Source organism: Eublepharis macularius, chromosome 1, assembly GCF_028583425.1.
Source record: "Eublepharis macularius isolate TG4126 chromosome 1, MPM_Emac_v1.0, whole genome shotgun sequence".
In the NCBI taxonomy this organism is placed as follows: domain Eukaryota; kingdom Metazoa; phylum Chordata; class Lepidosauria; order Squamata; family Eublepharidae; genus Eublepharis; species Eublepharis macularius.
In genome coordinates this window covers 236,603,654-236,747,299 of record NC_072790.1, presented here as the reverse complement: position 1 = coordinate 236,747,299, position 143,646 = coordinate 236,603,654, and the positions used below count along the sequence as shown (strand labels likewise).

Here is a 143,646-nt window from a genome sequence, read left to right as displayed (position 1 = left end):
TGCAATTCAATATAGGTAAGTGCACAGTATTACATCTGGGCCACAAAAATGTGAAGCACAAATACTGGATGGGGGATACACGTCTGGGTAGTAGTGTATGTGAAAGAGATCTTGGGGTAAGAGTGGACTGTAAACTAAATATGAGCAGTCAGTGTGATGCAGTGGCAAAAAAGGCCAATTCAGTCTTGGGTTGTATCAAAAGGGCCATTACATCAAAATCGCAGGAGGTCATAGCCCCTCTCTATACTGCCTTGGTCAGGCCACACCTGGAGTATTGTGTGCAGTTCTGGAGGCCTCACTTCAAAAAGGATGCGGAGAAAATTGAGAGGGTGCAGAGGAGAGCGACGAGGATGATCAGGGGTCTGGAGACTGAGCCCTACGAGGGAAGGCTGAGGGCCTTGGGAATGTTTAGTTTGGAGAAGAGGAGATTGAGAGGGGACATGATTGCTCTCTTTAAATATTTGAAAGGCTGTCATTTGGAGGAGGCCAAGGGGCGGTTCCAGTTGGCAGCAGAGGGTAGGACCCAAAACAATGGGCTTAAATTACATGCAGAAAGGTACTGGCTGAATATTAGGAAAATCTTTTTCACGATCAGAGTAGTTCAAAGGTGGAACCAGCTGCCTAGGGAGGTGGTGAGCTCCCCTTCACTGGCAGTTTTCAAGAAGAGGCTGGGTGAATATTTGTCAGGGATGCTTTAGGCTCATCCTGCATTGGGCAGGGGGGTTGGACGAGAAGGTCTATATGGCCCCTTCCAATTCTGTGATTCTGTGATTCTATGAATGCCTGCCTGCCCACCCTCCCCTTTCTAGAGCCTGTTGCATTTCCCCCCATAATGTTGCTAGTTATAGATAACCAAATACTGTGTCAAGTTTGCCAGAACTAGAGCAGAGAGATCAGCATCTAAATTTGTATGTTTGTTTGTATATGAGACTCACCGAGACTCAAGGTGATTGCATAATGTAAGTCACTACAGTCAATAGGATGTGGAGGCTTCCAAAACACAACGTGACAGAGCTAGGACTACAGAAATCTGAAACAAGGTATAAGAATTCAACATGACATATGCTAAACAGCACAAGAAATGCTCTGCCCTCTTCAAGTTTTCAGCAGCAGTTTCCACCCTATTGAAAAGGCATTGAAAATACTGCACACACATTATCTTGTAGTGTTTACAACACCCCTGCCAGGTAGACCAGTACTGCTATGCTCCTATTAGGAATGCAAAATGGCAGCTGAGGGAGTGGCTTGCCTAAGATGAGGTGTTACAAATCCCTTTCTTTCTCTTGGGTAGATTTTGCCTTTAATCTTTCTCTTACACCCTCTGGGTAGATTGCTGCCACCAGGAATATTATATTCTAAGATACTTTATTTAAATTTCCCCTTTGGTAACGTGCCCAAGTGTCAGGCTCCTTCGTGGTTCTATGTGGCCCTGAGGATAGGAATGGGATATAGCAATGACAGATACTCTGGGATATAAAAAATCCCCAAACTTTTATTTTTATAAGAAGCATATTGGTTTCATATTATTTCTAAAACTTGATGGTTTCAAAAGAGTCATTCTCAATTCTTCAAGTTACTTTACTTAAACCCAGTCACATAGATCTTCTCTCAGGCTTAACACACAGTTTGCCTGCTTTTGATATTAATTTCTCTCTCAATTACAAGTAAGACCTTTTCTTAGGCGCACACAGTTTGCCTGCTTTCTCCTGACTGAATGTTCTCTCACAAACACACAGTTCAGGCTTCTGCACAGGTTATATTTCTCTCAGAACTGCTTAAAAATACTCAAGCTGCACACAGCTGGCCTGCTAAAACCGGACTCAATATTTTTCTCAGAACTGCTTAAACATGCTCAGGCTGCACACAGCTTGCCTGCTAAAACCGGACTCAATATTTTTCTCAGAACTGCTTAAACATGCTCAGGCTGCACACAGCTTGCCTCTCTTGCCCTGATTGACTCTTTTTTTCTCCACTCTCAGTCTAAAACTGCATTCACTCTGCCCACCCTCTGAGACCCAAGCTACAAGTGACAAATGACACTTGAACGGCAAGTGTATTTCTCCCTGTTCGCTTGCGCTCCATTCAATCCACTTGCCGTTCAAGTGTCATTCATCACTTGTAGCTTGGCCCTCAGTCATCAGCCAATCATCTCACTCACTCATCCCTCTCTTTCACCTCCACTCTTCATCTGTACCCCACCAAGCATTTAAAGAAAAATACATGCATTTATTTAAAATCATTACACGAGGTAGTGAGTTCGTGGTGGAGGCAAGTTTCGGACCAGAGACTCCCAAATCACACCTCATTCTCTTAGCTGCTATGTCACACTGACACTTGTTGGTTCACAGAAATCAAACAAGCATTGCAGACTGCAGGAAGGAAGCAGCGCCTTTGCAAACTACCGTTCTGCACGGCCATCGATTCATTTATAAATACATTCCTTCATAGATCAATTCATTAATTTTAGAATCGTGTTTTGTGTCATTCCATACATTTATCGCCATCATTCTGTAAAATGTGAAAAACAGAATTGTTCTGGAGAGCATTCTTAACAACAACAGTGTGATCAGGGCTTTTTTTCAGCGGGAACGCGGGGGAACGGAGTTCCGGCACCTCTTAAAAATGGTCACACGGCCGGTGGCCCCGCCCCCTGATCTCCAGACAGAGGGGAGTTTAGATTGCCCTCCACGCTGCTGTGTCAGTAATGACTCGGTGCTTGCACAGCCTTTACAGCTGGGGAACTGAGGCTGAAAGAAGCGGCTTACCCATGGCCACCAGCAGAGCTCATGGCACTAGCGGGAATCAAACTAGCAGAGTGCTGATTTGTAGTCCAGCCACTTAACCACTATGCTACAGCAGCTTCTTATACAGAGAAAAGGGCTGTCATTTTCAAGCCTATGAAAAACTTTATTGTTTTTCAATGTTGTCATGCCGTTGTTTATTGTATACCGTTTATAGCGTTTGGATTGCCTTGTTCTCTAATTTTGTGATGTAGTTTTATTGCTTTATTTATCTTATGTATCACACCTCGTTTATAGCCTTTTTGTTTTCTTGTTTTGCAATGCACCTTGAGTCTTGGTGAGACAGACAAGCTATAAATGAAGCAAAGAAATACATAAATTAGAATGGCGCAGGCGCATTGAAAAACAGCTGTTTTTCACATATGGACACCAGCAGTCAAACGCACGTGAACATTGGGCCATAGGGAAGGATTTCTGAAGGTGATCTGCTATCTTCTATATTGGTTCTGTGTCAGAGAAGACAGTATTTGACGTTCCAGCTGGAGACTTTTTAGGACTTCTAAACCCCTACACACACATACACAAAGACCACTGGCTGCTGAGAATTCCTTTGCTTCCACATTAGTCACGTTGCGGTAACCTCAGCCGAGAATTTGCTTAAGTAGCAGTTCTCCAGCTGCAGGTGGGGACTCAAAAGCAGGTCACAGCTGGGTTGTGAGGTCAGGTGGGAGGAGGTGGCAAAGGGAGGGCAGCTTTGGGATGCTTGATGGCAAATCAGGGTCTCCCTTTGCACAAGACGCGGGAAATGCTTATTGCACGCAGCCTGTTAAGCAATAACGAAATGCTAGATTTGTGCATTTCTTTTGCTGCCAATTATAGTAAGTACTAAAACAGGGAGCTTTGTAATTGTCATAATTAATATCAACACAAAACAAATTATCTATCTATCTATCTATGCTCATACGGCTATTTATTTATTTATAGTCCACCTTTCTCACTGAGACACAAGGTGGATTACACAGTATGAGATTAGTACAATCAGTATCAAGGACATTTATTGCCTTAAGCAGAGATTAAAATGGGAAGGACCTTACCTAATGTCATTTCTCTGGTGTTTAATTATTGCCCCTATATATTTTGCCACAGAAAGAGTAACAGAATCATTGGTATCCCATAATCACCAAGTCACCTGTGCTCTCATATTAGGCAGTTCCATTCGTTTAAGTTGACAGATGATTAAGCTAGCCCTCATCTCATTAAATACGGGACACTCTATAATCGTATGTTCAATGGTTTCAATTTTATCATATGGACGTCTGCATGTTCTCTAAGTATATGGTAATTTCTTGTCTCTACCCTCCAAAACAATCTATTATCTATTTTATTTCTTTAAAACATTTACATGCCTCCTTTCCACCCAAATAGGGTTCCGAAGGCACAGTTTTGCACATCAAGGTGTGCAAAACTTTAAAAACATTTAAACAGCATTCAACATGTATATATAAATATTTAACAATACAGGAAAAAACATATAGACATTCAAACACACATAGGTAGGGAGTGTTGTGGTCTGGGCTAGCCCAAGCAGAGAAGTCAAAGTTCGGTCCAAAGCCAGGGCATGAGTCCAAAGCCAGGGGTGAGCCCAAAAGCCAAGTCAGGAGGTCCGTAGGTCAGTTACCGGTAAGGTCCGGCCTAGATGCAGGCAGAGACAGGGCATGGTCCGCAAGCTACAGGAGCAAGGCAAGGTTCAAAGGGGTGGGCGCAGTAGCAGGAATCCAACACATTGCTTCCATGCCTCCTGGTCTTCTATGGCTGGGTTTTATAGTGAGGCTGGGCTTACAGCCAGCTGCTTGGGAGCTATCCTGTGGCTACTCCTCATCACTATTCACCAGCAGCTGGCCTCGACCCAGGAGGCATGCGCTTCGCCGTCTCTCCTGCAGCCCCATACGTTGCGTTTGTCTGTGGCGCTCTCTGGGTGAAGCTGGAGGTTTGGAAGTCCTTGGCTGTGCTTCACCTGTGGTGTTGGAGGTAGGAGGGTGTCAGTGCCTCTGCCTCAGCTGCTGGCTGTGGATGCTGATCAGCTGGTAGCTGTTCTTCCTGATTACTAGCCTCTGCTGAATCAGGACTGGCTCCCCTAGGCTCCTCTCCTCCAGAGGAGGTAGGGCTGGCTACACGAGGCTCCTCTGCTCCTGAGTAGTCAGGTCTGGCTACACGAGGCTCCTCTGCCCCTGAGGAGTTAGGTTTGGCTTCACGAGGCTCCTCTCCACCAGAGGAGTTAGGTCTGGCTACATGAGGCTGCTCTGCTCCTGAGGAGTTAGGTTTGGCTTCACGACACTCCTCTCCTCCAGAGGAGTTAGGGCTGGCTACACGAGGCTCCTCTCTTCCAGAGGAGTTAGGGCTGGCTACATGAGGCTCCTCTCTTCCAGAGGAGTTAGGGCTGGCTACATGAGGCTCCTCTGCTCCTGAGGAGTCAGGTCTGGCTACACAAGGCTCCTCTCCTCCAGAGGAGTTAGGGCTGGCTACATGAGGCTCCTCTCCTCCAGAGGAGTTAGGGCTGGCTACATGAGGCTCCTCTGCTCCTGAGGAGTCAGGTCTGGCTACACGAGGCTCCTCTCCTCCAGAGGAGTTAGGGCTGGCTACACGAGGCTCCTCTCCTCCAGAGGAGTTAGGGATGGCTACACGAGGCTCCTTTCCTCCAGAGGAGTTAGGGCTGGCGACATGAGGCTCTTCTGTTCATGAGGAGTCAGATCTGGCTACACGGGGCTCCTCTCCTCCAGAGGAGTTAGGGCTGGCTACACGAGGCTCCTCTCCTCCAGAGGAGTTAGGGATGGCTACACGAGGCTCCTCTCCTCCAGAGGAGTTAGGGCTGGCTACATGAGGCTCCTCTGCTCCTGAGGAGTCAGGTCTGGCTACACGAGGCTCCTTTCCTCCAGAGGAGGTAGGGCTGGCTACACGAGGCTCCTCTCCTCCAGAGGAGGTAGGGCTGGCTACATGAGGCTCCTCTGCTCCTGAGTAGTTAGGGCTGGCTACACGAGGCTCCTCTCTTCCAGAGGAGGTAGGGCTGGCTACACGAGGCTCCTCTCTTCCAGAGGAGTTAGGGCTGGCTACATGAGGCTCCTCTGCTCCTGAGGAGTCAGGTCTGGCTACACGAGGCTCCTTTCCTCCAGAGGAGGTAGGGCTGGCTACACGAGGCTCCTCTCTTCCAGAAGAGTTAGGGCTGGCTACATGAGGCTCCTCTGCTCCTGAGGAGTCAGGTCTGGCTACACAAGGCTCCTCTCCTCCAGAGGAGTTAGGGCTGGCTACATGAGGCTCCTCTCCTCCAGAGGAGGTAGGGCGGGCTACATGAGGCTCCTCTCTTCCAGAGGAGTTAGAACTGGCTACATGAGGCTCCTCTGCTCCTGAGGAGTCAGGTCTGGCTACACGAGGCTCCTCTCCTCCAGAGGAGTTAGGGCTGGCTACACGAGGCTCCTCTCCTCCAGAGGAGTTAGGGATGGCTACACGAGGCTCCTTTCCTCCAGAGGAGTTAGGGATGGCAACATGAGGCTCTTCTGTTCATGAGGAGTCAGGTCTGGCTACACGAGGCTCCTTTCCTCCAGAGGAGGTAGGGCTGGCTACACGAGGCTCCTCTCTTCCAGAGGAGTTAGGGCTGGCTACATGAGGCTTCTCTGCTCCTGAGGAGTTAGGGCTGGCTACACGAGGCTCCTCTCCTCCAGAGGAGGTAGGGCTGGCTACACGAGGCTCCTCTCTTCCAGAGGAGTTAGGGCTGGCTACATGAGGCTCCTCTGCTCCTGAGGAGTCAGGTCTGGCTACACGAGGCTCTTTTCCTCCAGAGGAGGTAGTGCTGGCTACACGAGGCTCCTCTCCTCCAGAGGAGTTAGGGCTGGCTACATGAGGCTCCTCTGCTCCTGAGGAGTCAGGTCTGGCTACACGAGGCTCCTTTCCTCCAGAGGAGTTAGTGCTGGTGACACGAGGCTCCTCTGCTCCTGAGGACTGGCTACATGAGGCTCGTCTGCTCCTGTGCTCACGATCACTAAGCCCCATGGCAGGGAGGAGGGCCAATAAGATTCAACTGGGGGTACTCCAAAAGAAACAGAAAGGTCTTCTTCATCCACTGGAGGAAGACAATGACAGAATCTCCCTAGGAAGAGAGTTCCAAAGTTTCAAGACCACGACCAGTGTCCCTTTTTTGGGTTGTCACCTGTGAAGCCTCAGATGGTGTGGGCATCCGAAGTAGGCCCTCTGAAGATGACTGGAGTGGAGGAGGAGGTTCATGTGGAAGAAGCTGGTCCTTAAGGTATGCTGGCCCCAAGACATATAAGGACTTAAAGGTCAACACCAGCACCTTGAATGGGGCCTGGAAGCAAATTGGGAGCCAGTGTAGATGGAACAATATGAAATGGTCCCTGCGAACCACTCTGGTCAATATTCTGGTCACAGCATTCTGTACCAATCATAACATCTGAACAGTCTTCAAGGGCAGTCCCCCACCCCAGGTACAGCCCATTAGAGTAATCTAATGTAGTTGTTACTTGGGTATGTAGATGTTACTTGGGTGGTAAGATCTTCCCTACCCAGGAAGGGCTGTTGCTGGCCCACCAACCAGAACTGGTGAACGGCACCACTTCTGCCACCTGCTTATCCAAACAGCACTTCTAAACTACGGACCTGCTCCTTTGGGGAAGTGCAACCTCATCCAAATGGGGGATATTCCCATTCTTGAATCAAACCTTCCTCTGACCAGTAGCACCTCCATTTTGTTGGGGTTAACAGATAATGACAAAGCTAGGGTTGCCAGGGGCTAGGGTTCCTAGTTGCCAACCACCCGCAGGCAATGCAGCAAAGTGAGCACCGGGTATGCTCCTGGAGGTGTGCAACAATGTCACTTGGGGACGGGATTGGCCCCGAGCAATGGGTATGCTCCCAAGCAAAGTGCGAGAGCATGCCTGTTGCCAGCATGATGATGTCACTTCCTGGAAATGATGTCACTGTGGAAGTGCTGGGAGTACGGGCATGCAAAGAAGTCTCTTCCAGTAAGCGCCAGGTCCTTCCCTCCTGCTGGGAGGGTACAGGGACCTGCCAACCCTACTAGGGGTGCCAGTGACCAAGCAAATGTGTAGAAGGATGAGGGGGGGCAACAGGGTACTTACCTCTCTTGCACATGTGAAGCATGCATGTGCTCCCACACTGCGCCATCGCACCAGAAAACGATGTAATATTGCAGCATGATGGAGGAGCCTCTGGGTGTGCTGAAGCTGAGCTCCGTGGAGATCACCCGTTTGGAGACAATCTTTACTGAGCTCAGCTTCAGTGCATCCTGTGGCTCCTCTGTTGCCGGCATGAGAGGGGAACACAGGAGTGAGTGCATGCCCTTCTCCCCTCCGTGCTTCCCCCACCCCTGCTGGTCAGGTGAGGGGGCCAGGGGGGTGGCAAGCCTAGAAAAAACATGGTTTTTCTTCCTTTATTGTGGTTTCTTTCATTATTGCAGTCTCTGGCTCTTTTATAAGGCAGCCAAAGGGTTGCAACGTCCCCTTGCCCTCCTGGTGGGGTGGGGGAGAAGACCTGGCACATACCTTTGCACATGCATGCTCCTGGCGGGGCAGGTGGTGGCAGGAGGGGGTGCAGAGGCTGGGAGGAGGGAATCCTCAAGAGGAGGCAGGGGCTTTATTCCACTAGTCTGAATCTGGCAGGGTAGGTGTCCTCAGGGAATACTATAATCCCCCCGTTTTGTCCAGCTTGGATGGAAAACCACAAAGTACAGACCCAAGAAACATGGTGAGTGTGCTGTCCATAGAAACCAATGGGAAACAATAACAAAATAGAATTATTAAAATTAAACAACAATAACAACATAAACAATAACGAAACAAAAGCGCAAGAAACAACCCAATAACAAAGCAATCCCTTTTGGAATGATTAACAAAGACAAAAGAAACAAAGCAAACGGCTGTGCGAAGTCTACGAAACAAAGAAATTTTTTTTAAAAAATCAATTTGATGAGAGATTCTTGGTTTTGATGTTGGAGAAGTGGGACAATAGCTTGATGTTCCTTTGGAAGTGGGTCTCAACAAGAAAAAAATTAGAAGAGGGGCCCAGTTTGAAAAGTTTGTGAATAGTTTGTTTAAACCATAAACTGCAGAGTCAGCACTGGCCAGCGGGGGGCGCTGCCTTACCCTTCCAAAAATCCCAGCGCTGCATTCTGTGGTTTGCCTGTCTGGCACCCCATTGTCTGACCCTTCCAATTCCAGCTGCTGCCAAACCCTCCCTTAGGAAAAAAGAAAGAAAATGGGGGTGGGGGAAGGGGGTGGGGAGGGAGACACACCAGCCAGCTATTCCCTGAGTCAGCGAAAAGATTTTTTTGGTCTCTTTTTCCATTATCAGCAGCTCCGGAGTCTGGCTTACACAATTATGGTCCCGGTGGGACTTGCAAATGCTAGGGGTATACATTTATGTTGCATCCTTGGAAATGCGGTAGGGGGTAGTGATAAGTCGTTGGGAAGCCCCCCCCCCATCCCCCATGGCTCTGTGGTTCGTCTCCCCAAGCCATAGCAAATTGCACCGATCCTGGACCTCTTTTCTGTCCTTACTCCCAGGTAGCGCCCTGGAGCCTTCTAGGGGCTTTCCAAAGATAATTGCTAAAGGGAGAGAAGAAGGCCCTGTTGGGGAACCAGAACCAGAGTCCGTCTCGAATCCCACATTCTGGTTCCAACCAGATGCCTTGGGGAGGCCTGTAAGTGGGTTGGGAAGGTGACAGCTGTTTGCTTCCCCACAAAGTGGTATTTAAAGGTATGCTGCCTCTGAGCATGGAGGTTTCATTTTGCTGCCGGGCTTTGAAGTGGGTGGGGACAGTTTGTTTTCAGTGTGACCTACCCAGTAGTTGACGTGGAATTGTGGGACTTTTAAAATCCGTTACTCTCTTGGGACTGACCTTTGTTGATTTTTTAAAAAAAAAATATTGAATTTTTGAAGGATGCTTTATGATCATGGGAACCACCTTGGGCTGCTAAGAAAAGGTGGGCTATGGATGTTTTAAAGAGCAAAGAAATAACCACAGCTAATAGCCATGGGGTTGAGAAGGCAATATGGGATAACATGAGATGCAGCATTGCCTAGTGGTTAGAGCATTGGATTAGAATCCGGGAAGCCCAGTCCTTGCTTTTACCATGGAAGCTTCCTGTGCGACCTTGGGCCAGTTTCAGCCTAACTTACCTTACAGAGTGGTTTTAAGGATAAAATAGAAGAGGAAGTGAGCTGTTTTGAGTATGTATGTAAATGTATGGAGGAGGAAGAGAGTTCCCTCAAGTCATAGCTGACTTAGGACAACCCCTGCTGGAGTTTTCATGGCATGTTACTAACAGAGGTGGTTTGCCATTGCCTGCCTCTGCAACCCTGGTCTTCCTTGGAGGTCTCCCATCCAATTACTAACCAAGGCTGACCCTGCTTAGCTTCTGAGATCTGACGAGATCAGGCTCACCTGGGCTATCCAGGTCAGAGCAAATGTATGTACAGTAAATAAATAAATAATCTCATCAGATCTCAGAAATCAAGGTGGGCTGGAATTTGGATGGGAGATCACCAAGGAAGACAGGAGTGGGTCTGCAAGGAAGGCAACGCCAGACCATCTCTGCTTTGCCTTGAAAACTCCTTGAATTGTTTGCCAGAAGTCGGTTGTGACCTGATGGCACACATGTGCATACAATAGCCATTGACAGACCTCTCCTCCACCTTGAGTTTATCTAGTCCCCTTCTAATGTCATCTAATCCCTCAACAAATCACTGCAGCAGGGAATTCCACAGGGGAAAAAGTACTTTATCTTTTCTTTCTTGAAAGAAAGAAAATAACTACAGTCTATTTACTATTTGCATCCAATGACCTTGAGTTCTAGTATTAGCAGAGAGGAGGAAAAGTACTCCCTGTCTTGTTTTAACCACACCAGGCATAACTTGATCATGTTAATGAACAAAACTGCATTTTCAGGCAAACTAGTAGCGTGGCCTTAGTGTTTCTCACTGTCTTCCACCCTAAACTACTTCAACTGCATTGTTGTAAGGATAAAAGAGAGATGTGAATGGCGTCGTAAGCTGCTTTGAGTCCCTGTGGGGTGAAAAGCCAGGTTTAAATATCTAAACTAAATAAAGCCAGCTGATCTTCTGGTCAAAGAGGTATCTGATCTTCTGGTCAAAGAGGTATTTTAGGGTTTTATTGTTTAAAAAACCTGCCCACCATGTTTGACCAGGAGAATCTAAAAGAGTAGTAGGTATACTATGAGAAACCTCTCTCAAGGCACTTTTAGCCAAAGAAACCTATTATTTGCCAGCTTGGTGTAGTGGTTAAGAGCGGTAGGACTCTAATCTTGAGAAGAGGGTTTGATTCCTCACTCCTCCACTTGAAGCCAGCTGGGTGACCTTGGGTCAGTTACAGCTTCTCAAAGCTCTTTCAGCCCCAGCCACCTCACAGGGTGATTGTTATGGGGATAATAATAACAAACTTTGTAAACTGCTCGGAGTGTGACACTAGTCTGTCCTGAAGAGTGATATATAAGCACAAGGTTATTATAAAAATCTTTTGCAATTGACCCAAGTCTTGGACCTATCTGGGCTACCAGATTCCACCGTGGAGTGAGGTCAGTAGCGACAGAGCTTTGTCCGGATGGCACTGTTCCTACTCTGAACAAAGTTTTAGTGGTCCGGCCAGTAAAACAATGACCACATAGTCCCAATTTGAAAGTTGGTGTCCCTCAAAATTCCACACGTGACACAATGAAATGCCTTCTTGGTTCTCTCCCAAGAAATATACATTATCGCCCGCTCAGTCAAGGCCAGCTAAGTGGCACCCTCTCTTTCACTTTGACCTCTAAAGAGGAGGAATGCCAAGCTGGGAGGAAGTTCTCTGTCCTCCCTCTGGGACTTTTAAAAAAATTAACGGCTTCTGCACGCGTGAACCCTAGCCAACGATCTGAGTCACATTTGCTTTGTTGGCGGACCAGGATCTTGTCCCTCGGACCAGAAGAAAAGGGCTTTCTTTGCTTCCTTTGCAAACAGAACCCCGCAAAGAGCCCATCTCTCTGTTGAGGTCTCCCACACAATCCCCCCTTCTTCCCAAGAAGCACAAAAGAAGCCAAGACGAATTTCCTGTGTCAGTAAAAGCGACTCGGGTAAGCTCTGAGTCACTCGGGACTTGGAGAGTGAGTTGTTCTCCAGCTGGACTCTTGTGTCTAGGGGGTCAGTGGGCCACGGATTGTGTCTTCTGGGAAGCTGAGTTTCCTGTCTATAGACCCTACAGTGATTCAGAGGAATCGCAGATGCTGACTGACCCACTTGGGAATCATGAACTTTGTTAGATACTACGGTCCTTTTCATGCTCGGATCATTTTACTTGTTTTTCCTTTTCCTCAGCGGTTTTTCCAGTTCTACGTAGAAGCCCACAAATCTGCCTTGTAGTGAGTCAGACCGTTGGTTTATCTAGATCAGGAGCGTCTACTCTGACTGGTCTCAGCAAGAGGTCTTTCGCATCACCCACAACCCGATCCTTTTAAACTAGATCAAGATGGGTAGCCATGTTTGTCTGTCTGTAGCCGTAGAAAAGAGCAAGAGTCCAGTAGCACCTATAAGACTAACACAATTTGGAGTAGGGTATGAGCTTTCGTGAGCCACAGTTCTTCAGATACAGCTAGAAAGATACTACAGCTAGCTGTATCTGAAGAAGTGAGCTGTGGCTCACGGAAACTCATACCCTACCACAAATGTTGTTAGTCTTATAGGTGCTACTCGACTCTTACTCTTTTCTGCTTTTAAACTAGAGGTGCCAAGATGCCAAGATTTGAACCTGGGACTTCCTGTCCGCACAGCTTACGTACCATGGCCCCTCACCAAAAACGAGAGTGTTTTTCATAGAAAACCAAGATTCAAGATTGTTATAAGCAGACACTATATACCTTCTACTGCGAAGCTGTCTTGAGCACATAAACACATGAAATTGGGTGGCACTGAATCAGACTCTTGGGGCCAAACCATTAGTGACGAATGACACAGGTTGGACATTTGTCAGCTTCCCTCAAGTTTTGATGGGAAATGTAGGCAGCTTGGCGGAATGTTGGACAAGTGACAGTTGAAAAATCCATTGGACAGCAGTCGGAGAGCCAAGCTGCAAGACCAGGACGCCTACATTTCCCATCAAAACTTGAGGGAAGCTGACAAGTGTCCAACCTCTGTCATTCGTCACTTGTAGCTTGGCCCTTAGTCTATCAAGGTTCAGTATTGTCTACTCAGAATAGCAGGTGCTCTCCAGGGTCTCAGGTTGAGGTCTTTCTCATTATCTACTCCCTGGTCTTTTTAACTGGAGATGCCAGGAATTGAACCTGGAACCTTCTGCATGCCAAGCAGATGCTCTACCGCTGAGCCATGGCCTCTCCTCAGTTTTCTGCTGAGTCAAACCGTTTATCTAGCAAGGTCAATACTGTCCACTTTGACTGGCAAGCGGCTCTCCAGGATCAGAGGTCGAGGAGTGAAGCTGCTGTGGAGGAACGTAGGGAGGGAGGTGGTCCCATAGGTATGCTGGACCAAGGCCGTGAAGAGCTTTGTATGTGATAGCTAATACCTTGAATTGAGCATGGTAACGGATAGGTAGTTACTGCAGGATAAGAGTGATGTTTATGCTCCTGCTCGAGCTGCAGCGTTTTGCACCAATTAGAGTCCGTTTTATTTTTTTAATTCTTATTTGCGAATCACCTTCACTGGTTTATAACTAGAAAAGGGGTAGACATTTCCTAAACATTAATAACAATATTCCAATCTCACTATTGCACACAAACAATCTCACATCGATCGGGCTGGATCCATGGATTTATTCTGCAAATGATGGGCGCTTTCCCCTGGCACAGCCATTAGCAGAACTGATCTGTGCGATTCCACCCGATCAGTCTTGTCTGCAAATTTGTTGCCCGTTCATCCAATTTGGAGAAACCCCTTCGGAGCCTATGATTAGCTGGGAGGGCAGCAAGGTTTCTGCACCTCCCGACGTCTAAACACAGAAAACCTCAGCGCGTGAGCGTAGGCGTAGGTTAGGGACGTATGCCAGCCCAGTTCCAAATGAACCACTTCAAAGAGAGCCTAAATTATCCAGCTAAACATACGGACAAAAACAGAGCTTCGGGGTATTTTCCAAGCGGCATCAGCCCAGCTGGAATGCTTGTGGTTTTCTAGCTGACCTTGGAAAAGGAAAGATTTGGTTGTCAGAGTGCCTGGGCAATGTCTCTCCAATTGGGACTAAACATTGGGGGTCACCCTACTCCATTTTTTGGAAAGGGCTGGCTTTAGAGTTGCTAGCTCCAGGTTGGGAAATTCCTGGAGATATTGGGGGTGGAGCCTGGAAAGGGTGGGATTTGGGGAAGGGAGGGACCTCAGTGGGGTATAATGCCATAGAGTGCATCCTCCAAAGCAGCCATTTTCTCCAGGGGAACTGATCTCTGTTGCCTAGAGATCTAGGAGATCTCCAGCGACCACCTGGCGGCTGGCAACCCATTCAGAAACAGAGGACACCATCACAGGCGGATGCTTTGTTTGCAACTTCCCAACTTTTTGGCGGCCATTTTGTGGTTGTCCATACTGGCAGCCATTTTGTACTGGTACCAACGACCAGTTCTAGAATTGACAGGTGTTGTCTTCGCTCCAGCAAGTGTAAAATGCGGAATGACAATGTTCAACACAATTTTCAGCTGTACCTAGAAAGGACATCACAGTGCTCTAGGAATACTTTGATCTTTACGGCAACGATCACAGTGATTTGAGGAATTCTTAGGGTGTCATGATGATATCACTTCTTGGTACAACCGGAAGTGACACCACAATGTTGTGCACTGTCAAAGAAGCTTGGGAGCAGAGACATGGGAAGAAAAATGGAAGAGACGTAAAACCAGAGTTTCCAGCAATTCCTAGAGCAGCATAACATTACTTCTTGTGTTTCCCTGGAAGTGACATCACACCACAGGGGACTCTGGTTTTTAGAAGTTTTTTTTCTCCCATCACCACTCAGAACAGCAGTGGGCAACAAGGGTTACCAGCAGGTCTCCTGGCACAGTGGGAAACCTGGAAACCCCACAGCAGAGCCTGGAGCCCAGGGATGGGAGTTTGCTTGACACCCCCAGGCAAATTGCATCCCTAAACTTTTTTTAGAACTCCAGTGGTGTCCACAGGCTCAACAGAGTTGGAGTCTTCTTAGGGTTGCCAGGTCCCCCAACACCCTGGGTGGGAGGTCAGAGGTACCCTAGTGTTTCTCCCAGCTTACAGGAAGTGATGTCATCGCATGGGCCCCATGTCGCCCTGGGAGCTCCCTCTCGCTCCCCAGGGGGCCAAATCGGGCCCAAATAGGCCCAAATCTGGGCACTGTGAAGCATGGGAGTGCTCTAGCGCTCCACAGCAGCCCAATTCAGCCCAATTCAGGCCCAAATCCAGCCGAATTGAGCCTGATTTGAGGTGAATCGGGCCTGATTCTAGCCAAATTCGGCCTGAATTGTGCCACCATGCTGCCCAGGAGCGCACCGCACACCCCCAGAGCACACCCCCAGGAGGTGCATTCCACCCCTGCCAGCAAGGGAAGCAGGGGCAGGGGGTGGAGGGTGGGAGTGGGGGATCCACAGCCCCCGGTGGGGGACTGGCATCCCTAGGTCCTCTGCTGTAGGGTAATGCCATGGTCTGAAAGTAAGGGTAACAATTCTCACCACCTTACTTCCTCCTAGGTACAGTGTGAAACAGTGTCAAAAGTGGCACCATCAGGCAGTTATCAAAGCCCAACAGCCTTGAGAAAGTGTCGGCCTCCCTATGGTGGCCAAATCACCCAAGTAATTGACCACTGATGGCTGGCTTTCTCCCAGCCCTGAGGAAGCTAGTAAAACTTTAAGAGACATCAGTAACAGACACAAAGTTGATTTTATTACTAGGGGCTAAGCCCCCTGCACTCATGATACTTAATGGCAGTTTAATCACTGAATGAGCAGTTCTGCCTCCAGCCGAAAGAGCTGAGCAATACTGGATGGATCACCATTTTTTGCAGACTGTTATAAAAATTTTATTTATAACAAATGCTGCATACGACATTTCTCCCCAATAGGCACCCAAGGTGCTCAATTACGTTGTTCTTTTGTCCTCCATTTCATCCTCACAACAACCCTGTGAGGTGGGTTTGGCTGAGAGGATGTGACTGGCCCAAGGTCACCCAGCAAGTTTCCATGGCAGAGCTCAAATTTGAACCTGGGTCTTCCAGATCCTAGGCTGACATTCTAACCGCTACACCACACAGCCTCTGGTAGGTCAGGAAAGCTGTTTAACTCGTGCGGTTTTTGTCAGAGAGAGGATATTTTCCACCATCCCTGTCTGTGCTGCAGGCACTTTCCTAGTTTCTCTTGAGTAAACCTTTAACAACAACAACAACAACAACAACAACAACAACAACAACAACAACAACAACAACATTGTTTCTCTTGAGTAAAGCTTTAATAACAACAACATGGCCATCACTACATCACTACAGGTGACGGGCCTAAGGTCACCCAGCAGAGGAGTGGGGAATCAAACCTGGTTTTCCAGACAACAACAACAACAACAACAACAACAACAACAACAACAACAACAACAACAACAACAACAACAACAAAACATGGGAGGAAACATTAAAAAATGTTTAGGGAACATTTTTCCCCCTCTCCCATAATTCTAGAACTGAAGGTCATCCGATCAAACTGAAAGGCAGTAAATTCGGCATAGTTTTTTTTTAGAAAATTACTTTTAGTGTCGTTAATTTTTGGAATTCAGTTCTGCACAAGGTGATAATAGTCACTAGCTCAGATTCCTTGCCAAGAGGACTAGAAAAACTCACGGAGGACGATCCATCAATATCTGTGAGCTGCTATAGCCGAATGGAACCTCCTTATTCACGGGTGATGTACCTCTGAATTATCTCATTCATGGGCGCAAATAGCAGGGGAGGTTGTTGCTTTCATGCTCTGTTTGTGTGGCATCCAGTGGGCCAGTGTGGAAACCAGATGTTGGGACTTGGTGGTTTTTTGGTCTGTTCCAGCAAGCTCTTCCGAGCTCTTTTCCAGTGTAATTCTTTATGACTCAATATTTGTATGAAGATCCTTCGGCATGTCACAGAATCTGCAGGGAGTTTCTTATGAAGACTTTTACAATTATCACTCAGCAGGGATGTCAACACCGATTAGGGACATGAACGATATACGAAAAGTTGACTGTTTTATTTCCACATCAGGTTGTTGTGAGGCAAAAATCGATGGGCCAAGTGAAGGAGGAGGGGGCTGTGATTTAAGTCACAAGTGTGACACGGTGTTTATGAATTGCCTGTTTGTGGTTGCTTCTGCAGTGGGACATTTGTGCATTGCTCATCCATTCCATTTGCCGAAAGCTGCAGACAGAATTGAAACTGGGATTTGGCGCTGCGCTTAATCTTCCATTATATTCCCCCCCCACAAATCCAGCAGTGCTGCTTGTTCTCATAGGCAAGATCCTACTGTACGTTTATTTGGAAGAAATTCCCCTTCACTGAAGATACTACTGCTTTCTGCAGTTGTCCCTTTATTTTTGATTCCCTCTTCACAGTTGTTTAACGACAACTAACAGTACCGTCATTAACGGTACCTGGCTTGCAAGCATTCCCAAATCTATCCTGAATCAATTCTTGATGGAGAAGGGGGAAGCCAAGAATGTCAATCACTGCTTTTCTTGTTGCAGCCGGAATGATAGCTCATTCATTTTCTTTTACAGATTTGCAATTGTCATGGTGTGATTGAAAGGTTAGGATCATGAAAAAGAAAAGAAACCGAATGAGCAATTCTTTGAGGCAGCAAAGACAGGGACAGGCATTAAAGGTTAACTCCCCCTGCCCTCCTCATTAATAAAAATTGCTTAAGGATTGATTCAGAAATGTGAGTGAACAGGAAGTAATTAATTAAGCTGAGAAGCAGCAGTGGCTAAGGAAGAAGTAACACTGTGCTATCTATCTATCATCTATCTATCTATCTATCTATCTATCTATCTATCTATCTATCTATCTATCTATCTATCTATCTATCTATCTATCTATCTATCTATCTATCTATCTATCTATCTATCTATCTATCTATCGTCTGTCTGCCTGCCTGCCTGCCTGCCTGCCTGCCTGCCTGCCTGCTTATGCATCTTACAACATTGTTCTCTGCTCCTCCATGTTATCCACACAACTACCCTGTGAAGCAGGCTAGTTTGAGAGACAGCAACGGAGCAGATCATGAGGGGGAGGGCAGAATAGGTTACATCAGTGCTTAGTTCTTGTGGCCCTTCTTACATGTCCAGGGTAATGCTGATCGCCACCTTGGGGTCAGGTAGCAATTTTCCACAGGCCATTTCGGCTAGGAATCTTGGAGGTGTTTTGCCATCTTCTGGGCATGGAGCAGGGGTCACTGGGGGTGTGGGGAGGGGAGGTAGGTGTGAATTTCCTGCATTGTGCAGGGAGTTGGACTAGATGACCCTAGAGGTCCTTTCCAACCCTATGATTCTATGACCCCCATGAGTTTCCATGGCAGGGGCTGGTGGGATTTGAATCCAGGCCTCCCAGATTCTATACCTACATGGGAAGGAACGGACTCACAAGCCCCACTCCCTCAAGTTCTAGGAGGTCAGAAAACACCACGGCGATCGGTCTCTGCCTGCCACCGCTGCCCCTTTCCCTCTCTCCCAAGGAGGAGCAAAATCAAACTGGGCAGTAACCAATGACACCAGAAAATCTGAGAGTATCCCCTGCCAGACAGGTTTGCCCACCAACATTCTATATCTGCATTGCCATTGAGAGGCTCTGCCTACTTGCTGCACCTCCTGCGTTGCTTGCACCAACTAGCACGAGGGCAATCTATCACACCTTTGCAATTTCAAGCCAGCACACTCCAGGGACGGAGAGCTCACCTGCCGCTCCTCCCTTTGGAAAGAGGAATCAAATAGGCGTGGGGTGTGTTAAAGAGACCAAGCTCCAAACGTTCAAAATATAACGAAGTTTAATAAACATTTTTTTAAATTTTAAGTTTTAAAGTCAGGGCGCTCTGACCCTCAAAAGCTCATACCCTGGAAATCTAGCGGGTCTTCAAGGTGCTACTGGAGCCTAATCCTGGAACGTTTCTGCATGTCCTTACAGGGATGGTCCACTCATGGAACCTGGTAACCCTGGCCTGGAGGAAAATTTCTCCCTGACCCCAAAGTGGCAACCAGCATTACTCTGGGCAGGGCTTTTTTTCTGGGAAAAGAGGTGGTGGAACTCAGTGGGTTGCCCTCGGAGAAAATGGTCACATGGCAGGGGGGCCCGCCCCCTGATCTCCAGACAGAGGGGAGTTTAGATTGCCCTCCGCACCACTCCAGTGGCGTGGAGGGCAATCTAAACTCCCCTCTGTCTAGAGATCAGGGGGCGGGGCCACCAGCCATGTGACCAGTTTCAAGAGGTTCCGGAACTCCGTTCCCCCGCGTTCCAGCTGAAAAAAAGCCCTGACTCTGGGCATGTAAGAAAGAACTACAAAAGCCTAGAGCCAGCTCATCTCTTCATGCCTTCCCTCTCCTGATCTGCGTACATTCGTCTTGTCCTGAGAATTTTTGATTTCTCCCCTAAGAGTCCATCCCCTTCTGGGGTCCTTTTCATCCTTCCGGATTAAGGAAGAAGTCTCCAGCCATTTGGCTTTCACAGTCTCTGTCCCCAGATGGAGCAATCTAGCAAGGTGTGAGATGGCAGTTGGGCAAAATCAACAGCTGCCCTCACATGTGTTTTCTCTGTGGTAGCCCCCCCCCACCTTATGGCATGGCCTGGCTTACCACAAACTATGCAAAACTGAATTATTCAGGAGGGCTTCCTACTCACATTACAGGACTGTGCCATTAGAAATAGCTCAGAGAGTTGCCTTGGAAGGGATGGGTACTGTGGAGAAACGCCATTCTCTTTGTGGAGTTAACTTTCTATGGGCTGCAGAGGGGAGGGGCGAGTTCTGGAGTGGAATGTGATTGGAGGGAGAGCAAGTCAGTCCATGGAGGGGAGTTGGAAGTGGACCGTTGGTGGCTGGGGAGTGGAGGGAGAGACGGCTCTGAGGGGAGAGGTAGATCTAGTGTAACCCCAGGTATCAAAGGATCGGGCCTGCCCTACACAACATCTAATTAGGGCACGAGGGAGATAGAGTAGGGGTTTGTTTCTGTTTTATTATTCCTTCCGTTCACCGTATATTGGCCGGTGTATAGTTAGAAGTTAAATAAATGATGTTTGGAATTTATGAAGGAAGAACACGCGTCTGTTCCACATAGTCCCCCCACCGATTGGGCCCACTAGCAGAGGAGGGGGGTTAGGAGGCTGTTCCACCTAACCAGGACCCCATACAGGGACAGTGATGGCAGCAACTACCCGGAGACAGGAAAGGGAGACAGCCCCTTCAGGTGCCTGGCCAGAGATGAAAAGGGAGGGGTAGGCAGAGCGGGGTCTACCAGTGGGAGGACAGGCCCTGTTTCGCTACAGGTACTAAACACTACACTACTGGGGTAGCGTTTGCTGATTCAGACATGTGCCTACTAGGGAGTTTCCAGGCTGCTAAACATGCCGTGGAAATTAGTTATGCTTTGTTTCAGATAGATTTCATCTCTGTGCTCAGCTTTGTGCTTGTATTTCTGCTTTATGCTTACCATACCCTATTGTATCTCTTCCCCTGACTGTCTTATCTCTTGTTTATGATTGTACTTTGCTCAGTGAATATCCTAGCTGTTGATTATATTGTATTTTCACTTGCACTGTGTAATCCGCCTTGGATCTCAGTGAGAAAGGCAGTCTGTTAACAACAACAACAACAACAACAACAACAACAACAACAACAACAACAACAACAACAACAACAACAACAACAACAACAACAACACTTTTTCTTTAGGCCACAGTCATTTGCATCTGTAGGCTGTATCAGTACCGTGTAAAAATTATTGAAATATGTGATCTCTAGGGTGGAGGGCATTTCTCTGTACCCTACATCACACTGCCTCTCAAGAGGCAGAAGCCATAGAAAACCTCTGTAGGCTTGTGCTGCAGGGATTCTTTAAGGTTTTTTTTAAGAGCAGCAAATCAAGTCTGAAAGAGACTATAAAACACCGGAATGTGGTGTTGTCTAGGTTCTCCATGAAGTGAAGAAACGACGCCTAGTGGACTGATAGGTAGTGTGGAAGGGAGGCTAACTCATTATCTTCACTCAACAGGGAGACAGCAGAAATGGGACCTGCTGCTCAGGTCCTAGGCACAATTCTACATCTGAATGCTCGCGTTCTAACTGTCCTCCCACCTTTTCCCAAAACAGGCAAAGAGGAACAAAGCATATTATATTGCAATGTCTTCCCGAAAGAAGACAGAGATACTGGAATGGAAATCGGTATTCCCTCGCAAGGCACGGTAATCTGTGTCAAAGCTGGCATACCACACACACACACACACACACACACACACACACACACACACACACACACACACACGAGAAACAGGTTAATAAATCAGCCTCCCACTGAGCTTTTGACATGACATACAGTGTAAGGTGTGTGATGCGTTGTCAAATTTGACTTCATTTTATGTATCTTGGCTGTTGCATCTGTTTCGTACTAGTCTCAGCTCTTCCTCGAAGCGTTCCAAGAGCCAGTGGGGTGTTAGACTAGGTCCAGGGAGGCCTACATTCCCCTCTTCTCCACTCAGCCACAAAGCTTCCTGGATGGCCTCGCTCCCTCCACTTGATCTACAGCACAGGGTTGTTGTGAAAGGGGTACGCTGCCCTGTGCTTCTAGGCGGAGGGATGGGTTTTAAAATGTATACACTGAATAAATATCGCTGTTTCTAGGATGGTTATTTTTGGTCCTGGGCTTTGAAAACAGCTTAGTTTGCAAAATCTGGGCAACACTGAGAAATGTGTAGGACTTTCTCCTGACAGTAGCAGCTCCTTCTACAACTTTCTTTAGTGACCAATATACCCAGTTTTCTTTGTGGCTTCCAGATGACAGGACTCTCCACATTCTCCCTGCCCCAAACCCCCAGCAGCGCCCCCCTCTCCTGAGTTGCCTAGAAACTAGTGGGAGACCAGGCAGGGTGAGGACATAGGGGTGTGGCCATCAATCATGGAGTGATGTCACTTCCGGGTTTCATCAGTTCTCTCCAGGAACCGCTGAAAACTTTATGGTTTTACAAGAGAATTTCCAGCAATTCCTAGAGCTACCTCGGAAGCGATATCATCACACTGGTGATGATGTCCCCAACCCTCCCTTTGGCTTATCTCCATCCCAAATCTCCCACCCACTTGGCCTGGCAATCCTAGAGAAAAATCATAGAAAAACTGGTGGAACCACCAGAGTGGGTGCAAAGTGCAGAAAAAAATTCCCACACCACAGATGCTAATTTTCTGTACTTCACATTCTTGCTCTTTTCAAGCCTATTACAACATGTATTATAGCTAGCTTCCTGACACTCTAAATGGCAATACCCCTCCCACTCTCTGCCTGCATTATAAAGACTCCTACTTTTTCCTACTCCTTGTATCTGACAAAGGGGCTTTGAGTCTCGAAAGCTTATACCCTGGAAATCTAGTTGGTCCTTCAGGTGCTGCTGGACCCAAATCTTGCTTTTCAGTAAGAAAGAACAGTGCACTATAAATAATGTAAATAAATAAATACATAAATAAATAAAAAAGGAATACCTAGCAATGAGCTAGTGCTTTTATTTTTCTTTCTTTATGAAATATTTATATCCTGCCTTTCTCCAAAGTCTCAAGGTGGCTTACATGGGCAACGCTAGGTTTCAGAGAAGAAATAACATGGTCACACCACATACATAATAAGCAACCAACCATTTTCTGTAGCTACCTTCCATTAAAAAAAATCCAAGCTGTGAACATGCAAGTTACAGCAGCCAGACTTAAAAGGTTTGTTTGTTTGTTTATGTTATTTCCGCCTTTCTCACTGAGACTCAAGACAGATTACATAGTGTGAGATGAGTACAATTAGTGGCAAGGACAAGGGCAGGCATTTCCATACAGTGTCAAGAACATTTCCATAAACAATGTCATGGGGTAAAAGAATATAAGTTTACAAAGATATAGTATTAGCAAGGATCCAGTACGTGGTTGAGGAGTTGCTGAACAGAACATAATCAATTCTAGGACTTGCATTAAACAACATAAAGCACAGGTAGGATGTAGGAGTACATATTTAAAGCAACAGTTAATATGTAAGGCAACATAATGGTGAAATCTATGGTTCCTAACTCATTAGCAAAACATCTGGGATCCCTTTCCTACAATACCGCCCTCCTAGCTGAGAAAAAGGTCTTTTTGAATAATTCAGGTTGGTAACACAGTAGGCAGAAACGAGCTTTCAACAGCCTGACATAGTGTGGCAGGAGGTTGCCAAACTCCAGGTAGCTCCTGGAGATCCCCCAGATTACAACTGCTCTCCAGTCTAAAGAGGTCTGTTCCCCTGGAGTAAAGGGTTACTTTGGGGGTTGGACTCTATGGCATTACACCCCATTGAGGTCCTAGCCCTCCCCAAATACTGTCCTTCCCAAACTCCACTCTCAAATCTCCAGGAGCTTCCCAAATTGTAGTTGGCAACTCTATATGGAAGGTGCATTTGTGGCATGCACGTGAGCCACCACAGCTGCTTTCACACAAATCGGATAATACAATTTTGATGTACTTTAGCAACTGAATTTTCCTGTGCATGTGAATAACAACAACAACAACATTCGATTTATATGCCGCCCTTTAGGTCAACTTAATGCCCACTCAGAGCAGTTTACAAAGTATGTCATTACTATCCCTACAACCAGGGGTCATTTCGTAGAAAAAGAGCTGGAGGAACTCATTAGCATAACCCATTAGCATATGCCATACCCCTTGACATCAACAGAAGTGTGTCATTAGCATAAGTGATTTGCATATGTCACACCCCCTGACATCACCTATCCTGACTGTTTTGGACCCAATCCTGGCCATTCAGTGCTGAAATTGGGCCCAAAATGGCAAAAAGGGGCGGAAAATGGCTGAAAAGGGGCCGAAAACGGTCAGGATCCCACGCTGCTGAGTGGGAGAGTGATCAACCACCTGTCAGAGGCCTGATCCGGGCTGTTTTGGCCCCAATCCAGGCCGAAACAGGCCCAAAATGGCCGAGAGTCAGGTGGGCGGGGCCACCTGACATGTGACCTCTTTGGGGAACTGCCGGAACTGCGTTCCTGTGCGTTCCCCCTTGAAATGAGCCCTGCCCACAACAATCACCCTGTGAGGTGGGTGGGGCTGAGAGAGATCTGAAAGAACTGTGACTGACCCAAGGTCACCCAACTGGCTTCAAGCGGAGGAGTGGGGAATCAAACCCGGCTCTCCAGATTAGAGTCCCACGCTCTTAACCACTACAGCAAACTGGCTCTCACACCAAACTGAAACAGGAAAATCCAGTGGCAAACAATTGCTAAAGTGTAATGAAAGTGCATTAGGTGTGAAACCAGTGTGATCCTCGTGGGAGTAGAAGAAGCAAGCCTGTTAAAAATACAGCACAGTACGCTTATTTTCCTCTGTGAAAAGCTGTTATACCAGTGCGGTGGTTTGGAGTTTGTGACACAAAAGATCCTTGGCCCATCTCTCCAAAGAATTGCAACTTGTCACATTTCAGCAGAATGAGCGAGTTTATGAGCTGGGCGGAAGCAGGGGAGAGGGGAGCAGGATTTCAGTCAGAATTATCTTGAATTGTTTCTGGCAGCGAGAAGACTGACACTAGCAAGGACTGCTGGCAGAAGCGTTGCGGCTCAAGGCACAGGGTGAGGTGAGAGGGAAGGGAAAATCTCCAGGCTTGCACAGTTCCCAGCGCTGCGCCCTACTGGTGAAAGGATCAAAGGAATATGTTCTCCCCATTTTCCCCAGGGCTAGGAGGATCCAGAAGAGATTCCCTTCTTTGCAATTCTCCTTCCGAGAATCCCCCCTGTATTGTTCTTGGCTGGACCTCAGGGGACGTCACCGCCGTTCTAGGCCACGCAGGCCCCGACTGGCGCAGGCCCAGGAATCTATCGTTTAAGCGGGTCTTGCCAGAGGCTGTGCGGAGAGAAGAAATAGCTATAAATCAAGTCAATACAGAAGACATTTCTTATCTGCAGCCAGCACAAGCGCCAACTGCCGGCAGATAACAATTCTGTGGGCAGAGACCTCAAAAGAGAGGGGCACGAGTGTAGAGGGTGGGGGATGCTTCAGTGCTGGTGCTTGGGACATTGTCGAATGGAGAGCTCTGTGGTTGTTTAGGTGGGTGTGTTGTCCGTAGGGCTGCCAGCCTCCAGATCGGGCCTGGAGATCTCCTAGAATTAAAACTGATCTCCAGACTACAGGGATAAGTTCCCCAGGAGAAAACGACTGCATTGGAGAATGGACTCCATAGCATCAGGGCTTTTTTTCAGCAGGAACGCAGGGGAACAGAGTTCCGGAACCACTTGAAAATGGTCACATGGCTGGTGGTCCCGCCCCGAGCTCCAGACAGAGGGGAGTTGAGATTGAGGGCAATCTCAACTCCCCTCTGTCTGGAGATCAGGGGGCGGGGCCATGTGACCATTTTCTTCGAGGGAAACCCACTGAGTTCCACCACCTCTTTTCCCAGAAAAAAAGCCCTGCATAGCATTATAACCCACTGAGGTCCCTCCCCTCAGAAGAATTATATAAGCCACCTTGGGTCTCTGCTGAGGAGAGAGGTGGGATAGAATTAAACAAACAAACAAACACTATGCCCTCCCAAGGATCCATCCCCAAACTTCCAGGAATTTCCTAACCCAGCGCTGGGCCGTTTCCACACAACTTACTGGCAGGGCCGGCGCACCCATTGATGCCAGGTAGGCGGTTGCCTCAGAGCGCGGGGCACCAGAGGGGGCGCTGGAGGAGGCGCTGGGGGCAGGAGCTTGCGCCATGGAGCTGCAGCCTCCCAGCCCTCCCGCCCCGTGCTGCCGCCACTGCCAGCACACGCCCCCAGCCAGGCACAGTAGCCACAAGCAGGCATCTGGGGCAGCACAGACAACCGAGCGGGAGAGCTGGGAGGCCACCCATACGCTGTCCCAGTTGCCCGCCGCAGCAATTGGGCTAGCTCGTGCGCACGCCTGTGATGATGTCACATGTGACATCATCGCACAGGCTAGTGTGTGCGCGCGCGCGCACATGCGCGCAGCTGGCCAGCCACGGGCACTGGAAGCTCTAGCACCACTCCTGCTTACCAGCCTCTGAAACGTTGCGCAAAACACGCGGAAGATAGTGTCTTCTTGCACGAAATCGTACCAGGAAGACGCGATGTTGCGCAAAGCTCCCAGGTGATAGCGTCTTCCTGGCGCAATTTCACATGAGAAGACACTATCTTCTGTGTGTTTTGTGCAACGTTCCAGAGGCCGGTAAGTCGCGTGGAAACGGCCCCTAGTTGTAGATATACCACAAGCTCAATATTCTGCATTTTGAGAATCTCAGATTTTAAAGTTTCAATGACAATGCTGTTTCCACACATTAATTGCCCCGGGGTACAATGGTGATGGGAATTTTTTCCCCTTCTTCTCCACAGCATCATGGTTCATTCATCCACCTCCCAGGGTTTCTCTGGCTTTTCCTTGATCTTTCCCAAACTTGCTTTGCTATGAAGTTGCCCTGGATAGCTGCCAAATGGGCGGGAAAATCCAGATTTTCCCAGCCAGCCATTTCCCTGACAGAAGCCATTTACTCTCTTCTCCTCAGGGGGCTTTTTTGTTTTTTTAAATATGCAACTGAATATCATTCTACATAATGTTATAACAGTATGTGTCCCAGATTCTCTGAATCCCCAAATTTCAGCTGTTTAAAAGTACGTCTCTGGCTCCTTTCATTGAGGAGATATAAGAGGAAAGGCATATCTCTGCTATAAAAGGCATTACAGACTCCTTTAAACAATGAAATCTGGGAATTCAGTGAATCTGTTACACACATAATTCTATCGATATAATGTTTTTCAATTGCTGATTTTTAAAAAACAGGAGAAGTCCTAGTGGGTAATCAAGGCAGGGAAACCTGCCATTTGGAAACCCCATTGAAACTGTGCTGTATTGGCAACCACAGCTACAATGGGACAACTACACATTTCTGCCCCCATATAGAAAACACCTAAGTATTTGTCTGATTCCTGCCTGCCACAGCCACATTCATAAACATGTCTGTCTGAAACAGAATGTTTCTTTCAGAGTGTGTTATTGAGCTCATCAGGACACATAATTGATAAATAAATCGTTATGTAAGCCCCAGAAACCTAATTAAAGGATTCCATGTTTGGGCCATTAGCAGAGTCTATCGTGTGGCACAGGAAGTGTGATTAAGGGTGGTTGTGTGAGCTAGTTCTGCTGGCTGGTGTGTGTGCAGGAGAGAAAATAATAAATCATACACTTGCTTTATATTTAGAAAAGAAATGAGAGTTCTTTATTGCAGGAACTCCATACTCTGATAGGAAAGGAGGACAGACAGATCCTAAGCACCTATCTAGTCTAAGGATGGACATGGATGGCAGACATCCATGCTGCCAAGATGGAGGGAGGAGAAGGAGAAAGGTGTGGCCTGGAACAATGCCAGGAAGAGAAGAAGTGAGAGGGAGGAAGTCAGGAGGAGGAAATCCTGAGAACAGCAATCTGCATATTGAAGGACAGTCAGAGCAGTAAGCAGTAAAGAGAGTGCCCTGACCTCTCTATCTTTCTAACTCTTTGATTTGCCCCCCTCTGAAACCTAAGGAAAGGGACAGCGTTGGATCCTCCTCTTCCAACAATAATAACGTAAGCAAGTGTTTAAAATGGCCAGTGGGCCATAAAGATTACAAAGGCAACATGGGACAGGAAGTGCAGCTATCTTGCAGTCGGTGAAACTAGACTGTTTCCTAATTGTTTATTCCGAAGATGCAATTGTGTTGAGAAACCTGCCTGGGATGCCATTCAACCCGTTCCACTGCCAAGGCCAAAAAGCAATAAACAGATCCGCTGGCCTGTGAAGTTTAAGCTTTGAGCTCTACAGTCACCGGCTGCTGAGGCTGCCACGTTTCAGAACCTGAGGCCCAGAGGGCAGAGTTTGGGAGTTAAATGCAGTTGATGCCTGGTAACTCTGGAGGTGGTGCCTGGTGGCGCACGGGCAGGACTCAGCGGTGGCACACAATGCCATGTGTTGAGTCAGGCTACAGATGAGCCACGGCAAGGAACGCAGCGGTTTTCAAGCTGAGCAAAAAAAAAATCCAGTGCCCCTTTCTTGATTGGTGCTCCAAATCCCTGGGAATTTGTCCTTCCTCCGGAGACCCTGAGAAGGAATCAAAAGCCTTGAAACTTGGGGTGAAAAAACCCTGAGATCTGGCAAACGAAACGCACTGCTCTACACCGCCTATAAAGACATCACCCCAGAATATCTGTCCAGGTACTCCAATTCCAAGCAGCTTTTCCAGGACAAAAAGCCAGAAAGGAATTAAAACCACCGCGAGGGATTTGAGTTTGCAATGGCTTGCTGTCGATCCAGCTGGTTTATCATTCAGAGCCAAAGCTCTACAAGGAAGAAGATTTTAAAGAATCTGAAATACCATTGGAAAGATAAGCTACTGGGAATTGGAAGTTGGCATGCTGTGCTGGGATTAGAACTCAGCCAACTTGGGAGGGGACACAAAAGGAAAACAAATGGCACGGCTAGGTTTTTGAGAAAGAGTCAAAAGTACTTGGACCCTCCCATTTGTACTTGTACAAAACAGATGCATTATTTTAAAGGCATGTCCATCCCGAACGGCAGACTGCCTTCCCCTCTGGCCGCTTCGTCTTTTCTTGGTTTCATTTCCCACCCAATTTTTGGAGTAGCATCAGACCTCTTGTAAATTACTAACAACAACAACAAAAGCCAAAAGGGGAAAGCTTTCTTTTGGGGCAATTGTGTTTTCCACATGGGGAAAACGCATGTGTAGTTTCTAGGTGGAAGTATAGGCCTCTCGTTCCAGGAGCTGTCTGGATCAGTCCCCCTGGCCTAGGTGACACTGCTGTATGACTGCGGGGTCTGGATCCACAGCACCTCCCAGAGGTGAGAACAGTTATTGCAGAATTGGGAGTTAGATAACTTATCAAAACAGCTGCTGCCTCTTTAGAGTTGTGTGTGTGTGTGTTTTGTGCTGTCAAGTCACCTCCAACCTATGGCAACCCTATGATTGAAAGACATCCAAAATGTCCAATCATTGCTCAGATCCTGCAAACTGGAGGACGTGGCTTCTTCGACTGAGTCCAGCCATCTTGTTTTAGGTATTTCTCTTTTCCTACTGCCTTCCACTTTTCCTAGCACTATTGACTTTTCCAGAGAATCTTGTCTTCTCGTGATGTGACCAAAGTACGACAGCCTCAACTTTGTCATTTTAGCTTCTAGGGAGAATTCAGGCTTGATTTGATCTAGGACCCACTTATTTGTCTTTTTGGCTGTCCATGTTATCTGCAAAAATCTTCTCCAGCACGACGTTTCAAATGAATCAATTTTCTTCCTGTCTGCTTTCTTCACTGTCCAACTTCCACATCCATACATCATACTGGGGAATCCCATAGTTTAGATTATCTCGATCTTGGTTCCCAGAGAGACATCTTTATCTTTAAGGATCTTCTCTAGCTCCCTCACAGCTGCTCTTCCAAGTCTCAGTCTTCTTCTGATTTCTTCATTGCACTCTCCCTTTCGGTTGATGATTGAATGTGGTCACACTAATAAACTTGGTACGACCAGCTGAGACAGAAAGCCCTACAGCTGCTTCAGTGGAGCAGCTGCCACCATGCCTTGTGGGAAAATGACACTTCCTACGGAGAAAAAAACGTAATTTCCTAAGAATATCTCCAAGTAGGGCTGTTTCCACACGGCTTACCTTATTCTGCAAAATAGCAAAATCTCGCGCGAAATTTCGCGAGAAGACACTGTTATCGCGTCTTCTCGCACGACAACAGCGTCTTCTCGTGCGATAACAGCGTCATTTCGCTATTTTGCAGAATAAGGTAAGCCGTGTGGAAACGGCCTAGGATTTCCAAGACAAAAGAAAAAGGGGAGGCAGCAAACTTAAGACTGCAGAATAAAAGCAAAATAGAAGAGTCCAGTAGCATCTTTAAGGCTAACCAACTTTACTGTAGCATAAGCTTTTGAGAACCACAGTTCTCTTCGTCAGAGGTATGGAGGGTATGAAGAAACTGGTCAGATATTTATAGGTGTTGAGGGGAGGCGGGGAGTAGATGCAATCAGTAGCTTCTGATAATGGGATCAGTTACTTCTGATCGTGAGATAACCATTCATAGTCTCTATTCAATCCAAGTCTGACTGAGAGCGGAACTACAAGTGACAAAAGGCACAGATTGGACACTTCTCAGCTTCCCTCAAGTTTTGATGGGAAATGTAGGCATCCTAGTCTTGAAGCTTGGCTCTCCGACTGCTGTCCAATGGACTTTTCAACTGTCACTTGTCCAACATTCCGCCAAGCTGCCTACATTTCCCGCCAAAACTTGAGGGAAGCTGACAAGTGTCCAACCTGTGCCTTTTGTCACTTGTAGTTCCGCTCTGAGTCAAATTTACATATGAATTCCAATTCAGCAGCTTCCCACTGGATTTTGTTTTTGAAAGGTTCCTGTTGAACTATGGTGACCTTTAAGTCCTTGATGGAATGTCCTGGTAGATTGACATGTTCACCCACTGGTTTCTGGATGTTGCCATTTTTAATGTCAGATTTGTGTCCAATAAAATAAAAGCAAGAAGGTAACTTTGTGGGGAGCAATTCAGCCTCAGGCTGTTCTCTCCATTCATTTGAGAGAGAAGTCCTATGCCTAGTAAAACCCACCTGCTTTCTCTACCATGCTGGGCTTTGGAAAGAGGAGGAATGCTTGTTGTCTGACGCCCTTTAAACAAAGGCATTCCACAGCTCTGCTTCTGTTCGGCTAGTACAGAGTGCATCTATGGTAGCAAGAAAGGCTGGGGGGGGGTAGGATTTGAGCTGGAGACCCTCTGGAGTCTAGACCTCTTCCTGTTTTGCGTGTTTAAAAGCCATTTCTCCAGCTGCAAGGGGGGAAAGAATTCACAAGGATTAGAATTCTGTTCCTTGAAGTCGGGCAGGCAGCGGAGAACCCCAAGTGTAGCTCCTGGCTGTAAACTGCAGCCTTTTATTCGTTGTCATAACTGGAAAAAGAAAGAGAAAATATGACTTCATCAATAAGGGATCTGGAATTTGTGTGTTCAGAATCTCCTTTTTCTTCTGTCAAAGAAATTCCAGAGTTGGCAGGCCCAGGTTTCGCAAAGCTGCAGCGCCTAAGGATTGGAGGTAGGGTTGCCAACCTCCAGGTGGTGGCTGGAGATCTCCCGCAGTTACAACAGATCTCCAGGTGACAGAGATCAGTTCCCATGGGGAACGTGGCTTCCTTGCAAATGGGACTTTATGGCATTGTACCCAGTTGATGTCCCTCCGCTCCCCAAACTCTGCCCTCCCCAGGCTCCACTCCCGAAATCTCCAGGCATTTCCCAACCTGGAGCTGGCAACACTATTTGGAGCGCTTGAGCCCCAAGAGAAGGAATCTCATGGGTGCCAATCTTTCTCACCTCCCACTTCCTTCAGTAGCCTCCAGAGACCTCAGAGAAGCTGATACTTACAGACAGGGGCGTCCTGCAGAAAAAAATACCGCGGGATGGGGAAGTTTCACTGAAGGGGGGCCTGGGAGACACCACCCTCACTTTTCTCAAGGCTCTGCAAAGAAGGGGAGAGCATCGAACCCTGCAACGTCAGCTCCAGAATTCAGAAATGGCATCCCTACTTTTTATTAGTTTTTAAAAAACACATCTTTTCCCCTTTAAAATGCTACTGGCAGACTGGAGGAGTCGGCTTTGACCAGTGAAGCAGAGCAGAGGTTGAAGGATTAACCCACCCTTCTTAGCATGGCTCCAAGGCGAAGCAAGGCTGAAGGACCCTGCAGTTTGCATTGTATTATCTGCTACTCTTCTGTCTGAATTAGGGTTGCCAGGTCCCATTGGGATCAAACTGGCAGACGGGGTGTGTGTGCACAATGGGAGTAGCAGTAGCAGTAGTAGTAATGATATAATTATAATAATAAAAACAGTGTGCTTATATACCACCCTTCTGGACAGATTAGTATCCCACTCAGAGCGGTGAACAAAAGTCAGGGTGTATTGTCGAAGGCTTTCACGGCCGGAGAACGATGGTTGTTGGGGGTTTTCCGGGCTGTATTGCCGTGGTCTTGACATTGTAGTTCCTGACGTTTCGCCAGCAGCTGTGGCTGGCATCTTCAGAGGTGTAGCACCAAAAGACAGAGATCTCTCAGTGTCACAGTGTGGAAAAGATGTAGGTCATTTGTATCTACTCAGGAGGGGTGGGGTTGAGCTGAGTCATTCTGTAAGAGTTTCCCAGGGTGTGGAATGCTAATGGCGGGAGGCTTCACTGTATCCTGGGGAGGTTCTTTTGCATATGGATTGGTGCTTGATGTGCTAATCTTCTCTGTAGGGCTATTGTCGGGTGTGGAGTGTTTTGTTGGCCTGGTGTTTTTCAGAACTGGAGCCCATGCTCTGTTCATTCTTAAGGTTTCTTCTTTCCTGTTGAAGTTTTGCTTATGCTTGTGAATTTCAATGGCTTCCCTGTGTAGTCTGACAAAGTAGTTGGAAGTGTTGTCCAGTATTTTGGTGTCCTGGAATAAGATACTGTGCCCTGTTTGAGTTAGGCTATGTTCAGCCACTGCTGATTTTTCAGGCTGTCCAAGTCTGCAGTGTCTTTCATGTTCTTTTATTCTTGTCTGGATGCTACGCTTTGTGGTCCCGATGTAAACTTGTCCACAGCTGCAGGGTATACGGTATACTCCTGCAGAGGTGAGGGGGTCTCTGCTGTCTTTTGCTGATCGTAGCATCTGTTGTATTTTTCGGGTGGGTCTGAATACTGCTTGAAGGTTATGCTTTTCCATAAGCTTTCCCATCTGATCAGTAATTCCTTTGATATATGGCAAAAACACTTTTCCTGTAGGTGACTGTTTTTCCTTGGTTGTTTGATTCATCCTGGGTTTGATTGCTCTTCGGATTTCATTTCTGGAGTAGCCATTTGCCTGAAGTGCGTGGTTTAGATGATTAATTTCCTCATTGAGAAAGCGTGGCTCACATATCCGTCTTGCACGATCCACTAATGTTTTCATTATGCCTCTTTTCTGTCGGGGGTGGTGATTGGAGTTTTTGTGTAAGTACCGATCAGTGTGAGTTGGTTTCCTGTAGACCTTGTGACCTAACTGAAAGTTTGCTTTGCGGATGACCAAGGTATCCAGGAATGAGAGTTTTCCCTCACTTTCTTTCTCCATTGTGAATTGTATGTTCAGGTGGATGTTGTTGAGATGATTCAAAAACTCCCTCAATTCTTCCTCCCCATGGCTCCAAATGATGAATGTATCATCCACAAACCGGAACCATACACTGGGTTTGTGGGGTGCTGATTCTAGAGCTGTTTTTTCAAAATGTTCCATGTAGAAGTTTGCTATAACTGGGCTGAGTGGGCTCCCCATGGCCACCCCATCCATCTGTTCATAGAATTCGTTGTCCCATTGGAAGTAACTGGTTGTCAGACAATGATGGAATAAGGCTGTTACATCCTCTGGGAAAATCTGATTAATCAGTGCAATAGTGTCTTTTACTGGAACCTTGGTAAACAGGGATACAACATCAAAACTGACAAGTATGTCTTGTGGATTGAGTTTCAGAGAACTGATTTTGTTGATGAAATCTGCTGAATCTTTGATGTAAGACGAGGTTTTCCCGATGTGGTCCTGCAGGAGATCTGCCAGATGTCTCCTGCCGGCAAGTGCAATTGAGTCTGATCAACTCCCAGCCTATTAGGCTGAGGCTTGGAAAGGCTGCATTGCTGGGTCAACAGGTCCACTAGGTGCAAGATCTGTGCTCTAAGGGCCAACGCCCCAGTCTATCTTCCCAAGTCCCGGCACCCAAGCCTGAAGCCTTACTCCAGAAGCGCCTAGACCCAGCCTGCCTGTAGAGTGCAGGACAGACACTCCACTTTTTCTCTTTTTGATAAAGGGTAGCAGTAAAAAAGAACAAGAGTCCAGTAGCACCTATAAGACTAACACAATTTGTGGCAGGGTGTGAGCTTTCCGAAGTCACAGCTCACTTCTGCAGATACAGCTAGAATGTGAATCCATCTGTTATATCTTGGACAGTGCAGTGATTTCAGGTGCCAAAAGATAATATCCGGTGAATTATAATAGCAGGCGTTATTGGATAGGGTGGGATAGGCAGAGGGGTGATGGGTGTGGAGAAATCAGCATTGGTAAGGAGACAGGAAGCCTAGTCTCAATTCAGTCCAGGGGGATGCATTGTCTTGAGCTTCGTTATCAGTTGCAATTCAGCAGTCTCTCTTTCTAATCTCCCTTTCAGCAGTCTCTCTGTCTAATCTCCCTGATAAAGGGTAGGGTTGCCAGTGCCAAACTGTAAAATTCCTGGAGATTTGGGGGGGTGGAGCCTGGGGGAGGGTGGGGTTTGGGGAGGGGAGGGACCTCAGCGGGGTGTAACACCACAGAATCCACGCTCCAAAGGAGCCATTTTCTCCAGGGGAACTGAGCTCTGTGACCTGTGGATCAGTTGTAATTCCAGGAGATTTCCAGCCACCATCTGGAGGTTGGCAACCTAGTAAGGGTATTAATCAAAATGTACACCCTATATTTGCACAATGCATGCAAGGCACAGAATACAGCTGTTTCTGGCGCAGCAAACAGGTGACCAGGGGCCAGAATGTCAAATTTATGTATTTTTTTCATTGCCCCCCAGCTTAGCTCATCCCCGGCATCGACGGCTCCTTCCAGCTCTCTGCTCCCACCAAACCGGCTTGGTGGTTCCAGATGTTTCTCACAAGGAAACCATGTCGGGACTCATGTCAGGAATCTTGTCGTTAACCAACACCAGATGAGCCTTTCCAAATTAAGCCTCAAATCACTGTCATTAAACTGCCTGGGTCTGGCGGGATGGAGGGGGTCTTCCCAGACTTGTGCAGCTGCCAGACAGGTCTGGCTTGATCTTACCAATGACTTATCCAGGGAGGAAAGATGTTATAAGCCAAAGGCCTGGGAAGTTTTAATCGGAGCGAGTGGCTTAGCCCCAGAACTTCTTTACTTTGCCTTGCAAAATGGAAAGAAAGGGGTCTCAGGTGTACGGAGGACAGTGCCAGGGTCAGAAATCGCAATTAGGAGCGGGACCACAAGTGACGCCTGACACAGGTTGGACACTTGTCAGCTTCCCTCAAGTTTTGATGGGAAATGTAGGCATCCTGGTCTTGCAGCTTGACTCTCTGACTGCTGTCCAGTGGACTTTTCAACTGTCACTTGTCCAACATTCCGCCAAGCTGCCTACATTTCCCGCCAAAACTTGAGGGAAGCTGGAAAGTGTCCAACCTGTGTCAGGCATCACTTGTGGTCCCGCTCTAGGCCTCCTGTGTGTGCGGTTCTGGACGGACAGTGTGGCAGGGCCAGCTGTGGGGTTTTATGATTCCTTGAGCCCCAAAGGATATCCGTGGATGAGTGCAACTCATCTGAACACATGGAGCGGCCTTCTTGTGAGCCAGGTCAGGATTGTGCCCATAGGGTTGCCATCTCCAGGTTGTGAAATTCCTGGAGGGTTGGTGGGGTGGAGCCTGGAGAGGGCAGGGTTTGGGGAGGGACCTTAGCAGGGTATAATGCCGTAGAGTTCGCTCCCCAAAGCAGCCATTTTTTCCACGGGGAACTGATCTCTGTTGCCTGGAGATCAGTTGAAATTCCAGGAGATCTCCAGCCACCACCCGGGGGTTGGCAACCTGGTAACTGGCAGTAACTCTCCAGGGTCTCAGGTGGAGGATTTTTCATCACCTGCTACCAAATCCCGTTAAATGGAGATGCTGGGGATTGAACCTGGGGCCTTCTGCATGCCAAGCAGGTGTTCTAGCCCTGAGCCACAGCCTGCCAGCTACCTCGAGCCACTCCCATGACCCCATCCATTGTAGTGCTCTTCCCTCCCTCTCCGACCAAAGCTGTATCCTTCCCCCTTCCCCCCCCTGCACTTGACTTCCTCCCAGCCATGGAACTGCACCGATGAAGAGGTGGTGGTTGATTTTGCTAGGGTTGCCAACATCCAGGCAGGGCCTGGACATTTCCTGGAATTACAAATGAGCTCCAGGTTATTGAGATCAGTTCCCCTAGAGGAAATAGAAAAGAGTCCAGTAGCACCTTTAAGACTAACCAACTTTACTGTAGCATAAGCTTTCGAGAACCACAGTTCTCTTCATCAGATCTGACGAAGAGAGCTGTGATTCTTGAAAGCTTATGCTACAGTAAAGTTGGTTAGTCTTAAAGGTGCTACTGGACTCTTTTCTATTTTGCTACTGCAGACCAACACGGCAAACTCCTCTGGACCTAGAGGAAATAGCAGCTTTGAAAGGCAGCCTGTATGGCATAATTTCTCTGCTTCTCAAACTTGGTCCTCTCCCAGGCACCACCCCCAAATCTTCAGGAATTTGCCCAGCTGCAGCTGGCAACCCTAATTTTTGCTGATTCCTTCCTTCCATAACAGACCTCTGACGCCTCCTTCATGCTGCTCTTGGGGGCTCTCTGTCCTCCACGAGGAGGATTTGGGGGGCATTTTAGGCTGCAGCAGGAAGGAGGGAGGAGGGAGGAGAGAGGAGAGAGCCACATTTTGTGGATGGAAATCTCGTTCCTTTGCAGAAATTAACAGAGAATCCGAGCCACACATCCTTCCTACTTTCTGCAGCTGAGGCCTGATTAAAAGGTGACTCAGGCTGCAAGCAAAAGCACAGCCATTTTTCTGCTAGCACGCCATTTGAAAAAGCTTGCTTTGCAACTGACCTTACTATTTTTGCAACAAGGTGAAGCATGAGAATTTCTCTGAGCGACTTTGCATGACCTCAGTGCCGCGTTTAAACGATGCTGGAAGAACCCCTGCCAAGCAGCTACACGTGCGTAGTGAGGAGGCCAGCACATTATTCTCAAGGGCTCAGGATCTCTGGCGCACAAACTAAGCAGTTTCATGTTTAAATCGAGCCTTTCTGTGGCTGGGAGCGGAGTGTGACTTTCTTGAGCTGAAAGGGATGTCAGGAGGTGGTGGCCCAAGCAGGATTCTTTTGTGGTCTGCGCCCTCCATTGCCTCCGGGCACTCTTCCCATCGTAGGGTCGCCAGCCTTCAGGTAGTGGCTGGAGATCTCCCAGAATTACAACTGGTCTCCAGGCCACAGAGATCAGTTCACTTGGAGAAAATGGCTACTATGGGGCGGGGGGTGGACTCTATGGAATTATGCCATGCCAAGATCTTTTCCCTCCCCAAACCCCACTTTCTCCAGGTTTCACCCCCCAGATCTCCAGGAATTTTCCAATTTGGAGCTGGCAACCCTATCCCATTGGCAAATGGGAGATTGGCTCACCTCCAGTCAGTGGCGAGACCTCGGCCAGATTGTTTTAGGTGGGTAGCTGTGTTGGTCTGTAGTAGAACAGCAGGACTGGAGTCCAGTGGCACCTTAGAGACCACCAAGATTTTCAGGGTATGAGCTTTCGAGAGGTACAACTAGACTCAAATTCGGCTGCTCAAACAAGTTGCGGGCCTTGCCTGTTGCCCAGCTGTGCTAAGTAATGTTTCTTGTTTTCTGGGTTTAGATGGATCCTGCAGTTTCTCTAATTGTGTAGACTGTGCTTCTCGTGCAAAGTTTGCGTATTTTGACAATGTATTCTGCCCCCCCCCAATTTTGCATAATTAATTCTGCTAGAATGTAGCTTCTCTGCTTCCTGACAGTTGGAATTCTTCTTATTCAGCAACTCCTCTGATTTCACCGAGCGCTGCCCCCATACGTGGCTGCCCCACATCTTAGGGAAAATCCCAAACAAATGAACGGGAAAATCTATCATTTTTCTCCTACCTACCTGACTTCATGATTCTTTTCATTTCACCAAGCCCCAGTGAGTATTTTAATTTCTGCTAACCAGGGCTTTTTCTCTGGGAAAAGAGGTGGTGGAACTCAGAGGGTTGCCCTCAGCGAAAATGGTCACATGGCTGGTGGCCCCGCCTCCTGATCTCCAGACAGAGGGGAGTTTAGATTGCCCTCCACGCCGCTCCAGAGGTGTAGAGGTAAATCTAAGCTCCCCTCTGTCTGGAGATCAGGGGGCGGGGCCACCAGCCATGTGACCATTTTCAAGAGGTTCCGGAACTCCGTTCCACCGCGTTCCTGCTGAAAAAAAGCCCTGCTGCTAACTGTTAAAACCAGACTCCTAAACCGTACGCATAAAGACTATTTGTCTTTGACTTAGATTCTTAGGAAACTGAACTTTGCAGCCAATCCGTCATTCTGTATCTCCACATCTCCACCAGAGTCACAATATATGCAACACACTTTGCATTTTCCAGAATTAACCTCCCCAAACAGCTTTCTTTTACCAACACAGAGGGAGAAATGGTTAAGTATCAGATCCGGCAGCGAAACTGTGCATTTCTTCACAGGCTGGGCAATTGCCAAGCTGGAAATGTTTTATCCGAGCTCTTGGAACTCCTACCAAGGCTGTAGAAGCAGGCCAAACGCCTTTTAGATCTCTGGTTACTGCCTTCCACTCTCACAATGTTCCACATGCCAGCTTTCGATTCCAACAATTCTTCTGGCATCTTGGGCTGCTCGCCCCTCCCTCCCTGAGCATGTGCAAAGACAAAGAGATTTTTGAGAAAACTTAAAAACACAACACTGAGCATAGAGGCACTGTTTGAGTGGGGAAGAAACGCATTTGCTCCTGTATAAACATTTTAACTTCCAGCGTTTGAAATACTCAGGCACAAAACCTAAGTATGAACTTCAGGGATGGTGCCTAGAGTTTATAACACGCCACACAGGTGAAAAACACACGAGTAGAAAATAATGCACAATTACCAGAAATTTACAAAAACAGTATAATGGAGTCAAAGACTCTCAAGGTGAATCATCCAATCAGGAACATCATAATAAAGGAGCACTGAGGAATTAACCCAGTGCCTTTACATTGGACACTTTACAAGTAGGACACTGTGACTTCCAAACAAGGAATCATTCAGCAGGTACATATCAAGGTCCAGATAATAATACCACAGATAAGTATCAAAGTCAATAATTATTTCTATATGAAATCTTCTTCTTTTTCAAGTGAAAGGTTGACGGTGGCTCATAGGTGGAAGAATCCACGCTGCCCGACGTGCAGCGCCGGCTGAGTACCACAGTTTCATATTCAAAACCTCCTCAGGGGCAAAGTAAATCCACCACAACACTAATCAATCTCATGTGTATAATTTCCAGTCAAGTAGACAATATCAGAATAGTCGTAATAAGTCTCCAATGAAGTTCTCACGTTTATAACAAGCAAGAGTAACTATGGGAGAGAAAACATTGCGCAGTAAGATCTAGAGGTTGCTACATCCCCAATATGTTTATTCTAGAAAGCATCCCTTTCTAGGCCCTGGAGCTATGATTCTCTGGACTGGGTTCTGTTGAATAATTCACAGTGGTTGCTTCTACTGGATATTTCCTCAAGCTTTGCTTTGCTACTGGTGGGAAGCAAGGTTTCCCCCCATAGCATTGTTGTGCTGTGTGGATGGAAAAGTCTGGATCTTTCCCAGTCCCTCCCACATCAGCACCATTGATCCAGTCCCAGGCCCTCATGCTGCTGTAGCACAGGGGTTAAGTGGCTTGGTTATGAATCAGCACTCTGCTAGTTTGAATCTCACTACGGCCACTCAGTAGGTGGCCTTGGGTAAACCACTTCTCTCCATTCTGACTCCCCAGCTGTATTGTGGAGATAATAATAACAGTAACTTGTTCACCGCTCTGAGTGGGGCACTAATCTGTCTAGAAGAGCGGTATAGAAGCACAATAATATTTTTATGGCAACCATTTTCTTGCCCCTGCCCCTTTGGAGGGCCTTTTCTGTTTTTTTTTTTAAACTGGTAATGGACAAATTGCTATAGGGTTATAACAGCTTATCTGCTATGTCCTCTGAGTTGCATTGTTTATAAAACAGAAGTCTCTAGCCCTTTTCATTGTGGAGATATGCCTTTCCCCTTATATCTCTGCAACAAAAGCGGCCAGAGACCTTTTTTTTTAAAAAAAGGAAGCTGCGGATTCAGAGCACCTGATTGGCAGATTGTTATAGGATTATAATGCTATAGTGATATCCATTGCCAGCGAGAGAGAGAAAGGAGGAGGAGGAGAAAACAGAAGCGCCAGCACCAGCAGTAGTAGCCCCTGTATGTTGAGGGGAAATGGCTACTTGCAGAGGAAAATGTGGGGAAACCTGACATGTAAAAGCTTTCTTACCACTATGCTAAATAGGCAGCTGCAGCAGCAATGAGAAAACCAAAGAATATTGTTGCCATATGGAGGTGACCAGTACCTCAGCTTCTTTTCAGGACTTTCCCATGACCGAAGACCGACCACACACACGAGATTCATAAACCAATCTGTCTTATTAAGTCTTGTAGCACACTGTGAAAGCATATTACCTCACCCGTGGGAATCAAGGGCAGCGACTAAAGCTACAGCATGGCCAGATGGCCGCTCCAGAAGTAGAGAGCCCAGTGGCCTTCTTGGGGACAGCAAGGAGGAAGCTGGCAGCCACCATCATGCCAAGCTTTGCTCCTGCAGCATCAGCTGGAGCTGCACACTTTCTTGAGAAGGTCTCTTTCTTTATTGGACGTCTCCAGGGCTCATTTTGAGGGGGAACGCGCAGGAAAGCAGTTCCGGCAGTTCCCCAAAGAGGTCACATGTCAGGTGGCCCCGCCCACCTGACTCTCAGCCATTTTGGGCCCGTTTCAGCCTGGATTGGGCCCAAAACAGCCCAGATTGGGCCTCTGACAGGTGGCGGATCACTCTCCCACTCAGCAGTGGCCCGATCCTGACCATTTTGGGCCCCTTTTCAGCCATTTTCAGCCCCTTTTTGCCATTTTGGGCCCACTTTTGGCCCTGAATGGCCAGGATTGGGTCGAAAACAGCCAGGATAGGTGGTCAGGGGGTGTGGCATATGCAAATCAGTTATGCTAGTGACACACTTCTGGTGATGGCAAGGGGCGTGGCATATGCTGATTAGTTATGCTAATGAGTTATGCTAATGAGTTCCTCCAGCTCTTTTTCTACAAAATGACCCCTGGACTTCTCCATCCCGGGATCGCTTGGAACTTCCATAGGTTAGAAGTTCTATTTTTAAAGAAAAGAAACATTCCTTGCTTTCGATGCTCAGGTTAAACGTTCAGGTCCAACATCATCTATCAAGTGTCTTTTCCACTCATGTTCTGATCACATCAGGTCCAAGACAAGTTTACTTCCATGTATACATGTGAAATATCCTGACCTGGATAGCCCAGGTGAGCCTGATCTCGTCATATCTCAGAAGCTAAACAGGGTCGGCCTCGGTTATTAATTGGAGGGGAGACCTCCAACAAAGATCAGGGTTGCAGAGACAGGCTAACCACCTCTGTTAGTCTCTTGCCATAAAAACCCCAGTAGGGGGTTACCATAAGTGAGCTATGACTTAACGGCACTCTCCACTGCTATACATGTGACGGATCTCTTCAAACAGCACTTTCTATTCTAATTACAGTAAACTCTCACCATTTGTCAAGGATTTGTTCCCAGCATCAGCATGAATGGCGAAATCCATGAATTGGGAAGAAAGTTTGGCTGCTTCCCAATAGTTAAAAAAAATCCCCAGCAAACTGTACCGATTATGATGATGGTATGATGGGAGTAAAAATCGGCTGGAGAGACCATGTTCCGTGATTAAATCATGGACTGTGAATAAGTGAAAGTCATACGGGAAAGTCATAGAGAGCAACGGGGATGATCAGGGGTCTGGAGACTGAGCCCTGCAAGGAAAGGCTGAGGGCCTTGAGAATGTTTAGTTTGGAGAAGAGGAGGTTGAGGGGGGACATGATTGCTCTCTTTAAATATTTGAAAGGCTGTCATTTGGAGGAGGGCAAGGAGCTGTTCCAGTTGGCAGCAGAGGATAGGACTCGAAGCAACGGGCTTAAATTACATGCAAAAAGGTACCGGCTGGATATTAGGAAAAACTTTTCCATAGTCAGAGCAGTTCAAAAGTGGAATCAGCTGCCTAGGGAGGTGGTGAGCTCCCCCTCACTGGCAGTTTTCAAGAAGGGGCTGGATGAATATTTGTCAGGGATGCTTTCGGCTCATCCTGCATTGGGCAGGGAGTTGGACTAGAAGGACTGTATGGCCCCTTCCAACTCTGTGATTCTGTGATCTGCAAATAGATCAAATAGCCATAGATCTGCATATAGAGAGGATCTATTCCATTGCGTTGCTGAAGCTATCCCCTAATTGCCCAGACATTCATGCAGAAGGATCTATAAGAAGGAACGTCAGACTTCTGGTCAGTTTAACCACGTTGCTTAACCTATTTCTTGCGGACAGATATTTACGAGAAGGTCTTCCACTTACTGGACACACAAAGCTGCCTTAGCTGAATTCAGACCCTTGGTTCATCAGGGTCAGCGCTGTCTACTGAGAATAGCAGTAACTCTCTAAGGTATCGGGTAGAGGTCTTTTGCAATACCTACACCGGATCCTTTTAGCTGAAAATTCCAGGGACTGATCAGTGTTGGAGTTGGTGATACTTAATTTATTCATAAGACATCTGGAATGGGGCGGGGGGAGGTGAGCAGCGTAGCGGCCTAGTTTGCCAAGGCTGACTGTGAAGAGCTTCAGGTGGATCTCTGCAAATTGGATGAGTGGGCAGTCATGTGGCAAATGAAATAGAGATGTTTAAGGTGATGCATGTTGGAATAAAAAACATCCCAACTTTAAGTATATGCTAATAGGGTCTGTACTTGCGAAGACTGAGAGGGAAAGAGATCTTGGGGTCATGGTGGGATAACTCAACAGAAGTGTCAACCCAGCGTGTTGCACCACAGGAAAATGCAAACACTATACTGGAGATTGTTAGAAAATAAAATAGCCATTATTATAATGCCCCTGTATAGATCTATGGTGCCGCCTCGTTTGGAATCCTGTGTGCAGTTCTGGGTATCAGAACAAGAAAAAGATGATTAAGTGGGTCTGAGCACCTTTCTTATGAAGAAAGCCTGAAGAATCTGGGACGTTTCCATTTAGAAAAGAGATGACACGGTAAAGTTTTATAAAATTATGTACAAGGTAGAGAGAGTGGACAGAGAGAACTTTCTCTCCCGTTCCTCAAAATACTAGAACTTTAGGGCGCCCAATGAAGCGGCTGGGCAGTAGATTCAGGAATGTCATTCCTTTATTCATTGAGTAATTAAGATATCGAATTTGCTCCCAGAGGATGTAATGATGGCCTCAGCCATATACGGCTTTAAAAGGGGCTTAGACTGATTTTTGGAGGATAGGTTTATAAAAACAACAACAACAACATTTAATTTATATACTGCCCTTCAGGATGACTTAACACCCACTCAGAGCGGTTTCCAAAGTGTGTTATTATTTTCCTCACGACAATCACCCTGTGAGGCGGGTGGGGCTGAGAGAGCTCTGAGAGAGCTGTGACGGACTCAAGGTCACCTAGCTGGCTTCAAGCGGAGGAGTGGGGAATCAAACATGGTTCTCCAGATTAGAGTCCAGCCGCTCTTAACCACCTCACCAAACCATCTCTTAACTGCCACTCTTAACCACTACACCAAAGCGGCTCTTAACTGCTGCTCTTAACCACTACACCAAACTGGCTATCAGTGGCTCCTAGCCATGGCCAGGAGGCAACTCTCTGCCCTGTTGTTGGCCCTCCAGAATAACTGGCTGGCCACTATGTGAGGCAGGATGCTGAACTAGACTTCTGCAAGCCAAGCAGAGGTTCATTCCACCACTGAGCCATGATGCTTCCGCATGGGCTCTGTCCCGTTTAACCACCAGCAAAATCAACATCTCAGGCCTCTTCTGACAGGAAAAAAAAAACCCATCTGAGTTTTTAATTCCTTCACCAAGTTTTTATTTGGTTCTGAGGTGCAGGTTCTTGGACCCTACATCCAGGGATTTCCATGTCACAGCCACATGCATTGGCTAGGGTCAATTCCCCTCAGCTCCGTTTGGAATTAACTCCGTATTTTTGAACTTTCTCAGTGAGCGTTAGGAAAAAACACTTACCTGATTCGGTTTCGTTTTCTCAGCCATGCCGGACGCTCCTCTCGGCTGGTCTGGGAGGAAACGACCGGGCACCCTGACCGGGCGGCTGACCCGCAAGGATTAGCCCCCAGGACTCCCAGGGAGGGAGCCAGGGTCCGGGACGCGGCGGGAAGAACTCCCCGAAATCAATGCGGGGGGGGAATTGCCCGTTTGTCCCTATGGAGGCCGGCAGATGTGCGCGGCGCCTCGAGTGCCGCCGGGCAACGAGAAACGGCAAGTAAAAGAAACAGGCGGAAGCCTGTAAACAAGCGAATCCCTTCTGTTCTACAAGCGTTTGTGAAGGAGAGGTTGATCTGAAGAAGACTCGCTCTTCCCCTTCGTTGAGTTCCAGAATTTTGTTGGCGCCCCCCCCCCAAATGGCAGCAAAGAGGCAAAGTCCCGCTCTCGGTAAGTCAATCTCGGCTACCTTGCAGAAGGGGGAGTCGCTCGAAGAGTTGGTGCGCAGGGCGGTGGTGGAAGCTATAAAACCCTTTGTTGACAAGCTGAACGAAACTGATCAAAGGGTGGGCTTAATTGAAAGCGAGGTGAAAACCATTAAGGCAGCAGCGGGGGGGGGGCAGAAAAGTCTGCTCTGGAAAGTGCGTCACTTGTGAAGGCTACAAAAAAGGACCTGAAGTTGGTGGAGAACCAGCTGATCGGGCTACAGGTGGAACGAACGCAGACAATTTTGCGTCTCCAAAACGTGAAAGAGGAGGAAAATGAGGATCTGTGGGATTTGGTCTCGGAATTACTGGCGACACCCGCGAGGACGACTAAAGAAGAGGTTAAAAGCGCCATTTTGGAGGTCCGCCGGGCTTCTTCAAAATATGCAACAAAGCGACAGTTGCCTCGTGAGATCATTATTGACTTTTCATCTAAAAAGATTCGGGACACCATCCTATATAACTCATACAATGCGGATTTGGACTTTATGGGTTTGAAAGTCAAGATTTTGAAGGACGTTCCATTTCTAGTCCGGAAACGGCGTTTTAAATATAAAAAGTTTGTAGCACTTCTGAGGGACCATGGAATAAAGTACAAATGGTTATTCCCGGAAGGAATATGGTTCAGATATAAAGATCAGGCCTATAAGATATTATCAGAAGATCAACTAAAGGATTTTGAGAATAAAAACCCAGAACTCTGCTGCACCAAGAACGAAGAAAAGGAGGAGCCGGAGGGGGGGGGAGGAGGAGAGCATCGCAACAGCAGTTGCACAGAGAGAATTGCGTCCGGGACCTAGAAGGGGGAGGAAAGTTTAACCAGAATTTGAAATGTTTATTCTCTGTATGATTAACCACTCCATCATTATTTTATGGAGCTATTTTTGTATTGACAGTATGAAGGGAAACATTGAAGTGTAGTGTTTAGTGTTTGTAGTTTATTCCCCCCCTTTTCTTTTTCCACCCCCCCTTTGTCCCTTCCCTCTCCCCTTTCCTTGTGATAGTTTTGTGTAGTGTTTTGTAGCTATGAAAAATAAAAAATTTATTAAAAAAAAAAAAAAAGGAAAAAACACTTACCTGTTTTCTAGACATCTCATAATGTTGGCAGATGCGCAGTGATGGTGCCATACCCACAGGAGTTACTACTTTTCCTTCTGCGAATTGTAGTTCGGTTATCACCTTCGCCAAATATAGCCCACAGCAGGAAATCACCCCAAAATCCAATTCCCTCTCCTCCCACACGGGAATAAGAAAGGTTAGATACCAACATCAAATATTCGCAAGAAACTATCTTGAGAACTGACCCCTCAATGAGAAATATTCCCCAGCCTCATCTACCTTTCCTCCAAGGAGCTCACATCGGCATATATGCTTCTTCCTTCCTAGTTTTTCCTCATAAGAACCCTGTGAGGTAGGTTAGGCTGAGATGACTGGCTCAAGGTCACCCCTGGCAAGAGTGGGGATTTGAACCTGGGTCTCCTAGATCGTGGTGCACACCGTAGGCTCTGATCACATAGTTCTTAGCGCTCAACAAGAGTGTCATCAGAAATAAGGTAGCTCTGAGCGCCTGGTCTGTGAACATTGACAATGCGTACATGGAATCCCACTTAACATTCAAAGTGAAAGAAGAACTTCTCGGGTCAATAGCTTAATTTGTAAGACAGCTGAGTGCTGCAAGCCCACCATTTTCTGTATGTACTCAATTAATTGTGATATCACTAATTATAATACCACTGTTTTCAGGAGTGAAGGGGGCATGGTATAGCTTGATCTCATCAGATCTTGGAAGCTAAGCAAGATGGGAGACCAAGACTCTGCGGAGGAAAAGAGCAAGAGTCCCGTAGCACGTATAAGCAGGGCTTTTTTTCAAGGGGAATGCGGGGGAATGGAGTTCCAGCACCTCTTGAAAATACTCGGCAATAGTGCTTGAAAATAATATGATTTCAAAGAATCCTGTGTGTTTCTTCCTCATTTCCCTCTTGAGAGTTCCACCACCTCTTTTCCCAGAAAAAAAAACCCTGTGTATGGTAGGGTATGAGCTTTCATGAATCACAGCTTCAAAACAGACGAACCCAGCCACTCATCTCGATCTATCTGCAGAGGAAGGCACGGCCAACCACTTCTGCTTCTCACTTGCCTTGAAAGCTCCTTGCTGGGGTTGCTATAAGCCGGTTGTATCTTGATAGCACATACCCATGTAGGTAATATTGTTTGCAGAATTCACCATTGCCTTATGAATCTTGTTTTAAAACAAAAGAAGAAGCACAAATGCCTATCCCTTATGACTGCAGAGAGAAATACACTTGGGGGTGTGTGGGGGGAGTGCTTGGAGAAATGTTCTCATAGGCAGCAGCCAGTTTCTAAGGATGACTTAATGCAGGAATTGTTTCCCCCTAGGGTATACACATAAAAAATTCTGTTTCCAATTTTTGGCCAATCTGCTTTTTGCAACACTGACGGAGACACAGAATTGGGCCGTTTCCACACGGCTTACCTGATTCTGCAAAATAGCGAAATCTCGCGAGAAGACGCTGTTATCGCGCGAGAAGAAGCGATAACAGTGTCTTCTCGTGAGATTTCGCGCGAGATTTCGCTATTCGCAGAATAAGGTAAGCCGTGTGGAAATGGCCTAGGTCTGAAGACAGCTAAAACGGATTTCAGAGAGGCTTCTCTTCCCTTGGTTTCCTCGTCTCAAGTCAAACAGATTCTGCTGGCTTTTGAAAGTAATAGTGTCAGTCCTTGGCAGGTAGATCCCCGAGTCCCTCAGAGCAAGCACTCAGGTGCATTGGTTGAAGTAACTTTTATTAGAGATCTATACAGTCCAAGTGAGCTATACGAATGCATTGGCAGAAGTGACTACTTAAAACAGGATAGTGTTAATTGTACGCTAACTTCTCCGTTAACATTCTGGCACGAAAACCCCAAAGAGTTTCATGGGAACTGATGAGTTTAGGCTAGACGTAGCACAGAATGAAATCATCTCAGCCTCTGAGAAAAGATACGTTGCTCGCTGCCCACAACTTGCATCCAAGGACACTTACTGCAGAAGTGAAAGTAAATACCTTCAACAGATAACAGACGACCCCCTCTGGCTCAGTACATTTCATGTTAGCAGTTTACACACTCTCAGATGATCAACGCAGTGTACAGAATACAACCTCAGCAAACATTTATGATCAGCACAAAATGCCAATCCTCATACATTAATGGCAGTTATGCAGGCAGGCATACATGACCAATAGAAAAGCCTGCAAAGCCTATTTAACTCAAAGCAAAAGATGAGCACATCTGTCACGGGCAGCAATCCCTCTTTCCAACAGTTTCAGCATATGTGTGCATTCGGGGAAATCCTATCCTTAACGCCTCCAGTCTTAATAATTTTCAGTAATTCAAGTGTTGCAAACTGGGAATATTTTTCCACCTTGGAAATGGAAAGAAACAGTGGGTTTTGAGTGTGTGCGTGCGTGTCTTTGGTAAGAGTGGAAATATAAAGTAGGCTCGCTTCCAAAGATGGAAGGGTCCCTGCACAGCTCCGCCTGCCCCAACACTGCGGAGTCATCATTTCTCAGACCTCCCGCTTGCTAATGGATTCAGGCCGTCATGGGGCAAAAGGTGGATTTTGGCCATGTCTGCATGTCTGCGCCTGTAATGAGACTGGGAATTGGGCTGCTGAGATCCTAGCTCCTGCCAAGGCTTTCCCCCAGGAATCTGGTATGCATTTCCTGAGAGCCAGTTTGGTGTAGTGGTTAAGAGCAGCAGGACTCTAATCCGGAGAGCCAGGTTTGATTCCCCACTCCTCTGCTTGAAGCCAGCTGGGTGACCTTGGGTCAGTCAGCTCTCTCAGAGCTCTCTCAGCCCCACCCACCTCACAGGGTGACTGTCGTGAGGATAATAATTACAAACAGTACAGGAGGCGTTTGGACTTTTCAGGACTGAGGAACTTTGTGTTTGATTCTGGCATTGCCCTTTAAGAAATTTTTTGACGGACTGCTTGTTCCTTTCAGTCCATGTTTGCGCTTAAACGACATACAGCGCTTGGGTCCTGCATATTGCATTTGAAATTTTTGGTTGTTGATTGAGTATACTGGGCGTATATATACTTATTTATTGAGCTTTCATTTATTATATAAAACTGTTATCAATTTGCCTTCATTTGTGGTTTTCCACTTTTGTTGTTTGTTTTCATGAGGATAATAATAACATACTTTGTAAACCCACTCTGAGAGGGTGTTAAGTTGCCCTGAAGGGTGGTATATAAATCGTATGTTGTTGTTGTTGTTATTCAATGCTCATAGGGAATAGAGGTGGCTCTCAGAGTGATTCCCCTATGGGCTTCCTGTGGGGCAGAAGTGGCACGAGAGAGTGGAAAGGCATTCTTGCCTGTCTCCTCCTCAAAATACCATATTTCCGTGAAAGGAAGACAATCCTGAATGTAGGACAACTCCCTTAAAAATGTGATCCACGCACACATAAAATTATTATGGGACATAACTGTAACCTGTATGTGAATGTAGGCGTGATTGAACAGGGCGGGGTGCGCAAAGGGGTAGTGGGGGTGGGAAAATTAGCATTGGTAGTGAGACAGGAAGCCAATGTCTCGATTCAGTCCAGGTTGAGCTTCGTTATCAGTTGCAATTCAGCAATGTATTGCACCCTATTCAATCACACCTGCCTTTGTCACTCATTGGTTATTGTCATTTGGCATCTGAAATCACTCTCCAAGATATAAAGACAGAGGGACTCGCATTCTACCTGTATCTGAAGAAGTGATCTGTGACTCACGAAAGCTCATACCCTACCGCAAATTTTGTTAGGCTTACAGGTGCTACTGGACTCTTGCTCTTTTCTTCACTAGAAGTGAGCTATGACTCTCGAAAGCTCATATCCTACCACAAATTTTGTTAGGCTTACAGGTGCTACTGGACTCTTGGTCTTTTCTACTGCTACAGACAGACTAACGCGGCTACCCATCTTGATCTGTATGTGAATGTAAGACAACACCCTCTCTTTTTTGACAGCATACCTGGGGGAAAGCCTAGGCTTGCATTTGAATAAATACTGTAGCTACTGTTCTCTTGCAGATTCTTGGGGTTTTGAAAATTTTATTTTCTTCATTCCCCAGCCTGGCTTTCCAGTGACCCAAGAGACCCGTCCACCCTCTTGTCCCAGCAGGAAAGCTGGTAGGAACCAACACAGTGCTTTTAAGCATGTCCAGAGTGCTAGTCCTCATTGTCATGTAACTCTCTCTTTCCTCCAATAGCAAGAAGTTCCAGGGGCAGCGCAAGATGCCTTAGTTCCCCTTTAATGAGAAAGAAAGCACTGGAGAGTTATGGTATTTTAAAAATATTTACTTGGCTTAGAGAGCAGGGGTGGAGGCCAAGAAAAACTCCAACAGGTCAACAGGTCCTGAGAGAGAGACAGAGAGAGAGAAAATCCGGCATCCCGAAGACGCCTCTTCTTCAACTAATTCTTACCTGGCTTTTCCACATATGTACATGCCCCTCCCTTTGACCGTTAGGTTACCAGATCTGGGTTTAGAAATTCCTGGAGACTTTTTGGGTGGAGCCTGGAGAGAATGAGGTTTTGAGAGGGGAGGGACCTCAGTCTAGTGTAGGGCTGCCAGGTCCCTATACCCTCCCGGTGGGGGGGGGGGCGACCCGGCACTTTCCTCGTGCCAGCAGTGAGGTCTTCTTCATGCGAAGTCTTCTTCTTCTTGGGCCATTGGGTGTCCAAATCAGCATCAAATGAAGAGCAGGAATGCTCCTACAGCCAGCATGACTACGTCACTTCCAGAAGTGACGTCGCCACGCCTGTTGGGAGCGAGCACACAATGCGCGTTCCTCAGGTACCTGCCAGTGGCAGGCAACCTCCGGGAGCTTGCCACCTCCTGCCGACCACTGGCAGGTCGGCATGCAAGGTGGCAAACCCCCAAGAGTTTTCCTGCCACTGGTGGGCACTTGGGAACCCTAGTCAGGTATAATGCTATACAAAGCAGCCATTTTCTCCAAAAGAAAAGATACCTTTTCTAGAGTTCAACTGCAATTCCGGGAGATCGCCAGGCCTCACCTGGAGGTTGGCAACCCTGCCCAGCTGGGAGGAGGGGCATCACCTCCAACCAGCTCTCCAAGCTCCTAGCACCTCTTGAGGAAATGGCCCTGCTCTTTTGTCTTTGTCCAGCCCTCTGGGTCTCTTTTAGTCCAAACCATGGGCTGTAATCAGACTAAAGACAGAAAGGAGCCTTGTGGCACCTTAAAGACTAACGGATCGAGTGTAACCTACACTTTTGTGGGTTCAGGGAGGCAACCCCTTTGGGATTAGTCATTGGACAACAAACCCACAAGATAAATGCAGATTAGTCTGGAAAATCTACAAGGATCCCCTCTGACTAGGCCAGTGACTCTGAGGACTCATCAAAAGAGTTGAGGAGCCAGGGCTGGAGAACCAGGAGGACCAGTGGGGGCATGGAGGGCCTGACGTTGCAGAGGCACCTGCTGACCATACTCCCGTCAAAGCCTACACGTGAGCCCCTGCTGCTGGCCCCTGGCCATAGGGTTGCCAGCCTCCAGGTGGTAACTGGAAATCTCCCAGAATGACAACTGATCTCCAGGCAACAGAGATTAGTTCCCCAGGAGAAAATGGCTGCTAAGAAGGGTGAATTCTATGGTGGCATTATACCCCATTGAGGCCACCCTCTCCAGGCTCTACCCCCCAAATCTCCAGGAATTTCCCTACCTGGATCTGGCAACCCTACAAGTAGGGTTGCCAGCCTCCAGGTAGTGGCTGGATCTCCCAGAATTACAACTGGTCTCCAGACCAGAGAGATGAGTTCCCCTGGAGAAAATGGCTACTTTGGGGGGTGGACTCTATGGAATTATGCCATGCCAAGGTCCTTTCTCTCCCCAAACCCCACTTTCTCCAGGTTTCACCCTCCAGATCTCCAGGAATTTCCCAACTTGGAGCTGGCAACCCTATCTACGAGATAGACAGTAGGCCTCTGCCAGGCAGGACACAAACCTGGGCCCACTCTGCAGGTAGCACAGAGAAGGTAAAGTGCTAGGCTAGCTGCCTAATTGGCCTGGCATGCAGCCCGGGAGCACTCCTGGGAATGATGTCATGCCACACTGGGAGCATATCCTGGGAGGCCCATTCCCAGACCTTTCCCCCCACCGGCCAGGTGAGTGGTGGCGGGGGGGAAGGCTGAGAGCAGGGGATCCCCCTGCCCTCACCAGGAGAATGCAACCCTACTGAAGAGCCTCAACAGCTACCAGCTGAGGAGGCTGAGCCAGGTCACCGCTGAGGCTTGAGAAGGATGCTTTGCGGGATCAATGGGTCCGCTAGGCACAAGCCCTGCACTCCAGCTCACACCGTAAGTCTGCCGCTTTGCATTCCTCAGTTTAGCCGGCCAAGCTGCTAGCCCCACTCCTGAGGAGTCCAAGCCAGCCTGCAGAGCTCAGCAAAAAAAACAGAGGGGTGCCGCGGAGTATACCGTACAGAGCAAATACAAGACCCGCCACAGTTAAACACTTAAACCCATACTTAAAGTACACCGTGCAAGCTCTTTGGACTCCCAGTCCTTTGCCAGTTTTATGGAAGTGGTAATTGTATATTGATCATGGAATATCACTGACTATAGGATGTGAACTGTAATAATTAATCATTGTCATTTGTTATTTATTGTGAGCACTTTGCCCTGTTGGAAGTTAAAAAACTAAACAATATATAAATTTGTATATAATTATAGAGCTTGCACGGTGTACTTTAAGTATTGCTTTAAGGGTTTAACCGTGGTAGGTCAGGGCAGCAGTTTATCAGGGTGTTTAAGATCCATGGAAACCATAGAGTTTTGGGCACATTCTAGAGCATCACCACCAGTTCAACATAGGCGAGTCTTCATTCAAAGATGATGATGATACCTTTAAATGCATCAAAGAATGACCAGGACAGGCAATATGAGGCTCAAGGTAAAAAAATCACTGCAGACCCCAGAACCCAACAAGCAGCTTTACCTATCACTGTGTCCGTCCGTCTACTCCTTGCTGTTGGGCAAACTTAAGAGGCCCAATAACCATACCAAAACTGCATTTTCAAATGCATCTTTGGCCAGTCTATACCGTCTACCCCTTCCACAAGTTTTCCAGAAAATCCTTCTTGCATTGCCCAACTGTCCTTACTGTTAGGATGTTCTGTTTCACCCCTTTTCTACCAAAATTCTGTGGTCATATTGAGTGAAACGAGTTTCCTCTTGGCTTACACAAGAAGCACATAGTCATGGCATCTTGGCCATTGGCCCAAGTCAAAAGAACTACTTCTCAGCTGCTCCAACTGAGCCGGAAGTTGGAGCTAGTGATGCAAGATGTTACCAGTGTGAAATCTCTATGCGTTGCATTACCAATTTCCTGAAATTTAGGGACGGAAGCCACCGTATTAAGGACATCTGGAACACCTTCTGTTTTTAAGCAGAAACAGTTCATGCAAGGCATCCTTGACAGATATTTATCTCACCTACTTTTGTTCATGAATGGGAGAGCCCGTAATGACCTCTTTGGCCTAATTGGTTCCATCTTCCAGCTATGGGCATGGTTAAAACATTTGTTTCAAAACCTTTCCTTGTTTTAAACCCATTCAGTCACGTGTCATCAGTACACACAAGAATCAAATCTTGGCACGAATGGTTGAGTAGTTTATTTGCGGGGTGAAGGTTCATAATTTGAAACAGGGGCCATTTCCACACCTCTTACCTGCCTGCGGAACATCGTGTGAAAGACCCGGAAGACAGCGTCTTCTTGCGTGAAATCGCACCAGGAAGATGCTGTTATCCGGGAGTTTTGCACGAAATTGCAAAAATTTGCGCAAGAAGATGCTGTTTTCCGGGTCTTTCGTACAATGTTCTGCAGGCAGGTAAGACGTGTGGAAACAGCCCCGGTTTGCCAATAACGGGCCATTTCCACATCACTTACCTGCCTGCGGAACATCGTGCGAAAGACCCGGAAGACAGCGTCTTCTTGCGCGAAATCGCACCAGGAAGATGCTGTTATCCGAGAGTTTTGCACGAAATTGCAAAAATTCGTGCGAGAAGACGTTGTCTTCTGGGTCTTTCCCGCAATGTTCCGCAGGCAGGTAAGACGTGTGGAAACGGCCCCGGTTTGCCAATAATGGGCCATTTCCACATCACTTACCTGCCTGCGGAACATCGTGTGAAAGACCCGGAAGACAGCGTCTTCTTGCGCGAAATTGCACCAGGAAGATGCTGTTATCCGGGAGTTTTGCACGAACTTGCAAAAATTCGCGCGAGAAGACGTTGTCTTCTGGTCTTTCACGCAATGTTCCATAGGCAGGTAAGACGTGTGGAAACGGCCCCGGTTTGCCAATAAATGCATCCAAAAGTTCAACCCGGTGTTTAAGTTTCACTGGGACTAGAAAGTCAATAGTGCCTCCCCTCCATCCCAAAGCAGTTTGCTCACCCTGTTTAAAATGATTAACTCCGCTGGATCTTGTAGCACAAACCAGCCCCAACCTTGATTTTCCATAGATGGTTTGCTCCAAATGGCTACCCTACCAACCAGTCAGGGAACGGCTTGCCAAGCCGTCCAATCTTATTCCTGTGCCACATCAGGTGGGAGTGAGGCTAAAATACACAGCTGGGCATCTTACGGTCGGGTCTACCAGCTTGGCATCTCTGTTCTTGCCAACATCATACTGAGATCCTTTGTCTGCCAGCATCTTTCGCTTGCTCTGCTCGGTAGCTGGCTCCTAGCAGCACTGAAGTCTTTTTGTTGTGGGATCTCGTCACCTCCTTTGTATTCCTCTTGAGATGCCCAGGGCTTGTTTTTCATGTCCTCAGCCCTGTGGATTTTAGCGATGTCCCCTCTTGATACATCTGTCTTTGCTCATCTTCACCTCAAGATGCAGTCAAGTGGTGTGACAAAGGATGGCAGGAAGAAGTGCCTGATGGGAAGTGGGGTAATGCCAGGGGTAAGCGTTTCAGTCCGAAGCATTTACAGGCCTGCTATTCCTTCACAGAGGCAGCATACTCCAGCAATTTCACTGATGAAAATAGGTACATGCTTGTGTAACACATCAATGCTCATATCAAAGACCACAGACCTATCCTCCCCTCCTTTCTTCCACCGGACATTACTGAAAGATGTATTTCAGGGCATGCTCTTTTCATCTATGTGGCCTGCAACACATCGACCTCCTCTGATTGAAAAAAGCCAAGAGCATGTTTTGTTAAAGACGTACCTGAGAAAACATAATCATGCTATGTTATGAACAGTTCAAAGTGTACCTCAGCAGGAAAATGAACATGCCTTAGTGCTCATGTGCAGGCACACATGCACACAACAGATAAGAGGCATCAAATCCGCACTTGGAAATTCTCCTTCCAGAGAACCATGGGAGGGAGTTAAATGACAAGTGTTGTGGCTCAAATCTTCCTGGTAATTTGCCCTGAAACTCCTGGCCCATATCACAAGTGTTTTGTTACCAGGACAGAGTGAGGGACATGCTCTCTGAACATGGCTCAGTGCCCTTTTTTATAACCACAAAACCCTGAATGAGCTACAAGGTAGCACAGCCAGTCCACAAAATCCAGGGTTAAGAGAATGGATTGCTAGGTATTGTTTCTGGGCCTGATTCCTCATACTCAAAATTATAGGGATTGAACATATAGATTGATATTTCCTTGAAGAAGTCCTCATTCAGATCTTGTATAGTATAGTATAGTATAGTATAGTATAGTATAGTATAGTATAGTATAGTATAGTATAGTATAGTATAGTATAGTATAGTATAGTATAGTATAGTATAGTATAGTATAGTATAGTATAAATTCCAGCTATATCAGAATAAGGATCCATCTAGTCCAGCATTCCGTTTCCCAAAGTAGCCAGTCAGATATGCCAGAAGACCCAGGGGCACAGTAGAGGCCACAGCCTGCCTCTGTTGTTTTTCCCAAATAACTAGCATCCACTGATTGCCTCTGAACATGGAGGTTCTGCTTAGCTATACTAGATGCCATCAACTGATGCACCCTCTATGAATTTGCCTAATCCCTGTTTAAAACGATTCAAGTTAGCGGTCATCAATACATCCCGTGGCACATGCCCGTCGATTTCTAATATGATGGGAGGGAGAGGAAAAGTTCTCTCTCTGTTCACTTTATCCACTCCATACATAATTTTATAAACCTCCATCACAGACTCCTCCTTAGAGTTACTCTACACGTTACTTCTTTTGCCAACCTGCGCTCTGCGCAGACACACGTCAGCTCTGAGGATTGGCTTTTATTAAAAAAGAGAGTGCAAATGGGTTTGGAAAGCTGCCACCGGGGAAGGGAGAGCTTCTACCTTTCTCCAAAGCTTTCCTCCTCATGCAAAAAACAGTGTGTTTGGGATGGGTGTGGGGAGAATTTCCCCCTTTCTGCTGCCACATGAGCACACACTATCTCTACATGGAGCAGGAGACATCTTTTTTCCTCCTGAACTGAAAAACCTGAAACACTTTAGCCTCTAGGGAAGGTACTCAAATCCCTTGATAATTTTAGTTGCCCTCTTCTGCACCGTATTATACACTTTTTTTGAGATGTGGCAACCAGAACATTACAGTAGTCATAGAGAGCCACTACTGCACCTGGCATTTTCCATAGTAGCTATAAAAGACAATTCCCTGCCTGGAGGAGCTTCCAATCTAAAATTCAGGGTGGCTATAGAGAGATAGGGGCCGTTTCCACACGGCTTACCTTCCCTCGGAACGACCCGGAACATTGCGCAAAAAAAGCGGAAGATCATGTTTTCTCACGCGAGATTTGTGTGACGTCGCGCAAATCTCGTGCGAGAAAACACGATCTTCCGCGTTTTTTGTGCGATGTTCCGGGTCGTTCCGAGGGAAGGTAAGCTGTGTGGAAACGGCCAGGGTTGCCCCATCTCTGGGTTGGAGAAATTCCTGGATATGTGGGGATAGAGCCTGGGGAGGGTGGAGTTTGAGGAGGGGAGGACCTCCGCTGGATATAATGCAAAGACTCCATGCTCCAAACAAGCCATTTTTTTCCAGGGGAACTGATCTCTATAGTCTAAAGATACATTGGGCTTCCGAGAGATTTCCACGACCCACGCAGAGGTCAGCAAGCTGGGGGATAGTGGCCGTTATGCCAAAGTCTTCACGGAAAAGTTGAGTTTTGTGGATGGATTTTAAGGAACGGAGAGAGGTGGCATTATGTAGATATTCCGGGTGGGGATTCCAGTCATTGCAGAGAGTAAAATAATTGGTATGTCCTAACAATGTGACCCCACCTCTCTTTGTGTCTGGCCAGGTGATGGAAGTGTGATTCTTGACCAGGAGGAAATGGAGTCCCTTAGAGAAGGAAATTGTTTGCCTCCTGTCCTGATTTGATCCTTTTCTACAAATTTCATTTCTCAGGCCCGTACATTGGTTATCAGGGGCTGGGCACGGAAACTTGAAGCCAAGTCATATTACTGTATCCCAGGCAGAGCCAGGAAAACTGGGAAATCACCATTTCCTCCAGGGAATGAGGGTGGAGATGACTCTGCATGGGACAGATTCTGGCGGCATGACGGAAGAACGGTTGGGCGGGAATGGGGGTCAAGTCCGGGAGATAGTCTGTAGGTCACTCCGGGAATAACTCAGAGCGTGCTGTACAGTTTGGACTCTGGTGCGAATTTCCTTCCAGAAACTCATGTGTCAATTTATTCGGAAAATGGCATTGTGCCCTTCCTAGCAAATTGTCCTCTGCAGCTTTCAGCTACTAATTGAAAGCAACCTAACACTTTAAGACATAAGCCTTCTCTATGAAATGGCTTCCCCCAAAATAGAAACAGCAGAATGAAAGACATATTGGTTGTGAATAATAATAATAAAAAAAACCCTCTTCAAAACAAAATGTGCCAACAAAAGTTAAGGCTGAAGAATTAGTTTTATTACGTCTTAATCCCATTTCCCAAGCATTCTTCCGGTATTTAATCCCACCTTCCTAGAAGTCCAGGGCTGCTCCTGTAGTTCTCCCGTCTGTTTTATCCTCACAACAACCCTTGAAGCGGGGGGGGGGGGGGTTGAGATGGCAATTTCCTCCGATTCCCTCTTGTTTGCTGCTGTAGTCCCCCGCAAATGTCATTCCTCGGGGTTCCCTATCTCCCAAGAGCAGTGGAGATCAGCGGGCTGTGGTGGGAGGGGGAGGCAGGAAAAGCCCATGCTGCCATTTGAAAATTTAGGCTAGATCTAACCAAGGGTGATTGGCCAGGGTCACGCAGAAAGCTGCATGGTAGAATGGAGATCTGAAACCCGTTCTCCACAGTCTGTCCAGCACTATCCACTACACCACACTGCCTTTCAGTCTTTCAACCACATACAGCACACAGGGAAAGGGTGCTTTGTCCTCCACCCCCGCATGACATTTCCCTGACCTGAAATGACCCCGAGGAGCCCCTATTTGCCCCCCTGTGGGAACTTAATGGCTCTGCCTGGGATACAGTAATATGACTTGGCTTTGAGTTTCCGTGCCTAGCAACCGATAACCAGTTTTGCCACTGGGGCAAATAGCAACTTCTCGGAGATGTTTCGGGTCAGGAAAATGTCCTGGGAGAGACAAGGTTTAAGTTGTGCGCAATGCTTCCAGTCCAAATTGCCTCCCTCAGGGTTGCCAACCTCAAGCTTGGGCCCGAAGATCTCCCCAAATTACAACTGAACTTCAGCTGACAACAATCAACACACCCCTAGAGAAAATGGCTGCTTTGGAGACTGGACTCTATGGCATTATGCCCTGCTGACGTCTCTTCCCTCTCCAGGGTCCATCCCCAAATATCCAGGAATTTTTCAACCCAAAGTTGGCAAACCTATCCCCAGTCTACGAGCCACCTTGATTGAAATGGTGCTGAATCTCCATTTTCTTTCTTCCTCTTCTTTATAAATGGCAGGTTTCTAGTGGTTGTGACTGTGGAGAAAAACTAGAATTCAAGCCCAAGGCCATTCTGGGTCTCGAAATGCCTTGGGCATGTTTCTGTCTCAGTGACCCTGTGGAAGGTTTTCCAACCCCCTGCTTTCAATTATTCTCATTTATACAACTCCTTCCTTTGGCTTCTTAATTGTTGTCCACTCACACACATTTCTCAGACCATACAAAAACCACTCTATTTTGGATACCCCAGCATCTTAGCTTCCATACTTCCTTGTCCTGTTTCCTTCTTGCACTCTAACACCTAACTACGCCTTCAAGGCACCCTCCACTGGTCATTCCCCATCCATACTGCCCTTTCACTTCTCTCACAGAAGAAATTGTTTGTCAACATTCTATTGCTGACACATTCCCTCAAAAGTATATTTATGAAAATTCCACGACATCAAAGCAGCTCAGCCAATGGCTAGGAAGGAACTTGAGCCAAGCAAGCTGCATGTGAATAATAACTTACAGTAATTTACAGTGCCATCTTAAGTAGAGTTACAACAACCTTCTAAGCCCAAAAGATTTAGAAGGGTGTAACTCTGTTTAGGATTGCACTGTCAGTATTCTAGCTTTAGTGTAGACTGGATTCAGCACACACTTTAGAAAAGAACTCATGCAAACTAGCCAACATTAGCTGCTAGAGTGCTATATGTACAAATGAAGAATTGTGCCGAGGAAGCTCAAATGTCTGTATAAGTCCATTGAATGCTGTCCCAGAGACACAACTTTTCAGGTCATATCCAGAGACAACTCATAAATCATAGTAGGATGTATTCTTAAAAAGAGACCCAACTATGTGACTACTTTTCTCAGAACAAGAAAGAGGGGGGGGGGAATACAAAACACTGCAGCAGAAATTCTTTCTCCCTCTGTTTCCATCACACAGACAGGAAACAATTACATGGGGCAGACAGATAAGTACAGATCATTAACCTGGCCTGGAAAAAGATTTTGGAGTTCAGAGAACTGGCAATAATTATTCTTTAAGGGGAGCCCTTCTGCAGCTAGGGCTGTCAACTGGTTTGGGATTAGGGTTGCCAGGTCCAGGTTGGGAAATTCCTGGAGATTTTGGGGGTGGAGCCTGGAAAGAGTGGAGTTTGGGGAGGGGAGGGGCCTCAATGGGGTATAATGCCATAGAGTCTATCCTCCAAAGCAGCCATTTTCTCCAGGGGAATTGAACTCTGTGGCCTGGAGATCAGTTGTAATTCCGGGAGATCTCTAGCCACCACCTGGAGGCTGGCAACTAGAGATGGGCACGATCCGCATTACGATCAGAAAAAACCCACGATAATGGCGATCGCACGATCATGACCCGGCGGTTCGTGATCGTCCATGGCCAACGATTCAGCGATCGGGAGAGGCCTGGATCATTGCGTTCGGGTTCGGATCGGGGATCCAGACACTCAGGTGCCTGGCAACGGAGCCAGGGGAAAGCCTGAGCTCTGTTTGCCCTCCTTCTGTCGCCCTGGAAACCCGAATAGAAGCTTAGCTTTCCTTGATCAGCAGGGCTTCCTTCCAACCACGGAGCAGCAAAGCAGTCACAAGTTGGGAGAAGACACCCAGGGGAGGGAGGGGGGAGGGGGTGTTCTGTAGCCTTGGGCACTCCAATCTCATCCCTGCAAACCCTGATAGGCAGCTCTGACAGCCAAACATAGACCTGTGTTGCTGAATGGGGCCTGAGGGGAGGCGGCTCATCGCCGCCTCCCTGTGCCCACCAGGCCCGGCAGCCGCCGCCACCACCCACCTTCCCACATAGCTAGGAATAGCAGCGCGGCCTGCTTTGGCCTCCACGATCCACGATACCCGATCCACGATCCACGGCTCGGGAACAGGAGATGATCGGTGTGGATCGTTAATTTGGGATCGTTGCCAGCGCTGATCCACGATCAGCTGGATTGTTAATTTTTTTTGGGATCATGCCCATCTCTACTGGCAACCCTATTTGGGATATTCCTGGAGATTTGGCGGAAGTGCCTGGGAAGGGCAGCATTTGAGGAGGGAAGGGAGCTCAGCTGGGATGTGAGGCCTAGAAGTAGGCCTCTGTAGCTGCCGTTTCCTCCTGGTCAACGGAACTTGGTAGCGTAATTCCAGACTCCAGTCTCCACCTGGAGGCTGGAAAGCCTGCCTGCTGTGCTAAAAGATTATTTCAAATTCCTTAGTGACAGCAAAATAGTAAAGAGTCCAGAAACACCTTTAAGACTAACCAACTTTATTATAGCTATGCTTTCAAGAGCCACAGCTCTCTTTGTCAGATATAGATCTTAGTGACAACAGCACTTAATTTTTACACAATCATAAAATTTTTGTTACGATATGGTAAATCAGGGCACAGCACTATCCAATGATGATGTGACAGAACTCTTTATCATGAGAGGTCTGCCTAGGCCCAGTCCTGCTCAAATTATTAAGAAATGTGTGTTTGGATTTATTTGTGTCCTGTCTCTATGGGGAACCATAGGAGTAGCTTACAACATTGTCCTCCCTTCGTCCATTCTATCCCTCACAACTAGGGTTGCCAGGACCCTCAAGTCTCCCAGCGGTAGACTGGGACACTAGCTCCCACCCTGTCGCTGCTGCTGAAGTTGTGAAGTTGCCATTTTAGAGGTGAACTTGGGCCATTTAAAAATGTCATGAGGGCTCAATCATGCAGCTCAGCTGGGCCAGGAGATCTTGTGACCCCTGCACGACTGTTTCAGCACTCGAAAAGGTGCACACGGGGTGAGAGGGATAAGATTGTGGCCGTCGTCACACGGGCGTTTATTCCGTCAAATTTCCATTATGTGGCGCTATTGTTCCTATCGGCGCCATGATGCAATCTTTTGTCAAATACCGTCTCCTCCCGCTTCGAGTTGTTCACACCGTAGCGCTCTGTGCCGTCATTTTGAACGGGCACAGAAAAAACTCCTCCCCCCTTTAAAAATTTTTTTTTCCGCTTTATTGCGTTATAACGACATTACATCGTTATAACAAAACGTTAGCCCAACCCCAAAAGAGCAGGATAGGTTGGCCAAGTTTTCCCGCCCTGGAAGCAGCTTGAACATTGGCTAAGATTGTTTTTCTTCCTAATTTGAACATCCATAAATATACTCTTGTTCTGAGAAAAGCCCCTGTCTGACGTGATCCCCATCGCGGAAGACTCAACCATGGCTCCACCGAGTGAACTTGTAGTTCTGGTGGCCCAACTGGTTGTTTTGATGGTTCAGAGCACGTTCACTCTGTGCCATGCACACCTGCGATCCCTCCGTCGGAGGCGAAGGGCAGCGGAAAGACTTTTTCGGTCTATGCTGCTCGAGCAGCATAGAAAGAACACTCTTTCATTGCTTTGTATTTTTATAATATTACGACGTTATAGCGATATAAGGACGTTTTTTTAAAAAAAAAAAAGGAGCTCGCTGCAGGAGAGCGCGAAAGGGCGTCTGGGATAACGGGTCAAGATAAGAAAGGGAAAATTCCGTCATTATGGGATAGAAATCGATGCCGGATGGTCACACGGAAGCAGATTATAGCGCGAAAATTGAGACCAGAGGAGAAATCTCAGACTCGCAACAGTGCCAGAATAAGGTGGGAATTTTGCGGTAGATTGCGCAATTTTCGCGCTAATTTTAAGCCCGTGTGACGACGGCCTGTGTTGTCTTATTGCACTGAGAGTCCAACCAGGATTGGGCCACCATGGCCTTTTTGAATGGCCCAAATTCACCATCAAAATGATGGTGGTGTCCACAGGTCAATTGTATGGATGGGGTAACATTTAATTTGGCCCTCAGATAAAGTGATTTACCCAAGGTCACCCAGAAAGCATCCAGGGCAGAGTGTGGATTAAAACATGGGTCTAACCACTATGCAATGCTGTTTTTCAGAACTGATACAAAGCTCCCCCCCCCCATTCAGACCCATCTACCTTTCCCTGAACTTGAAGTCTATATTCCTTTCTTTAACAGTTTTTTCCACGATCTGTGGGTTTCCTAGTGGTGTAGTGGTCCTTTTTGGTACCATATTGTTCACATTTTAACTTCTGCATTTTTAAAGCCACTTAGAGAATAGAGAGAGGCAGAAGATCCATTTTTAAAAGTAAAATCAAATCCATCAAAGCTGGATTGTTCCGGCATGGCAGGCCTTGCTCACCATCCGCACAGCTTAATTTTGGAACAGATGCAAAGAAAGGAAACAGACCTGGAAGATCCATTTCCTCCTCCTTTCCCATGGAGGATTGACTCCGGAGGGAAAGGATGAGGAGGGGAGGCTGATTACTCAGGCAGCTGCGAGCGGAAAAGTTCTCCACCCTTGCGGAACAAGACATCACTTCCGTAACACCCCCCCCTCCCCAACTGTGGCTGTTACCTTTTTAATTCCTTAGATAGGCATTGAGGAAATTGCCCTTAGTCAAATCCTGGGCTTGACAGAAGTGGGGAAGTTGCTCATAACCAGAGCTACAATGAAAATCTACATTATGAATTACTTCAGCACCAATCTCTAAACTGGCCCCTAGCCCGTGGCAAATTCAATCAAAGTTAGTTATTGTTGGGGGTATTAAAATCCTATCCTGCTTTACCGCCAGGCACTCAAAGCAGTTTAGGAAACCCAAAATGTCATAAGAATCCGTTCCAAGACTACAATCAAAATTAGGATATATGTGATTTAGGCAAAGAGCCCCGTTAGCTTTAATAACAGAGGGATGGTGACTGAAACTTTAACACTGAAGTCTTATAAAACAGAAATTTAAAAAATATTTTAACAGGTTTATGTACAGCCTTCCTCAGTCAGGGCATTTTACAGAGAGCATAAAACAACAGAAGAAAACAAAGACAGATCCTTGCCCCAAAGAACTTACAATCCATATTCCAACAATGCAAAGAATAGGGAGTCAGAATCACAAGGGAGTATGTGATGAAATATAATTATATATTTAGGCTGGGATCATTTTGTAGAAAAAGAGCTGGAGGAACTCATTAACATAGCTCATTAGCATACCTCATTAGCATATACCACGCCCCTTGACATCACTGGAAATGTGCTATTAGCATAACTGATTTGCATATGCCACACCTCCTGACATCACCTATCCTGGCCATTCAGGACCGAAATTGGGCCCAAAATGGTCAGGATCGGGCCGCTGCTGAACAGGAGAGTGATCCACCACCCATCAGAGGCCCGATCTGGGCTGTTTCGGCCCCAATCCAGGACGAAACAGGCCCCAAATGGCCGAGAGCCAGGTGGGTGGGGCCATCTGGCATGTGACCTCTTTGGGGAACTGCTGGAACTGCGTTCCTGCGCGTTCCCCCTCAAAATGAGCCCTGTATTTAGAAAAGAGGACTGGTGGTTTTCAGGCTCAGGGGCAATCTGAAGTTTCAGGGTTTTGTCTTCAAGTCTCTAGGGAAGGAGTAAAATTGCAGGATGCAGGGGCATATTTTCTACTTTGCTAGAAAATTCTGCCCACCCAGAATCCATTAGACTCAACCTCTAGAGCCACCAACCACTGTTAGGCTCTTGTACAATCTGCCATTTGCAGATAGGTCGAGTCTACAGTAGGTATGTACGAGGCTCCGCCCCATTCCACCAGGCTCCTCCCTGATCCACCAAAGTACCGCCCTTTAGCTCCCAAGCTCCACCCCTAACTCTCAGAGTCCAAGCATCAGGCACCCTAAGCAAGACCACAGGTTTAGGTCAAAAGGGTTCACAGAAATCTGTTTCCCTTTAGAAAATAAGCACCTGGATTTTAGTCCAATGGCACCTTAGAGACCAACAAGATTTTTTCAAAGTGTAAGCTTTTGAGAGTCCGAGCTCTGAAGAAGGGAGCTCTGACTCTTGAAAGTTTGCACTCTAAAAAAATCTTGCCGGTTTCTAAGGCACCACTGGACTCAAATCCTGCTGTTCTACTGCAGACCAACAAGGCTACCCATCTAAAAAGAAGCACCTGTATCTGCCGGAAAACCTAAACCCTGGAACAGGATATTGTATGCAAAGGTAAGCTGGTGTGTGTAAGGTATGTAATGTTCCTAATTCATTCTCAAATACATTTGGCGCAGATAGGGGGTTGGCTGGAGAACAGGAACGGGCCATCTCTCTATGATGCATGAAAAACCACTTTCTTTTGCTAACTTTTAATATATCTTTTGAAAGCTGAAATAATGGCGATATGAAAATACCTGACCTAGTTTCCCTGCCTTGACATGTGTCCCTGGGGGAAGGGATGGGCAGGGTATGGCAGCAGATGGAACTTTTGGGCCAGAAAGAGGTGGGCTGTGGAACCGTTTGCCACTGGTTTCCTAGAAACCAGCGTGGGCGGCAGTTGTGTTAAAACTGGCACAACGTTTACCGGGGGAGTCCCGTTCTCTTCAAGCTCTGATCTACAAGCGGTTACATCCTGTCTCCAGTTTTACTTTGGAACAGTGTCTTTTTCATCTCCTAAGGGCTGAGCACAGAGGAAAAGAAAGATGAGGATCTCTTGGCTGGCCTCAAAGAGCGTTGGCCCGGGAGGAGAAAAACAGATGTGAAAAGGGGGCAAGGAAAGCCAGGACAACGCACCCTGACAAGAAACTCAGAGAAAGAGCAGGAAAGAAGTAAAACACCCAAGGAAGTGTGAAGGCCACCTCATCACAGCCCAGGAAGGATGCTGAAGCCGCTATGCATCTGCTTGGGCTGAGCAGAGGTTTCTAGAAGGGGTTTCTGCAGCAGGCGGCTGAGCCAAAGGGGTCTTCCTTTGTTACTTGGCGGCTCTGGTGGGGAAACAATCCAGTGGTGTCTGAATTGGAGCCGAGAGAGAGGGAGAGGCTGGGGAGAGAGAGAGATGGGGTTAGAGGAGGACAAAGAAAAACAAAGGAGAGAGGAGGGTTAGGAGAAAAAGAAAGAAAGAAAGAAAGAAAGAAAGAAAGAAAGAAAGAAAGAAAGAAAGAAAGAAAGAAAGAAAGAAAGAAAGAAAGAAAGAAAGAAAGAAAGACAACACTTAGAAGTAAAGGGAGAGAGAGGAAAAAGGGAATAATTTCGAGGGAGGAAAGAAATCCAGAAGGGAAAATTAAGGAGGAGGGAAGGAAGGCACATAGAGTAGGTTTGCCAGCTCCAAGTTGGGAAATTCCTGGAGATCTGGGGGGGTGAAACCTGGAGAAACCTGGAGAAAGTGGGGTTGGGGTGTGAAAGGACCTTGGCATGGCATAATTCCATAAGCCCACCCACCAAAGTAGCCATTTTCTCCAGGTGAACTGATCTCTGAGGCCTGGAGACCAGTTGTAATTCCGGGAGATCTCCAGCAACTACCTGGGGGCTGGCAACTCTAACATAGAGGGAAGCAAAAGTGTAGAGAAATAGGAAAACAAATTATTTGGAGATGATTTGGAGGAAAGAAAGAAAGAAAGAAAGAAAGAAAGAAAGAAAGAAAGAAAGAAAGAAAGAAAGAAAGAAAGAAAGAAAGAAAGAAAGAAAAAGCTCTGCCATAGGTAGAGGAAATTATGATTGTAAGGTCCAGCTGCCAAGCCTAGAGCATGAAATATTTCTCTCTGGATTTAGGCCAAATCTTCCTTCTTGTTCAAAAGCAGTATTTTTTCCAAGGCCTTAACCCCTGTTATAACTTGCCTTGCCGCACTCCAGTCAACTTGGCCTCCCTCCCAGCTCTTCCAAAGATGGACCCAAAGGACTGTGGGAAAGAGGGACAGCCTGTTCCCAGAAGAGGCCTGTTGGCCTGGGAAAGGTAGGGAGGCCGCCGGCGCAATACGGCAGCCCTTACTCACGCCTCAGAGAGAACTTTCTTGTTCAGAAAAGCGTCATCCAAGAGGGAAAGAAGCGGGACATTTCGCATGATGGACGCAGACATTTCCAAGGGCTCCACAGTCATCGCAGGGGCTTGGCATGTTACCGTAAGAACTCCCCCCCCCTCTGTTCCCTAAAGTTGCCATTTCCTGAGGGAAACCAACCTCTCTGAAGATCAGCCGCAATACTAGAACTCCAGACCCCACCTGGAGGTTGGCAACCCTATATCTGTACTCGCTGTACTGTAGAAAATATGATAGTTAAACCAGTTTAAGTTTGTACTGTAAATTGGTTTAACTATCTTATTTTCTTCACCCCTCCTCCCCCACCAAACATTTGGAAATAAAAGTTCTACTTGGGAACCAAGAATGATTTATCATCCCTGACACAATACTTGCCAGAGTACTTTGGTGAGGGAAGAAGCCATAATAGCTGGTGGTAGAAAGTGCCATCAAGTCAAACCTGACTGGGGTTTTCAAGGCAAGAGGCTAACAGAAGTGGTTTGCCATTGCGTGCCTCTGCAATCCTGGTCTTCCTTGGAGGTCTCCCATCCAATTACTAACCAGGGCCGACCCTGCTTAGCTTCTGAGATGTGATAAGATCAGGTTTAAAAGCAGTTTATGCTGGTGGCATGGATTGGGCGATGCAAGGAAAATGGAAGCTGTTGAAGGGATGTCTAAACTCCCCTCTGTCTGGAGATCTAGAGGCGGGGCCACCGGCCATGTGACCATTTTCGCCAAGGGCGATTTAAAATTTAAAAAACTCCCCCCTTGTTCCAGCTGACCCAAAGTGATGTTGGGCAAATCCACACGCCCTTGGTGCATCCTGGCGTTGCACTAAATGTTCGCTAAACACCCGGACGTATAGCGTCTTTCTAGCACAATTCAGTAATGGCGCTTGAAAGACGCTATACTTCCGGGTGTTTAGCAAACATTTAGCGCAACGCCGGGACGCGCCAAGGGCATGTGGATTCAGCCGTCATTGTGCGGTCCTGAGTTCCACCACTGAGTTCCACCACCTCTTTCCCCAGAAAAAAAGCCCTGGCAGCAGCAATGAATACCGAACAGGATACTTTCACTGTACGGATGCAGCCGAATGCATTTTTTATTTCTACATATGTTCTTGTGGACTGGAGCTCACTTCTTCAGGTGGAATGAACGGAGGTAGATTGAGGAAGTATAAAAAAAATAGAACAAGGAAGTCAAGGACCCAGAAAATACAGGAAGTATGGGGCAAAACACAATCATGTAAATTCAGGCCTAATCAAGAAAAACATAAAGACCAGTCAGTGGTTGTGCTAATCTAGTTAACACCTGTAACGGGGAGGGGGGAGCCAAGGGGCCATAACAGGCAGGGAACCTGCAAGTGTGAGTTTTTTGTTCTAACTGTGCTGTCACTTATTTGGAATCTGAGATTAGGGTATATTGAATGCGTAACATGCAATTGATGGTCCTGTCTGATGAAACCCCAAGGAAGTGGGTTGCTTCCTACTGAGGAAGTTTACATAACAATAATTCTGTTGTTGATGCTGTAACAATCCCTGTGGGCTAGTGGGTATGATTCATATGGGACAACTCTCCCTACTCTCAGGGTCAGTCCCTACTTTCTGGCACTTTTTTTGCCTTTCGGAGAACCCAGTTAAAATGTTGGTGACTGTGGGGCGTTGCGCAAGGCGCCATACTTTTGCACACACCTCAACCCCCAGGTGTTCCTCATGTTCTGAGAAGGTGGGCAGCCGTTTGTCTCTAGTGTACATGCATGCAGAGCACATGCACAATTGCACCTATAGGTGCAATTGCACCTATAGGTGCAATTGCACCTATAGGTGCAATTGCACCTATAGGTGCAATTTGCATGCTGATGAGGCTTGTTTTTGTAGATTAGAGAGAGCCAGTTTGGTGAAGTGGTTAAGAGCAGCAGGACTCTAATCTGGAGAGCCAGGTTTGATTCCCCACTCCGCCTCTTGAAGCCAGCTGGGTGACCTTGGGGTAGTCACATAAGAGCGGCAGGACTCTAATCTGGAGAGCCAGGTTTGATTCCCCACTCCTCTGCTTGAAGCCAGCTGGGTGACCTTGGGCAAGTCACAGTTCTCTGGAGCTCTCTCAGCCTCACCCACCTCACAGGGTGATTGTTGTGGGGTAATAATAACATACTTTGTAAACCACTCTGAGTGGGCATTAAGTTGTCCTGAACGGCGGTATATAAATGGAATGTTGTTGTTGTTGTTGTCGCTGTTATAAGACAAAGGTGTTTTTCTGGCCATCTCATGAACGTAAAGAACAAGCACTTTCTTGGCTTTTGAATGATGCGAGGTAGGCTGTTGTGGGAAAAATTAGCCAGAGGCTAGAGCCTCCATGTGTAGGCACTGAGGCACAGGCAGTAATCCTTGGCAAGAGGATAGTTCCACACGTCCTCATTTTAATCTGTGAAATGCTCAAGGTTATGCCCTTCCTACAAACTACAGATGTTGTTTGTGGGCGATTGGCACTCTTAATGCTGCAGAGGCAGCGTGGTAGAGTGTTAGACTAGGATCTGAGATGCCCCGGTTCCAATGCCCACTGTGATCAGTTTCCCTGAGATCAGTTTCCTTGGAGATCAGAGATCAGTTCCCCTGGAGGAAATGGCTGCTTTAGAGGTAGACTCTATGGCATTATATGCCACAGAAGTCCTGCCCCAAATAAGATATTCCCCAGTCTCCACTTCAAAATTTCCAGGAATTCTCCAACCTAGAGCAGGCGACCCTGGCTGGGTGTCCTTGGGCCTGTTGCTGTCTCTATCAGCCTGTCATGGCCCAGTCTGAGAGTGAGGTCTCCTCTGGAGGAGAGGAGCCTCGTGTAGCCAGCCAGGACTCCTCAGGAGAAGAGGAGCCCTGTGTAGCCAGCCGTAGCCCTGATTCAGCAGAAGCCAGCAATCAGGAGCAACAGCTGCTGGCTGATCAGAGCTTGCAGCCAGCAGCTGAGACACCAGCACCCTCTAGGTCCTACACCACAGGGGAAACTCAGCCAGGGACTTCTACAGGTGCAGCGCAGCCAAGAGCCTCCACCCCCCCAGGTTCACCCATGCCCAAGGAACGCTGCAGGCAGCGCCAGAGACTGGAACTGCAGGAGAGACGGCGCAGTGCTCGCCTCTTGAGCCAACGCCAGCTGCTGGAGAGTGATGATGAGTAGTGTCAGGATGGAGCCCCAGCAGCTGGCTGAAAACCACGCCAGGCTATAAGAGCCAGTCTGGAGGAACTGCTGGGCGTGGAAGCAATGTGTCGATTGCCTGCAACCACGCCATGTTCTGTGAACCGTGCCCGTGCCCGTGCCCGTGCCCGTGCCCGTGCCCGTGCCCGTGCCCGTGCCCGTGCCCGTGCCCGTGCCCGTGCCCGTGCCCGTGCCCGTGCCCGTGCCCGTGCCCGTGCCCGTGCCCGTGCCCGTGCCCGTGCCCGTGCCCGCTTTTGGACCTGACACTACCAGTAAATGACCTTGGATTGTACCTGACCTTGCTCTTGGACTCTGGACTCACTCCTGGCATTATCTCGTGCTCTGACCACCGGTTTGACCTGGCTTTTGCTCTTGGAACTCCCCTCAGACTCTGCCATTAAGGTTTGGACTTGAACCACCCTGCCTGGGCTGGCCCAGCCTGTGACACAGCCTAACCTACCTACCTCACAGGGTTGCTGTGAGGATAACATTGGAGGAAGGGGAAATAATTGAGGCAGGGAGAAAGTTGCTTCCCTTTATGGAGAAAAGTAAGTATAAATAAATAAGTACAAATAAAAATAAAACTAGTATGCCCGATACCTATTGCAACAATATAACATGGTGTTGTTGGTGGTGGGGTGATCTAGAAGCAAAGAAATGTGAGACAGCATAGAGAATTTACAAAACAGACGGTCCAAGCGTTGTGTTTAAAAAAAGAAGAAAAAAGCTGTGTCAGAAATTGGCCTTGCCGACTCAACTGCAGGCTTTTGAACTCAGGCCAAAAAGTGAAGCACGCTTCCCACTCCAGCCCCCCTCCCCTTTTGTTCTTATTTAGAAGAGAAAGAGAAAACCCCAAATTTATGATGCCATCAAACAACTGCTTGCGTCGTAGATGTGCATCAGCCCGCAAAGGGAAATAAAAGGGGCTGTGAAAAAAAAAATTGTTCTGCTCAGCCAATCAGCAAGAGGCAAAAACAGCTGTTATAAGGAGCCAGGCGCTTGGACAAGCTACTATAAAGCCATTCAATAAAAGGAGGAGGAGAGATTAATATATACATACACACACACATTTTCTCTCTCGAGCTCTTAAAAGTGTCCCAAGGATTATTAGAAGAGGAGAGAAAAGGAAAGGGGAAAACTCTTGATTGGAATTGCATTGATTTTTTTTTCCTTATAGCATCTTTGCATCCAAACCCTGTTATTAAAAAGGGAGAAAAGGCATCTTTTTTGGAAGGTTTTTTCTTTTTCTTTTTCGGTTTGGAGTGGAACAAGAGCTGAGCTCCATTCTGCTGCTGAGACTTTCAGAAGGCTGTGGCTGTAGGGTGTGGGAAAGAAGGCATATACCGCTGGAAAGGACTTGGTATCCGGAGAGCCTGGAAAGAGAATTTTGATTCTTCACTTTCACAAACAAAAATAGCAACGAGCAGCTTTGCACTCCGTTGTGCGAGGTGACCGGAGACTCTGTCTCCCCCCCCCCCCAAGGCTGTCCAGCTTTAAATGAAGGGGAGGCTCTCAGATTAATTAGGAAGACAGGAAGCTAAGAGGAGAAACATTTATTTGATTAATAATTGGCATTCCCTGCGAGCATTGCCTGATCGGTTCTTGCTAATCACAGGGGCTAGTCTTTTTTCTCGAGGGAAATTTTCAATTTTTTAAAAAAAACAATTTATTTTTTAAAATTGCTTTTTAGAATAGATTTTTTTAAAAAAAATTTGTTCCCAATGCATCTTCTGTTGCTTGCCACCTGTTGGTCCCTGGTCTTGGCAGTGCACAACTGGGGTCGTTTCAGTGGATATCAGGAAGAAATTGTATTTCCTGAGAGACTGAATGTCAGCACCCATTCTGCGGGTCAGGATACTTCTGAGAACAGCCTGGGGGGTGGCAAAAGGAAACTAGAAGCGCTGCTTTTGTACCGTCTCCATGTATTCGGGGAAGAATTAGTCCTTAGTTTAGAAAAAGACCCCAGTTTCTACTCAGAGGGCTTGACTGTACAGTACTTAGGCAGGTCCGGGCAAGCGGTGGACGGGCCAACGGATCAAGGAACTTACTTCACTGGCACCGTGAACTCTGATCCAGAATCGATTGCAGCGGTCAACTTTGACGGGCTGTCTTTGCTGGGGGTGCTGCAGTACCGTGGCGTAGAGTACCACGTGCAGCCTCTGGAAGGGGGTGTACCAAACACGGCAGGAGGAGTCGGTGCCCACGTGGTGAGGAAGAAGGTGTCCGAGAAAGTGGATGGCCCCATGTGTGGCGTCGGATCCCAGATTCCGGACAGCGTGCCAGCTCCAGGAGATAAACCATTGGCTAAGACGGATGGATCCCCCAGGAGAGCAAAGGTAGGCGAGTCCACATGCTGGTTTTAGGAGGAGGAGGAGGAGGTGTCCCTGGCAAAAGTTCTTGCCGATAATGCTTTTCATATGTCGCTCAGTTCTGTGTTGGTCTTGGCAGCAGAACTCGTCCTCCCAGGGAAAGCAAAGTGTCCTTATTTTAGCATCTCTAAGGTTCTTCAAGAGACTGTCCTTAACTAAACTGTGTCAGATGGTGGGCACTGGTCCAGATTGGACCAGGCTTTGCCACTTTTTCTCCTGAGAGCCAGAAATCTGGGCATGACATCTGGCCTTAACTGGCAAGACTTGGAGAAACCACTCATAGCTAATAACACTCATGGTGTACCCAGCAGAAGTTATAGATTCCTGGCAGGAACACAAAGACGGGCAACAGTACTTCGATATCAGTAACTGTTATGACTACTTAAAGGTTGCTATAGGCAAAGATGGCTTCGTTTAAAATCCTCTGACCGAGTAACCCAGATTCTTTGCAAAACAGCAGGAGACGGTACTCTGGAGACATGAAGCAAGTTTTATTTTGCATCATTCCTGATTTGCAAGCCTTAGACAAAGAAGTGTGTATGGCACTCATGATAGCCTACTAGAATTGTTCTCCCTGCTAGATTTGAGTCCAGTGGCACCTTAGAGACCAACAAGATTTTCAGAGGGTAAGCTTTCGAGAGTCAGACTTACACTCTGAAAATCATGTTGGTCTCTAAGGTGCCACTGGACTCAAATCCTGCTGTTCTACTGCAGGCCAACAGGGCTACTCATCTTTAAAAAATCTCTCTGTTAGTTTTCCTTGTGCAGGGAGTTTTTGGCAGGGGGAAACCTACTGCCTTTGTATTTCCAAAGCTCAACAAGAGTGTTGGCAACAGCCCTACGAGGCAGGCCACTTACGTGATCTCCACATAGCACCTAAGAGAAGGCTAGTTTGCTGAAGACCATTTAATGAATTCATTGTGAAGGAGATGCTGAAAATGTGTTTTTTTCCCCCGTTCATAGACTTGGACAGTGAGCTGATTCAGTTTTATGTGTATTTGGAATCCACTTTTTAACCAATTCTTCTCTGCACAGCATACGTCACGGTGCCCACCGCTGCCCACCAAGTGTTTTTAGAAAGTGGGTGGGGCTGGGGGTGGGGAGTCTTTTGCCCAGCAAGGCTTCTGATTGGCCACTAGAGATTTGATTGGCTGTGCAGAGTTTTTTTTAAAAAAACATCGCTTCGGCAGCAGCTGCCACCACAGCACAAAGATCTTCACTGTGCGGCTGAAGTTAACCTGTGGCAGCCACTGCGTGCCTGGCTCTGCCTTTTGCAACAGCTGTTCTGTGACAGCCATTTGGGGGCTGTATCCACCGGCTGTTTCAGAATTCCTAAGATGCCTGTAGGCTCAAAAAGGGTGGGGACCTCTGGCGTACATAGGGCCCTCCCCATTTTATCTTCACAATACTCCTGCAAGGGTAGGTTAAGCTGACAGCAAGAGTGAGTGGCCCAAGAACACTCAGCTGCATGGCTGAGTGGAGATTTGAACCTGGGTCTCTAACCATACACCACCACTGTTTCTGATGTACGGGCTTGCCCTTTGCCTCAGCACCTGCTCTTCCAAAGCCACCTGTCTATCTGCTAACCCATCCTTTCTCCTGGCTTATCAGCCTTTGATCTCCCCATTCCTTCTATCCTTGTCTTTTCCATCAGTTGTGCACTTTAAGTGTTGGGGGCAGGAGACAATCAGTGACTTGTTCGTACATCACAAAATTAGCCTTACCTAATGCAAAGCAGAGATAGGCATCGGCCACCTTCTTTTATATTTTGCATTCATTTCGATCACAATTTGTGTGCGCGCATCACAAGAGTTAGGAGGTTTGCGTGGTCATACATAAATCTCCCTCCCGTGGCTTACTTGTGCTCAGACCTGGGTGTGCTCTGCGTGTTCCTTGAGGCACGTCTGAGATAAAAGAATGGCACAGACTGACGCAAGGGAATGCTGTCCCCAGAGCACTGATTTCATGCCCATGATTAGATCTCAAAGGAGATAGAGCTAATGCCAGAAGCAATGGATCTGGCAGACCTATTCCAGCAAGGGCGGCTGTTTTCTTTGGTGCACGGAGTCTTGTCCTGACACAAGAAACTTGGGGAGCGAGAAGGGGGCTCTATGGGCCAAGCCAAACCCAAACCGAAGCTGGGAAGGTGTGTTCTGCAATCTAGAAGTGCTGGAAATGGAGCGGAGGGTGCTCGAGCTGGAACTGAGAACGTTGGGCAAGTTGAGGCTGGGCCTGCCTAATCCCGAGGCTTTGCACTGGCTGGCCAATCACAGGGACCGATGTTGCGCGCTCCGATTCCCTTCAGGGCCTGAAGCGGAGAGGTGGCTTAAGCCTTCCCTCCCGTCATTTTCCTGACCTGAAACAACCCCAGGGACAGGGAGCCATTGTTTGCCCTGCTAGTGAAACTTACATGTAGCCCCCCCCCTTGGTACACGTGTCATCAGTACGCACAAGTTTCCCCAGTGAGTAGGGTTGCCAACTCCAGGTTGGGAAATTCTTGGAGATTTGGGGATGGAACTTGGGGAAGGTGGGGTTTGGGGAGGGAAAGAATCTCAGTAGGGTATGATGCCATAAAGTCCAACATCTACTTCAGGGGAACTGATCTCTGCCGTGTGGAGATAAGTTGCAATTTCGGGAGGTCTCCAGCCCTCACCTGGAAGTTGGGAACCCTCCATGGACAAATAGTGGCTCGCTGGGGCTGGAAGCCCCAACTCTAGTTTTCAGTAATCAGCGGATGAAGATTTTACGGCTGTCATCCCTTCCCCAGCATAGCGGAGGGTCTAAACGAGCATATCTCTCAGCTGCGGCCTTTCACCTCTGGCTCTGACGCACTCGCAACATAGACGAGGCAGGCTTTGACTTCGTGATGTGGCAGGGATGTCTCGGCTCTGAGCAGGGCCAAGGAGAAGGCGCTGCCTCCCTTGCACAAGCTTGGCGCTGGTGCCAGGCCTCTTGTGGCTTCAAAGGCAACGCTGGGTTCAGCCAGAAGCCGCTGCCCCCCAAAGCCTCCCTGTCTTCCTTTGGCATTCTGGCTGGCAGGCCACCAAAAGATATAAAACATTCATTAAGCTAGTTAACCCTCACACTGCCTAAAGGCATCTTCAGGCATTCAAGGGCATTCTTCTTTATCTTGCAGCCCCTCTTGATTCAAATCGACCCTGACAAAGTAACCAACTACTTTCCTTTTTTTTAAATTAAAAGTTTTATATTTTTTTCTTTTCTTTTTTTTCAAATACCTTTATTGGCATACAATAAAAGGGAAAGAAGAAAATAGGTAGATAATAAATAAAAACAATAAGAGAGTAAGAAATTCCCAGTGGTCAGAACCCACATAAGATCAAGTTTTATATAATTAAAAACAAACCTTAAAAAACTACAATTACATATATACGAATAAAACAAACAACAACAAAAACAAACTAAAAGGTCTCCAATTTTCTCCAAAACAAATATTCATATCATGTCAAATCTACAGAGTAACCAATTACTTTCTTACTTGACTGATCCACCAGTTAGTAGGTGCCACCATGGATACTGCAGGTCCTTTTCCGTTTGTGGCAGCTCCTTCCTCCAGAGCAAACATCTTTTTCCCGGTAACAAGTTTGCTTCCTAGGCTGATTCCGCACACATTGGATAATGCACTTTCAATGCACTTTACCAATCGTTTGAGGTGGATTTTTTGTTCCACACATGAAAAAATCCATTCCGAATGATCTATAAAGAGGATTGGAAGTGCATTATCCACCGTGTGCGGAATCACTCCTAGCAGCCAAACTCACCATCTCCCTTCCCTTCTCTTCTCTGCAGAGGTTTGTTTCCGTCACTCGCTACGTGGAGACGCTGGTGGTGGCTGACGAGGAGATGGCGCGTTTCCATGGGGCGGGCCTCAAGCGCTACCTGCTCACCATCATGGCGGCGGCCGCCAAGTTCTTCCGCCACCCCAGCCTGAAGAATCCCGTCAATCTGGTTGTGACCAGGGTGGTGGTGATTGGGCAAGCCAGGGACGGGCTGGAGGTGTCCTCTAACGCCGCTGAGACCCTGCGGAACTTCTGCAAGTGGCAGAAAGGACTCAACAAGCTTGACGATGAGGATCCGGAGCACTTTGACACGGCTATCCTCTTCACCAGAGAGGTGAGCATTTAGCACGTGAAGACTGCAAAGTGTGTTTATCCTTAATTCATCTCTATTGTACCTTTCTCCCCAAGGGGAACCCCAAAGCAACTTACACCATTCCACTATTTTATCCTCACAACGACCCTGTGAGGTACGTTAGACTGATAGGAGGTGACTGGCCCAAGGCCCCCCAGCAACCTTCCATGGCAAAGTGGGGATCTGAACTTGCATTTCCCGGATCCTAATCTGACAGTCTTACCACTAGACCACACTGTCATCCGTGTATAAACGATGCAGGCTAGCTAGCGACCTGCAGCAGCTGGTGATATTTGCGGACTGGATCCAATGATGTCATCCTTTCCCACTTAAGCATGTCCATTTAGCTCCACCCCCTCCCATCTCTGGCCACGCCCCCTCATTAAAGAAACCACATTTCACCCAACTATGATGCACCAGAATAACGCAGCAGAATGTCACACGAGGGCCAGGAACATCTGGGTTCGAATCCCTGCCGGCCACGAAACTCACCAGGTGACCTCACTCCTCTCTTTTTCTCAGCTTGACCTACCTCACAGGGTTGTTGTGAGACTACAGAGAAGGAGGGAAGAACCACATATGCTGCCTTGGGCACATCGGGACGAGGCAATGCTGAAAGTGTCGATAGAATTCCAGATCAGAGAAAAAATACTGCCCTAAAGAAGTGGAAGGTGCTCAAACCTTTAGGGACTTCACAGAGCAGGACTTTCCCATTTCTCCCTCCTTCTGTAGCCCACTGCGCCCCTTGAAATTTTCTGTTGAGAGTCAGTTTGGCGTAGTGGTTAAGAGCGGCAGGAGTCAAATCTGGAAAGCCGGGTTTGATTCCCCACTCCTCCACTTGAAGCCAGCTGGGTGACCTTGGGTCAGTCACAGCTCTCTCAGAGCTCTCTCAGCCCCACCCACCTCACAGGGTGATTGTTGTGGGCAACCCCGGCGCCAGGGTTACTGGCGCCTGAGGCCATCCTCATGCGTGCGCGGAGCATGCGTGCGCCCCCGGAGTGCGTGATGACATTAACACGTGATGACATCATCACGCAGTAACGCCGGGCCATTGGCCAGCAGGTGGCTGGGGCGGCGCAAGGAGGCTGCCCGTGCTCCGCACGCCACCCCGGCTGCCTGCCGTCTCTGGCCCGTGGCTGCTGTGCCCACCCGGGGGCGTGTGGCGGCGGCGGTGTGCAGCTGGCCAGTGGCCACCTCCGCCCCGGCACCCCCTCCACTGCCCCCTCCGGCCCCGCTGCACCTGCAGCCCCCACCTCACCTCCAGCACCGGCCCTGGTTGTGGGAATAATAATAACACACTTTGTAAACCACTCTGAGTGGGTGATAAGTTGTCTTGAAGGGCGGTATATAAATCGAATGTTGTTGTTGTTATTCTGGGGTCAGGAAAAGAATAGGGAACAAAATAACTATCTCCAGAGGAAAGGGGGAAATTGTTGAAAACTGCCATGCCCTTTCAAAGATCATAAGCCGACTGATAGTGACTCCTCCAGGGGTTTTCAAGGCAGGAGATGAACAAAAGTAGTTTACCTGCGTCTGTGTAGCAACCTGGACTTCCTTGGTGGTTTCCCATCCAAGGGTCGTGACCTGGCTAGCCCAGGTGAGCCTGATCTCATCAGATTGCAGAAGCTAAGCAGGGTCAGCCTTGGTTAGTAATTGGATGGGAGACCTCCAACAAAGACCAGGGTTGCAGAGGCAGGCAATGGCAAACCACCATTGTTGGCTCTTGCCATGAAAACCCCACTAGGGTTCGCCAAAAATCAGCTATGACTTGACGGCAGTCTCTACTACTATTTCCCATCCAATACTATCTAGGGCTGACTCTATTTAGGCACAAGATCTCGCTATCCCTGGTTATCCAGGTCAGGTCCGAGGTGGCCCACTGGAAGACATCAAAGCTGAAAATCTCAACGCACGGAGTGCTGTGTCCATCACCAATTTATGCTGGCCTGGGGTAGTAGTGGATAGTTCCGTATGCACCTGTTTGTCCTTAACGGATCTTTGGGCGAGTTCTTTCTGCCAGCAATTGCTTCTGCAGACTAGTGGATTCCACCTCGAAGAGCCTGAATGCTAGGGGGGAAAGGTGATTTACCTACAGTTTGTCCTGACTGGCTTTTTCTTAGTACGTGTTTGCGTTTCGTCGGCAGGATCTCTGTGGGCGCGATAGCTGTGGCACTCTGGGTATGGCAGACGTTGGCACTGTGTGTGACCCGGCGCGCAGCTGTTCCATCGTTGAGGACGACGGGCTCCAGTCTGCCTTCACCGCAGCACATGAACTCGGTACGCAATGGGTGGATTGGTGTCGTTTATGCAAACGCTGGGGTGGCAACCAGATGCAACCACACGAATGATGCGATGGTTCTACCTGGGCCCAGCATAAGGCTCAGCAGGAACGGGAACCCATCAAAGCCCATGGTTCAGAGAAGCTTGGACCACCTATTCCCAGTGAGAGTGGGAGACTGCCCCGAGGTCCCTGTGATGTCACTTTCAGGACTCGCACCAAACTACAACTCCCAAGATTCATTGCAAGAAGGCAGGAGCCATGGCAGGCAGACATTATATACAGCGGACGAACAAGATTCAAGTCCAGTATACCTTAAAGACCAACAGATTTCCAAAATATGAGCTTTGGAGGAAATACTCGTATCTAATGAAGGGAGCTTTGACTCTTGAAAACTCATCCCCTGGAAATCTTGTGGGTCTTTAAGGCTCTACGGCACTTAAATCTTGGTCTTCTATTATAGACCAACACAGCTACCCACCTGAAACAACATATAAACACTATAGAAATATCCTGTGGTAGCAATTCAAATATGTAAAAAAATGTTTTGTGCTTTAGGGAAATTTGAACTTTGCTGGGAGAATCGAGTAGATTTGTGTAGAGTTACAAAAAACGTATATGGCTCAAGGAGGATGGGTAACCATGAGGACTAGAAACCTGGCCTTTTTAAAAAAGCAAGCTAAGGCAAACTATGATACAATTTGCCCCACCCCGTAAGTGCTGTTTTGAGTTGGGAAAATAGCATGGGGAGGGCGCTGAAGCCCCTTCTGCCCTGAGCTCCTGAGCGCTTAGAGATGTGGTGGGTTCCCCTTGACTGACAGTCTTCAAGGAGCGACTGGACGAATACTCGTCAGGGATGCTTTAAGCTGTTCCTGCATTGGGCAGGGGGTTGGACTAATGGTCTGTAAGACCCCTTCCAGCTCTATGATTCTATGAATCGGGGACCCATGCACTTGAGGAACACAATCCTCTGCACCCATTTTGGGACTGTCTCGGTCAATGTCATGTCAGGGGAATCCAGCCGCTATATGTCCTATATCCCTCAGATACTGGAAGCCTAAGCGCCTTTTTAGAGAGCAGATTCCACCTTGGAACAGTAAACTCATAAGTAGGGGATATTTGTAGCATATGGGGAACAGGAGCTGATCTATTCTCCCCCCCCCCCCCGCAATGTTTAGGTCACGTCTTCAATATGCTCCATGATAACGACAAGCACTGCAGAGACCTAAACCAGGCAACCAGCTCAAACCACATGATGGCCTCCGTCATGACCCCCGTGGACCCCGAGGAGATGTGGTCACCATGCAGTGCCCGGTTCATCACTGATTTCCTGGACAATGGACATGGTACAGCCTCCCCTTTCCCAATTGCGTACCTTTTATCCATCCAGTCGGATCTTCTTGGCCTCTGTGGGCAAGCTTAAGGCTTCATAGGGCATGCACCTTTAAATATTTTGTACGTTGACAGCAAGATTGTCACTGTGTGAATAAGGACAGGGCCTTGTGGAATGCTGTGTGAATAGGAGCCAGCCACTAAAGGAGATGCCTAGTACCCTTTCTACTTCATCTTTCTGGTCTGCTATTCCAGTCTGACCAGCACCATCTGCTATTCATGCCACTTTGAGTCTCTCTACACGAGACATCTTACATGGGGATGCTCAAGTGTAGGGAGACACCATGTTAGCTGGGAAGCGTAGTTTAAAAAGACAGAGCCAAAAGCTCTGTCAATTTCACCACTCAACACTAGGGTAGTTTAAAAAGATAGAGCCAGCAGAAATCGCTCCTTAGAGGGTTTGTTAATTTCATCTTTTGTCTCCCAGTAAGTTCTGCCAATTTCGACTCTACTTCAGGAGGTCAATTTCACCTCCCTTTATCTTCCTTTCCTCTTTATAGTCATTTCCCCCAGCTCATTAATCAGTGCCTCTCTTAAAACGGCTGAGAAAAACTCAGATGTTTCTCGCATGCTTTAGTGTCCTTTAGTTAATACTCAAGGGCTTTGAATGAAAAACTCAGAGGCCCGGTGCGTTAATAGCTCACAAGCAGGCATAAATGACCGCTTGCAATATGTGTCGACCATCTGTTGAAGAGCAGAACGAAGACAGGTCAAAATGGGTGGAAGCAATTTTCCTATAAGAAAAGGCTAAATAGTCTGTAACTTTATAGTTCAGAAAAAAGTCTGCTAAAGGGGATGCAGGGAGGACAAAATAGAGATTTATACAATTTGCATGAAACAAAGAATGTGGAAATTCTATAATTTGGGGTCATCCCATGAAATTGATGGGTAATAGATTCAGGATAGACAAAAGGAAATACTTCTTCACTCAACAAGCGGTAGAAAAGAGCAAGAGCCCAGTAGCACCTATAAGACTAACAAAATTTGTGGTAAGATATGAGCTTTCGTGAGTCACTTCTTCAGATGCTGTGACTCGTGATAGCTCGTACCCTACCACAAATTTTGTTAGTCTTATGGGTGCTACTGGACTCTTGCTCTTTTCTGCTGCTACAGACAGACTAACACAGCTACCCTTTTTGATCTTCTTCACTCAACAAGTAATTAAACTGTGGAATTCACTGCCAGACAAGGTAGTGATAACCATAAACATGAACAGTTTTAAGAGGGAATTAGGCAGATTCGTGCAGGAGAGGCCCATCAGTGGCTAGTATCCTTGGTTAGTAAAAAGAATCTTCATATTTATTGGCATGTTCCAGGAGGCAACATCAGGGGAAGTTCTCAGCCTCTATGTTGTCTTGTTGGCCCTCCAGAATAACGGCTTGGCCACTGTGTCCTGGCCTAGATGGACCACCGGCCTGATCCAGCAGGCCTCTTCTGATCTTATGCATTCCTTTAGCAAGAGAGAGAGATTCTGCAAACAGTAGCTTCAGGGCTCAGCAAGGCCTGGTTCCACCTAACCCCCTTCCTTCTCTGCCCTTGCAGGCGAATGCCTCCGAGACAAGCCGCACAAACCCCTGCGCCTACCGGCTGCCTTCCCCGGCGGTGATTACAATGCAGACCAGCAATGCCAGCTGAGCTTTGGAGCTGACTCGCGTCACTGCCCCAACCTCCAACCGCCATGTGGCGCGCTCTGGTGCACGGGTCGGATCAACGGGCAATTCATGTGCCAGACGAAATACTTCCCCTGGGCCGACGGGACGCCTTGTGGCGAAGGGAAGAGCTGCATGAAAGGACAGTGCATCAGCGAAAGGGAGCTGAAAGCCTATAATGTGAGTAGCCCTGGTGGGCAGCCACCAAGAAAAGCCAGAGGGTCCTTCTATTTCATGCTTTAAGGGTTTGGGGTGGGGGAATGGAAGAGGGGAAAGGAAGGCTAGAATTATCAAAATTTTGAACAGAGTTCACATGGTGGGGAGCTGCAAATTCCGCTCCTGTGCAGGCAGCTGTGTCTGGTTGGTGCATGCCCAGCTCAGATGTGCTTAGAAGAAACCAACAACGTCGAAGTTATAGAAAACAGTGGCAAGATACAAAGGGATGAAGATACAAGATACCACATGTATACGCACATCCCTTTTTCTCTCACCAAACTGCTATGAAACCTTTTCCCCTCTGCATAGCTCCTAACGAATACCCCAGAAGACAGAGTTTGTGGCAGATCACAGCCCATGTTGCTGGATATCAGAACAGGAAAACAAGAAAAACCCAGCGCTGAATTAAGCCCTCAAAGGCATTGCTGGTACCCACATATGAGCTAGATCTCTACATGCAGGTGAACGAGGAGTTAAAGCCCTGAGGTGGTTTGAATGAATGATACCACTTCAGACCATAGGAGATTGGATGTAATTTTGCAAGCTCTCGTTTTTTTTTAAAACCCTCCCAGCAAGCCAAAAGAAAAGCATAAGAGGAATTGGGTTAGAGCTTTTATTGCTGATGTGTTAGTTTTCTACTTGCAAAGAGGTTTTATTTTTACATGGGGGAAACCTGTGTTCTGAAGTGCCATCTAAGGACCCTTTCATCTGCTTTGTGGCTAATATGCCCTGGGAAGTCTGTCTTCTTTATTCTTTCATGTACATAATGTTTTTTATTCTCTCTCTCCTGCCTGTCTGCAGATTCCCACCCACGGTGGCTGGGGGCCCTGGGGTCCGTGGGGAGAGTGCTCGCGCACCTGCGGAGGAGGAGTGCAGTATTCCTCTCGGGCATGCAACAAGCCAGTCCCACGCAATGGCGGGAAGTACTGCGAGGGAAAGCGCACCCAGTACCGCTCCTGCAATGTCCAGGACTGCTCTAATGGCAATGGTAAGATACATTTCTCTTATTTTCAACTTCTTTTCTATCTCGCCTCTATGTTTCATAGGCAACCAAGGTAGTTTTGCAAAACCTAAATATTATATAAATACCTTAAAAGTAATTGTTACAATAGGAGTGAGGGGGAAAACAAGATGCCTTTCTTTGCTGAGGAATGCCCTTAGACAAAGGGTTCCCTAGAAAGACCCCTGGTAACCAGCTGTCTCCACTCAGAGCCAAACTACAAGTGACGCCTGACACTGGTTGGACACTTGTCAGCTTCCCTCAATTTTTGTCGGGAAATGTAGGCAGCTTGGCAGAATGTTGGACAAGGGACAGTTGAAAAGTCCATTGGACAGCAGTCAGAGAGCCAAGCTGCAAGACCATCAAAACCTGAAGGAAGCTGACAAGTGTCCAACCTGTGTCAGGCGTCACTTGTAGCTTGGCTCTCAGGTGCCTCCTGAGACTAACCCATTGAGAAGGGTCCCTTTCAGCTCAGTACTAGGACAATACTGAAGTAACAGAGTGGAACCTGGGCAAATACCTCATAGCAACTGTGTAATTTCCATGTTATTTGGCATGTAGGGAAGACATGCAGAGAAATAGCCCAAAGAAATATATTATACTAAGTAAAGCCAAATGGGAAAAGTTTGTCTTTATAAAAAGATGATTTATTGTAGAAAAAAAGGGGGGAATGGTGGTTGAATTAAAAACCTAGTAAGAAGACCTTAAAAGTAAAAACAGTTTTATACATATGAATGCCGAGTTCTGGAAAGGCAGCCCATATATTTTAGAAATAAACCACAAACACAAGAAAAACTCCATAGAAGTAGCCGTATTAATATCCGGCAATAAAACCGCTACACAGTCCTGTGGCACCTTAAAAACCTCACAGATTTAACACAGCATGAGTGTTTGTGGGATAGAAGTCACGATGCTCCATGTGAAGAATTGGACCCATTTTGGGGGGGAAAAAGGTATGCCACACTTTAAAGTACCACAAAGCTTCTTATTGTCTAAGTGCAGACTGAGAAGTACAACAATTGGATGGCAATGATTAAAGTTTCCCTTTTCTGCAATGGTACCTGACCTGCTGCCCTTACTGAGAGCCAAGCTACAAGTGACGCCTGACACAGGTTGGACACTTGTCAGCTTCCCTCAAGTTTTGATGGGAAATGGAGGCGTCCTGGTCTTGCAGCTTGGCTCTCCGACTGCTGTCCAATGGACTTTTCAACTGTCACTTCTCCAACATTCCGCCAAGCTGCCTACATTTCCCGCCAAAACTTGAGGGAAGCTGACAAGTGTCCAATTTGTGTCAGGCATCACTTGTAGTTTGGCTCTGAGCCTCTGAGCAAGCAGCAATCCCGCTTGTCATCCCATTTTTACAGAATGTACAATCATTTGAACAACTATCTACCTATTTCACGAATCTCAACAACCATTTTACGATCTCTGTACAAATTGTCCCTGAAGTATGTTACTTAGTAAACTTGACTCCTCTGGGAATTTCCTTCCAGCCATGACCTTCCGAGAACAACAGTGCGCTGCTTACAACCACCGAGAGGACATGTTCAAGGGCTACCCTTCGCCCATGGACTGGGTACCCCGCTACAGTGGCGTGGCTGAACGTGATCAGTGCAAACTGACCTGCCAGTCCTATGCCTTGGGCTACTACTATGTCCTGGAACCAAGGGTGAGTGTTAACGTGGGGACCAGGCCTTTTGTCCCTTAGGAGACTTTTAAAAAATAGAACAAATTAGAAAGGTCCACCACACAAGACTTGCTTACGATTTTAAGTAATGTTGGGGTGTCTTGATGCTATACACTTATTTCCAGGGCTTTTTTTCAGGGGGAACGCGGGGGAGTGGAGTTCCGGCACCTCTTGAAAATGGTCACATGGCTGGTGTCCCCGCCCCCTGATCTCCAGACAGAGGGGAGTTTAGACTGCCCTCCGCACCGCTGTGGCACGGAGGGCAGTCTAAACTCCCCTCTGTCTGGAGATCAGGGGGCAGGGCCACCAGCCATGTGACCATTTTCTCCGAGGGCAACCCACTGAGTTCCACCACCTCTTTTCCCAGAAAAAAAGCCCTGCTTATTTCGATTTTTTTTATCTCTTCAGTCAGTGGCTCAGTTCTTGACTACCTGTTTTGTACACAGGACAGTTAAAAAGAACCAGGCAGTAAGTGATGTCAAAGACTTGTTTACCTGCCACCTTGAAGAATGGCTGCCGGTCAGAGTAGGCAAGACGAACCTTGATAAATAGATTGCCTATGTTCAATATGAACGCCATTCCTTCCCCTGAGGGATTCTGGGAATTGTGGCACGGCAAGGATGTTGTTTGAAATCATCTTGCAGGACTACATTTCCCAGGGAAGAGGAAGTGGCTACTACTCTGGAGCTGAAGGCAGTGAATCTGTCAAAAAATAAGCAGACTGCCGTGGAAGGGACAGGGTTAGGTCAGTCATGAAGTGTTGACAATTGGCTCCATGAGAGAAATGTGGTAATTCCTTTCCCTCCAGGTGTTCTGTCAGAGGTTAGATCAAGATGGGTGGCCATGTTAGTCTGTCTCTAGCGGTAGAAAAGAGCAAGAGTCCACTTCTGAAGTGAGCTGTGGCTCACGAAAGCTCAGACCCTGCCACAAATTTTGTTAGTCTTATAGGTGCTACTGGACTCTTGCTCTTTTCTATTGTCAGGGGTTAGAATTGGAGGGGAGCACGGAGAAGGAGCTAGGAGGCTCAGGAATAATAAGCTAGAAGGTAAAGAATAGGGCCGCCATCCGGGGAGGAGTAGGGGGACAAGAGCAAGACCTGAAGCAGGGCCTTTCTGAAAACCTGGGATCTTCTGCATATAAAACACAAGCTCTCTAAATAAACAACCCCTGTAGAAATCCATGAAAATGTCCTGAGTGCTGCTGTTAATGGGTAAATGGCAGTGCCGTGCAGTGGTTAGAGTGCCATCCTAGGAGCAGGGAGGCCAAGGCCTAAGTTCCAATCCCCAAGGAGCTCACTGGGTGACGCTGGGCCAGGTTCTCTGCCTTGGCCTAACCAACCTCCCGGGCGGTTGTGAGGTACATGGAAGAACCGTGTATGTTGCTCTGAGCTCCTTGGGGGGAAAAGGTGGGATAAAATGTGATCAATAAATACTGGCTGGGCGTTTGGTGTGAGGGATAATTTTTTCCCCTGTGCTGTTTTCCTGATCTCAAACGGCTTCCTGGAGCGGCTGTTTGCTCTGCTGGGAGAAACACAGGGAGCCATTAGAGATTGGGAAAACGGCCCATGTGAGGGAGAAGGCATGCCACATCTCCAGTCAAAATTGGGCCCTGCAGCTACTGTTTGCTAGTAAGAAAAGCTCAGGCGATCTGCTCATCTATCTCCTAGCTTGTCATTGGCTTTGATCTTATATGGGTGGCCGGAGAGGCTGGAAATAAGTGTGAGAGCTGGAAGAGGAAACAGGCTTCCATACAAGCCTCAGGCAAACCCAATCTTGCTCTGTTCTAGGTGGCCGACGGAACACCCTGCTCCCCCGAATCGACCTCGGTCTGTGTTCAGGGACGCTGCATCCACGCTGGCTGCGATCGAGTCATTGGCTCGAAGGTGAAGTTTGACAGATGCATGGTGTGCGGAGGAGACAACTCCAGCTGCACCAAGACCTATGGCTCCTTCACCAAGCCCAGGTAGGTGATGCTTTTTCAGATGTCGCTGGGAAGGAGAGGACGCAGTTAGGTTCTGATGGGGTCGGCGTCACTCTTAGCCAGATATAGGCCAACGTCATTCATCGGACACCTCAGCAAGGGTCCCTGTCAAAAGGAAATCAACATTCTGGTCCCAGATCAAGATGGGTAGCCAGGTCAGTATTTCTGTAGCAGTAGAAAAGAGCAAGCGTCAAGAAGCGCCTATAAGACTAACAAAATTTTTGGTAGGGTGTGAGCTTTCGTGAGTCACAGCTCACTTTTTCAGATTCAACTAGAATGTGAGTCCATCTGTCCTTATAACTTGGACGTGGAGTGATTTCAGGTGCTAAAAGATAATATCCGGTGAATGATAATAGTAGGTGTTATTGGATAGGGTGGGGTATGCAGAGCGGTAGTGGGTGTGGAAAAATCAGCATTGGTAAGGAGACAGGAAGCCTAGGTCTCGATTCAGTCCAGGGGGATGCATTGTCTTGAGTTTCCGGTCCCAGATTAAAATGATGTGCAGCACATTTAGAAGTGCTTTCATTTACTCAAAATGTACTATGATTCCAAAATCACAACACACTTAAGACAAATACATTGTGTACATGTCCAGTTTATGTTTTATGTAGATAAATGTAAAAGTAGATGATAGTAGATGTATGATTTAGGTGATTATATGATTATACGTTTGAGTTTATAAACTGAAATCAAACTTATTATAAAAATAAAAATTAAAACAACAGATTTAAAAGTTCCAGCAAACCACCACCATCCTTTCTTCCTCTTCATGACACGCAAAGGTAGCCCTGACAAAATATTTTGCAGGGAAAAAAATCCCTAAAATCACTCCAAGTATACAGAGTGACAAGTGTGCATAATTTAAGAACGTAGCAACGTTTAAAATTAAAGGATTACAGACTGCCAGTCTTTAGAGTAGGAAAAGAACGCCGTACTTGAAATTTTCTTTTAGGTTAGTGGGAGACAGAATTTTTGCTGCTAATTTAGCCCAGCGTGTCTTGTTTTGAATTGCAGGTGGTGGTAGCTTATGTGACTGAATGCCCCTCCATACCTAAAAAAACCCCCCAATCCTTGGACACAAAAGTAGCACAACAGAGTTCTTCGAGGCAGCTTTTTGCTTGATATGCTCATTTCCTGTGTGCAAGGGATGTGAGCCCCATCTGTTGCCTAAAACGATACCAACTAGATATAGCAGACCGTGGCTGAATCCACACGTCCCAGCATAGTGCTAAACTGTCAGAACGATAGCGTCTTCCTGGCGCAATTTCTGACATCATTGCGCCATGTAGCGCGATGATGTCAGAAATTGTGCCAGGAAGACGCTATCGTTCCGGCAGTTTAGTGCTACGCCGGGACGTGTGGATCCAGCCTACTTCACTGAGAACAAGGAATATATTTCAGTCTTTTCTAAACATTGGATTGGATCCTGTCAACTGCTTCCGCTCAGGGCAGCATTATCCCATGGTACAAAGAGTCTTCTCCTAGGCAAGTGACAGGGGAAGGTTCCTTACACTGGGGAAAACACCACTATTAGCAGAACAGATCTGCAGGTTCACATGTTCCAAACTCTGTACTGCTGCCCTTCTCAAGGCAGTGATGACTGTGAAAGCACAACAGATTAACCACAAGGTTAATTGCTTTTAGGAAATTGTCAGGGTCACTTTGGAGTCAGTGCAGAGGAAACCAGTCCAGCGTTGAGGAGGCAGGGAAAAGTCTTCAGCCACACATGACGGGTGTGGGAGGGGGGCAGGCAGTGTTCATGGGTGCGAGAACAGTTATCACAGCTGTGCAACGGTTTCTGGGATGGATCTGAAAATATGACAGGGGATCAAGTGCTAACTCGGGTGGCTCTGGCCGTCTCTGCTAATCTTAGGATGGTTCCATGAAGCAACAATTCTCCATAGTACAATCATTGCCGCTGCAGGTGTCTCCACAATGGACCATCCACACAGGATTTTCCATTGCACTTTCTTTGGTCTTCCTTTTGCAGCCACTTTCTTTGGTCTTCCTTTTGCAGCCACTGTTCCTACCCCACCCTCCATGCCGCTAGAAGGCTTTAAAAAAATCCTGAGGGTGGTTAAAGCAAATATTGATCATTTTCCTGGTTGGCGACCTTATAACTGTCCTTTTGTGAAGAAAGATTCCTCTCGGTTTCTGACGCGTTGTCCCTTCTGCCCAGCAGGTACGGTTACAACAACGTGGTCACCATTCCGGCAGGAGCCACCCACATCATGATCCGCCAGAGCAGCGGCTCGAACTCTTCCAACGACGGCATCTACTTAGCTCTGCGCCGGCAAGACGGCTCGTACGCCCTCAACGGCAATTACGTCCTCGTGCCTTCGGAGCAAGACGTCCATCTTCAGAAGGGGGTCACCTTGCGCTACAGCGGGGCCACCAAAACCATGGAGACTATCACGGGACGTGGACCGCTGAAGGAGTCTCTCACTTTGCAAGCCTTGGTGGTGACCGACCATAAGGCTCCACGCCTCAAGTACACCTTCTTCGTCCCCAAACGCACTAAGACACCATCAAACCAGTGGCTGAAGCAGAGGGCCCACATCTTAGAGGTCTTAAGGAGCCGTCGAGGCCGCAAATAGATCCGTGAGGTGATTCTGGGCGGTTCCTGGCTCTTCTAAACCACAAAGTGGTTTTTTTTGGAAAGGAAGGGACTCAGAGGTAGAATGTACATTACTGCTCTTTCAAAGGTGACAAACCACCAACCATTTCAAGGGAACCTGACTAGTATCATGGTTGGACTTTTTTTTTACATGGGTAACTAACAGGTACCATGGTTGGTTCCTGCTCGACAGCTGCCAGCGTATCCCTGAGCCCTTCCAGAACTTTCCACAGTTTCAGACTTTTCTTTATCGGGGTCTTACTCGGCTATGCCTGGACACTTGGCAACGCAGGACGCAAACCAAGAGACTGCCAGGAAAGCCACTCAGAGGCCACAAAGAGGGTGTTGCTCAGGTGGCCGGTGTTGGTTCGGCAGGCCTGCCCATGACAGAAATGTGGGGTGACCAAACCAGACTTTGGAAAAGAATTGACGGAGTGGGGAAGCGTCTCTCTTGTTCCTGATTTGACAAGAAAGGGTGGTTGGTGGACATGGGAAAGGAGAGACTGAGGCCAGCGGGCATCGCTGCTGGAAAAATTCCATTTGGCTTAGCCGAAGCTTCCATGAGGCCTAGTTTTACGATCCATTGCGGCTGCACCATTGGCTGGAACTGATTCCTGACCACACCTCTACTGTATTTATTATCAGATTTATTTATTGGCCACTCTGGAGATGCAGAGCACTAATTGTGGGGAGGTTTTCTTTTCTTTTTTCTCAAAGAACACAGGCAGCAATGTTCCTTCGCCCTCACCGCAACTTGGCAAATTCACACCACACGTTTTCTGGGACAGCCAGGAAATGTGCTTGAGAGAGAGAGAGAGAGAGAGAGAGAGAGCCTACTTCGGCCCCTGAGCACTGCCTCCTTCCCCTCCCACAGCCCCTTCACAAGTAACTCTTTCCTCGGCCCCTTTCAGGCCTGCGGCTTCCACAACAGCCAAGCCTCTCTGGTGTTTTGGCACGTGTGCGTTTTTCTTGTGGCGATGCCGAGGCACCAGAGAAATTACACCCCTTGGCTTGAGGGCGGCCCGTTCCCAGGCCTCACCCTGCACACACTGGCCTCCTTTGCCTCCTTTCCTACTGCCAAGAGGGAGGGAGGGAACGGACTAGGAACGGACACTGCCAAGGCCTTTGCGAGCCAGCAGTTGCAACGTGCGTGCTGAGGAATTTCTCCTTTTCCGCCCAGAGAATTTTGTTCTTGGGTTGGTGTCAAATATCAGGCAGGCTGCAATTGAAGGCAGGAACCCTAACGTGAGGTAGCGGGAGAATAAACCTGGAACTTGGAAGGAGAGGGCAGTTAAACGAACCCCTTTTCATCTGGAAAAAGATGAAGCCAGGCTCTTAAAGGGAGCGGGGAGGAAGAGGGGAGAGGGACACGGGAGAACTACGTCCAGCTTGGAGCTGGAAAAGGGGAGCAAAGTTTAGTTCAAGCTGTGGGAACCGCGACAGGATGGCTGCTGCCGCTGCCTCCAAGCAGGGGGAAGCATTTTATGGTGGTGGGGCAGGGTTGCCAGCTCCAGTTGGAAAATTCCTGGAGATTGGGGGGGGGTGAAACCTGGAGAAACCCGGAGGAAGTGGGGTTTGGTGAGGGAAAGGAACTTGGCATGGCATAATTCCATAGAGTCCACCCCCCCAAAGCAGCCATTTTCTCCAGGTGAACCGATCTCTGTGGCCTGGAGACCAGTTGTAATTCCGGGAGATCTCCAGCCACTACCTGGAGGCTGGCAACACTATGGTGGGGGCAAGTATTTTTGTGCCCAGTGTTGGGTGCTACCACCCTCCAATCCTTGTTTTATCTATTATGTTCTTGACCCCCTGCTATCCCTCCGAGGACAAGGGTTGCCAGCCTCCAGGTGGTAGCTGGAGATCTCCTAGAATTACAAGTGATCTCCATGTGACAGCAATCAGTTTCTCTGGAGAAAATGGCTGCCTTGGAAGGTGAACTCTATGGCATTACAGCCAGCTGAGCTCCCTTCCCTCACTAAGCCCTGCCCTCCCCAGGCTCCACCTCCTCAAATCTCCAGGAATTTCCATTCCTGGAGCTGGCAACCCTCGCAAGAGGCGGAGTTTCAGCAATGCTCTGGAAGGGTTTCTTGCTCCCTTTTTTACCAGGCTTTCACAGCCTGGGAGGAGCATGGGAGTGGGAGGTTGGAGTGCCTGGCATAACAGAAACAGGGCGGGGGGGGGACAAAAATGGGAAGGCAGCAAACAATACTGACTGGAGAGGGAAGGACCTTTGGGACAGCAGCGAGTACGTTAGGTGAGCAGTTCTAGCCTCTTATTAGGGCTCTCTGAAACACCTGGGGTTCGTCAGCCAAGATGCGGGCATGGTGACCTTAGGTTTAGTTGCCCTCCCCCCGCCTAACCTACCTCGCAGGGTTGTTGTGAGGAAAAAGTGGTTGAGGAGCAAAACCGTCCGCCAGCACTTAGCAAGCTCTACCTTCCCCAGCAATCCAGACTACGGAGTAGTCAGAGAAAAATCCTGCCCGAGGGACTGGAAAGGAGGCAGAACTCCTCGGTTCTTTCCCCCACTTCTAGGAGAAGCGGGGAATGTTGAACAAAGCAACTTTCCAGAGCTCTTTCTGCCCAAACATCTTAGCATCCGTAAACAGTTCCCGCTGGGGCCGATATGCCTGCTGTTCTCTCCTTGGAGGGAGTTTATTTAATCTCTCTGTAGAGCCAGAGGGACCCTCCGGTTATGCTCTGGTATCGACTCCCCCCGCCCTCCGCCCGCACAATACTTGCACCAAACCAAGAGGGGAGGGGGAGCAACGTTTGATGGTTAATAATTTAATTAAGTTATAATTTAAAGGATAGCAGCAAAGACCTCCGCCCAGAGGCAAGTCCCCTAGGGTCAGAGGGAAGGTTTTTGCGTCCTTTCTTTTTTTTTGTATAAGCAGCTTGTTAATATTTAGTAACGATTGCTGGCATTCTGATTTTGTGTTTTTGTTTTTTTTAAATAATAAAACTCTTCCAGGTTTATTTAATGCTATTTATAAACCAGCTTCTTGGTGCCACATGTTTCTTTTGGCGCATGCGGTCTATCATGTTCGCGGCTCAGCCATGTAGCAGTTTTGCAGAGGGTCTGAAGGAAAGGCGAACTTGCAGAGAATGAGGCAAGCAAATACCAGCAGTGTTGGGCCTACAATCGGTGCCCGAGAGCTGAGGCTCAGCCGAACAGCACCAACCCAGCCTGCAAGAGGTCACCCTGTTTGGTCCCCCTATGTTTCCCATCCAAAACTGGAGAAGAAACCCTTCTCTGCCTGGAACCGAGCAGAACTGCTGCCAGACAAAAGAACTGAGCTAGCTGGACCAATAGCTCAACTAGGAAGCCTCGTAGGCTTGGTTCAAAATATAGGGCCAGCCCGATTCCTTGTCCCCTCTCCAGAAAGCCAGGATCCCACCTCAGCACAGTTTGGCATAGTGGTTAAGAGCTTGAAACCAGCTCGGTGACCTTGGGTCAGCCACAGCTTCTCGGAGCTCTCTCAACCTCACCCACCTCACAGGGCGATTGTCATGAGGATAACAACACACTTTGTAAACCACTCTGAGTGGGTGTTGTCCCGAAAGGCTGTCTATAAATTGAATGTTATTATTATTATTATATGTGAAGATAGTGCCAAATGACCCAAGATTAAGGGCGCTCCAGGGTGGGGGGCATGGAGATAGTTCAGGTTGATCTTGGCAACTAAAAACCTTCGACCGGCCTCATAGCCAGGGAGCATCACAATCACAACCCTCTCATCTATCTTTTGGGGGCAGTTGAGTTATCCCCATTTTACCCATGAAAGAGAACGCGGCACAGAAACCGTCGAACTCTCTTGTGTATTTTCATCCCGCCCTTCCTGCACACAGCGGTGTACGTGGTTCTTCTTTTTTATCCATGCAAAAACACTTGTGAGGTACCGTGGGCCCAGTCCGTCACACAGGCAGCTTCGTGGCAGAGGGGGCTCTGAAGCCAGGTCTTCCGTAACCCAGTCAATGCGCCGTTCATAAGACTGCATAAACTCTCTGGCGAATCCATGACCTGACAAAGCAGGGATTTGAACCCACGTCTAGCTGTGCAACAATCCCACTTCCCTACACCACCACTTAGGATTGAAGTGGAGGCCTGCCATTGACCTTTGTGACTGCCAGTCAAATGCATTGCTGAAGCAATATTATCAGCCCCCCAGAGACCCTAAAGAATTTTGTTCAAGATGTGAAAACTTGGGACACTTACTAGAAGGAACAAACGTGTGTGTGTATATGTGGGGAACACACGAGAAACCAAGGAAGAGGTAGCACACGCTTCAGCATTGTGTCTCTCTTTGGGTTTTGGATGCTAAATTGCAGAGATGTCTGCAAGGCACGTGCTCCTCTGCCCTTGTCTAAGCCTTACAGTGATACAACCCTAATTTTACAGAAATCTGGGGGAAAGTATGCATTGCCCTCCAAACAGGCCTCACATAGGTTTGGAGGGCGATGCACGGCAGCCCCCTTCATGACAGAAGTTGGTCATTCCTGCCCTGGAGGAAAGCACACCCTGCACCCCAACACACACCGTCTGCCTCACAGATGTATCTGGCAAGGGAGCTCTGGCTCTCGATCAGAGGAGTTAGCCATGTTAGTCTGCAGTAGCAAAACAGCAAAGAGTCCAGTCGCACCTTTAAGACTAACCAACTTGATTGTAGCATAAGCTTTCGAGAGCTGTGGCTCTCGAAAGCTTATGCTACAATCAAGTTGGTTAGTCTTAAAGGTGCGACTGGACTCTTTGCTATTGGGCTCTCGAAAGCTCACTCCCTGGAAATCTAGTCCGGGTCTTTAAGGTGCAAAGGGACCTGATTCTTGCTTTTCTGCTACAGACTAGCACAGCTGCCCACCTGAAACTACCACGGACGGTTCTGTCTCCTTAGCTAGCTTAACCTGTTCACAGAGAGAAAAAGCATCTCTGGTCGTCTCTGGACTGTGGAACTCTTGATGCTTCTCTTCCTCCCCATGTTCCCCTTGGATTGTCTTTCCAGACATTCACCTCCCTCCATCGCTTTCTCTGACTCATCCCAGAGCTGAAAGGCTGCTGGGCCCGGCTCCAACCCCCTAAGCCTCCCGGAGCCCTGGAGCTGCGGATCGAATTCCGGAGCCCGCAGCCTAGGCTACAATTTCCAATCATGCTGGTGGAAGGGGAGGCGGAAATGGGGCAAAGGGATGCTGGAACTCTACGCACCTCCTCCACTGTGATTTTTTAAAATCAAGACGGGGGGGGGGGGGGCTAGAGGTGGAGTTATTGGTATGGAGGCTGAGCCACGAACAGAAAAGGTAGCACCATCAGACAGAGTTCAATGATTTTTTTTAATATAAAATCTCTTACAAATAGCAAACACACAGATTAAGTTGTCAACATTAACACTGGTGGCCACAACTGGGGGAGGGGGCCCTCAGCAGCACACCCAGAGGACACCCCCCCCCGAATACTTTTTGCAGGCAGTGAGAAGGGTAGTTCTTAAAGGCATTCATTTTCCTCACTGTTGTCATCAGCGGATTTGTTCACACATGCAAGTTTTTATCCCTTGATGCTAGGCACACTCCGCAGGTGACGCAACGCGAGGGAAACGGAGGCGGGGAGAAGTACGTTTCATACACTGCGAAAGATCTGGCTTGTAGGGTTTGTGAAGGTCATGGAATTCAGCTTCTCTGTGCATAAAATATGGGTTTACCTCACTTCTCATCCCACCCCCCCCCACACCAAACCACACAGCAGACACAGTGCAAAATTCCAGACTCTCTTACTCAGGGGCTGACGGGCTGATAACAGAACCAATAAAATAACTCTGCAAATCACGCAACAGGAATGATTGAGGTAAACATGTACCATGGTTCACCGTTCTCAAGCTGGCACCATGAGCATCTTTGGGTGGGGGGGTGCCACTGCTGAATTTTGATTGGGGCGGAGGGGAGACAGGCGAGGAAAAACAGACCCAAAAGTACATCTGGTGGCTGGGAGAGCAGGGGGAGGAGACGTGGTCTTAAAACTTGGACTCTAAAAGTCACATTCTTATGCTAAGTTGCTTTGAGTAAACATGCATAGGACTGGGTTTATCACTGAGCCAAGTAACAAGCAAACTCGCCTTTAGTGTCAGACCTGCACTATGATGGATGCGGTCTGTTCTGTACTTTTTTGGAAAAAGATCAGAATACTGATACATTATTTTCTGCAGCAAGAAGGATCCAATCCTTGCTTTTTTATATATTAAAACACACACACACACACACACACACACACACACACACAGAGCATTAAAGCTGAAATTTTGTTCAAGCTGCTGTATTACGTGTACCATGGGACCTTCTTGGCTCTGTAGGCGACCAGAACCAATGGCCCAAAAGTCTGTTGTCTGCTACCTTGTATGTTTTTTATTCCACCTGTGCTCCAAGGAGCTCATGACGGCATACATGGTTCTTCCACTGTATCCTAACAACAACCCTGCGAGATAGGTTAGGCCAAGAATGCGACTGGCTCAAGGTTGCGTAGAAAGCTTCGTGGCAGCATGGGCTCTGGAACCCCAGTCTCCCAGACTATCCACTACACCGACTATAAACGCATACTAGGCAACGAAAACTGACTTTTGAGGTGTAGGAACACTTCTTAACACAAGGCTCACGTGGCATCTGCCACAGAACAAAACTGTCGTGCATGCAACTGTAGCCTCCAAAACACTCAACAACTTAGGGGAGAGCCTTTGAATTTATTCCAAAAGCAGTATTTACTTGGTAATGTGAGCTCTGTCTGGAGACCACTGAAGCATTCACTCCCCTCCCCCAAGCAGTACTGCTGGACTTGCAGTTTGGGGGTCTGCCCAGAACTTAGGGCAGGAGTTTATCACCATTAAATTCCATAAAAATCGTTCCCTGCTTTTCATTTTGCAGTACACAGTTTAAAACAGCCAGTGGCTTCATTTATTCTATGGATGGGGGGGGGGCAGCAGCTTTATTAAAACACTCGTGGAAGATGAGGGGAGTTAACACATCAAGGAGCCCCCTCGCCAATAATGTCAAATGGGAGTAAGAACTAGGAATCTGCGAGAATTGGAACATACAGGGTTGCAACCCCCAGATCCATTCTGCCAACAGTAGTGCTTTGCCCCCGGCTTTCCCACTTGTGCTGGGGAAGTGCCGCCCCTTAACAGAACAGATCCACAGGATCCAACCCAGTGGGTAACACGGGATTCAGTGCAAAGGCTTATTCACAGGATGGGGAGAACAGAAACCACACGAATAGTGCAATCCTACGCAGAGTTACTCCAGTCCAAGCCCAATGACTTCAATGGACTTAGACAGGAGTAACTCTGCCTAGGATTGCACTGTAAAGGGAGCAGGATTGCACACGAGATAAAAGCTCTCACAGAAGGAAGAATTTCAGAAAGTGCAGCTTCTTCCGTAACCAAAGCAAGAGAGAAAACGAGCCCGAGAAAAATTCTTCCTCTTTTGCAACTGCTGAAGGCTCAGGCGCCCCAGTTCAGCCTCAAGCTGGAAACCCGATGTGCAATGAACCAGATAACCTTGAGGGCCATTCTAGGGGTGAGAAGTTAGCCAGGGATCCCCTGAGGGGAAGCGATACAAAAGACATGGAGCTGTCTCTTCTACTGGGCCAAAACCGCAGCAGAAGCCTCCCCGGTAGACAAACACAGCTGACGGGTCCAGTGACTTCTTCGGTTCTGAAAAAGTCAAATGATCTATTTTTTTTAAAAAAACATTTGGAATTAAATGTTTATTTTTTAAAAAGCGATCATTTTACTTTTTAAATTTTGTTTTGTTGTATCTGCTGATGAAGCTACTCGCGAAATGCACTGGGATCTATGATTATCAATAAATGTTCTTCCATTGCACCTTGCTTCTTTGTCTCCTCCCTTTCTGGACTGTCAAGAAGAAACCGAGAAAACGCGGTTGAAGGCTCACAGCAAACTGGCAGCAGCTATACTGGATGAAGAGGACATGTGGAAGGGTCTCTTTCCTGCTCTACGTACAGGCCCCAGGTCAGCTTCGGGACAAGAGAAATAAAGCTGCCTCCGTATCCCACATCGACAGCCAACCAAACCCCCAAGAGGAGTCCGAGGGCTGGTTTGTGCAATCTATTAACTCGGTGCACACACTTTCTCACCATCACCCTCCAACTGGCTGACATGAAGTGGTGAATCAGGAGGCTGAAGCGAGTGGAAAGGGCCAAGGAGGCCTTGCGGTGAAATTCAGAGCTCTTGCTTCGCCTCTTGTCTGGGGGCAAGCGACCGCGAGCAGGGATGTGGCCGCTGGCAGTGGCCACAGTTCCCTAAAGATACCCTGTGACCTGCACACGACCCATGAGGAGTCAGCAAGAAGCTAAGCATCCTACAGTCCCTTGTTCTTGTCCATGGAGCTGGATCCGATTCAGTCGAGATGCAAAGGCGAACATGCTCTTTAGAGGCAGGAGCAGCAAGAGGCAGGAAGGGGGCAGCTTTCCCTACTCCCGATTGCAGACCCTGTATTTGTTTGAGAAGCTTCGGGTGCTCATTCCCACGTGGGGCTTTCCTGGGAGCCGCAGCCTAGTTCTGAGAGCTCCTCAGGCAACCCAAGAGTTCAAATACGGGCCCCTTCCAGTGACCTATCAAGCTTCCCATCAGTGAAGCGGGATCCGGACGCTCGTAGGACACTGTCCCCCTTCCAGGATGAAAGGCTGCTGCTGCCTCTGCTGTCACTTCCTCCTCCGCAGGCTGTAGCAAGGAACTAAAAGAGGTCAGAGCCTTTGCCCTTCGCAGGAGAGAAAGACGGCAGAATAACGAGGGAGATGCTCCCCTGGAGCAGCGCAGTGCAGTCACACGTCATAGTTGGGCAGGTAGCTGTAGGATGGCCCGCTGGCGGAAGGAGAGCTGCAGTTGCAGGGGAAGAACCAGCAGATCATGAAGCCTAAGTGGATGTGAGAGAAGAGAGGAGAGATTGCTGCGTGCAGCCCTGCCGCAGCCTCAGGCTATCGACGATTCTCAGGAAGTTCGGGTCCCTGACCCCCATCCCCACCTCCCCCGTGCACACAGTATCGTACCACGGCCAAAGACTTCTCTCAGGAGGGCGATCTTGGGCTTCCGCGTGTGCGGCACCTCTCGATGCGGCTCCTTCCGGAGTCGGTTGCGCAGCTGCTCGATCGGGGTCTCGTCTGTGATGATGGAAACCAGCTGGGGGAGAAGCGATGGGCAGGTTGGTAAGGGGTAACGTGGAAAGAAGGAGAGATGGGAACACTCGCTCATCTTTTACACCCACCCTCGATTAGTGATTCCGCACACATTGGATAATGCACTTCCAATCCTCTTTATAGATCATTTAGAACGGATGATTTCGTGTGCGGAACAAAAAATCCACCTCAAACGATTGATAAAGTGCATTGAAAGTGCATTATCCAACGTGTGCGGAATCACTCGATATTATAAATCTGGTTTTCCCCAAGAGGGGGCCTCTTAAAGCCAAAACATCCCCTCAATTCTAAGGGTTGATCTCTGGATTCTTCCATTTAAAGAACCTGCTGAGACCTTGGGAGAGCTGCTTCCAAACTGAGTAAACAGCACTGAGCTGGATGAACCAAATGGCTGACAGTACAAGGCAGCTTCATGTGCTGCTCGTATTGGACAGCGCCCATGCCATCACACACGACTTCCATTCCGGCTATGGGATTTTGCGACAGTTTACGTTTGACTTTGTTGGAGGAGCAGGGGGTTGGTGGTTTAAGAGGACTGACATCCGGTTAAAGAACATTTTTTTAGTTGGCTGACAAAGACTGAAGCCTCTTAAAACTAACCTGGTCGTAGAATATGACTGTGACGAAGAGGCCAAACAGGACGGATTCAACCAACAAGATGATGCGGTGGGCACTAGAGGAAGGCAAGGAGAAAGCACAGTCAGTTCATCAGCTAGGAACTCCATGAGCCCATCTCAGGTTCCCAGGGGGCAGCAGGAAGCGCGGGGCTTGCTTTGCAGGGCCAGTCCGCACATCCTAGGAACCCAATTGTGGGGAGAGAGAGAGAAGGCCAGCACAGTTTCCTCTCTGGCATGTAACAAAGTGATGAGCCAAAGTTACAGGGCTACGCTGGGCAGCTCAAGAAGAGTGTGGCCAGGAATTTGGGGGTTGATAGCAAAGCTTGACGGTACTGAGCGGGGTCACCCAATTACATTGGCCAGCAAGCAGATTTAACATGGACAAAAGAAAATCAATTCTTTATACAATTAACGTATGGAATTTGCTGCCCTAGAGATATGATGCTGTATACTGGCTTTAAGAGAATCAGGTGAGTTTACAGAGAAAGAAAAGCTACTGGACTCTTGCTCTTTTCTACTGCTACAGAAAGTAAGTCTAAGGGGCAGAGTGACCTAAACAGGAGACCAGGAGGTGCCGGGGTGGAGATGGAAACGAATGCCCAAATCTGTGCTCCAGCTCTTTTACCAGAGTAGGTCAGCTGCTGTGGAAAGGCCAGCCCAGAGCATCCTGCCCGGGCCTGGGGCCAACACTTTGAAGTTCCAGTTGCTCTTGGCAGGATCTCTGTGACATGGCAGTTTCTTTAAAACACACACATAACACTCAGCAAAAGGCAAGGTGAAGAAATCAACAGGCTCCGGCAACTCCCCCACCTTTTATATTGTCCGCAACTCCCCCAGCTTTTGTTTTTTAAAAAACCCCTAGTTTAGCGGTGGGAGGGGGAAAGAGGTACTCACGTTTGGAGGGGGTGGCCAGAATCGCTTCCCTCGGCTGAGTCCCCCGGCCAAAGCCACGTGGTCAGGACCAGCCCCATGGCGTAAAGGCTAGCCAAGCCTGTGGCCGGGAGATTCGAGTGAACAAAAGTCAGGAAGTGGAATAAAAATAAAATAAAAAGCTCTCCAACCCAAATGTGTGAGTGCACCAGCCCTTAGGCCAGCTGATCATAATTCCCTCTTATCATCACCACAAACTGCATTCAGAACCCACCTTTTTTGCTGAGACACAAGCAGTGCAAAATTAAGGAAGAGTTACTCCAGTCTATGCTCGTTGAAATCAGTGGGCTTAGACTAGAGTAACTCTCCTTAGGGTTGCACTAAAGGTGTGTTACAAAATATGATTTACAATCCAGCCAGACAGCAAAGACCTCCAATAAACCATGTACTAGGATTAGGATTACAGAACTGGAAAAGATTGCAATTAAAAAAACCTGTCTGTGATATCACACGCCCTAATAAAGAAAGTGGGGTTACAAAGGTAGAGGGTGCTGTGGGTGGGTCAGTACTGCCGATTCACATTCATAAAGCTGACTCCCAGATTCCTGAAAACTCCAGCCTCCAGCCCTCATGGTTGCACAGACTGGCTCAAGAGGAACTAGATGACGTAGAGCCGGATTCCCCAACGTGGTGCCCGTGGCACCCACCATTACTTTCCCTAGTGCCTGCTGAGCTTTTCAGAAAGTAGGTGGAGCCATTGTAAGTCAGAGCTTGTTAGTGGCTCCCCTTGTTAAAATCAAAGGTTTTTCTACGATCACTGGAGGATCAGGAGAACTGATAAGCACCCAGGCTTTCCTTAGTCAGCGCATGGATCCATTCCCCTTTTAGGCTTTCATTCTTTATTATTTCACCACTTCCTTCTCCTTTCCTCTCCTCTTTTCCCTTTCTGCGACTCTTTTGCAAAACAAGGTGGGAGGTATCACGTTGGGCTCCGCCTCCCGTGGCAGCCATTTTGGGGTGGCACTCGTCACCTCCTCTCAAAATTTCAAAGGTGCCAGCAGGCTCAAAAAGGTTGGGGGCTCCTGACATAGGGATAAGGATCTAAAAGGTTACGGGAAGAGCCCCCAAACGGCTACTCATTTGCAATCCCTGCTACTGGCAGAGAGGACGCTAATGGGCTCAGCAGAGGGAGAGGGGACAAGGACTGGTCAGCCTTACTGCGACCACTTGGTGGCATCAAGGGCCAGGCAGCTGGACGATGTGCCAGCCCTCAGGCTTCTCTTCTCTATCGATGCAATTCTTATTTTTATTGTTAGCCACCTTGAGCCTATTCATGGGGAAGCAGGGCATGAATTTAATTAAAAGAGACCAGCAAATAAAGTCAAAGCCTTTACGGAAAAGGAATGAGGAGCAACTGGGACTTGGTGGTAGGGAACATTCCTTGCAGGCAGAAGACAGCACTTGCCTTTCTCTGCCTGGTCCACAGAAAGCCGTGGCTGCCAGAGCAGTGAACACTGAGCTACATGGACTAAAAGTCTGCTTTGGCACACCGTAGCTGCATACGGAAGGATGTAACAGGAGGAAGAGGACGTGATGGTGCTATGTTAGTGGAAGGGGGGTTGCAGGCCTCATCCAGGCAAGCTCCAGAAGGTAGTTTGCATTTCCCAGTGCTCTGAGACTGACAGAGGACAGCCGAACAGATCTACTGATGCAGTACCATGTTTCTGCCCTATACCTGCACTCTATGCTATGCTTATTGAAGGTTTCTGTAACCCTAGTCCTAGCACATTGCTTATTAGATGTCTCGTCACACTGAGTATCGACTTAAAACTATGTAACCCACTTTAGTGAGAATGGCAGACTATAAATGTAGCAAGCAAACGAAACAAACAGCCTATCCAGGTTAAGGACTGCCCACGGTGCCGCAAAATCCTAAAACCATAAGGGGCAATAAGGCAGAACGAGCAGAATTGCATTAAGGGAGCAGTAGAGGGATGGTCGAGTGGGAGGTATGAAGTTCCTAAGATTAAGTAGAAAATAGTGCAAGCTTGCAACACGTCCCCGCAAGGCATCTCTCCATGTGAACAAGGACTCCAGGGCACAGAAGAGACAAAGAAACTCAACCCCAGGATTTGTTTAAAAATTGTATCTGGATCAACAGCAGCCCCTAGTGGGACAAAACTGCAGCGGCCGCGTTGTTTTCATGGCAGGAAATATATTAGGTATTTGAGCGGCTTGTTTTTATATTGTGATGTTTTTAATTGTACGCTTCCTCGAGCAGGACTCCGAAGGGGAAGCAGAGAAACATCCAAAATAAATAAATAAATAAAAATACCGGATCATTTTATAAATCACGCCTGATGGGAATAACAAGAGCTTTTTTCCTGGGAAAAGAGGTGGTGGAACAGAGTGGGTTGCCAGCACAGGGGGCAACTCTTGGCGGGAGGTAAATACCCCTGGTACCACATGCATGTGCACAAAATGCGCGCATGCTCCCAAGGCCGCGCAAGGACATCACTTCCGGTCAGCTGGAACAAGGGGGAAGTTTTTTAAAGTTTAAATTGCCCTCGGCGAAAATGGTCACGTGGCTGGTGGCCCCGCCCCCTGCTCTCCAGACAGAGGGGAGTTGAGATTCTAAATGTAAACTCCCCTCTGTCCGGGGAGCAGGGGGCGGGGCCACCAGCCACGTGACCATTTTCAAGAGGTGCCGGAACTCCGTTCCGCCCCGTTCCTGCTGAAAAAAAGCCCTGGGAATAACACAACCAGACCTTAGAGTCAAGCTGTGTGAGCCGCAGGGAGATTTGTGAACGAATCTCCAGGGTGCTGGAGGAAGGGAATGAGCTAGTAGAAAGCAGCTTTAGGAGCACATTACAGGTTAGAAAAAAAGAAGAAGGGCTATTTAAAAAGTCCTTCCTCGTAATATGGACACAAACTGTATTGGAATGGAGGGGGGGGGGAGCGCCATGACTTCCGTTTACTAACAAAAACCACTAGCATCTGACGAAGAGAGCTGTGGTTCTCGAAAGCTTATGCTACAGTAAAGTTGGTTAGTCTTAAAGGTGCTACTGGACTCTTTACTTAAGAAAAACACGATGTGATCCATTCACGGATCTCTCAGTGCCTTCCAATGAAACAATGGCAGAACAATGTTTGTGGTTTTAAGGTCCGATTTGGGTTATCACCCCCTCATATTCTTTGTTTTCATGTCGCAGGCATGTGTGTTGTCCGTTTCTATATGCCGTGATATTCAGTTTTTTTTAAAACTGTACTGTTTGTAGTTAGTTTTAGGTGGTTAGACACATCGGTCTGCAGCAGAAGAGCAAGATTCGGTTCCAGCAGCACTTAAGATTTAATTCACGTAGGCAACAAGATTTCTAGGGTATAAGCTTGGAGAGTTGAAGTCACCTGACGAAAGGAGCATTGACTCTCAAAAGCTTATACCCTGGAGAACTTGTTCATAGTTAAGATGCTTCTGGATTTGAATCTTGCTTATGTATTTTTTTTTTGTAACAAAGCAGTATTTTTAAAAAGTTATGCCAAACCTAACTCTGTCAGCACAGAAGCATGCAAGCTTTCAAATTTCACAGCATTCTGCACAGTTCAGTAAGCACCAATCATTGTGCATTTTGGAAATCAATGTTGCAGAGACCAATGGTCTGTTAGATAAGGAAATGAACAGCTATTGCCACTCACAGTGCGTTCATCCCCCCCCCCAAATCCTCTGCCCCCCAACTCATCTGTAAACTCTCTCAACGTACCTGTATAGAAGAGGAACTGGATGAAGTATTTCTGGTTCAGTTCCCCCACACAGTTGTTTATCCTTGAAACAAGAGAGATCAGTTGCATGAGTGAAACACACAGCACACACACACACCAGCAAATAATTTCTAAAAGAGGAGGGGCTAAAGTAGTCTAATCTAGGCCCTCCTTTTGTTGAATTTTTATTTAAAGCACATTTACCCCGCCCTTCTTTACAAGCAGACTCAAAGCATCTTATGCTAATTTTAAACCATAAATGCCGTGGTCTTGGCATTGTAGTTCCTGACGTTTCGCCAGCAGCTGTGGCTGGCATCTTCAGAGGTGTAGCACCAAAAGACAGAGATCTCTCAGTGTCACAGTGTGGAAAAGATGTAGGTCATTTGTATCTACTCAGGAGGGGTGGGGTTGAGCTGAGTCATCCTGTAAGAGTTTCCCAGGGTGTGGAATGCTAATGGAGGGAGGCTTCACTGTATCCTGAGGAGGTTCTTTTGCATATGGATTGGTGCTTGGTGACCTGCCAACATCTTTTCCACACTGTGACACTGAGATCTCTCTGTCTTTTGGTGCTACACCTCTGAAGATGCCAGCCACAGCTGCTGGCGAAACGTCAGGAACTACAATGCCAAGACCACGGCAATACAGCCCGGAAAACCCACAACAACCATCGTTCTCCGGCCGTGAAAGCCTTCGACAATACATTAAACCATAAAGTTATCAAGGTCTAAGTCCTCAAACTGCAGTCACAAAAGCCTTGCACAATGATTCAACCATCGAGTAACCCTCAATTTGCTAAAATTTAGCAGGGAGAGCACCTTCCCTGAGAAAGTTAGGAAGGCCATCCCGCAATATGGCAGGTACTACAGAAAACAGGTGGGACCGGGAAGAAGCTGTTCACACCTGACTCCAAGAAGGTACAATAAGCAAGCCTCAGTCAGAAAATTTGACATGAGAGCATACTGGGAAAGCCTAAGCCATGAAGGGCTTTAAAAGTAAGAACCAGCACCTTGAAATAAACCCAGAAACAGGTTCCTAAGACAGAAGTAATATGGGCAATAGTCCAGATAACAAGCACTCAACCAGAAAGTGGAAAACCACCCCGGGAATAGTAAATAATTAAGAAACTTCCTTTATCTATTCAAAGTGACACTGCTGAACCTGTGCTCACAGTTATTACACTCATTACACCCATAAATACTTATCAATAAACATACACAATTCAAAGACAAAAGAATAGTCCAAGAGGGACAAAACGCTCCCCTTCCGTGTTTACAAAGGGAGCAGGATAACAACCCTGAGTTCAAAATGCAAGGCAAGTGTCAGTATTTTTATGTCCTTTTTAGATGTTGTAATTTTCGGTCTTTTTTCCTTTTGCAGATATCTTCAGCTTATTTCCAGAACTGGGGATCCACAGAGATGAATGCCCGAACTGAGGCCGGCTAGAACGTCAGGTTTCGTCTCACGGACTTCCTCAGGGGCGACCACAGATCACCATACAAGTCTTCAATTCTTTCCTTGAACCCAGAGTGTCACGCTGGCACAAGAATCTAGCGTCTTTCCCACTTTCTGGTTGAGCAATTGTGCCGGGAATTGCCTTGTTATCTGAACGTTGTCTTCAAGGATAGTCCACGTGTTTTCAAGAATCTAGTCTCCAGGTTACTGTTGCGGGGATCAGCATGAGCAGGTCAGCCATGAGTCCGATAAGGGAATCATTTTTTGGAGTTGGAAGACCACAGTCTTTGCAACTGAAACACACTCATCAAAAGTATCAGAAGAAGGGAGCTCTGACTCTCGAAAGCTCAACATCTTGTTGTTCTCTGAGGTGCCACTGGATTCAAGTCCTGCTGTTCTACTGCAGACCAACATATCCACCCACCTAAAACTAAACCCATCAAAAGTGGGAAGCATGGCACCCTCGAGGGCCTTGCTAACTAGCACCAGCTCCATCTTGTCTGGATTCCACTTCAGCTGATAACCCTCTGCATCTAGCCTACAGGAGAGAGACACTGTTCTAGGACAGAGACAGCCACTTCTGTTAAGTTCAATAAAGGTACCAGCTGAGGATCACCTGCACTTTGATGACAGCCAAAGCTACAGGTGATCTCACATAAATATTGGAAAACGTGGGCCCAGAACACTGTGGAATGGGACTCAGAGTCCCAAGCAGCTACCTGCCAAATACTGTCAAATAGAAAAGCACTAAACCCATTGAAGCATTCCGCCTCTAACCCCTTCTGCTTTAATAATGTCAAATGGCTGATGGTTGTTGAATGCTGCTGAGAGATCAAATAATATTAACAAAGAAGCATATCTTTGTCAGCTTGCAAATGGAGATTGTCCAGAGTAACTATGTCCTAGAGAGCCCTGTGGCGCAGAGTGGTAAGCTGCAGTACTGCAGCCCAAGCTCTGCTCACAACCTGAGTTCGATCCTGGCAGTAACCTGGTTCAGGTAGCCGGCTCAAGGTTGACTCAGCCTTCCATCCTTCCGAGGTCGGTAAAATGAGTACCCAGTTTCCTGGGGGTAAAGTATAGATGACTGGGTAAGGCAATGACAAACCACCCCATAAAAAGTCTGCCAAGAAAACATTGTGATGCGACGTCCCCCCATGGGTCAGTAATGACTCGGTGCTTGGAACCATTTTATGTTAGAAAAAACAAATGATGACTTGCATAAAGCATTACATTTTTCTGAATGTACTAACTTTGTTGAAAAGTGGCTCCCTTTTTTTGATTATATAGAAATGAATGACCTTCAACCGAAATCTAAGATATTACAATCAGTAACAAATTCGGGATATTTTTTTCCTTAATAACAACTTAAGACTAATTGTAACTCCTTACCTTCATTTGTACTTATGTGAAACCCAGTTAATATCTCTTCTTGATTACTGTTATTCTTGTATTGGGTTTGTTAATCAATGTTTGTATATTTGAAAGTTATTTGTTAATTAAAATTTAATTTTAAAAAATGACTCGGTGCTTGCACAGGGGACTACCTTTACCTTAACCAAGTCCAGCTCAGTTCCAAAGCCACGCTGAAAAAGGTCAAAGGCACACAAGTCACCATGGAAAACCTGGAGCTGATCCACCGCCACCCTCTCATACGCCTTGACTGAAACAGGTTGGTTCAATTAGCCACGACCTGTCCGCCCATTTCTTTATCAAAGGGAAAACAACAGCTTGAACTGATGATCCTCCTAAGTGGCTCTCTCACTTTGTCCCAGCAGGATTCTTCATCCAGGAGAGGCAAGAATCAAGGCTATGTGGCATTTGCAACACCCAAGATACTGTCAACATTGCCCGGGAATACCAATCCAAAACTGAGCCGGATGCAATTCAACCAATGCAATGCTAGCGAGGAAGTAACTGCCTCCTCGTAGGATTTTAACTGGGCTTCTTAATACGCTTTGCCAGATTCATCCAGCTTTGTGTTGATGCTCCATCCACCTTCCTTCCCTCTTCCATTCTCCCCAACTTCATGTTAAACCAGAGCAACAAGTGCTAGAATAGGAGAGGGCAGGCAACTCTGTCAATTGTTTCCTGGAACCCACCACTCCAGGTTCCCATCAAGGTCTCGACAGAAAAACGTTTGGAATCTTAAAACCTGCCAGAAAGCTCAGGAATCCAAACAGATCCCATCAGGCTTCAGGGCAGACGGATCACTCTGTTTGGATCACCACCTCTGCAGTGGACAGGCGCCGCAATGACCGTTCCCAGTAGATAACATTCTAACAATAGCCAGATGAAGAAGCTTCTGCATAGATACTGAAGACCCCCCCCCGATCAATCAGCATGGGGGTCTGCACCAAACCAGAGATCACCTCTGTCCCCTGAGAAAGGATGCCTGCTAGTGAACTAGGCAGACACTCTGCCGGCAGAACACCCCATCTGTCCTTGGGACCCAGCACAAGGAAAGACAAGGAAGGCTGGCAGTAGTTTGCCCTGGGAGCCTGTGGAAGGGGGGAAAAGACTCACAGGGGATCTTGGCTACCCCCAACCCTCAGCCCTCCAGCTTGAGGTTGATAAAAGAACCAGCATGCCCGCCCAGAATAATCTGGGACACCAAACCTAGTCACTGTCCTCCACACATCTCTTAAAGAAGCCCCCCTCCCCTCGTTTCAGAAATGAAGCCTCACTGAAATTTTCCAGTCTTCAAGGTCTGGTGTCCTCCCATGCTCCTAAGCTGTGGGGAACTCACCATGGGCAGTGATGATCCATGCGGCGCACGCAGCGGTGGCAGACACGGCAGTGGTGAGCCCGAGGTGGTCGGTATGTCTCACAGCGGTTGCACACAGTCCAGTCCTCATTATTCTGGGAGAGAAACAGAGGAAGGTGCCCCTTGGCATTCACTCACTGAAGCCTAATTTTCATAATTGTGGGTTAACCCCGCGTCTAGCTCCACCATTGGGGATGAAGGCTCTCTTCATTGAAAGCTCTTCGATAGGAAGAAAAAAAAACTCCATGCATGGAGAAAACTAGCATGTCAGGAATGCCAGAAGTATTCTTCCTGGCAGATATCGGGGCATCCAATCACCGGAGCGCCCAAACAGCAGAAATCTGAAGCAGGACAGAACACCAGTTTACCATCTCACTAGGAAGTAAGTTAAAGCGCATGAAGCGCTTGCTATGGCTGTGCTGAAGCAATAAAGATATGATAAGATAAGAAGCAGGACTGGAGGAGGAGGGTTTTAGGAGCCGTTTCCAGTATTTATTTATTTAAAATATTGGCCTGCACCTTTCCACCCAGCTTAGGGCCCCCAAGGCAGCGAACAGTCAAAAATGTTCAAATACAGAATATAAATATTTAAAACTGTTAAAGAAAACATATGAACACATAAACACACTGATGCACAAACTGGGAGGAGCACCACTGAGAATTAGCAAGGGAACGCTAAACCAAAAAAAACGGCTTCCCTCCATTAGGTGTGTTAAGAAAAAGGGATGATAATAATAATAATAATAATAGCAAACTTATTTCTTCCCATATGCAACCCCTCTAAGCAACAAGCTTCCTGGGAGAAGGTCTCGAGATCCAATGGGGCACCGATTATTCCCTGCCGGCAATTTTCATGAACCGGAACGCACACTGGGGAGGGTGGGATCTTGGCGGTAGAATGCACACAGACACCGGCTCAGTCTCCGGGAGGCACCTACTGGAGAGCCACTGCCAGATGCAGTAGGCCGCGCTGCACAATGAAGAGCCACGGCCTGGCGCACTGCAGCCCTTCCACGGCAGAGAATCCTTGCCCGATGCGGGGTTAATGACTCACCCGACTTTTGTGGGATGTGCTGCTGCTGCTGCTCCGGAGGTCAGAGAAGTCAATGGCAGTTTCGGGGAGTGGGACCGTGCCTGAAAGGGGATCAGAGGTCAAATCCCTCTCTAAATCCCATTCTCTGCTGAGACTACTTTTACTACCGCTGGGCAAACACCCACAGAACAAAGGTGGCGTTCGCATGCCTCCCTCACCCCCAGTTAAGCGATCCTCTGCACGCACCCTGGCTTACAGGCAGCTCCAGTTATTTATTCCAGTTTATCTTCACCCCTATGGTGAGTGCTTGAGGCTCTTAATAACAACGCCAACAACATTTTATAGATGCCACTATCCCTATCAGAACGAAGGAAATTCACTATGGTCTATCTCATGGGCAGAGGGCTGCTGGACAGTGGCACCTCCAATCCCAATTAGGGAAGATCGTCCTGACCCCAACTCAATAGAAATGCCCCCCCACACACACGAGACCCAATTCCCCACTTTGTCTACACACCATCAGACCAACTTCTCTCCACCCCCTTTCCCTCCCCTTGCGTATCTCGCCGTTCAGGGTCAGACTAGATGAAATGTTGGGAGATCCATCTGTAAATAGATCACCTGAAGCAGTTTTCAATCGGTAAATAGACTGGGTTTTGCAGCTTCTATCTCCAGTCTAGCGGGGTGGGAGACATTTCCTCAAGTACAATCCACACACACACCCTGCCATTAAAAGGCTCCTTGGAGGAGCCGCTGTGGGCAAAATTCAGATCGGTGGTCTCTCTCACACTGGGCCAGCCAAAGAAGCTTGGGAGGTCCCTTGCATAATTTGGCCTTCTATTTGCAAGCCTGAGGGTGGGGCACGTGTCTGTCATTTTCTTTGACGTCCAGTGCCTTTCACCAGCTGTGTGATTTTGAATTTTAACTGCTGCAAAAGGTACATTGGGATGTAGGGGTGGAGGATCGATGGGGCGGGGCAGAGCAGGGTTCTGAAACCAGAAAATAACCAATGAATTTTAAAAACGGACAAACACAGAGCCAAACTACAAGTGACGCCTGACACAGGTTGGACACTTGTCAGCTTCCCTCAAGTTTTGATGGGAAATGTAGGCGTCCTGGTCTTGCAGCTTGGCTCTCCGACCACTGTCCAATGGACTTTCCAACTGTCACTTGTCCAACATTCCGCCAAGCTGCCTACATTTCCCGCCAAAACTTGAGGGAAGCTGGCAAGTGTCCAACCTGTGTCAGGCGTCACTTGTAGTTTGGCTCTGAGATAGGGGTATTGTGAAGAGCCATGATGGAACCACCAAAGATTTAAACGGCGAGAACTACTGCCAGCATTCAAATCCTGTATAATAACTGCTGAGGAATTACATAATTTTAAAGTTGACAATGGGGACACTGAAATTGTTCAAGATTTTCTATTTCTTGGCTCAAGCATCAATTAGAAGGGAGACTGCAACCAAGAAATCAGGAGACGGTTTGGAAGAGCGGCTGTGAGGGAACTAGAAAAGATCCTTAAAGATGAAGATGTCTCTCTGGGAACCAAGATCAGGATAATCCAGACTATGGCATTCCCCATTGCTATGGGAAAGCTGGACAGTGAAGAAAGCTGACAGGAAGAAAATTGATTCGTTTGAAATGTGGTGCTGGAGGAGAGTTTTGCGGATACTATGGACGGCCAAAAAGGCAAATAAAAAGGTTCTAGATCACAACAAGCATGATTCTCCCTAGAAAATGACAAAACTGAGGCTATTGAACTTTGGTCACATCACGAGAAGATAAGATTATCTGGAAAAGTCGATAATGTTAGGAACAGCTGGAGGCAGTCGGAAAAGAGGAAGACCCAAAGCGAGATGGCTGGACTCAATAAAAGAAGCCACGTCCTCCAGTTTGCAGGATCTGAGCAAGTCTGTTAATAAGAGGGCATTTTGGATGTCTTCCATTCATAGTCAAAAAGAGTCCAGTAGCACCTTTAAGACTAACTAATTTTATTGTAGCATAAGCTTTTGAGAACCACAGTTCTCTTCGTCAGATGCATGGAGGGCAGAAAGAAACTGGCTCAAGCATCAATCAGAAGGGAGACTGCAACCAAGAAATCAGGAGAAGGTTTGGAAGAGCCGCTGTGAGGGTCTTCCATAGGGTCGCCATAGGTTGGAGGCGACTTGATGGCACATAATATATACATAGCCAGAATTCAAATCTTATCCCACCATTATATAAAAGCAAATCACGTGACTTGCCCAGTTCCGTGGGCCCGAGGGCAACCAGAACCCCTGAAATTTCATTCCCCTAGCCGTCTCCCCCCAATCTGAGTGGCCCAGTCTAGCACAATCTTGCTAGGTCTTCAAAGCCAAGTGGGGGGCAGCTCTGGTTAGTACTTGGACAGGAGACTAGGGTTCCTACTCAAAGACAAGTGAAGGCAAACCCCCTCTGTTTGTCTGTCTTGAAAATCCTATGGGTTAGCATCAGTCAGCTGCAACTTAATGGCACTTTACACCCTCTCTCACCCCCCTCCCCACTTTCCCTTTTAGTAGCCCAGGACAGGAGAGAGAAAAGAGAAAGGGAAACTTACGCCCTCCCTGAAAGGTGAACTATCTATATCTAGTGAAGCACTTCTTGCAAAAAACCCAATGAATTCCCTGTTCCATCTTTTGCAGTCCTCCTTTGTTCTGTATCATGAAAAGTTCCAGTGAATGTCCTATCACTGTCCAGACATCCCCCTTGCTAAATCAGTCAGGGTGTGGTACGAAGAAAGAATTTTTTTTTTAAATGAAGCATGCTTCCACAGTTCTGTCAGAACAGAATTTGATTATACGGCTTGGCATATTTTAGGTCATTATGAATGTTCTATACTTTCCCTCGTCTCATCCGTTTTATTGCATCTCTCCCAGTTTATGCTGCTTGCTAATTTAATCTCCCTTTAAACTCAAGTATTTAATTGTATATAAAGTGCCATTTTAAAAAAAAAACTGCCTTTCCATGGTTTAGCATACACAGATTCATCCTGATGCGATCCTTAATGCATTATGGGAGCTTTCAACATATCTCATTTTCCTCTCCCCTGGTTTTTTTTTTAAAATTCATCTGTTATTATGATACAAAAACTTCGTTCTGCTTTCTTATCTTGATAGATGCTGGGACATACTGCAGCCTTTAAAAGAACAAAACCCTGTGGATGCTTTCTTTTTAAATGAGAGTCTCTTGTGCAAATTCATTATTTATTAATGGCTTTTGTAGACTCTTTTTCCATTGGGGCTCAAGATGATTCTGTGTCAACAGCCGTTTAGTTTAACCTCTTTTCAAAAAGAGAATCCAGCAACATTTACCCTTACATTATTAAAAAATACCAGCCAATTTTTTTTCATGAGACCAAAACAAAACGAAGCCCAAGATGCGGAACCAAGAAACGAAAAAGGATAGCTGGGGGCAACTGAAGTCTATCAGATAGAACAGATACGAGCAGAACCTCTGTGTTTAGAAGCAGTATACCTCTGAGCAGCAGCTTCTGGGAGTCATTTGGTTGGCCACAGTTGGAAACAGAATTGCTGAACCAGAGGAACCCTTTGTCTGACCCAGAAGGGCTCTTCTTCGAGGAACCGAGAGCCAGGATGCCAAAGTCCAATCCATGGCTGTCAACAGCCACTAGCCATGATAGCTACACAAAGCCTTCTTGTATGGGGCGGTGCAAGAAGGGATATTACCTTCAGTGGTCCCTCTTTATGAGCTTCCTTGGGGCATCTTGCCAGGTTAGAGAGATCTTGGTTCTAATTTAGCCAGGCAAATTTTCTTAAGCAGATAATCAGCAAACTCCCCCTCCCTCCAATTTGAGCAGAAGGACCAAAGAGAATCACAGTGTTCTTCCCCCTTCCCTCTTTAAAGTAGATTATGGAGAAAACAAATCCAAGTAACGGGAACAAAATGAACCACTAACAATGATGCAGGCACATTACGCAACCAAGATGTTCCATCTCTCAATGACGCAGCAAAGACTGTTTTCTCTAGATAAATATTTGGATTTTGCATTTGGAAGGGAGAAAAAAAATAAAGCAGGATGATGAATTTAAATAATGTTAAGTTCAGCTTCTGCTCCAAATGCCACTGGGAAAGATGATCGATGGTCCCCCCATCTGCCGGAGATAAACAATGCTGAAGATCAGCTGGCTCCAGGGCGCCTTTCCAAGGTAAGATGACACTCTCAAGGAAACCAAGGTGGTGACCTTCAGCTGGACCACAGTGAGCAGAGATGGAAAAAATCATTGTAGCCAGACCGTGAGCAGGGCAACTCTTTCTGCAGCTGCTTTGCATGAAGATGCTAAAACGCAGTCACCGAACAAGCAAGGGGCTGGCGCTGGGCACGGCAGAGACAGCCGTACAAAATGTAAACGTATAGTCCTAACTAGGGATCCACAGATTCTCACGGTCCCATCCCATTTATGGTCCAATTCTTCAGAAGATGTCCTGTTGCAAGCTTTTGATGGACCAGCACTCCAGTAGCAGAGAACCCTAAGTCTGTCCCCCACTTTACTCATTTGGGTTTTTTTATTCTGCGGCTACTGGGAGCGGTGGGAAGATGTCTACTCACAGTACATACAGACGCGTCTTTTAGTGCCAGGACTGCTTCGGAAAACCCAAGAGGGCATGCTGCTGGGCCCTCAGAATTGTCCTGGCACGGAACAAACTGTCTCTAAGTGCCAAGATCAAGTCTTGGATGAAAAGAACTGCTCAAAGGGAGTCTCTTAGAATGGGATGCAACCCCCCAAACCGGTCTAATGAGATTTCGCAATCGTTCTTACTCCGAGCCCGTCATTGAAGAGCTTGCGCAGGGCCCACAGAACCACAGCTTCCATTGTCAGCAAGTCTGCATCCTTTCATTAGTTGGGGGGGTGGGGAGGAAGACACACCCACATGAACTCTGGTTTTGCAAAAAGTATGCGGAGGCCAGGAGAGAAGAGGGCTTCCAAAGGCATTAGAAATGTTAAGAACTGCCTTGCTGACTCCAATCAAAACTCTTCAGGGTCCCATGTTCCGTTTTTAACAGAGACTACCAGTTAGAGGCCTCTGGGAAGCCCTTCAGGAGGGCAGGGAAAAGCAGCCCACCTTGCAACTTGTCAAGCAAAGCTGGCACGGCACAGATTAGACAATGAACTGGGGAAATCCCTGGTTCAAATCCTGCCTCTGCCATGCCTCCTACAATTGCCTTTGGCCTGTTCTATCCATCGTATGGAGCTCAAATGATATTGGCCTACCATACAGAGCTGTTGAAAAGACTACTGGAAAAATGTGCAAGAAGTACTTTGAAAACTGAAAACAATTGCATTTATTTCCTAAACGAATGACTGCCTCTGAACCCAGAGGTTATCTCACTATGGCTGAATCTATCCTTTTTACTCAAATAAGAGGGCTGTATTGTAGGGATGTAGATCCAGAGGAGTTAGCTGTGTTCGTTTGTAGTAGCAAAATAGTAAAGAGTCTGGTAGCACCTTTAAGGCTAACCAACTTTATTGTAGCATTAGCTTTTGAGATGTATTTATTGCATCTGATGAAGAGAGCTGTGGTTCTCGAAAGCTTATGCTACAATAAAGTTGATTAGTTTTAAAAGTGCTACTGGACTCTTTAGTATTGTAGGGAGGGGGTCTCACATGCTTCGCTAATGAGTTAGGGACCAGATTTCATCACTATATTGCCTTATGTACTATCTATTCACTTTAAATATGTCCTCCTATGTCCTGTCTGTGCTTCATGTTGTCTAATGTCAGTCTTAGAATTGCTTATGTTCTGTTTCAGCATTTCTTCAACTCTGTATTGGATTCTTGCTACTGCTATGTCTTTGTAAACTTCTATTTATTTACCCTATGGCATTGTTTATGGAAATGTTCTTGATATTGACTGTACTAATAGTCTCAGTGAGAAGGACGGACTATAAACAACCTAAATAAATAAATGTTATTTTTAATGCCCCATAAAAGCCAACAGCCTTCAATGACACATCTTGTGGCAGGGAGTTCCATAACATAACCGTGTATACATTCGAGAAGGGCGAAAACTGCCTTTTTGTGTGCGAGCCAGGGGCAATACAGACAGGGCCTTGGAGGCCTCCAGGGACAAAGGATCAGTTTCTTACCTGGGTCAGCAAAGACAGCCCGCGTGTGACTGGCTAGCAGCATCACGACAATGAAGTTGAACGCCACGGCGTGGAACGGACACCAGAGGCTGCAACAAAAGGAAGCAACGAGATCAGCAGCAGCTTGCAAACCCTCTTTTCTCTCCCCACCATGTTTTCCCAGGAGGTTAACTCCATGAAATTCGAGTTCTTTCTATCCCTGCCCCACCATCATTATGAGGGCTAAAACTTCTGAGATCGGGTTCCAAAAGCCATATTCCGACAGCTAAGCAGGGATCATCTTACTAATGCAGCCAGCCTTGGGTTTCTTTCTGGAAGAAAGGAAGGATATAAATTTTATGGCCGGGATCCAAGGAGCTACTTCAGGGGCACCGAACAGCTTGGAAATACCCAATAGGGAGATAAATTTTACCTCTGAACAGCAAGGAACTGTGCTGAACAAGCTCTTTCTGAAACGTCTTTTTTTTTAAAAAAAGATATATATATGGCCTGGGGTTGGTGGGTGGGAAGCCACTGTTTGTAAAAGAGAAACCCAGAGTCCCCCTTGTTATATGGAATTAGTGACAACCAGTTCTCTAGGTGTTAGCATATAGCTAATTAAAGCACCACATCTAAAAACAGACCTCGATTCCTATAGCTTTACCTCAAGGTCTCCATCCAGATCTGACCTTAGGGTTGCCCCTTTCTGTACAGAAAACTTGTCATCTAACACTGAGTGCCTCTGAGGATGTGCAGAGTTCCATGCCACTGCCCCCAACACTTCCACCAGATCCTTTTTCTGGATTTCAGGGCAACATGCTCCTGAGCTTGTGTAGAGTATTTTTCCCACCTTGGCAAATCTTTCAGGACAGATAAAAGCACATGCCACAGTGCTTTCTCCTTTTGAAAAGAAAGGGCAATGCTTCTATAAGCATGTGAAAAGTTACTTGTCCCTGTCCATGGTTCTGGAGGCAGCCGTGCCCCTATGGGTACTGTGCCCTTGAGGAGTTCTTTTCAAAGGGGAAGGAAGGACTCTCCAAAGGGGATTTACAGTTGAAGTAACTGTGAGCATGTGCAGGGATCTTCTATCCATTCTGAGGAGAAAGAAATCTATCTTTAAAAAATCTCTAAAGTCACAATGTCTCTGAGTATGTGCAGAATGCTTTTGTCTCAAAGGAAAAAGTAGCCAGCATGATGTAGCAGCTGGAGTGTCAGGATAAAGTGGAAAAATACTGTAAACAACTTAGGGCCCCTACTAAGGAGAAAGATCAAGATGGGCAGCAGTATTAGTCTATCTGTAGCAGTAGGAAAGAGCAAGAGTCCAGTGGCACCTATAAGACTAACAAAATTAGTGGTAGGGTGTGAGCTTTCATGAGTCACAGCTTCAGATACCAGTTTGGAATCTACTATGTGAAGAAGCGAGCTGTGACTCACAAAAGCTCACACCCTAACACAAATTTTGTTAGTCTTATTGGTGCTACTGGATTCTTGTTCTTTTCCACTGCTACTGGGGAGAAAAACATTGTAGAAATAAATAAGTCTTCAAGGAAAAGGCATCTAAGGACAACAAAGCTCTGAGCATATGCAAAGGACTTTCCACTAACCTACCCTTCAAGGCAGCTTAAAAGGCTAGAAGCTAAGCAGCCCTGAACAGGAAGGAATTCTTCATCCGTTCCAAGGTAAAATCCAACCCCTCCGTATTGGATCTCAGTGAGAATGGCAGACTATAATTTAATACTAATAACAAAAACATCTGGTATAGATACCTCTCTCTCCAAGGACAACAAAACAGCTTTAAAGAAAAAAGCAACCCAAAGCAGAGAGAAGGACGAAGTGCCTCTGCCCATGAGCAGAGCGCCCCCCACTTCCACCCCCTCTCAAGGCCGCCGTGCTCCTGAGCATGTGCAAAGTGCCCTACCTAGCCCGGAAGCCCGGCTGGAGCAGGACATGTTCCAGGACGACGTAGTCGGCGTAGCCCACGCTGAGGTAGGTGAGCAGCAGGCAGAGGACCCCGCAGGGGTCCGCCTGGCACCGCCCCTTCCCGCAGCACGGGCATCGACCCCCAGCTGCAGCCGCCGCCGCCGCCGCCGCGCCCATGGCAACCCCCGGCTCCCACTTCCGGCCCCGCCTCCTCTTCACCCGCCAGCCATTCGCAGCGCCGGACAGGGGAGAAACGCGGAAACGATGGGAGGCGCTGCTGCTGCTGGGTTTCCTGGATGTCGGTTGCCTTGGAGATGGGGCCTGGCGCCAACTCCAGACCTTCCCCCGCTCGACGGGAGTATAATGAATATAATGGCATGAAAACAACCGGTGATGATGAAGAGGATAATTAGCAGCCCCGGTTATTAGCTGAGCTCATGGGCCAGAGCACGCCTTAATCTACTTTACAGTGTTGTTGTGAAAGACGGTTCTGTGTCCCGTCTTCTGCTGCTTTCCACCTTGGCGGTCATAGGCTTGCCAGCCTCCAGGTGGTGGCTGGAGATCTCCTGATCTCCAGGTGACAGGGATCAGTTCCCCTGAAGAAAATGGCTGCTTTGGACAGTGGACTGTAGCCTGCTGAGCTCCTGCCCCTCCCCAAAACTCCACCACACGCAAGATCTCCAGACATTTCCCTCCCTGGAGATGGCAACCCTACGTCTGACCCGCAGTGCTTAGAGTGGGGCTCTTTTGGATCTGTCTGTCAGGCGCCATATCTTGGACTATTATTGTTTCACTGTATCTTGTATATTTATTAATTTGGATTTTATATCTTTTTTTTATCTTTGTATGTGACTCTTATGTTGCAACCTGCCCTGAGCCTGCTTGCGGAGAGGGAGAGCTAAAAATTGAATAAATTAAATTAAATCAAGAAGATAAAGGAGCGGGCCTATATACCTCTCACTGAGCTGGTGGGAACCCAAGAGGGAGAGGACAAAAACCGCCAGGGAAACATAACAACAGTCCTAGAGGCAGAAAGAATGCAATTCTATTAATCTAAGATTTATCTTTCCAGACTGTACAAAGTGGGCTTACCCTACAGGTGCCGGTACCCAAGTTTTCTCTGTTGTGGCCCTTACGTTGTCCAATGGCCTGCTTGAAGAAGCCATGAAGCTCCTCACACGTCTGTCATTCCGCCAACTGTATAAAATGGAATTATTCAAGAGTGCATTTCTGTAAAAAGGAATAAGGCTGCGGTATAGTAGAACGGAGAGTGCTTTTATAAAGAGAACAGGATTTTAGGCTGTTCACTGTATGTATTATCTTGCTCTTACTGCATTGTGGTCTAATTTCATTTTGTGTACTGTTTATGCAAAACAATATCAAATCTTTTTTTTTTTTGCATTGTTTCTAAGTTTGGAAATCCTAGCTCTACTGCAATGTGTGCTGCAGCTCTCATGCCATATGATTGCATTGTCTTATACCGTGCAATCCGCCTTGAGTCTCAGTGAGAAAGGTAGGCTATGAATAAAGTAAAGAAAGAAATAAAATAACTGCATTGGGACCTTTCTGGGGATCATGCCAACCCGTGACCAGGAGACCTTGCGAAGATACGATTCTAACCCTTGAATACCAACTCTGGTGTTCCTTCTCCTCATCCACATTCCCTCCACTAGACTGCTGTTTCTTGGGGCTTTCAGGGTTCACACTTGAAAACAATCCGTCCCAAGGTGGCTTCAGCATAGCTTGGTGATGGAACAGAAATGGTAGCACTGTGCTGCTACAGGAGTCAACAGCGGTCTAGGCAACACCCAACGTAAGAACATAAGAGAAGCCATGTTGTATCAGGCCAATGGCCCATACAGTCGAACAATCTGTGTCACACAGTGGCCAAAAACCAGGTGTCCTCATGAGGTCTGCCAGTGGGGAAGGGACACTAAAAGCCCTCCCACTGATTCCCCCCCCCCAAGGGCAAAGTGCAGGGAAGGCCATGCTGGAAGCTGATTGGGGGTTATGAACCCATGGGATACACCAATAATCAACATTTTATTTTGCATTGGTCTCCGAAATACCGCGCATACAATTAATGTCTTGACCACAACATACTTAGAACTGTTCACTTCCAGAGAGTAGTGTTTTGCAGAGGCCAATACATTTCTTTAATATGACGATGATGGAAGGAGTAGGTCTAAACTTTATACACCAAGGGACAAGAGGAATTGAGTCCCTTGTATGGGCCTGATTTGGTGCTGAAGTCCCCATAGTTTCTAATTGTTCAGTTCTTGACAATGCAAACTGATAGGATTTCTGGATGCTGAATGCTTGGTTCGTTTTGTGTTTGTACTGGACCCCAGTCTATGTTCATTTCCACAACACAGTTGCCAGTCTGCAGATACATGATTCAGACGGCATACAGCAGCCCAGGTTCCTTATTCTGAGGCATCTTTCCAACATAACCATAGAGGTTTCTTGGGATAATCCCAAATAGGTCTTTGTGCTAGAACCAGTATTTGGAACTGGCTTCAGTACATGGCCAGCGTATAGGGGTGCATTATTTGGGAAGGTCCACAGCTACCCCCCAATTCTTAACCTGCATTTCTCCTGGGGTCATCTCACTTGGGAGCAGCTAGCGCTAAAAAACGGGCTTTGGACCAGGAAACAGCCCAAGTCTCCATGTAGGGCAGGGTCCCACAAATGTGGGGGTGTAGGATTTGCTGTGCTACAAAGCTTATATTTGCGTGCCAAACTTTACAGCACCGTCAATATTTGCGGTTGGATTCGCAAATAAGAAAATAGGAAATCTGGATAAGAAACTGGGCACTAAGTTGGTCCTTCTGGCAGAAAACAGCTTCAACATCGTGGCCTGAAACATTTCTTTTTCTCATGCCCCCTCCCTTTTGACATCAAGCCTGAAGAAGAATTCTGGAGAACCTGGAAGCTCACACACTGTTCAGTCACTTAGGTTAATTTTGATTCAAAGGCTTTTGTTTTCGGATCCTGGATCTAGGAGTTCCTCTCTGCCCCCATCTGCCCCCTTCTCTGCCCCATCTGGTATACAAATAAGTGGTGGTGGTGGAGAGTGCCCTCAAGTCATAGCTGACTTATGGTGACCCCTGGTGGGATTTTCATGGCAAGAGACTATTAGAGGTGGTTTGCCATTGCCTGCCTCTGCAGCCCTGGTCTTCGTTGGAGGTCTCCCATCCAAGTACTAACCAAGGCCAACCCTGCTTAGTTTTTAAAGATCTGACGAGATCAGGCTCACCTGGGCTATCTAGGTCAGGGCATGTGTATATTTAATACCAAAAAATTCTCAAGTTTTCAGTGCTGTTCCTTTCAAAGGAGACCAGTCCAGGTAGCACTGCCCCTGGAACTTCTCCCCTTCACTGGAATTGCTTCCTACTCAAAGAAAGGTGGAAAGCATGAACCATATGTATCCAACACTGAGGAGTGATCGTAGATACATGCTTTGCAAATAAGAGTTTTTAGATTCTATACACATGAACCTATGAAGCTGATTTGGTCAATCAATGTCAGTCTTCACAGGCAGCGGCTCTCCGGGGTCTCAAGTTGAGGTCTTTCACGTTACCTCCTACCTGATCCTTTTAATTTGACATGCTGGGGATTGGACCTGGGCCATTTTGCATGATGTTTTACTGTGTAACAACCTTTTCCTGTAAAGGCATTGCCAGTCAGCAAAGACAATTTTGGACTAGATGCTACATCTGTAAATACACCATTAAGCACTTTAAGGAACAGGCTGTGGCTTGGTGGTGGAGCACTGCTTTCTAAATAGAACATAGGTCTAATCAGGATCATATTGCATTAAAAGAAGTGAGACCTCAGGTGCTGGGAAAGAACTTTCGGTTCTAGAGAGCTGCTTCCACAGAGGAGAGAGTCCCGATCTTGGTGGGTCAATATTCTGACCTATCTTTGTATGTTTCTTTTTCTGTGACCAAGCATAGCAAGGAATGCTATTCCTGACATTATTGGAAAACCTTTTCCTGCTCTATAAATTCTATTTGCCAAGAAAGGGTTATATGCTCAGGAAGCTTGTTAGAAAGAAAAATGGCAACCTGTCTTGGGTAAATCATTCATGACTGCAACCTAAAAACTTGCCTGGGGTTCTTATTGAAATCTAAGTAAACGCAGTTAAGTGCCAAGTGTGCGTTTTGCATAAAAACAGCTTCAAGTTCAATCCTTGGCATTTCCAGTTGAAGGATTTCATGTGCCGGGAAAGATCCTGCAATGCCTGACAATCTGGAGAGCAGCTGCAAGTCAGAGCAAGCTGTATGGATCTGTATGGACTATTTACCAGACTCAGTATGTGGCAGTTTCATGTCCTTCCCGTCTGTTACAAGGAAATAACTGGAGCTTGTTTTACAAGCAAAGTCAAGTTTTATGATTTCTTGGTAATTTTTATAATGCAATACACATAATCAGGGCTCATTTTGAGGGGAAACACATAGGAATGCAGTTCTGGCAGTTCCCCAAAGAGGTCACATGTCAAGTGGCCCCGCCCACCGGCCTCTCAGCCATTTTGGGCCCGTTTCGGCCCAGATTGGGCCTCTGACGGGTGGTGGATCACTCTCCGGCTCATCAGCAACCCAATCCTGACCATTTTGGGCCTCTTTTCAGCCATTTTCAGCCCCTTTTTGCCATTTGGGGCCCAATTTCGGCCCTGAATGGCCAGGATTGGGTCCAAAACAGCCAGAATAGGTGATGTCAGGGGGTGTGGCATATGCAAATCAGTAATACTAATGGCACACTTCCAGTGATGGCAAGAGGCATGGCATATGCGAATGAGTTATGCTAATGAGTTCCTCCAGCTCTTTTTCTACAAAATGACCCTTGCACGTAATAATGGAATGACTGTGCCTCTTAGTAGAATGGCGGCATTAATAAAACAGCTTGGAAAACAGGTGATTAATTTCTGCTTTCATGATGCTAAAAAACTTTTATTATGCCAATCAAGCATACTCCAAAATAGTTTTACCTGCTTGAATTCAAAATTACACACATGCAGCAATTCACCAAATGATTTAATTTAGCACTGTCACAGCTAATAATCAGAGCATTTAGTTATTTGAGATCCGTAGTGTTGCCAACTTCCAGGCGGAGTCCGGAGATCTCCTGGAATTACTACTGATCTCCAGATGAAAGAGAGCAGTTCCCTTGGAAGCCTGATTCTGATATTGCCCTGCATTTAAGAAGCCCTAAGTGTCTAACTAGCTTTCCTATATTAAATCATTTAATTGCAAAGCAGTTTTTTCCCCCAGGGGAATTGATCTCTGTAGTCTGGAGATCTGTTGTAATTCTGGGGGCCTCCAGCCACCTCCTGGAGGTTGGTAACCATAGGGATGCCTCAGTTTCCTTATGTACATACAGCAACAATATGGTTCGGATACGGATGTGACTTCAGAGTATCGTAGAAGACAGCTTCAGTAGCCCCTATGTTGCCATGTCCTGAGCTTTGCAGTTCCTTCAGTCCATCGTATAGATGCCAGTGGCCATTCTTCCTGAGTTTGTGGAAGCAAACAAAATGCTGTCCAGTACTGTAAGTTATGCCAACAACTTTGTATCTGGAGAAGAGAAGAAATTACTGGTTTTGATGTGTAGTTGGACAGAACATTTGAGGGGCAGAGACTGGGGGAAATGACACTTTGCAGTGCCATGGTATCACTTTCAAGTACCTGGAAGTGATGTCATGGTGTCATGCAATGCTCTAGGAATCCCCCTAATCATGATGTTTTTTACCATAGAGATCAGGGAAATTCCTAGAGTTCTGTGCAATGCCACCCACACCACCCCCAATTTTATTCCCATTGCTCCCTTGAGTAAGGGCAGGGGGAGGTAGGGTTGCCAGGCAGAGTTGCTGGCCCCCCTTATCTGAAAAGCAGTGGACAAGTGGGTCATGAGGGACAGGGGGGTTGGTAGGCATATGTGGGGTCCCGACTCCTGATCCACGTTCCTCACTATGTTTTTGCTACATTTGAGGCTGATTTGGCCCTGTTTTGAACCAGAAGTGCATCATTGTTGTGCTGGAGTGCACACATGCACCATTTTGCCACATGCTCTGGTGGTTTTCAGCCTGTCTCCCCCTCCTTCCCACCCCCAGCCAGGTAAGCAAGGCCAGGGGACAAAAGGGCAGGCAGGGGCTTGCCATGTGCTGGCAACTGGCTAAAGGTTTAGGGGGCAGGGACATACAAGAAGGTGTTGTGCCAATGCTGTGACATCAGTTTAAGCAGAAACCCGGAAGTGATGTCATCACATTGCCATAATGCTCTAGGATTCCCCTGAAACTCGAATCCTAGAGCATTACATGGATGCAATGACATCAGTTCCAGGTTTGCATCAGAAGTGCCACTGCAGCGCAAGTGTGATGAGCTATGGCAGGCAACCATAGCTCATCACCTTGCCAGTAAGTCTAGATAAGGATGCGGTGGTGGTGGAGGAGAGTGCCCTCAAGTCATAGCTGTGTATGATGACCCCTAGTGGGGTTTTCATGGCAAGAGACTAACAGAGGTGCTTTGCCATTGCCTGCCTCTGCAACCCTGTTTTTCCTTGGAGGTCTCCCATCCAAGTACTAACCAAGGCCGACCCTGCTAAGCTTCTGAGATCTGATGAGATCAGGCTCACCTGGGCTATCCAGGTCAGGGCCTAAATAAGGATAAGGGATACATTTTTAAAAAAATTTACTTTATGAGGCAGGAAATAAACAGAACAGCAGGATTTGGTTTACATATACATTTAAATAAAGTAAAATATAAAAACATATTTGCAATTGGATATGGGTTTGCAACATATGCAATGCTGTGCATTTTGATCTCCGCAGGGAAGTTCTGTGGGTCAAATCCGTCAGTGTTCCACAACAGTGATCAGCAGGATGCAGGGTCCTCCATTGACAAATAAACGGCAGCCCGAGTGACATGTGCCACTGAATTTTTTTACACTGCGGCCGAAATGGATATTTAAATGGTGATTAATATAGTTCACAAATTGATTTAGCACATGGCTAGTACATAGAGTATCGTATCAAAAGTCAGCATTTTAAGTTTTAACTCTGAATAAGTTTACTAAGGGTGCACACTTTCGAGAATGTAAAATAGGGAATATAGTGCCTTGCCACAATGTTGTTGTTGTTTGTTTATAGCCATGTGTCAGAGCCCATTTCCTATGAGAAAAGGCCAAAGAGGCTAGGACTTTTTAGTTTAGAAAAGAGATGACTGGGGGGGAGTGGGGTATAAAATTTTGCATGGGGTAGAGACTAGAGAGAGAAAGTACAAAGATAGAACTTCTTCTCCCTCTCCACAAATAATAGATCCTGAGGGCATCCAATGACGTTGATGGGCAGTAAATTCAGGAAATCGTTCTTTACTCAGAGTAATGACTACTAAGGAATTACATAATTTTAAGGTTGACAATGAGGAAATTGAAATTGTTCAAGATCTTCTATTCCTTGCCTCAATCATCAACTCAAAGGGAGACTGCAATGAAGAAATCAGAAGATTGAGACTTGGAAGTGCAGCTATGAAATGTCTTCAATACTCCAATAGAATGTTGTTAAGAATCCAGAAATGTTATTATTATCCGTGCATTTAGAGGACGTTAATAGAAAAGATAGAGTACTATTGTATTATATGATAACAGCGGCAAGAACGTTATATGCACAATATTGGAAGAGAGAAGAAATACCAGAAATTGAAGAATGGACACAAAAATTGTTGTACATGGCGGAAATGGACAAATTAACAAGAAAACTGAGGGATCAAGATCCAAAGGGATACTTTGAGGATTGGGGGAAATAGAGAAAATGTTTAGAGAAAAAATGGGATGTTAAAGGACAATTATGGTCTTTTGAAAGTTATTAAATGAGATAAAATATAGTTTAGATCTTTACCAGTAATAAAAAAAGTGACAACTAGGATTTAGAAATAAGATTAGAAAACGGGGGGTTGGAGTGCTGTTGGAAGTCAACACAGAAAAGGGGGAGGGGAGGGGGTGGGATGCATATAACCATGGGAAATGAAGGAAAATGTAATTGTTATAATCTTAATTGTATGTTAACCCATCCAATAAAAATTATATTTAAAAAAAAGGAAGTGCAGCTATGAAGGAACTAGAAAAAATCTTAAAAGATAAAGATGTCTTTCTGGGAACCAAGATCAAGATAATCTAAACTATGGTATTCCCATAGGGACACAAGAACCATTCCATCTTTTCTCACAACAAAAAGAATCTTCAAAACCACACAGGCGAACCGCATTTATGACCGTCTAGAACAGGCCCTCTTACGTGAGAGAATCCACACTACCCGCAGAGAACTTGCTGCCACAGACAAGGAGCTATTTTGCTTGCATATCAACACCAGCCATAAAATGAGAAGTCAGGATTGGGACAAGGTCGATAATCTCACCTACAGGAAGATGGAACAAGTTTTTACCAACCACACATCCAGACAGAAGCAGAAGTTTAACAAACTACAGGAAAAAAGACAGACAAGCCCAATGCTCGACAATGCACGCATTGTCATCAATCTGACAGACCGTCAACTCTCACCAGAAGAAACCTCCATCCTGGCAAAGGGAGGAAACTTTGCAGTCACCCCCACCAGAATTCCTGTGGAAGACATCATTGCAAATGTAAGCTGCCATTCAGCATCTACCTGAAGAGGAAGCTGAGGAAATAAGAGGAGAGACAGCCAGGATTCTACGAAAGGCAAAGCTTCCCACCAGCAATATAACATGCAAGGAGAGAAATGCCATCAAGACCCTCAATGCAGATCCAGACATCATCATTCTACCAGCTGATAAAGGCAATGCTACAGTGATCATGAAAACAGAGGAATACAAAGAGAAGATTAAGGAACTCCTGGACCCCTCCACCTACAAAAAACTAAAACGAGATCCCACCTGCAAAATCACCAGGCTAACAAATGCGCTGATCAAGAATTCCTCACTACATCCTGACACGCACAGAAAACTATGCAAGACAGAAGCACATCCACCCAGACTATATGGACTCCCTAAAATACGTAAGGATTCAGTCCCACTCCGACCCATTGTGAGTGCCATTGGTTCACCGACATATGAATTAGCTAGACATCTGGCCGATCTCCTGCAGGACCACATCGGGAAAACCTCGTCTTACATCAAAGATTCAGCAGATTTCATCAACAAAATCAGTTCTCTGAAACTCAATCCACAAGACATACTTTTCAGTTTTGATGTTGTATCCCTGTTCACCAAGGTTCCAGTAAAAGACACTATTGCACTTATTAATCAGATTTTCCCAGAGGATGTAACAGCCCTATTCCATCATTGTCTGACAACCAGTTACTTCCAATGGGATAACGAATTCTATGAACAGATGGATGGGGTGGCCATGGGGAGCCCTCTCAGCCCAGTTATAGCAAACTTCTACATGGAACATTTTGAAAAAACAGCTCTAGAATCAGCGCCCCACAAACCTAGTGTATGGTTCCGGTTTGTGGATGATACATTTATCATTTGGAGCCATGGGGAGGAAGAATTGATGGGGTTTTTGAATCATCTCAACAACATCCACCGGAACATACAATTCACAATGGAGAAAGAAATCGAGGGGAAACTCCCATTTCTGGATACCTTGGTCATCCGCAAAGCAAACTTTCAGTTAGGTCACAAGGTCTACAGGAAACCAACTCACACTGATCGGTACTTACACAAAAACTCCAATCACCACCCCCGACAGAAAAGAGGCATAATGAAAACATTAGTGGATCGTGCAAGACGGATATGTGAGCCACACTTTCTCAATGAGGAAATTAATCATCTAAACCACGCACTTCAGGCAAATGGCTACTCCAGAAATGAAATCCGAAGAGCAATCAAACCCAGGATGAATCAAACAACCAAGGAAAAACAGTCTCCTACAGGAAAAGTGTTTTTGCCATATATCAAAGGAATTACTGATCAGACGGGAAAGCTTATGAAAAAGCATAACCTTCAAGCAGTATTCAGACCCACCCGAAAAATACAACAGATGCTACGATCAGCAAAAGACAGTAGAGACCCCCTCACCTCTGCAGGAGTATACCATATACCCTGTAGCTGTGGACAAGTTTACATTGGGACCACAAAGCGTAGCATCCAGACAAGAATAAAAGAACATGAAAGACACTGCAGACTTGGACAACCTGAAAAATTGGCAGTGGCTGAACATAGCCTAACTCAAACAGGGCACAGTATCTTATTCCAGGACACCAAAATACTGGACAACACTTCCAACTACTTTGTCAGACTGCACAGGGAAGCCATTGAAATTCACAAGCATAAGCAAAACTTCAACAGGAAAGAAGAAACCTTAAGAATGAACAGAGCATGGTTTCCAGTTCTGAAAAACACCAGGCTAACAAAACATTCTATCCCCAACAATAGCCCTGCAGAGAAGATTAGCACATCAAGCCCCAATCCATATGCAAAAGAACCTCCTCAGGATACAGTGAAGCCTCCCTCCATTAGCATTCCACACCCTGGGAAACTCTTACAGGATGACTCAGCTCAACCCCACCCCTCCTGAGTAGATACAAATGACCTGCCAACATCTTTTCCACACTGTGGCACTTTTGGTGCTACACCTCTGAAGATGCCAGCCACAGCTGCTGGCGAAACGTCAGGAACTACAATGCCAAGACCACGGCAATACAGCCCAGAAAACCCACAACAATTATGGTATTCCCCGTTACTATTTATGGATGTGGAAGCTGGACAATGAAGAAAGCTGACAGGAAGAAAATTGATTCATCTGAAATGTGGTGCTGGAGGAGAGTTTTGCGGGTACCGTGGATGGCCCAAAAGACATATAAATGGGTTTTAGATCAAATCAAGTTTGAATTCTCCCTAGAAGCTAAAATGACAAAACTGAGGCTGTCGTACTTTGGTCACATCACGAGAAGACAAGATTCTCTGGAAAAGTCAATAGTGCTGGGAAAAGTGGAAGGCAGTAGGAAAAGAGGAAAACCTAAAACGAGATGGCTTGACTCAATAAAAGAAGCCACGTCCTCCAGTTTGCAAGATCTGAGCAAGTCCGTTAATGATAAAATGTTTTAGAGGTCTTTTATTCACAGGGTTGCCATAGGTCAGGGGCGACTCGACAATAGACATGGGCACGAACGGGGAAAAAAACCCGAACACCCTGTTCATCATTCGTTGCCATCCTTGAACAACAAACAACGAACATGGACTGCTTCTGGACATGTTCGTTGTTTGTTGTTTGTGGGGGCCAGAACCACCCCTAGCCCCAAACACCCCCCACTTAGCGCCCCTCCCCTCAAACTCACTTACCTGGCCCTTTAAAGATCCCTTTAAACTATCACCTGGCAGGTGGCTGGGGGGATCCCCCCCGGCCGCCTGCCAGCTGATAGTTTAAAGGGCCTGTTCTGGCAAAACCAGCAGTGTCTGCTGGCAGCTACTTTGAGGGGTTACCAACTGACCTTCCCAATGTCAGTAGTCCTCACTGTCCTCTGAAGACCCCCCCCCCAAGTTTCAGAGAGATTGCACCCCGGGAAAGGCATGATCCACGGGTCTCCCCGTTGGCTGTCATTTTCTCTTCGCAGTGGCAAAAACGGGACTCTGCTGGAAGTACTTTGAAGGGTTAAAGCCCGAAGGAAAGGCAGAAGGAGTTCAGACAGAGTTCAGTCCCTGCCTCTGGTTGCCAATGGGATTGATTGCAGGTGCCAGACTGTCTGTTTTGTTTTGTTTTTGAAAATTTTTTATTGGGTTAGGATCAAAATGCTTACACAATACAGTCAGTTTCCCCATTTCCCAATTTCTAACCCCCTCCCTTCCCCCCCCCTTTTTGTTGACTTCCAACAGTTTTCCAACCCCCTGTCCCTTTTCCCTTACTCTTTATATATTCCTTTATCTAACAAATATATATTCTCCCTTTATTCTAAGCAATACTTCTTTAACTATTTATAATACTCTGTACCCTAACTATAAATCCCTTTTTCGATAATGGATAAACAATTTATCCCATTTTTCATTATTCCACTTTCAAATATTTCTATATATCATAAACTATGTAAACCATACATTCATATAAATCAACCAATTTAACTTATACCCTATATATTCTTCATTCTGTCTTCCTCTTTTGATTATATTTGTTTACATTAATATTTCTATTCCCCTTCAATCGCAAGTCTATATATGATATCAATCAATTTGACTCATCTGCAACTTCAGATAAACATATTCAGTTTGGTACATTGTACAGTATCAAAAAGAAAATATTGTTAGTTAGTTAGTCAATCCTTATAGTTAACCCTTATTATTAATTATTTTCTATCAATATTCTATTCATTATTCTATATATATCAATCTAATATCATAACTGCTTAGAAATTCTTTTTTACCTCTTTCTCCCCCCCGGTAAAGTCACCCCCCTCTACATTTTATTGAACTTCAATAGTTCTCAAACTGCCACAGTTCTCCTCCCACCTCCCATTTCTTCTCCAAATATTGTTTCAGCTTCTCCCAGGCTGTGTTAAACTGACCTGAGTCCAGGTTTCTCAATTTTCTTGTCATTTTGTCCATTTCTGCCATATACAGCAATTTGTGTATCCAATCTTCAACAGTTGGCACTTCTTGTACAGGTGCCAGACTGTCTGGCTTGATGAATGGCTGCCGAAGGCAAGGAACGAGGCTTGCAATGACCACCTGTTCATTTAGGATGGGGCATCACGAACAGCTTGTTCGCGAACAGCAGATCGGGCTGTTCGTGGGTTTTTTCTGTTCGTAATGCTGTTCGTGCCCATGTCTACTTGACAGCACATAACACAATGCAGTTGTGGATTCCACTGCCAGTATTGGTGAGGGCCATACGCATAGAAGGATTTATATGGGGTTAGACAGATTTGTGGAGGAGATTTCCATCAGTATCTACTAGATATGGCAAATAAAGAGAACCTCCCCATCCAGAGGCAGCAAACCCCTGAAAGCCAGTGCTAGGTGGAAGCATCATGGAAAGACATTGTCCTCTCTGTCCTATTTGCTGGCTCTCTAGCGCAACTGGTTGGTCGCTGGATCAGATGGACCACTTGTCTGATCCTGGAGGGCTTTTCTTAAATTCTAATGCCACATATTAGTCTCCAAGAGAAACACTATACATAAAGAACGGAACTCATTGTGGTAGTTTCATATTTATATCAGGAAATGATCTACTACTAGTAATCATTTCATTTGAGTTGCAAAAACTGCCTTTTTTTAGCCCCTCCTTGGGCTAGAAAATTCTGTACCTTATTGAAGATTCTGTACCTTGTTGAAGAACCGAACAAAATGTTGACGTCAGTGTTTTTATGAAATCTCCGTTGGCTTCCAAGCAGTGGATGGATGAATATGATCACATACTGGCTCTGGTTGCAGAGAGTATACATTCTACAGAGAATATAAATTTACCTGGTGCCGTGGAGTGATAGGATCCAATCATTCACCTCGTTGCCCGTCAATGCTTTCTCTTCAGAGTGTGCCCAATATGGCAAGGAAAATTGTTCACAGAATACATTCAATGCCTCCTGTAATTTCTTGGCATCGTTCAAACTGTGTTTATAATGAGAAGGCCAATTCACATTAGTTTTACTGTCCTTTAAACATTATATGAAACATCATAGAAATAACTTGGGCCACCACAGTGTACTAGTTAGAGTTTCAATCTGGGAGGTCCAGTTCACTCTGATCTGGAAGCTTGCTGGGTGACCTCGGGCCCATCCCAGACTCTCAGGCTATCCTACCTCACAGGGTTGTTGTGAGGATAAAATGGAGTGGAAAGAACAATGTAAGTTGCTTTGGGTGCCCCTTGGGGAAAAATGAAGTAAACAAATAAAACACAGTAATTCAAAGGAATTACTGATCAGATGGGAAAGCTTATGAAGAAGCATAACCTTCAAGCAGTATTCAGACCCACCCGAAAAATACAACAGATGCTATGATCAGCAAAAGACAGTAGAGACCCCCTCACCTCTGCAGGAGTATACCGTATACCCTGCAGCTGTGGACAAGTTTACATCGGGACCACAAAGCGTAGCATCCAGACAAGAATAAAAGAACATGAAAGACACTGCAGACTTGGACAACCTGAAAAATCAGCAGTGGCTGAACATAGCCTAACTCAAACAGGGCACAGTATCTTATTTCAGGACACCAAAATACTGGACAACACTTCCAACTACTTTGTCAGACTGCACAGGGAAGCCATTGAAATTCACAAGCATAAGCAAAACTTCAACAGGAAAGAAGAAACCTTAAGAATGAACAGAGCATGGGCTCCAGTTCTGAAAAACACCAGGCCAACAAAACACTCCACACCCGACAATAGCCCTGCAGAGAAGATTAGCACATCAAGCACCAATCCATATGCAAAAGAACCTCCTCAGGATACAGTGAAGCCTCCCGCCATTAGCATTCCACACCCTGGGAAACTCTTACAGAATGACTCAGCTCAACCCCACCCCTCCTGAGTAGATACAAATGACCTACATCTTTTCCACACTGTGACACTGAGAGATCTCTGTCTTTTGGTGCTACACCTCTGAAGATGCCAGCCACAGCTGCTGGCGAAACGTCAGAAACTACAATGCCAAGACCACGGCAATACAGCCCGGAAAACCCACAACAACCATCAAATAAAACACAATTCAGTGTGCGCCCAACATGGCAAAGAGCTCTCTCAGCCCCACCCACCTCACAGGTTGATTGTCGTTTAAGGATAATAATAACACTTTGAAAACTGCTCTGAGTGGGCATTAAGTTGTCTTGAAGAGTGGTATATAAATTGAATGTTATTGTAATACTTTATATGTTGTTTTAAATTATAGAAACGGATACTCACCACACAGCTATCTCAGAAGACTTCGTTTGCTGCTCTTTTTTTGGACAGTCTTGGTCATCCCAGATGGAGCCTTTATGGTAAGCCAGAAGTAAAGGATGCGTGAGGTTACCATCTGTTCTTCAGCTCCGTAGTAATCCCACAGGTTTCCCCTCTCAAATCTCTCAAATTGCACTAGCCATTCCAGTTTCCCAGTAGTCCCTTTCTTTTCCTGAAAGGCATTGTTTACTCTGGTCAATGCATGAATTGCTTCCACGCTGTTCTGCAATGCCTCGATCTCTTTTTTCAGTCGTGGATATTGTTCCATGCTCATATGAATCATATATAGAAGATTGTCGATGCTGCAAGTGTTTGTGAGTTCTATCTTTCTCCCGTTTAATCGAGCTGCTCCATTCCAAGGAGGACAGCCAGATTCACTTAGTGTTTCTTGGTACATGGACAGAGGTGGTGCATAATTTCACTCCATAATGGCAGCATTGCAATGTATCTGGCCAAGAGTTTCTTCAGGTAAGCGTTGTAGTAGACATTGGGTGGTAAAGTACCGTTTATTAACTCATCTTCTTCCAAGTAGTTTGAGGGAATTAATTTTACAAACGGCGTTTCCTGATCTATAAATTCCAGCGTTGTTTCCAGAATGTCATCTTTCAGATCAAGGTCATGTGAACGTATGGAGATTTTCCGGATTGCCAGATTTTGACGTACAGTATTGACAGCTGCCCTGCAAGCTTTTGTAAGATGTTTGGTACCAAATACTATGGTGGGGCATTTAATGAGTTCGCCACATTCCTGAATTGTTTGTCCACATTGCAGCAGTGCAAACAAGCAGAGGAAAAACTCTTTAACTTCTCCAGAAAGCTTTAACTTACTGACATGCCCCGCTATATGTCTTGTCATAGGCTCTGCATGGATATGTACTACTGTAAAATCGACAGCCCGGTCACTAATCCATACCTCGTAACACTTCATAAGTTACTGAAGTAGTGGGAACTTATTGAAAACCTCCATGATAGCATGTATTAATGCCCAGCGAAGGCCACATTCGATTTTCTGAGGCTTCAGATGATATCCCGTGACTCTACACGTATCACGCACAAGTGAAGCCGGCCACAGTGAAAGTATAGGAGTGCTCTGATCAGAAGCGAACATCTCTGCTACGGGAAGGAGACACGAAGAGCCCGAGGGGTATTTTGTGCACAAAGCGTAGTATAAGATAGGGTCTTTCATTGCCGCTGGTTTCTTTACAACAGATTCAGCGGCATTGAGGAGTAGCTCACATAAGCCCACTCTCTGAAGATTCAGCAGCAGGTAAAGTTGCTGTTCTGTGTACATGTGTAACATAAAAGGTGACACAGCGATGTACTGCAGATACATATGGGCCGTTTCCACACTACTCACCTTCATCTGGAACGCTGTGGAACGCTGTGAAAAAACCGAAAGATAGCATCTTCTCATGTGAGTTTTGCACAACATCGCACAAAACTCGTGTGAGAAGATGCTATCTTCCACTTTTTTTTCGTGATGTTCTGCAGCGTTCCAGATGAAGGTGAGTAGTGCGGAAACGGCCATGGTATGTTTTATATAGAAAATGTTCGGCAGCATCCTGTTTTTCTTGCGCGCTAAGGCAGTCTTGGGAAACGGTGAAATCTGTCCACACATCAAGATTCCCGTCACTGGAAAGGCTTTTCAATATGGAAGAACTCTTTACTTCATTGTGGTTGTCAGTAACTAATGCATCAGGGTCAGAACGATTAACGAGCTGACTTAAGAACTTTAAGTTCTTATTTTATGTCCTTTGGGAAGGCATGGGTGTTCCTGACCAATAGCATGTCTTATTTCTCCTTTCACCTTGATATTGATTCTAACCCGCCCTGCTTTCTTTTTTGGCCTATCCTTAACACTCATGTATAGGCAAACGCACCCACCGACTTTGCATTTTGCTTTGCCGTACCAAAACGGAACATTTCCCTGCCGAGAATGGTTTATTTTAAAGCGGTTAGGTTTGAAGGTCAGTGCACAAAACTGATTATACTTCTGAATGTTTTTCCTTAACACAGTTGCCCAGCCAGTCTGTAACCCAGATGGTGAGGTGCCAAAGTATATCTTTCTCCATTCTCTTCTACACACGGTGATTGTAAACGCTGCCAGACACGAGGCTCTGGATTCCTGGGCTCGGCAAGCAGGGTAGCTCGGTGGAAAGCATTTGTTGCAGGGGAGAATTTCTTGCCACTGCCTCTTCATTGCTTTCACTCATTTCAGTGTCTCCAGAATCAGAGAACTGATTGCCAAGTGGACTAACAATTCCTTGCCATTTTTATCGTTTGGATTCAGCATAGCAGTGCTCTCAGAAAACACAGGCCCACATTCAGTTTGATCTGCGACTTCTTGATTATTTCCATGAAATGTTACCATAGCCTGCAGATCCTCAGAACCTCTGGCATTCACATTTAGGTGCACAGATGGAGCCGTTACATTTATTCCATATGTATTATCCTCAGTTACTTTAATCTTGGTAAAGCCAGTGTTCTCAGCAGCCTCACATACCGGACAAAACCAGTGGACAGCATCATCTGTCGGCTGATAATTTACGCATGTCGGATGAAACCAATAACTGCATTCATTGCTCTGGACACGAGAATGTGACTCTTGCGGCTTCCTACCGACACAATACATTTTTGCTTTGTGAACTTTAACTATTGTTTTACTTCTCAGTCCGCTTCTGTTTTCATGACAAAAATTATATGTCCTTTTTCTAAATCATGGGGTATTTGAACAGGGCTTTTTTTTTCTGGGAAAAGAGGTGGTGGAACTCAGTGGGTTGCCCTCGGAGAAAATGGTCACATGGCTGGTGGCCCCGCCCCCTGATCTCCAGACAGAGGGGAGTTTTGATTGCCCTCCGTGCCGCTTGGCAGCGCGGAAGGCAATCTAAACTCCCCTCTGGCTGGAGATCAGGGGGCGGGGCCACCAGCCATGTGACCATTTTCAAGAGGTTCCGGAACTCCGTTCCACTGTGTTCCAGCTGAAAAAAAGCCCTGTATTTGAATATAACTTACGTGCAATTCTTCCCCACACTGACGTGGCTTTCTAGTAGTCTGATTTCTGGAGCCAAAGATGATGTTCGATGAATGCATCGATGATTTTGTCCTCAAAGGTAGGATCATGGTATCTGTTTCGCCAAGTCTCATAGTCACAAAACATACAAAATGACAGAAAGGTGAAAAGAGCCAGCCACGCAGATGTGGATACCAAGCCAACGTTCAGTCTGCAGGCATTGCTTTAAAGTCCTCTGGTATCAAGCAGTTCAACAAGTTTTTTTTGCTGAGAAGTTCAAAGCAGCCAAATCACATGTCGCTAAATAGGGTTACCAGTTTCAAGATGGAGCCTGGGGTTCTCCCAGAATTAGCCCTGATGTCTAGACTTCAGAGATCAGTCACCCTGGAAGAAACGGCAGCTTCAAAGGGTGGAATCTGGCATCCCACCCCTGTTGAAGTCCCTCCCCTCCCCACAGCATTTTCTCCAATGCACCACCCTCAAATCTCCAGGAATTTCTAAATTTCTGTGTTGGCAGCCCTAGCCATCACTGGTCATTTCTCATTCAAAGGCTGTAAATCTTGAATCAATCAATCAGTCTTATCATGCCAGACAAAGGTTTAGTAGGCAAAGCCCTTCTTAGAAATGCAGAAACCTCAATGCAAACTGGGGCAGGTGGGAGGGGGTGGACACTTTGAAAAATGGGGTGCCAGAACTAGTGTTTGCACCTGGCACCAGTATGTGTCTCCTTATGGGGCACAGTCACCAGATTGTATGGGGGTGTATGATTTGGGGCACAGGACCGTTTTCAGTATCATCAATATTTGTGGTTGTCTCGACCTAGAGCCTCTCATCCCCGATCCTGCAAGTTCACTGACTGCAGTAGGACCCCTAGGAGCCTCTAAGAGTTCTGGTCATTAGTTTGAAGCACCTGTGCTTCTGGGTTCTTTTTTGAGTGTGTGTACCTCTATAGCAAGCAACACCGGACACAGGCTAGTAAAATATAAAGAGACTAGAAACAAAGCCCGTTGTGCAAATAAATACAATGGGCTCTAGAAAGTTGGGGCTGGGGAGGGATTGCATGGGGGGGGGTCTGGGGAAGGATGGCGGGTGGAGGGGCAAGGGGAGGTCTGGAAAGAGCTGAGAGGCAGGAGGAGTCTGGGGAGGATTGGCAGGTAGGGGGCAAGGGGGTCTGGGGAGAGCTGAGAGTCAAGAGGGGTCTTGGGAGCATTGGCACGTGGAGGGGCAAGAGGGGGTCTGGGGAGGGCTCAGAGGCAGGAGGGGTCGGAGGAGGGTTGGTAGGTGGAGGGGCAAAGGGGGTCTGGGAAGGATTGGCAGGTGGAGGGGCAAGGGGGGTCTGGGGAGGGCTCAGAGGCAGGAGGGGTCTGGGGAGGATTGGCAGGTGGAGGGCCAAGGGGGGTCTGGGGAGGGCTCAGAGGCAGGAGGGGTCTGGGGAGGATTGGCAGGTGGCGGGGCAAGGGGGGTCTGGGGAGGGCTCAGAGGCAGGAGAGCATTGGCACGTGGAGGGGCAAGAGGGGGTCTGGGGAGGGCTCAGAGGCAGGAGGGGTCGGAGGAGGGTTGGTAGGTGGAGGGGCAAAGGGGGTCTGGGAAGGATTGGCAGGTGGAGGGGCAAGGGGGGTCTGGGGAGGGCTCAGAGGCAGGAGGGGTCTGGGGAGGATTGGCAGGTGGAGGGGCAAGGGGGGTCTGGGGAGGGCTCAGAGGCAGGAGAGGATTGGCAGGTGGAGGGGCAAGAGGGGGTCTGGGGAGGGTGGAGAGGAAGGAGGGGTCTGGGGAGGACTGGCAGGTGGAGGGGCAAGGGGGGGGTCTATGGAGGGCTCAGAGGCAGGAGGGATCTGGGGAGGATTGGCAGGTGGAGGGGCAAGGGGGGTCTGGGGAGGGCTTAGAGGCAGGAGGTGTCTGGGGAGGATTGGCTGGTGGAGGGGCAAGGGGGGTCTGGAGAGGGTGGAGCGGCAGGAGGGGTCTGGGGAGAGGTAGCAGGTGGGGTGTGGACCCAGGGAGGGCGGGCAGAGCAGGCTAGTTCTTCCCACCGCATCCCCGGATCCAGCAGGACTCCCATGGCAGCGGACGCTTCGGTCGCGCCCCGTCGCCCCGGTCAGCGGAGAGCGGGACACCGCAGCTCCAGAGGGCCTCACAGTGCGGCAAGTGGATTGTTTGCACCCCCTGATTGTGCAATATATAAAAGCAGGCTCAGGCGAGAGCTTGTGGTGAGTTGTGTAGAGTGATGGTGAGAAATTTGGCCCAAAATGGCAAAAGGGGCCCCAAATGGTCAGGATCAGGCCACTGCTGAGTGGGAGAGTGATCCACCACCCGTCAGAGGCCTGATCTGGGCCATTTTGGCCCCAATGCAGGCTGAAACAGGCCCAAAATGGCCGAGAGTCGGGTGGGCGGGGCCGTCTGACATGTGACCTCTTTGGGGAACTGCCGGAACTGCGTTCCTGTGCGTTGCCCCTCGAAATGAGCCCTGAGTATGAGGATGCATGGAGGAAAAGGAAGGTTGGTGAAGGAGGAGGAGGAGGAGGAGGGAAGGAAGACTGGTGGCTGGATCAGGTTGAGTGGGCCAGCGAGTGGACTGAGAGGGAGTCAGGGTGATGTATACCACCACCCCCCTTCCACAGAGCAGGGTCCTGCAGTATCCCTGATGTCCCGCCAGAGTCAGGCACCCTGGTGCCCAACACAGCAGTGCCTGGGGCGAACCCCGATAGCCTAGCCCTGATAGCCTAGCCCTGATGTTACTGCAGCGTGGACCCAGGTGGCCAGGTCAGCCGTGGCAACGTGAGGGATCATCTTCCAGGCGAGACTGAGTTGGAAAAAGGCTTTTATTTACAGCTGCTTATACTTGCCTCTCTAGGAGCCATACTGGACCTAGTATAACCCCTAGGCGCTTAACAAATCAGCAAGGAAATCTTGTTGGTCTTTGAGGTGCTGCTGGACTCGAATCTTGCTCTTCTACTGCAGACCCACCTGAAGCCATTTTTACTCCCCCCCCCCCCACACCATTTGTTTGTAACCTGCCTTTCTTGCTGAGACTCAAGACGGATTACAAAATATAAAACACTTTAAAACAGCATAAAATGACTAATGTGCAATGCAGAAGGATTACGAATTAAGAGAAAAATGCAAACCAACTACCTAAGGCGATAGAGGGGGCCTTGAGTTCTTCTGGAATTACAACTGAGCTCCAGAATACAGAGATCATTTCCCCCGGATAAAATAGCAGCTTTGGAGGGTGGACGCTTTGGCGTCATGTTCCTGTTAAACTCACTCTCTTCCCCAAACTCAACCCTCCGCAGGCTCCACACCCAAATCCCCAGGAATTTCCCAACTGGGAGTTGGCAAACCTTAGTCAACCTCTAGGTGGAGTCTGGAGACTTCCCAGAATTACAACCGATCTCCAGATGACAGTCTCTGTACACGAGATATCTTACAGGAAGGATACTCAAGTGTGGGGAGACGCAATGTTAACCAGAAAGCATAGTTTAAAAAGACAGAGTAGGCGGAGATCGCTCCTCAGAGGGTTTGTTAATTTCATCTTCACCTCCCAGAAGGCTCTGTCAATTTCACCTCCTCTTCCAGGAGGTGAAGATGAAATTAACAAACTCTCTAAGGAGCAATCTCCAGCTCTGTCTTTTTAAACTACCCTTCCTGGCTAATAATGTGTCTCCCTACACTTGTGCATCCTCATGTAAGATGTCTCGTGTTGAGAAACTTGACAAAATGGTTACTTTAGCAGGCAAATTCTATGATGTAACATCCTGAGGTTCCGCCCCATCCAAACCCTGCCTTTCCCCAGCTCCACTCCCCAAATTTCTGGGAATTTTCCATCTGGGAGTCTTGGCAACTCTGTTCTTGAGGCTGGTTTCCAGTCTCTTTTGGTCAAACCACTCACAGGAGTTACACATCAGTCTCACAGTGCAAAGAAGCTGCCTCTGTACCAACTTCAAGTCAGACCCATCTAGTTCAGTGTGGCTGTCTAGGGCTTCCATAGAGAACGATTTCCCCTGGCCCAGGCTTTAAGTTGAGAGAGCATGGGTTGAACCGATATTAAGGAGGAGAGCTTGAGCTTCACGTGTTGTGTTTCCTCCTGTTTCCCAAGGCTCTGGAGGGCTGCTGGAAGAATTATGGCAATCAGCGCAGTGCAGGGGCCAGGGGGAGCCCCTAGTTCAAATCTTCCTTCTGCCACACGCTCAATGCTTTGGTTTAGACAGCTGCAAAATAGAGATGTTAAGACTTGCCCGCTTTGCGAGATCCAGAGGAGTTAGCCGTGTTAGTCCGTAGTTACAAAATAGTAAAGAGTCCAGAAGCACCTTTAAGACTAACCAACTTTATTGTAGCGTAGGCTTTCGAGAACCACAGCTCTCTTCGTCAGATGCATGGAGGGTATGAAGAAACTGGCCAGAGATATATAGGTGGTTGGGGGAGAGGGTGCAGGGTACATGCAAATCAGTTGCAAAAGTCATGAAAGAGGTGGAGTGCACAATCCAGGCTGGGTGTGACCCTCTTCCCTCCATAGCTGAATCTCAATGGAATGCCTGAAGGCAGTTACTTCTGGTAATGAGATAACCATCCAGAGTCTCTATTCAATCCAAGTCTGATTGAGTCAGATTTACATATGAATTCCAATTCAGCAGCTTCCCCTTGGATTTGGTTTTTCATGACTTTTGCAACGGATTTACATTTACGTAGCCCTCACTCCCTGTACCCTCTCCCTCCTCCCCTCCTATATGTCTCTGGCCAGTTTCTTCATACCCTCCATGCATCTGACGAAGAGAGCTGTGGTTCTTGAAAGCTTATGCTACAATAAAGTTGGTTAGTCTTATAAAGGTGCTACTGGTTTGCAAGGTTGCTGTAAGGGTTGTTGTGGGTTTTCCGGGCTGTATTGCCGTGGTCTTGGCATTGTAGTTCCTGACGTTTCGCCAGCAGCTGTGGCTGGCATCTTCAGAGGTGTAGCACCAAAAGACAGAGATCTCTCAGTGATCTTTGGACACTGAGAGATCTCTGTCTTTTGGTGCTACACCTCTGAAGATGCCAGCCACAGCTGCTGGCGAAACGTCAGGAACTACAATGCCAAGACCACGGCAATACAGCCCGGAAAACCCACAACAACCATCGTTCTCCGGCCGTGAAAGCCTTCGACAATACATCGTTGCTGTAAGGATTCCAACTAGATAATATACACAAAGTGCTTGAAACATCCCGAAGTGCTATACAAATGCTGGATGCAATGATAATAAACCCGATAATCCTTTTTGATCATGTGCTCTGCAGGCTATTGATTCAGCTTTGTTTCCAGGCACTGGCATGGAATATCATGCGGATCTGCTCCACGGCAATAGCTTCTCTTATCTGAGCAAAGTCTAATGAATGTGCCAGTCTACAAATGGGTAGAACGCTGCTGCCCAACAGTGCCCAACCTATCTCTGTTGACTTTAAGGCAGTCTTCAGAGTATACATTATGCTATGTTTATTACATTGTTCTCTAATGTAGCGATCCTAATGGATTACATTGTTTATTCGATGTAATATAATGTTTCACTGCATTGTTCTCCAGTCTTGTAATTTCTACTTTTTAGTGCAATCCTTTTTAAGGATTGTACTTTTCTTGCTGCATTTTTAGCTGTAATCCATCTTGAGCATCAGTGGGAAAGGTGGACTAGAAATAAAGGTAATAAATAAATACATCTGTGTGCTTTCCTAGCGCCTCCAAACCAGGAAGCCCCCAGTTCAGATCTTCCCTCTGCTACAAACTCTCTAAGAGGGCTTACAGTGCAATCCTAAACATATACTCATCAGTAAATCCTATCAAGTTGAATGAGACTTACTCTCTAGTAAATGTGTTTAGGATTATAGCCTATAGCAAGCCCCTTGCCCTTTGCCTATCATGCTACGGCCTGGGGAGAACAATGCTGGCCTACCTCACAAGGTTGTTGTAAGGATTACACCAAGAATCTATGGAGCATTTTCAGCAATCAAAAAGTGTTATATAATGTTTTAATGGGTTGGACTTGAGAGGGCTCAGATGATCTGCTGGTGTTTATATTGTGGGTGTGTGAGCGGGGAAATTCTTCAGGCCGAAAGGCTCTTGCACCATTTGAAATCCAGTTTGCGTCTCTGGCGCTGCTCAACGTTGTTTTGTCTACATCAGCTACTGGCCTCCAGACTTCAAGCTTTTCCAGCACGACCTGAAGATCCTTTTCAGTGTATGTTTCTGGATGAAGCATGGATTCGAATCCTTATTACAATCTGGGAAGGGAGTTCGTGGAAAACTTAATAAACTGGCGTTAGATAACAGCTTGAGTTTTAATCGATGAAAGTTTATGCTGGAAAAAAATATTAAAAGCACTGCAAGATTCCTTGTTTATTTTTTTCTGCGACAGGCTACGGAATCGTGTTGCTGTTATTCCAGATTAGGACATGCTGTTGTATATGTAGCCACCTCCCCCATCTATAATTGTCAACAATTATAATCGTCACCTGCCTTTAACCCCAGGGAAGGCGGAAGCAATTGCTGAATTAAATAAATACACTGTAGATCCTGCAAATATTAACCAGGAGAATTCAAGCAACAGGGTCACGTGGACTGGGCTTGGCCCTTCTAGCCGTTAATTAAAACCTGTCACAAAAATGCATGCTAATTATCATAAATAGCCATGCTAATTATAATGACAGCAGAACTGGAGAGTGTACAGGTGCTGCTAACTTGGAAGGGTAAATCAAGGACAGAAGAAGCAAGGAAATTCGCCATTAGATGAGAAGCTGCAAACAATTAAAGCATTTTTAATTCTTGGGTAGTTTCAAGTGGGTAACCCGTTTTGGTCTGTATTAAAAGAGCAAGATTTGGGTCCAGTAGCACCTTAGAGACCAACTAGATTTAAAGGGGCTTGGACCCAAATCTTAATTCTTGGGTGTTATCAATGTGATCTTTTATTTTCAGAGGAGTTAGCCATGTTAGTCTGTAGTTGCAAAATAGTTTAAAACTAACCTTTATTGTAGCACAAGCTTTCGAGAACCACAGCTCTCTTTGTCAGATGCATGAGAGAGCTATGGTTCTCGAAAGCTTATGCTACAATAAAGTTGGATATTTTATTTTGACGCCGTTGTTGTTTCCTCGGGAATATTTGATACCAAGATGGTTCCCCCCCCCCAAAATAAAACCACACTGTGACACGAGAACTACATGTTTGGATGCCCCTTTGAATGTTGCTTTTCTTTGCAGACCTTTCTGAGCTGGGTATCAGACCAAAATCTACTCCAACACTCTGCCAAAATTCTCCTCCCTGAAATGACTTGGACTTTCCCCCCCTTGCTTTCTGTACCTTTCTGTCTCCTTAGCCGTCTGCAGGATGCTACCTCTCTTGCTTCCATCGAGTCCCTCTTTGGGAGGGGCTCATGGCTTAGTGGTTTGGCATGCCAAAGGTCCTTGCTTCAGTCTCTGGCATCCTTTATTAAAAGGATCAGGTAGCAAGTGATGCAGAGGACCTCTGCCTGAGATGCTGGAGAGCTGCTGCTAGTCAGTGTAGGCAATACTGATCTTGATGGACCGATAGTCTGATTCTATCTGTCTGGCTCAACATAAAGCTGCTTCATAAGCCTCAAGTTTGTTCCGGTTCCTTTTATCCTACCACACATACGGATGGTATTGAGCCAAGACATAATCATAATAATCAGGGGTCATTTCGTAGAAAAAGAGCTGGAGGAACTCATTAGCACAACTCATTAGCATAACTCATTAGCATATCCCACACCCCTTGACAGCACCGGCAGCACATCATTAGCATAACTGATTTGCATATGCCGCACCCCCTGACATTACCTATCCTGGCTGTTTTGGACCTAATCCTGGACATTCGGGGCCAAAATTGGGCCCAAAATGGCAAAAAGGGGCTGAAAATGGCCGAAAAGGGGCCCAAAATGGTCAGGATCAGGCCGCTGCTGAGTGGGAGAGTGATCCACCACCTGTCAGAGGCCCGATCTGGGCTGTTTCAGCCCCAATCCAGGCTGAAACGGGCCCCATATGGCCGAGAGTCAGGTGGGCGGGGCCACCTGGCATGTGACCTCTTTGGGGAACTGCTGGAATTGCATTCCTGCGTGTTTCCCCTCAAAATGAGCCCTGATAATAATAACAACAACAACATTCAATTTATATACTGTCCTTCAGGACAATTTAATGTCGCACTCACAGTGGTCTACAAAGTGTGTTATTATCCTTATTTTGCACAGAAAGTTACTCAGGAAGGAGGCACAGTGGATACATAGTCTTAACTCTCTGAAACCCAATGGCTTAAATAATGAATTAGATTTTCCTTGTTTTCTGTAATGACTTTTGTGACATAATTGTTTTGAAGATTCTTTAAGTGTACATTGCTGTCCGGTCTCTTTACATTACTATGATGGTTTAATTGCATGGCTGTTATATTCTTGCCTGTACCTAAGGACTGTGTGCAAGGATGCCGGGTGTGACTAAGAGTGGAACTACTAGTGACAAAAAGCACAGATTGGACACTTGTCAGCTAGAAGCGCCACCAGGAATGTTGATGTTTTGTGCGCCACCCACATGTCCTTCTCCAGCAGGGCTAGGCAGCACATGCAGCTGGGATAAGAGGTGACAAGACATTCACATGGGTATGAGTGCAGGTGCCATAGGAGATGCGTGAGTAGGGAGTCAGTGTCATATATGCCTGTCTGCATATCTGCCATGAATGTGTTCTGTGTTATGCACTGGTCCTCTGAGGGCATGAGAAGTTTCTTATTGATGTTAAGGCAGTGGGTTATCTTGCAAGTATTTACTTTCTCTTTCCCCACTGACTCCAGCAAGCATCCTTGAAGGCTGGCTGATACTAATAGTAATACTACCGACCCCGTCTACGTCACTTCTGCCAGTTCAGTTGTCTGAGCACCTTGGACTTGATGGATCTCTAATAAAGTTAGTTCAACCAATACACCTGCGTGTTTGCTGTGGAGAACCTGGGGATCTTCTACCTGCCAAGGACTGACATTCAGCAGCAGTGGGCCCTGGCAGCTGCCCCACCTCACCATGTTCTGACACGGTCCCTGCTGACCTTGCTCCATTATGTCAAAATTTAGATTGTAGACATCTTGAGGCAAGAGTCTGTCTTCTTGTCCTGTGTTGTGTGAGTTATGTGTGGTCAAGTCGCCTCCGACCTATGGCAACCCTATGAATGAAAGACCTCCAAAACATCCTATCATTAACAGACTTGCTCAGATCCTGCAAACTGGAGGACGTGGCTTCCTTTTTTGAGTCAAGCCATCTCATTTTAGGTCTTCCTCTTTTCCTGCTGCCTTCCGCTTTTCCTAGCATTATTGACTTTTCCAGATAATCTTGTCTTCTCATGATGTGACCAAAGTACGATAGCCTCAGTTTCATCATTTTAGCTTCTAGGGAGAATTCAGGCTTGATTTGATCTTGTACCC

The 143,646-nt window shown here is 47.1% G+C and overlaps 2 protein-coding genes and 1 non-coding gene across 3 annotated transcripts; 1 reads left to right on the top strand and 2 right to left on the bottom strand.

The window, feature by feature from the left end:
• Window positions 1-13,075: 13,075 nt before the first annotated feature.
• Window positions 13,076-13,150, bottom strand: TRNAA-GGC (transfer RNA alanine (anticodon GGC)). Its single transcript has one exon. It is a non-coding gene; the product is annotated as a tRNA-Ala (tRNA).
• A 57,744-nt stretch (window positions 13,151-70,894) lies between these two features.
• ADAMTS4 (ADAM metallopeptidase with thrombospondin type 1 motif 4) lies at window positions 70,895-89,434 on the top strand. Its single transcript, XM_054993902.1, has 9 exons — window positions 70,895-71,607; window positions 75,448-75,771; window positions 77,934-78,066; window positions 79,246-79,413; window positions 81,002-81,288; window positions 82,126-82,312; window positions 83,818-83,993; window positions 85,798-85,973; window positions 88,174-89,434. Exons 1-9 carry the CDS (start codon window positions 70,993-70,995, stop codon window positions 88,586-88,588), a joined length of 2,481 nt encoding a protein of 826 aa, XP_054849877.1. The 5' UTR covers window positions 70,895-70,992; the 3' UTR covers window positions 88,589-89,434.
• A 4,519-nt stretch (window positions 89,435-93,953) lies between these two features.
• LOC129325491 (palmitoyltransferase ZDHHC3-like) lies at window positions 93,954-116,487 on the bottom strand. Its single transcript, XM_054973177.1, has 9 exons — window positions 116,309-116,487; window positions 114,412-114,500; window positions 108,309-108,388; window positions 107,237-107,349; window positions 103,041-103,102; window positions 99,307-99,403; window positions 98,396-98,468; window positions 97,649-97,778; window positions 93,954-97,515 (listed from the first exon to the last, which is right to left on the bottom strand). Exons 1-9 carry the CDS (start codon window positions 116,485-116,487, stop codon window positions 97,424-97,426), a joined length of 915 nt encoding a protein of 304 aa, XP_054829152.1. The 3' UTR covers window positions 93,954-97,423.
• Between the last annotated feature and the right edge of the window lie 27,159 nt (window positions 116,488-143,646).

What these genes read in the sequence shown, in the direction of transcription:
- ADAMTS4 (XM_054993902.1), top strand. Translation starts at nt 70,993, where the DNA reads ATGCATCTTCTGTTGCTTGCCACCTGTTGGTCCCTGGTCTTGGCAGTG. An exon ending in CTATCCTCTTCACCAGAGAG is followed by an intron (nt 75,772 to 77,933) that starts GTGAGCATTTAG and finishes TTTCGTCGGCAG; the next exon opens with GATCTCTGTGGGCGCGATAG. An exon ending in GGGAGCTGAAAGCCTATAAT is followed by an intron (nt 81,289 to 82,125) that starts GTGAGTAGCCCT and finishes GCCTGTCTGCAG; the next exon opens with ATTCCCACCCACGGTGGCTG.
- LOC129325491 (XM_054973177.1), bottom strand. Translation starts at nt 116,487, where the DNA reads ATGGGCGCGGCGGCGGCGGCGGCGGCTGCAGCTGGGGGTCGATGCCCG. An exon ending in ATGGATCATCACTGCCCATG is followed by an intron (nt 103,103 to 107,236) that starts GTGAGTTCCCCA and finishes TCTTGTTTCAAG; the next exon opens with GATAAACAACTGTGTGGGGG. An exon ending in GAGAGAAGTCTTTGGCCGTG is followed by an intron (nt 97,516 to 97,648) that starts GTACGATACTGT and finishes ACATCCACTTAG; the next exon opens with GCTTCATGATCTGCTGGTTC.